The sequence below is a fragment of the Sus scrofa genome, chromosome 1, assembly GCF_000003025.6.
Source record: "Sus scrofa isolate TJ Tabasco breed Duroc chromosome 1, Sscrofa11.1, whole genome shotgun sequence".
Classification (NCBI taxonomy): Eukaryota; Metazoa; Chordata; class Mammalia; order Artiodactyla; family Suidae; genus Sus; species Sus scrofa.
In genome coordinates, this window is record NC_010443.5 from 201,579,202 (window position 1) to 201,723,380 (window position 144,179).

At 40.2% G+C, this 144,179-nt stretch overlaps 9 protein-coding genes, 3 long non-coding RNA genes and 3 pseudogenes across 12 annotated transcripts; 11 read left to right on the top strand and 4 right to left on the bottom strand.

Moving 5' to 3' along the window:
* KLHL9 (kelch like family member 9) lies at positions 8,040–12,629 on the bottom strand. Its single transcript, XM_005660068.3, has one exon. The coding sequence runs from the start codon at positions 12,066–12,068 to the stop codon at positions 10,215–10,217; it is 1,854 nt and encodes a 617-aa protein (XP_005660125.1). The 5' UTR covers positions 12,069–12,629; the 3' UTR covers positions 8,040–10,214.
* Positions 36,819–37,388, top strand: IFN-ALPHA-4 (interferon-alpha-4). Its single transcript, NM_001166319.1, has one exon. The coding sequence runs from the start codon at positions 36,819–36,821 to the stop codon at positions 37,386–37,388; it is 570 nt and encodes a 189-aa protein (NP_001159791.1).
* IFN-OMEGA-2 (interferon-omega-2) lies at positions 44,272–44,802 on the top strand. The gene is given in 1 exon segment (NM_001166322.1): positions 44,272–44,802. A coding segment is annotated over 1 exon segment (531 nt).
* Positions 70,670–78,716, bottom strand: LOC106509142. Its single transcript, XR_002335707.1, has 3 exons — positions 77,706–78,716; positions 76,128–76,261; positions 70,670–73,402 (listed from the first exon to the last, which is right to left on the bottom strand). It is a non-coding gene; the product is annotated as an uncharacterized LOC106509142 (long non-coding RNA).
* On the top strand, positions 75,299–76,394 carry IFN-DELTA-1 (interferon-delta-1). The gene is given in 1 exon segment (NM_001002832.1): positions 75,299–76,394. A coding segment is annotated over 1 exon segment (513 nt). The 5' UTR covers positions 75,299–75,505; the 3' UTR covers positions 76,019–76,394.
* LOC106509154 lies at positions 80,813–85,405 on the bottom strand. The gene is made up of 3 exons (XR_001306457.2): positions 85,323–85,405; positions 82,550–82,612; positions 80,813–80,890 (listed from the first exon to the last, which is right to left on the bottom strand). It is a non-coding gene; the product is annotated as an uncharacterized LOC106509154 (long non-coding RNA).
* On the top strand, positions 84,392–85,216 carry LOC110255452 (annotated as a pseudogene).
* Positions 85,960–99,130, bottom strand: LOC110255453. Its single transcript, XR_002335705.1, has 5 exons — positions 98,237–99,130; positions 96,460–96,718; positions 95,961–96,091; positions 88,939–89,479; positions 85,960–86,909 (listed from the first exon to the last, which is right to left on the bottom strand). It is a non-coding gene; the product is annotated as an uncharacterized LOC110255453 (long non-coding RNA).
* IFN-DELTA-9 (interferon-delta-9) lies at positions 94,548–95,102 on the top strand. The gene has a single exon (NM_001164848.1). The coding sequence runs from the start codon at positions 94,548–94,550 to the stop codon at positions 95,100–95,102; it is 555 nt and encodes a 184-aa protein (NP_001158320.1).
* IFN-ALPHA-16 (interferon-alpha-16) lies at positions 99,175–99,744 on the top strand. Its single transcript, NM_001164855.1, has one exon. It carries the CDS (start codon positions 99,175–99,177, stop codon positions 99,742–99,744), a length of 570 nt encoding a protein of 189 aa, NP_001158327.1.
* LOC106509149 lies at positions 103,500–111,226 on the top strand (annotated as a pseudogene).
* IFN-ALPHA-15 (interferon-alpha-15) lies at positions 115,070–115,636 on the top strand. The gene has a single exon (NM_001164845.1). It carries the CDS (start codon positions 115,070–115,072, stop codon positions 115,634–115,636), a length of 567 nt encoding a protein of 188 aa, NP_001158317.1.
* IFN-DELTA-10 (interferon-delta-10) lies at positions 123,625–124,140 on the top strand. The gene has a single exon (NM_001165907.1). The coding sequence runs from the start codon at positions 123,625–123,627 to the stop codon at positions 124,138–124,140; it is 516 nt and encodes a 171-aa protein (NP_001159379.1).
* LOC110255451 lies at positions 128,097–128,642 on the top strand (annotated as a pseudogene).
* IFN-OMEGA-6 (interferon omega 6) lies at positions 136,264–136,836 on the top strand. The gene has a single exon (NM_001164850.1). The coding sequence runs from the start codon at positions 136,264–136,266 to the stop codon at positions 136,834–136,836; it is 573 nt and encodes a 190-aa protein (NP_001158322.1).

The following is a 144,179-nucleotide window of genomic DNA, read 5'->3' on the forward strand; positions in this document are numbered from 1 at the left end:
AGCTCATCAATGAATTTGGCAAAGTTTCAGGATACAAAATTAATACACAGAAATTTCTTGCATTTCTACATACTAATAATGAACTATCAGAAAGAGAAATTAAGGAAACATCTCATTTACCATCAAATCAAAATGAATAGGATACTTGTACTCAGAAACTGTAAGACACTGATGAAAGAAATTGAAGACAATACAAATACATGGAAAAATATACCATGTTCTTGGCCTGGAAGAATTAATATTATTAGGATGATCATACTACCCAAGGCATCTACAATTCAATGCAATCCTTATCTAAATATGAAGGGTATTTTTCAAAGACCTAGAACAAATAATTTTATAATTTGTAAGGAAACATAGCAGACCCTGAATAGCCAAAACAATCTTGAGAAAGAAGAATGGAGCGGGCATAATCATGTTTCCTGAATTTAGACTGTATTACAAAGCCACGGTAATCAAAAAATACAGTATTGGCCCAAAAACAGTCACATAGATCAATAAAACAGGACTGAGAGCCCAGACATAAACCAACAAACTTATGGTCAATTAATCTATGACAAACAAAGCAAGAATATACAATGGAGAAAGACAGTCTAGTCAATAAGTGATACTGGGAAAACTGGACAGCTACATATAAAAGAATGAAATTAGAATATTCTCAGAGTTCCGTAGTGGCTCAAGGGTTAGGATCCAGCATTGTTAATGCTGTGGCTCTGGTCACTGCTACAGCACAGGTTCAATTCCCTGGACTGGGAACTTCCACATGCCATAAGTGTCGCAAACAACAACAGAAAAACAAATAAACATAACTGCCCCCCCAACATTCTCTAACACCACATACAAAAATAAGACTCAAAGTGGATTAAAGACTTAAATGTGGAGTTCCCATTGTGGTGCAGTGGTTAACAAATCTGACAAGGAACCATGGGGTTGCAGGTTCAATCCCTGGCCTTGCTCAGTGGGTTAAGGATCTGGCATTGCCATGAGCTCTGGTGTAGATTGCAGACACAGCTCGGATCTGGTGTGGCTGTGGCGTAGGCCAGTGGCTACAGCTCTGATTAGACCCCTAGCCTGGGAACCTCCATATGCCTAGGGAGCAGCCCTAGAAAAGGCAAAAAGACAGGAAAAAAAAAAAAAAAAAAAAAAAAAAAGAATCCCACCGTCTTTAGCTTCAAGACTGAGATAACCAAAATAAAGTCCAATATAAAAAAAAAAAAAAGACTTAAATGTAAGATTGGATACCATAAAATTCCTAGAGGAAAACATAGCCAGAACACTTTTTGGCAAATTGTGGCAATATTTTTGGGGAGAATCTGTGTATTAAATAAAGGCAAAAAAGTGGGGGACCTAATTAAACAAAATATTTTGCACAGCAAAGGAAACCATCAACAAAATGAAAAGATAACCTACTGATTGAGAGAAGATATTTACAAGTGATAATGAACTATAAGGGGTTAATATCCAACATATATAAACAGCAACATCAACATCCAACTCAACATCACAAAAATGAACAACCTGATTAAAAAATAACAAATGCTGGAGAGGGTGTGTAGAAAAGGGAACCCTCCTGTACTGTTGGTGGGAATGTAAATTAGTACAACCACTACGGAAAACAGTACGGAGGTACCTTAGAAAACTATACATAGAACTACCATATGTCCCAGCAATCCCACTGTTGGGCATACATCTGGACAAAACTTTCCATAAAAAGACACATGCACTCGCATGTTCATTGCAGCACTATTCACAGTAGCCAAGACATAGAAACAACCTAAATGTCCATCCACAGATGAATGGATTAAGTGTGGTACACATACACAATTGAATACTACTCAGCCATAAAAAAAGAACAAAATAATGCCATTTGCAGCAATATGGATGGAAATAGAGACTCTTATACTAAGTGAAGTAAGTCAGAGAAAGACAAATTACCATATGATATCACTTATATCTAGAATCTAAAATACGACACAAATGAACCTTTCCACAAAAAAGAAAATCATTGATTGGAGAACAGACTTGTGGCTGCCAAGGGGGAGGAGGAGGGAGTGGGATGGACTCGGAATTTGGGGTTAATAGACACAAACTATTGCCTTTGGAATGGGTAAGCAATGAGATCCTGCTGTATAGCACTGGGAACTATATCTAGTCACTTATGATGGAGCATGATAATGTGAGAAAAAAGAATGTATACATATATGTGTGACTGTATGTACAGTAGAAAACTGACAGAACACTGTAAACCAGCTATAATGGAAAAAATAAAAATCGTTATAAAATAAAATTTTAAAAAAATGGGCAGGAGTTCCCGTCGTGGCGCAGTGGTTAACAAATCCGACCAGGAACCATGAGGTTGTGGGTTCAATTCCCTGCCCTTGCTCAGTGGGTTAACGATCCGGCATTGCTGTGAGCTGTGGTGTAGGTTGCAGACACGGCTTGGATCCCGCATTGCTGTGGCTCTGGTATAGGCCAACAGCTACAGCTCCAACTGGACCCCTAGCCTGGGAACCTCCATATACCATGGGAGCAGCCCTAGAAAAGACAAAAAAATAAAATAAAATAAAAATAAATAAACAAATTACAGCAGATCTTTTTGGATCCACCTCCTAATGAAAGTAAAATAAACAAATGGGGCCTGATTAAACCTAAAAATTTTCACAAAGCAAAGGAACCTGTAAACAAAACGAAAAGATGACCCATAGAATGGGAGAAAATCTTTGCTAACATAGAGACCAACAAGGGATTAATCTCCAAACTACACAAACAACTCATACAGCTCATTATCAAAAAACAAACCCAATCAAAAAATGGGCAGAAGATCTAAATAGACATTTCTCCAAAGAAGACACAGAGATGGCTAAAAAACACATGAAAAGATGTTCAATACTGATAATTTTTAGAGAAAGGCAAATCAAAACTTCAATAAGGTATCACCTCACTTGGATGAGCATGGCCATCATCAAAAAATCTACCAACAATAAATTCTTGAGAGGTGTGGAAAAAAAGAGAACCCCCCTACACTGCTGGTGGGAATGTAAATTAGTAAAACCACCATGAAGAACAGTAATGAAGTTTCTTAAAAAAACAAAATGGAACCACCATATGATCCAGCAATCCCACTCCAGGGCACATATCTGAAAAAGAACATAATTCAAAACTATATATGCACTGCAGCACTATTCACAATAGCCAGGACATGGAAGCAACCTAAATGTCAATTGACAAAGGAATAGATAAAGATGTGGTACATATATAAAATGTAATATTATGCAGCCATAAAAAGAACAAAATAATGCCATTTGCAACAACATCGATGGACCTAGAAAGTACATACTAAGTGAAGACAGAGAAAGCCAAATATTATATGGTATTCCACTTTTATATGGAATCTAATTTTAAAAATGGTACAAATGAACTTATTTATAAAATAGAAACAGACTCACAGGCTTTGAAAACAAACTTATGGTTACCAAAGGGGAAACATGGGTGGGAGAGAGAAATCAGGAGTTTCAGATTATCATATATACATTACTATATATAAAATGGATATATAACCAAAAAGGAGCTGCTATATTAGGACAGGGAACTCTACTCAATATTCTGTAATAACCTATATGGGGAAAAAATTGGAAAAAGAATGCATGTATGTTAGTTCCTACTGTGGTGCAACATGTTAAGGAACTGGCATTACTGCTGCTATCGTGTAGGTCACAGCTGCAGTTCCCTGACCTGGGAACACCCATAGGCTGTGGGTGCAGCCAAAAACGAAAAAAAATAAGGAATGTATATACATATACATGTATAACTGAATCACTTTGCAGTACACCTGAAACTCATATAACATTGTAAATCATCTATATTCCAACAGCTGCTTTGATCCCAAGGCCTGCAAAATTGCCTCAGCAGATCTGATCCCTGGCCTGGGAACTCTCTATGCCACCAAAAAAGAAAAAGAAAATAAAGATTAATATTCTTTTTATTTTTTTGGCTGAACCTGTGGCATGTAAAGTTTCTGGGCCAGGGATCAAACCCACACCACAGCAAGCATATCAAGCCACTGCAGCAACAATGCCGGATCCTTAACCTGCTGTGCCACAAGGGGATTCCTCAAGATGAATATCCTTAATATTAAAAAACTTTTTAAGGAGTTCCAGTCGTGGCTTAGTGGTTAACGAATCTGACTAGGAACCACAAGGTTGTGGGTTCAATCCCTGGCCTTGCTCAGTGGGTTAAGGATCCAGCGTTGCCGTAAGCTGTGGTGTAGGTCGCAGATGCTGTTCGGATCTAGCATTGCTGTGGCTGTGGCACAGGCCAGCAGCTACAGCTCCGAAAGACCCCTAGCCTGAGAACGTCCATATGCCATGGGTGAGGCCCTAGAAAAGACAAAAAAAAACAAAAAAATTCATAAATGTATTTTAAAAATTCATCTTCATTTCAACCGGAAAAAATAAAATCTATGTGAACATGAGACAATCAGTAAATGCCACCTCAGCATGTTATGAACAAGCACCGATAAAGCAGGTGAATAAAGGACAAGAAATATAACATCAGTATGATGTAAAAAACCACAAAATTATGGTGAAAATGCAAAAAAAAGATAGATGTGGAATTCCCTTGAGTTTCAGTGGGTTAAATGACCCAGCATTGTTCCTGCAGTGGCTTGGGTCGCCATTGTGGAGAAGTTTCAGTCCCTGGACTGAAAACTCCCACGTGTCATGAGTGAGGCCAAAAAACAAACCAAAAAACCCACCTAACCCCCAAAAAGTAAAAAGAAAAAAATTCAAAAAAGATAAGACATATTTGACCATTTAATTGAAAGAGTGAAGGTGGTCAAAAGGTAAAAAATAAATCCTGGGGATATAATGCACAGCATGGTGAATATTAGTATTACCATGTATATTTGTAAGTTGCTAAGGAAGTAAGTAATCTTAAAAGTTCTCATTAAAAGAAAAAAATTATGTAGTAATGTGTGATAATGGATGTCTACTAGACTTGGGGTGATCATTTCATAATATACATATATACTGAGTCATTATATTGTACACCTGAAACTATTATGTCAATTATAATTGAATTTTTAAAAAATGAATAGTTCTGCCCTCATAAAAATGACATAAATTAAGGAAAAAAATCTTTGTAGCTAATAAGACATTTAAATAGGAAAAAGTGATTCCCATATGAAAAAGTACACATGCTCAATAAGCAAAAAATTCAGTGTTTTCATTAATTAAGGAAATATAAATCCAAACAATAAGAAATTAGAACTGCTAAAATTCCCCAGTGTAGTGCAGTGGGTTAAGAATCTGGCATTGTCACTGCTATGGCTTTGGGTCTCTGCTGTGGCTGAATAGGTTTGATCTCTGGCGCAGAACTTCTGCATGCTTCAGGTGTGGCCAAGAAAAAAAAGAAAGAAACTAGAACTGCCAAGATTTCCTTTGAAATAGTCACTAAACACATTCTGATGTAAATGCATCTTCATACTCCTCAAAATATTTTTCCAAGAGCCTAAAAAAGCCTACACTATTTGACTCAGATTTTCCTCAGAATTTACCACAAGGTAATAGAGATGGACAAAATTTTATGAAAGAATATTAAATCTTGGTTTACAATTAAAAAATTAGGGGTAGATACTAAATATATACCCATAGAGAAATGAAAAAAATATGAAGGCACATTCATGGATGAAGTATTGTATAGACATTCAACACTTTCAAATAAAAGAATTTGTAAAAATCATTAAGATAAAACTAAAGTAAAAAATTATGATGGCCAATTAGTAACAACTATCATTTTACTAAATTCTGTTTTATGCTAATCACATTCTATAATAGTATCTCCTTATTACTGTGATATAAATATGCTTAACATCCACCACCAATCCCATAGGCAAATGAAGAAATGAAGCTTAGAGAGGTAACTTACCCCAAGGTCTTTCAGTTGTGGAGCTGCAGATAGAACACTGATTTTATTTCTTGATACTATGTTTCTGTAATTTTCAATGAAATTTTCTGTAGGAGCATATTTTATCTTTATAATCAGAAAAAGATAATTTAAATTACAAACCAGAAAAATTGGAACATGATTAAATGTGTTTGCTTTAAAGGTAAACAACAGAAATTCTACACTTTGCAAGTAAGAAAAAAATTGAGTATGGATTTGTCTGGTTTAAAAACAGAATTTCTTTTTCTTAATGCACATGCTTTTGATAATTAGGGAAAAAGCACCTTATATATTCTAATACGTACACATTTTAGAAAACTTAGAGAAAACCATAATGATAGATAGCAGTGTGTGTCTTTGGAAACTGAAGTTATCTCCTTTTATCATCCTGATTTTAGCTTAAGGTTTGGCATATTTGAAAAGTATTTGAGGAGTTCCCATTGTGGCGCAGAGGATATGAATTCGACTAGAAACTATGAGGTTGTGGGTTCAATCCCTGGCCTTGCTCAGTGGGTTAAGGATCTGGCGATGCCATAAGCTGTGGTGTAGGTCACAGACATGGCTTGGATCCTGCATTGCGTGGCTGTGATATAGCCCAGCAGCTGCAGCTCTGATTCAGTCTCCAACCTGGGAACCTCCATCTGCCGTGGGTGCAGCCCACAAAGAAAAAAAAAAAAAAAAAAAAAGTACTTGACAAACGTCTGTACATATGTATAGTATACCTAGTATTAGGTATATATATGCATAGTATACCTAGTATTAACAGAGGTTAACTTTGACATGTGGAATCACTGACATGTGGAATCACTGATAATATACACCTTTTATTCATTTTTATTTTCCTACACTTATGTACAGGAATTATTTTTATACTCAGAAAACCTAACAAAAGTTAATCTTTGAACTCATCAGAAAAAATTAAAACAAGAAATAAAATGTTAACAGGACACTTATGTGTGTGAAGTTTTTACCCTCTTTTAAATACTTTTCCACAGTCTAAATTTCCCTTTAAAAAAAAAATCAGGTTATGAAATAAAGATCTATTTCCAATCCTTTCAGTCACCTAAAGTTTCCATATCTGTACGGAAGGAATTCCAGATTTAATTAGTAGTATAGCAAAGCATCAGTCAGCCGTTTTATGACTACCAGAAGACCTGTCAACGCTGGAATTACAGAGTAAAAGGACGGAGGTGGGATGTATGAGGCTGAACCTAGGGGCTATAGATGGAGCAGTTAATGTACCTGGCTAAATAATATTTATTGGGAGTTCCCTCGTGGCACAGTGGGTTAAGGATCTGGTGTTGTCACTGTAGTGGCTTAGGTCACTACCATGGCATGGGTTGGATCCCTGGCCCAGGAATTTCTACATGCCATAGGCACAGCCAAAAAAAATCAAAACCAACCAATATGTATTTAATTACAAAGCAACAGGGTCAAACATCATAGAAGGCAGAAACCTTTTTTCAATAAAGGAAAAAACTTGTGCAGTGTAGAAGCAGGACAATACCATCTCAGCATGTCAGAATCAGCACCAAAAATTAAATATATCAAACTCTGAACAACAACAAAAAAAAAAAAAAAAAAGGAAGTTCTTTTGTGGCACAACAGGGTTAAGGATCTGCTGCAACTTCTACATGCAATGGGTGTGGTCAAAAAAAAAAAAATCAAAACAAAAAGCTATGTAAAAAAATAAAGGAATTTGGAGTTCCCGTCGTGGCTCAGTGGTTAACGAATCCAACTAGGAACCATGAGGTTGCAGGTCTGATCCCTGGCCTTGCTCAGTGGGTTAAGGATCCAGCATTGCCGTGAGCTGTTGTGTAGGTTGCAGACGCAGCTCAGATCCCACGTTGCTGTGGCTCTGGTATAGGCTGGTGGCTATAGCTCCGCCTGGACCCTTAGCCTGGGAACCTCCATATGCCACAGGAGCGGCCCAAGAAATGGCAAAAAGACAAAAAATAAAAAAATAAAGGAATCATAGCAAAATTATACCCAAAAGGTCAAACTGCAAAAGACAAATAAAATCTCAAAAATTAACTGAATGGCCCCGCCTTTGTAAACCTCTAATAGATTGAGAAAAAAAAAGCAATGCAAACAAATGCCATTAGATTACATTTATTATATAAAGAGATCCTGTTACTTGATATGAAAAAGAAAGTAACTCCAATAGGTGTTACAAGGGCAAAGGACATAACATTTGATTAAAGGGGAAACACAGCTACTCAAAAACCACAAATATTTAACCTCATCAATCAAGGAAATAATTGGGATGCTATTTCTTGCTTATTCAATGCACAAATAGCAATTTCTACTTTTTCTATTTCCTAAATATACTCAAACGTGCTATTTTCGGTGATAAATTGAGTCATTAAGAAACAGGAAGTGTGAAATTTTCTGCCAATGCAGAAATCATAAAAACATTAAAATGAATCAACACCTGTACGGGCAGTATGGTTCAGATCCCTTGAAACCAATTCCTTTTTGTCCTGGTTCCTGAGTTTTATTATGAGATTGTCAATAAAGAGAAGGTTGTTCCTGATTTACACAATGACAATCTCCTAGTATAGGAATACAAATATATATGCATGTAAATGTACATATATAATTTTTTCTTCAGGTAGACAATTATTCCAGGAAAGTACCTTTTCAGAATCACTCACTTTCGAGGACTGCTGTGATTCCATTTGCTGATAAGTTCCCATTAGATCTCCTCATGTGGTTCTCGACCAGTAGGGATGTGCTTGGTATTGAAAAGGCTGCCTAGACTTTCTATAGCTGCCTCCTTGAGGAATCTGAAATTGGTCCTGTGCTTTAGACATAGCCAAAACATCTTTCTGATTGGATACAAAACAGCACATAGCCTTGAGGCAGATCACACAAAGCTCAGGATGCACAAGGGCTGGAGCAGCACAGGGCAATCACTTCAAATTAGATAGTCATGTTAGAAAGACTAAGTTGGGAGACTGAAGTTAAAATCCTATATAGCTTTATTCAACATATATCTTTGCCTTTTTCATATCATAAGTTTTACTGAACAAAAAGGTGGAAAGTAGCAGGGCCTAAATTTACTGAGCAAAAGCAATTCTCTGAGACCTGAACTTTGCTGAATAACCTGTATATATGCAACTCTACAGAAGACAATATACAAACAGCAAAAATAATACAAGTTTCATCTGTAGTAACAATTCAGTCAAATGACAAATTTGGTGGTCAATTTAATGTTGTATCCCTTATTTATATCAATTCATTAAGACTACATATAGACATTTATTCTCTAGTACTGAATTCCCATTTGAATAAAAATAGCTGCTGGGTAGAAGAAAAGAATTTAAATTTAAAAACAACTGCACTATAACTGAAGTACCAATCGAATTTAAAATTATATAAGTGTATGCATGTGCATGTATGCACATGTATTTTTTTTCTCTCCCTCTCCCTAGAAAGAGATATGAAACCCTGATTTAGGGTTATAATATTTTTTTGAGTAAATATTTTTGAATTTATTATTTCTCCAGTCTACTAATAATCTCCACATATACTTTTGTCTTTTTTGAATTTTTAGGGCTGCACCTGCAGCACATGGAAGCTCCCAGGCTAGGGGATGAATTGGAGCTGTAGCCACCGGCCTACACCACAGCCACAGCAACTTGGGATCCGAGCTGCATCTGCGACCTACACCACAGCTCACAGCAATGCTGGATCCTTGACCCACTGAACAAGGCCAAGGATCAAACCTGCACCCTCATGGATGCTAGTCAGGTTTGTTAACCACTGAGCTATGAGAGGGACTCTTCTCCACGTATTCTGAATGTACCTACACAATCTGGGGAGTTGGCAGCTGTCAAAAACTCCATGAAAAAAGGGAGGTAGCTATTAAGACTTGGAGACGTTTTCTGCTTATTATTTTAGATTAGGGCAAGCAGCCTCCCTTTGATGTTTTGACATAAAAGATGAAAACTTAGCATCTTTGAAGCATAATAAACATAATTATATACACTTACTACCATCACCTAAACTTTGACTTACACAACACCACAAAAAGACATCTAACAAACACTGTTCTACTTATCTTTTTACATTTGCTAAAACAGCTATGTTGAATACATTTTTAAAATGCATTGTTAACCATTTGATAAACATACTAAGCCAAACAATACAAATTACATCAATTACCTCTTTAATCTAATAACTGTACCAATCACTGTAAGAAGATACAACTGAAGTGGAAGTATGGGATCATCCATGATGCACTGCAAAAGTATTACAGCTTGGTCCTAAGAATGATCTGAAGGTGCTGATAGAGGTGATTCTCTAGAAGGTGATCCAGGGTTTTCTTCAGGTGGAAAAACTGTGAGAGTACAAGCTCGAATGCCACCAAGTGATTCTGGAAGATCAAAAACTTTATGCCACTCATCCTTTTCTGGGTCGTATTTTTGGACAATTTCCACCATACAACGATTATTCCAAGAATATCCACCTACAACATAGATTTTATTTTCAAAGACGGCAACTCCAACATCACTCTGGCCTCTTAACATGGCAGCAATTGGTGTCCACTGGTCAAGGGTTGGTGAATAGTATTCACAGCTTAGAACATCATCATAATCACTTGTTCCTCTGAAGTGATTGCCACCAATGACATAGAGCTTATCTCCAACTGTACACATGCAGTGCAGACCTCTGACTGTAGTCATTGGAGCCTTCTGTGTCCATTTGTCCGTATCAGGGTCAAAACACATGAGCTCGTTTTGGAAAGTGTCATGAGTAATTCCTCCTGAAATATACATTAAGCCTCCATATACTGTTCCAGCATGGCCATAGTGGGGTTCATTCATTTTTGCAACATAGCTCCACTCATTCATTCTTGGATTGTAACATTCTACTGTGGCCAGTTCACCAGCTGCACTTCGCCCACCAACAGCATACAAATGCCCTTTCAGAGCACTTAAGTGGAAAAATGTGCGCTTTTCATTTAATGATGCAACCTGCATCCATTTATTATACCGGGGATCAAATCTGAAAACTGTATCAACAGCAGTTTTTCCTTTTGTATCATAATTACTTTGACCACCAACAACATAAAGAAAGTTTCCAATGACAGCAATGCCATGCTGGTAACGAGGAGCATCCATGGGGGCTAAAGACCTCCACTCTTGAGCTCTTTCATCATACATCCGTAATTCTTTACTGACAACCAGCTGCTGCCTCAAAACTCCTCCTAATGTAACCAAGTGGGTAGAGTCAGATCTAATGGCAGTTCTATCTGACTGCATCACTGGCTGCATATATGGCATCATTTGGTAATTGCTAGCTTCCAAAAGCAAATTCACACAAGTATTGTCTGTTCTCATGAAATCTACTGTCTGCACATAATTGATGAGATCCTGTGGTGTCATCAGTGGAAATCGAATGTTCTTCATTAATTTTGCAGCATAATCCATCCGAGGGTCTTCCAACCTTAGCCAGCGACACGCAGCCTTGAAAAGCTCAAGTTCAGTACAGTGCTTAAGACTGTTGCTGGAAAGCACAAAGGCAAGCCGTTCAAAAGGGAGTTTTAGAAACTCCCCAGTACTCAATAATGCAGGAAAATTCTTCAGGATGAAATTATTGACATATTTATCTACTTCTATAAGATTGTAGGTGTTAGCAATTCGTCCAACCTCAACACAGTTATCTAAAGAGACTCCTGAAATAAGAAACACTTTACAGAAGTCCAAAACAGGTAGAATTTGCAAAAAGCTGGCAGCTTCAAGTGTGTCCTGAAGATTGTCCATATTAAGAGAAAGTTTTGCAGTATAAATAAAATCAATTATTTTCTTCAGACCAACTTTGTTCACACCGTGAAGCTTAATGCACATTAAATCTTGTTCTTTCATTCCACCTGTGAACATAGCCTTGAAATAATCACTAGCAGACGCCATCATAGCTCGATGAACAGGGAAGATTTCATCTCCATCACCTGGTACCAGAGTCACATCACAAAGCAATCCTTCTATTCTAAGCTGATCAAAGCCTTGCAATACCACCGAACTGTGAGTATTGCTGGTAAAAAACCGTGTGGTTCCTGCCTTGCAAGGCTGTAAATGGGCAGAGACGCCCATTTCACCGTTACCAAGAGACACTTTCATGTGAAAGCCTTCCTGTTGCACAAAGATGTATGCCGGACAAGGAGGTTACGACCTGCAAGCTTTAAAGGAACCGAGGATGTCCCAAGAGCAAGAGAGCTCGCGTTCCTTATCAACAAGGGCAAACAATCGCCGTGGCGCCTCTCAGAACACACCAGTCATACACTGAATATTGTTCTGCAGCAGGACCACAAAGGGCTGTGGACCTCAAATCTGATTATTATGTAGATGATTCAACACCTGAAAGCAGTTAAGTGACCCGGTTCACCTCGTCCGGCCTGTGCTGCCGCTCCTCCTGCAGTTCCGCTGCCGGCAAAGGGGGGGGAGGTGCCGCCACGTCCTGCGGTTCCACGGCTCGCTCGGCGGCGAGGCCGGGCACCTCAGCGAGCAGCCCGCTTCGCCCTCCACTAACCCTGGTGCGTCGCCACGGCTACGGACCCGTCTTTGAGCAGGGGCCTGGAACAGCGGCCTGGGCCTGGGAAACGGGCCGAGCCCCGGGACGCGGAGCCGCTCCTTCCGGAAAGGCCTTGTCCCAGGATGCCCCGGGCTAGGAGCGGCCGTCGCAAATACTGCGGCTGCGCGGCTGCCTGACATTGTCAGTGGGCGGGAGTGTGGGGGATGAGAGGAAGGGCAAGGGGGACTGGAAGGGCGGGTTTTGTGCAAGTGGGGGGCTGTGCTGTGTGGGCAGGGGCGGGGCTTCTTCGGTTTACTTAGAGCGGCTAAAGAAGCCGGAGTGGGTACACGTTCATCGTGTTTGGTATAAATCTTTCAAAGCAGCTGAACGCTCCCCCTAAATGAACACTTTGGGATTTACACTTCCTGGCTTCTGCCTGTTGCATAACAATGAAATGCGGCTCTAGTAGAAACTGAAAGAAAACCTGATAAATGGTGGCAAACGGGGAAGATCTTAAAGTTCTTCCTCTATAAAAAAAATCTTTATGATTCTTACCCCACACAATTAATGAACACTTTAATTATAGCCTTGGTTCATATTTTCAGATTTAAATCATTTAAAACGTCACGTGCCTCTTTTTAAATAGCAAATTGTGACCACGCTATGTAAATAACAGTCTGAATTTTTGCCTCCCAATGGAATTCTATTATCAGTAAATTTTTCCTGCTCTTGTTTTCCAATCAGAAAATTTTAAATAGGAGTTCCCGTCGTGGCGCAGTGGTTAACGAATCCGACTAGGAACCATGAGGTTGCGGGTTCTGTCCCTGCCCTTGCTCAGTGGGTTAATGATCCGGCATTGCCGTGAGCTGTGGTGTAGGTTACAGACGCAGCTCGGATCCAGCGTTGCTGTGGCTCTGGTGTAGGCCATTGGCTACAGCTCCGATTCGACCCCTAGCCTGGGAACCTCCATATGCCGTGGGAGCGGCCCAAAGAAATAGCAAAAAGACAAAAAAAAGAAAATTTTAAATAGATAATCCAGTTGTGAGATAACTACACATACTATGGTTTACTTTACCCATCACCTGTTCCTAAATATATACCTTCTTGTCCTCCACTGTTTTATAGAATCTGGGCACAAAACTATGTTTGTTTTTGGATAAATCCAAAAAGCAGAATAATGATTGAAGACATATAAAATTTTTTTTTCCAAAATATCATCAGCAGTGTTTGAGTACACATTTCCCCTCTACTGATCTTTCCCTTTATGGATATTTTACTAACTTAACATTTTAAAAAATTGAAGGATAGTTGATGAATTTACATTTTTAAAATTACTAGAAATTGAGATTTGAGCATATTAATAAATGTATACTTTGACACACTGCTTCCAAAATTTTCCAGTTTGAAGTTATTACTGTCTTTTAAATCCTTTCACTTTATTCATGCATATGCAAATTGATGACTATATAGTCTTATATTACACTCTCCCTATTTTTATTTAAAAGATAGCATACCATACTCACTGTTCTATACTTAATGAGATACTCTCATTCATATAAAGAGAGCTTCTTTATCTTGTTTTTTCTTGGCTGCCCCAGCAGCATGTAGTAGTTTCCAGGCCTGGGATGGAACCCTTGCCACTGAAGTAACCACAGCCACAGCAATGACAGTACCAGATCCTTAACCTGCTAAGCCACCAGGGAAGTCTCTTCTTTATCTTTTTAAATAGTTGTATTGTTTCCCAATAAGTGTGTGTCACATATTTTTCAAATTAAAAAAAAAAAAAAAAAGCACAACCTAAAAGTTGAGAGTTATGTTTTATTCTGCAGATATTCTTAAGACTTCAAGCCTGGGAGGCCACACTGCAAGTAATCTTTAGAAAACTGTTGTGAAGAAGGCAAGGGACAAGCTTGGATATATAGGAGTTGTGCAACAAAGGGCACACAATCAGAACAAAAGATTACTGTTGATTTAAAAAAAAAAAAAAAAAAAAAAAGGAGTTCCCATTGTGGCTTAATGGTTAATGAATCCAACTAGGAACCATGAGGTTGCAGGTTTGACCCATGGCCTCGCTCAGTGGGTTAAGGATCTGGCGTTGCTGTGAGCTGTGGTGTAGGTTGCAGACACAGCTCGGATCCCGTGTTGCTGTGGCTCTTGGCATAGGCTGGTGGCTACAGCTCCGATTAGACCCCTAGCCTGGAAATCTCCATATGCCGCGGGTGCGGCCCTAGAAAAGATAAACAAACAAATGAACAAATAAAAAATTTTAAAAATAACTAGATATCTCAAGTTAAAGAATTTAGTTCTTTTGTATGTATGGGAAGATGCAAGAGTCTGGGCTCACTGAAATCATTCCTTTGATATGCACTTCAGCTATCTGGGGTCAATAGCTTTTGTTAACTGATTTGGCAGGCAATATTTTATTTCTCCCATTATTTGATTATTCCCCTACTGATGGACATTTAGCTGGTTCCAGTGTTTTTCTTTTGTTTCTGGTGGATGGCAGCAAGGTCCAGAAGGCTCAGATCACTACTGTTCTCCATCAAATGCGTCAGCAAATCTTCAAACTGTTCAGTATAAGAGGTTAATTAAAATGGGATTGACCTGGAGAAATTCTACTGGATTTATCAGCTTGGGCAAGTCCTGGAGACCTGCTTGGTGGAGGAGTTGGGAATGGAAGGACTCCCCACAGCTGTGAAGACTCCATAATGTACTTGGAAAAGTACTTCCAAGGAATCAGTTTCTCTCTGGGAAAGAACAAATAAAGCTACTGTACATGGGAAGTTGTCAAAGTAAGAAACCATGAAATCCTTCTTCTTATTATCAATCTTGTAAGAAAGATTAAGAACTAAGAAACCACAGATATGCTTTTTTTTTTTTTTTTTCCAGCCATGCCCATGGCATGTGGATGTTCCTTGGCCAGAGACCAAACTCAAGCCACAGCAGTGACTCAAGCTTCTGCATTAACAACACCAGATCCTTAACCTGCTGAGCCACAGGAGAACTCCCAGATGTATGCTCTTAAAGAAACAATTATTACAAACAGATACAACCCACCATACTCCCACTCGTTTAGTAATTTTAAAAGACAGTTTTTTTTTTCAGCTTCCATCATGAAATAAATGGATTAAACTTATCGGAAACGTTTACTGATAGTATTAAACAACTATAAGTTAAATCATCCAGTTCATAAGGGGGGCCCAGACTATCATAGATAAGCTTATTAGTGTACTTATGAACTTAATTATTTTATGCTATTTATTGTATTTCAATATTTTGCTTGTGTTTGTGCTAATTACACAAAGGTACTCATCTTTATATGTGTGTATTTTTATATGTACATATCTGTGTGTGTGTGTATAAATATGTGTGTGTGTATATATACATATATACACACACACATATATATATACATATTTTTTTGGCCACGTTCTAGGCATGTGGAAGTTCCCAGGCCAGGGATGAAAACCAAGCCATAGCAGTAATAATGCCAGATCTTTAACCACTAGACCACGAAAGAAATCCCTAATCTTTATATTTTTAAAGTATTTATTATTTAAAGTTGTATTTTCATCTTTTTACATTTGCCTATTTTCAATAAATTAATATCAAGACTAATTTTGCAACTTTAAAGGATAGCACTGCTTCATTCATTCATTTTATTCAAGTTATATATCTATATCACAGGTTCTATGGCTGCCTTCATTATATAAAAAGGTGAAGAAAGGAAATGAAGTGCCAACTCTCTTGAAACTTACCTTTTTGCTGGAAGGATACATAAAAGTATTGATAAATCAGTTAATTAATTTCAACTACATTATATACTAACACCATAGGCAAAAGAAAAGTGGCTTCTGATCCCAGAACCTGGAGGATGCAGACTCTAAGACTTGACATTGGATGTACAGTTCTAGAATTTACAGAGTGCAATGGCTACATGTGTTAACCTGGGAGCTGGGTTACCCTGGCCCCTGAATGCCCAGGAAGTAATGAGCTCTTTTAGAAAAAGAACAGAGAATAGGAAGACCAAAAGCTGAACCTTAGGGACCTTCATATTTTAATGTAGGGAAGAGAATAAGGAGTCTGAAAAGAACAGCAGAATAGAATGCAACACAGTAGGAGGATAATCAGAAGACAATGGTGATGAGCTCATGTTTCAGGGAAGAAGACAGTGTCTTATATTCAGGGGAAATGAGGCCAGGTTTGGCAGAGATAATTCTACAGAATCCAGATTGAAGTATACTAAGGTTAAATAAGACGGAAGTTCACAGAATGGATAGAAACTTCTTTTGAGTTTATCTGCGAAAGAAAGAAGAGAGCAAGGGTAGGACCTGGACAATAAAAATGTATGTTTATATTATTGGATGTAATTTTAAAACTTTTTAACAAAACTTTTGGAGGGATAGTTTTCAAGAAATAGATGTAATGGCACAAAGCATATAGAACTGATGTATAGAATTGTTTCTTTTAAATGACTGCTCATATAATAGGCTAAAATGTCAAGCATCATTGTTAAACCATTTTTATTTTTAAATTTTTATTGTTAATTAACGTATTAATGTTATTATTTTTTTAGGATGGCACCAGCGACATATGGAAGTTCCCAGCTAGGGGACAAATCAAGAGTTGCCGCTGTCAGCCTATGCTACATCCACAGCAACGTGGGATCTGAGCCATGTCTTCGACCTACACCACAGCTCACAGCTACGTTGAATCCTTAACCCACCAAGCAAGGCTAGGGATCAAATACAAATTATCATGGATATAGTGGGGTTCTTAAACCACTAAGCCACAATGGGAACTCCCTATTTTTAAATACCAGTTGGGTAGAATGCTTTTTCATTTACTTTGCTCCTTTTAATTCTTTTGTTACTTCATTTTATGACATTAACTAGTTTTACATTGTCCCTATGAATTATGCTTTATATATCCTTAATTCTTATTGTATTATTTCACTTTGTTGCAAAACTCCTATATATCCTAGCTCCGGCCTCGCCTCTAGGAGCTGTTTTTTCAGGGTTACTTGAGATGCTGCCTCCCAGGCTTAAGTCCTCATTTTGCCCCAAATAAAACTTAACTCTCAACTTCTTGTGTGTGTGTGTGTACATATTTTTTTACTTGACACTGACAAAGTCAATTGAAAATGTAAGAATCTGAGTTCCTGTCATGGCGCAGTGGAAACGAATCTGACTAGGAACACTTAGGTTTGATCCCTGGCCTCGCTCAGTGGGTTAAGGATCCAGTGTTGCCATGAACTGTGGTGTAGGTCACAGACGCAGCTTGGATCTGGCGTTGTTGTGGCTCTGGTGTAGGCCGGCAGCTGTAGTTCCGATTAGACCCCTAGCCCTAGAGTGGGAACCTCCATATGCCGTGGATGTGGCCCTAAAAAAAAAAAACAAAAGACAAAAAGAAAGAAAGAAAGAAAGAGAAAGAAAGAAATAAGAACCTTGACAACTGAAAAATAGGTATGATCGTATCAAAGATATGTTTGATTTCTTTTTTTTTTTTTTTTTTTTTTTGGTCTTTTTTGCTATTTCTTGGGCCGCTGCCGCGGCATATGGAGATTCCCAGGCTAGAGGTTGAATCGGAGCTGTAGCCACCAGCCTACACCAGAGCCATAGCAACTCGGGATCCGAGCCGCGTCTGCAACCTACACCACAGCTCACGGCAATGCCGGATCATTAACCCACTGAGCAAGGGCAGGGACAGAACCCGCAACCTCATGGTTCCTAGTCGGATTCATTAACCACTGTGCCACGACGGGAACTCCCTGTTTGATTTCTATTCAATCAGCACAATGGCTTAAATCAGTGTCTGAAATTGGAGGGCCTCTCCTGGACCAGAATGGGAAAGATATATTGTATTCTTTTGCTGATTCTGGCACACTGGCTCACTTTTCCTGGCCCCTTTCCCTGCATTCCTGGATCTATTCCTTCACTTTCACATCACAATAGTTTCCTACTCCTTCAGAGTTGAAAAGACCAGGGAGCCTTCCTCCTTCACTCCCTTTATCTGCACTGCCCTTTCCTATTTGCACAGCTACTTCCTGTTCTGTTGTGGTTTCTGGCTTAAAGTGTTTCCAGATGGACACAAATAGAAAGTAAAAGTTAGTTCAAAACTAACTCCATGGCCAAGGTTGCAAAGCTCCTTGGAAGAAACCCTCCAGTGTATCAGGGAGAAGACGTTATCACAAGAAATTCTGTCCCTAGCCTGTGTAGCTCTTTCCCTGCACCCTCACCTGTGGCAGGGAAAGGCCAGATGCCCATGAGAGGGGCCTGCTCTAATTCTCCTCATAGGCTTGCAGAATTAGCCCTTAGACTGGGAAGGACAGCAAACAGAACAAGAATCCACTATCTACTAAGGAGAGACAACAGCCTAGGAGACTCTTTGAAGGAGAGTACTAAAGATGGAATGCAGGAATTTGGGTCCCCCCATGTTACAGAAATGGTTCCCTTGCCCAGCACAGGGAATTAGCGGAAATCCCGGTGAGCGATTTGCTCCAGTTCCGGCTATAGGTTCCATGAAAGAGTAACTTTAAAAACCAGATGAAGTGTTTGTGTGTTCACAGCATTGAGTAAATGTCGCCACAGTCCTCTCCCCCAAGGTGGCTGCGGGCTCTCAGGAAAAATCAAGTTCCCACAAGTCACCCTTTCTAGAACCTGGGTTCACAGAGAGCCTCTGCCCTACTCACCCCATGCCTCATGCCTCCTTTTTTTTTTAGTTCTCTAAGTATAGTTGATTTACAATGTTGTGTTGACTTCTGCTGTACAAAGTTACTCAGTTATACATATATCTGTAATATACATATATATATAATTATATTATATATGTAAATATATATATATTCTTCTTTTCCATATTCTTTTCCATTGTGCTTTATTGTAGGTACTGAATACAGTTCCCTGTGCTATACAGTAGGTCCTTGTTTATCCGTCCTATATATACTAGTTTGCATCTGCTAATCCCAAACTCCTAATCCTTCCCTCGCCCACCCCTTCCCTCTCCCCACTCAGCAACCACAAGTTTGTTCTCTATGTCTGCCTCACATCTCCTTCTAATTCCCCTCTCATCCTCCTATGTTATCTGCCTGAGTAACTAATTATCCACTAAGTAACCAGCTCTTCTATCACAGGCAAGAAGGCTGTGAGATCTCCAGCTCTCTTGAGGAATCTCAGGGTTCAGGTAGCATCTGAAATTCAGTTCCAAGACAAGGGCAGTCTCAGGCTTCATACAAGTTTAGCATCAACCACTTTCAAAGGGTTGGGCAGGACCCCCTGGAGGTAAGGTACTCTAATACATACATCCCACCCTGCCTCAGTTACTGCCATCATTTGTTAAATGGAGGAGAAAATAAAGGTCCCCAATCTGTCTGCTGCTCAAATCTGACTTTGCTCCTTCCAGTGTGTCCCTTGGGCAAGTCCCCACCCTTCTTGAGCCTCACACATCTTCACATCTGTCTGAGCTACAAGAAAGAGGATATAAATCAAAGAATAGGCGTGAAAGCATCTACAAAGTACTATGCGGAAGCAAGTGCTATGCTCTACCCCCTCTAACTGCGCTGCATCTGAATGCTCTCCAGGGAATCCCAGTCCCCTGCCAGATCCCACCAGCCTGGGTCATGGATCCCAGGCCCCTGGCTCTCCTTAACTCTGCTCTAGGTTTGTCTGTAGGGATGACCCTTCCAATTGGCCAGAAAGTACTCTTCAATAATCTTTTAGAGGAATTTTTCCCTCACAAAGATGTTTTATTACATTTAGAGAACATTAATTAGTTCTTATTACATTCTCTGGTTTTCATAAGCAAGACTTATTATTCCCCATACTTGTTTTGTTTGTTTGTTTTTTAGGGCTGCACTTGCAGCATATGGAGGTTCCCAGTCTAGGGGTCAAATCAGAGCTACAGCTGCCAGCCTATGCCACAACCACAGCAACGCAGTATCCAGGCCACGTCTGCAACCTACATCACAGCTCACAGCAACACCAGATCCTTATTAACCCACTAAGTGAGGCTAGGGATCGAACCCATAACCTCACGGTTCCTAGTCAGATTTGTTTCTGCTGCACCATGACAGGAACTCCTGTTTTTTTTGTTTTTGTTTTTAAAGAAGAATGGTGCCATCTGTCTCTGTTGTGTTTGGGAGAAATAGAGTACCCTATGAGCTTGGATTTTAGGGAAGGGAAAGGGTCCCTTCAACTCTTATTGAGAACTAGCTTTGGCTTATAAAATGAGACAAAGGTTAGGGCAGAAAGTTGACAATGGCATTGCTGATGTACTACCATCCGGGTTTCCCTTGTTTGTATTTCAGAAGATAGCCCACTTGAAAAATTCATTACTTTTTCATAATACTGAAAACCAAGTAACTACCAAGCAATCAACTGATGCTTATAAAAGTGAGAAACTGTAACTAAGACTGCACCATAGTATCTGGACCAGTCATTCCTTTCCCTTGCTTCCTCATTGCCCTGAACATTAAGTAGTCATGGCATGGAATGGCTAATTCTCAGTGAGCATCAAGGAATAAATAGTAAGAGAAAATAAACTTCATACGTCCCCAAAGAGGAACTTAAGATTTCGCAGTAGTGAGGCCCTGAGTTTGGAAGGGTAAGGAAAAACTCTACAACCATGAATCTCATCTGCTTACTGATGAAAGCTGGAGTGGTGGGCACTCTTACTCCATTCTCAGCCTTAACGAAAACATACAGCTGGTCATACCATATCTCCTCATCTCTCCCCAGGAGACATGCTCTGGGCCAGTAAGGGACACTGAACCCCGGCTCTGTGTTTTGGTAAGTGGTAGTGGTGGTGGACGAGGTGGAGGCAGGGATTGAACTCTCCACAAGGCTGCTGTGGGTGCTGATTCACATTCCTGCCCCATGCGAAAAATGTTCCCAGGTTACCTCCCTTCCTTTCCTATCTCTACCACAGAGAGGTGGTAGAAAGCCCCGGGTGGGCAGTATAAGGGCAGAAATGTGTGTCATTGCTCTCTGACTGCTGGGCACTGTGGACCCAGGGTCTGGAGGGGGCTGCTAAAGCGGGATAAGTCCTCTGCTCCTTCTCCTCCTGACAGGACATAGCTAAGGAAAAGCAGAGCCATAAAGGCCTCAGCAGAGCTAGAGGAGAAGGAGAATACACTGTATACAGGCTTGGGAAGAAATCTCCATATATCTATTAAGTAATACATCATTCTCTAGCCACTGGAACAGAACTAGATTCAAAGATAGGGACCTAAAAATTGACCTGAGAGCTGGGTCACCCCATCTTCTGTTCTCCAAGCAGCCCCACTCTTGGGTTCAGACTCTGGACTTTTAACTTTTAAAAAGTAGCTTTTGTTAGATTTTGGAAAAGTATCCATTATACAGCAGACACAGAACTGGATAAGAACTTGATGGAGGGTGGGTCATGCTGCTATACTTGGATATTGAGATGGAAGTGCTAAGGCCTAATACTATGGTAAGTAATACTTAAAGATCTGCTATATCTGTGATATTCTTTTTTTTTTTTTCCAGGGCTGCACCCTTGGCATATGGAAGTCCCCAGACTAGGAGAGGAATTGGAGCTAGAGCTGCTGGCCTATACCACAGCCACAGCGACATCAAATCCTAGCCACATCTGCAAACTACACCACAGCTCATGGCAATGGCAGATCCTTAACCCACTGAGGGAGGCCAGAGATCAAACCTAAATCCTCATGGATACTAGTCTGGTCCTTAACCCGCTGAGCCACAACAGGAACTCCAATACTCGTCTGTTATGAAACAAACTTTGAACTCAAAATAAATAAATTCTCCCTGCTGGCTGGTTACCCTGCAGAAGAAAATAACTCCTCACTGAGACTGCATATTGCTTGACTTGATAACATGAACGCAAGGCAAATGAGTCCCATGGCCGTCAAGGATTGGAATGTTCACAGTGCAGCCACACAGGGCCTGGAGAAAAATGAGGAGAAAATGAGGAAAAGTCAGGCATTGAGTGGGTGGAAAGGAGGGAAGCTAACAAAGGGGGTGGGAATGTACTGAGATTGTCTCAGCACCACCTGCTGGTAACTGACTAGAACACTGATCAAGTGAAATGGATCTGGTGCCATTTTGGCAAGAGCGTGTTTGCCTGTCCTGGGGACAGGTAGTAGTAGAAGGAGAGTTGTCGTTGAACACAAAAACAATGCCCACAGAAGTGTTCTGAGGTCTGCCAAACTCTTTTCTGGGGGGGGGGGGTAAGTGCCTTCCTTACAGACATTCTTTCTGATATTGTGCAGGATCTTATTCCCACTGCAAACAGGTACCTATTGGGTTGAGGTGTTCTTTGTGATTGTTAGTTACATGCTTGGTGGAGTCATGGGATATCTTCTTCAGGACACACACATTGCATGCACCACAGGTGGTCCTGCAGTTATGACAAGGGTGCAGTTTTCCTGGGCTCACCCTGGACCACTACTCAGCCCACTGAAGCCAATGTAGCCAAATGTTCTAAAGACTCTCCTTATTCTTCTACATCCATGTGGCCTAGGTTAACTCCATTAAAGGGCCATGTGGAGTTATGGCTGAAAAAGACGAGCCACAAAGACATGGAGTTACCCAAAGGGAAGAGTCCCCGTGAAAAAGAGAAAAGAACAACTGGAGTCACTGTTATGCCATCTCCCCCTGGAGGAGAGAGGAGGTCAGAGTCAATGCAGCTCCACATCTATCTCTTCAGCTGTCTTGGCTCCCAAATACATGCCTTGAGAATTAAAGTTTATCTCCTTTAGAGAGGTTCACACTTAGAGAGCAAGTAAAGCCCAGAGGAAATTACTCTCTGCTTTGTATTACATAATTAATAATGCTGCTCATTTAAAAAATTTGATTTTCCTAACCTGAAGTTCAGACAGGATGAGTAACCACAGAGGTAGAAAACCTGGGACTAGACAACTCAGACGAGGTGACCCTCAGGACAGGGACATTCCTCATGCTCTCATAGCCAAAGATTACTCATCCAAAGAGAGGCAGTGACTAAGAAGTGCCAAAAACGGGCCACAGGTCACCTGACAAGTCACATCTGATTCACAGATCTTTGCTTTTCCCTAGGAGCTGCTCTGCATTCTGAAGCAACACAGTAATACAGTCTAGCATCCTGCCCTCTGACCTACACCTTCAGTTTTTCCAAATTGTCCTCCACTGGCCTATTAGTCCAGAATTATTGTCTACTGGTCCTTATAGTTTCTCCTTATCCATCAGCAACCTCTGGTTTGTTCTCTCTCCGTGGTAGTGTTATGGGCTAAACTGTGCCTCCCTACCGCCCCCCGCAACAAATTCATATAATGAAGTTGCCAGTACCTAAGAATTTAATGGTATTTGCAAGTAAGGTCTATAAAGAGGTGATTCAGTCAAATTGAGGCCCTTAGTGTGGAGTCCTAATCCAATGAGATTGGTGTCCTTCCAAGAGGAAGAGACACCAAGGATGGGCCCTCACAGAAACAAAGACCACATGAGGACGGTGGCAAGAAGCAGCCATCTGCAAGCCAAGAAGAAAGGCCTCAGGAGGAACCATATCTGCCTACACCTTGATCTTGGACTTTTAGCCTCCAGAACTGTGAGAGAGTAAATTTCTGTTATTTAAGCCATCTGGTCTGTGGTTTTCTATTATGGAGAACCCTAGCAAACTAGTAGTGGACTTCATGGTCCATCAGTTAAGCAACATTCTGAACACCCTCACCTCATTCTTATTGCATCATTCCTGTCTGGGAAAAGTCCAAACCCTCTGCCTCTTCCATGTCTGAGCTCTAGTAAATGCTAGAGACCTACTAGATAATTGTACAAATGAGTATCTTGTGCTACCATAGTTCTGTGGTCTACAAAAAATGGGTCTCTCCAATGCTGCAAGGAATTCATACTTTCATTCACCCCATATATTTGGTAAGTTACTTCTATGTACATTCTGGATGCTTAAGTGACAAAACTGACAAAGCTCCCTAATTTTTTGGCACTTATATCGATAGTTCCACCATCAACTCTCCTATCCTTAACTAAACTGTTTCAAACATTCTGCACTTTGACAAACTTCTGTTCCCCCCAGCTTCAGCAGATGTGTTGGATATTCACAGGGGAAGCAGAAGCTATTAGAAGAGAACTTTTCATCACCAAACTCAAAAACATTTACCACCCCTCTCTCCTCCTCTCCTCCTATCATAGTGAAAAAGGTTTCCTGGGAGTAGTCTTTTTTTTTACTTTTCCAGCTGGGAAAAGCGCTTCTACTTCTCCAGGCATACATTTTCGTCTGTGTTGGGACTTTTTGGCTTAATCATCAATTTTCCTCCAGAACAGGTACTCACTGCTTTATTGCCAGCATTAGGTGCTTAGCATTTAGTTGGTACTCAGGAGCCATTTGGGAAGTAAATGAGAAAAGAGAGAGCTAGCTGGAGAGAGGCCCCCAGAGCGCGTCTTGGAACAGAGTCGCCAGAAAGACCCCCTTCAGGTTGTCTGCTGGAAACCACCACAGGTTTCACTTCAGGAAACTTGCTCTGCCTCTGTGGCTTCTGAAAGACAAGAGCTGGTGATTTAGCCTCACAGATGAGGTTCTGGTGCAGCTTTCTGAACATCTAGGGAACACTGCAGTGTCCCCTGTCCCCTTCTCCTAGTTCCCCAGCACTGTTTAGCAGGCAAGGATCAGCTCTGGAGGCCTCTGGGGCTGATCCACCAGGAGAAGACTTGAAAGCTCAGATCCCCTATGCACAGCCTTAGCCTCAGCACGTCTTCACAGGGCTGCTCATGATCTGGGCCTGATGGAGTCAGGACCTACCTCCTCTGCTGCAGTTCCATGAAGATAACGGTAATAAAGGTTATGATATTGAACTCCCAAATCTCATCTACTGATTGGAGAATATTCAAACATACCAACATAGTCATGAAGAACAGAATAAAGAGGTAAGCACTTTATACAAATTTAAGGTCTTGTTAGAGTTGCCACATGGACCTGACAAGTAACACTGTCCAGACTCCACCTACCCCCCACCAGTCCCAGTGCCCTAGAAATATCAAGACTGGCACAGAGGACAGTGAGATCTCAAGGTGGCCCCATGCACTCAAGCTGAGGTCTTGGCATCTCAAATTATCTCTGTAGAACCAAAGTATTTTCTGGATATGCTTTTATATAATTATACCAAAGACATCACAGTTTGATATTTCTACATAACATACATCATAGAAATCTTTCCATGGCATTTTACATAAATTGCCCTAATTTTGTATTTTGGGTGTTGCACAGTTTGACTATTTGAAAATTTCTTGGGTATTTTTAAGCTACAGAGTCAGGGAAGTTAGCGCCTCCTGAATGGGAACTCCTGGACAAAGGCTATCCGCAGGACTGGGAAGAAGCAGAGCTTCGGCTACACTGCTAAGGCCATGCCTGGCACAGAGGAGAAATCACACAGCACACCTGAAGCTCTTTCGGGAGCACATGAATCATAGCAAGTTATTTGGCAGATCATAGCTACTCTGTGAAATGTATAAATAAATGATATAAATGATCTCAACTCTCATCTTCACTTAGTTTCCTATCACCTCTGGTGATAGTGTTTAAGGCACTAGTAAAACAATGTCATAAAGACAAAGATAACGTGTAAAAAAAAAAATACAGTGAGGGATGGGGAAGGGGATGTTCTTTGATTTTCAGACATAATTTTCAGCCAAGGAAAATTACAACACTTCACATCAAAAACTCTTTCCAGTGTAGGGTTTAGGTTTAGGTGAGTTAGGAACTTCCCTAAGCTACAAACAGAAAGTGGGTGTCAAGTGACTTAGTAATATGGACATGTGATATATATTATTGCAATATCTTAAAAATTTAAACTAATGATAAAAACCATTGATGAAGAAACTATAAAAATTATAAATAAAGACAAGATCTGGCCCCACAACTAAAAAAGCCTGAGAGCTGTACAAGTGGGAGGGGTGCAAAGTTAAATTGTGACAAATTCCATCCATTTGTTCCATATATTTCTTACCAAAAGAAAAAAATGTAAATATACTGACTTGCTAATTATTGAACACCTTTCACACAATATTGCTAAAGAGGGGGTGCTTATTTGCTTATCTGCAATGCTAAAGCTTTTATAATGAAAAGTTTTGGTCACTTTTCAGCCTCAATACACACAGAAGCACTTAATGAATTTTTGATTTTGTCAAGAGAAAGAGCCAAATGTCTATCATTGTTGTCAATTATAGAAGAGATATCAAAATACTGACCTGCCATAGTATCATATTTTCAAACTTTGGCACAGGAAGTATATAATTTGGAAATGCATTAACGAGAAAGGAAATCAGATAAATCAGAAATTTATATGCTGTTTCTCCAAAACTATTTCAGTAAGCTAAAATTAAGCTATTTAAGATGGTAATTCTCTCAATTGAAAATGAGACAAGCAAGGAAGTAATTCTGACAGAAGTATTGTTGAATTTGCTTTCAATAAAGCCCAGTAAATTATAACAAATTCTGGTTTGGGTATGGATAAAAAGTTTAAAGTAAAAATAATCTGAATTTTTAATACTTTCCAATGTTTTTTAACTATTAAAACGTTGTAGAAGAAATAAGCCATTAAAATTGAATAAAATCATTTTTTTAAAAAGTGTCCAGATTGTAGATGTGTTTCCCCTTTCTTTGATGTGTTTCAACTTTCTTTCCAGAATCAGTCCTGAACCTGAAAACAAACCAAAACATGCTCCGATTTCGAGCCGCCAATCCCTGCATAAGTGGGCACTGGTGTCAACTGGCTAAAATCTCCCACCAGAAAGGGAAGGACTACGCAGGGGCAGGTGTAGAAAGTGAAAGGCTCTGAGCGAAGCGGAGGCAGAGTTTCCCCGGCAGTCAGGCTGGAGAAGGAAGTTGACTCACAGCTCTCGCGGCCCCACGCTCTTCCTGGACCCGGACAGCGCCTCGCCCAGGTCGGGGCTCCTGCTGACGGCGATGCACGGTTCTCCCTTTGGACGGGAGGCCTGAGTTCCAGGTCTTGGACCCGGGTACCCACCGCCGGGTGGGCGGTGCCGGCCAGTACGTTAAGAAGAGTTCGGGTGCCCCCTTCCGGCCGCTGGGCGCAGCGAAGGCAGCTTTGGGCGCATTGTTCAGCTGTGGCCCTCCCCTGTTTCACAGAGGTCCAAGTGGGGCTCTGAATCTAGGGATTCGTGGTCTCTCAGCTGGTGGCAATGGGGATGATATGCTCCATCCCTCACACTTTACAGAGCTAGAGAAAATCATCCTTGGTGTTGTCAGTTAAGAGGTTGGTTGGCTGACTTCTGGTGAGCCTAGTGATGCAGATGTCTAGCTGTGTCAGCCTTTTGCTCCTCTCTGCACCTTCCCACAAATGAGATTCTTAAATAGGCCAGAATTGTCATTTTTTTAAACTTACCTCAATTTTGTTTCTGCTCTTTTTGCAATTTCTCTTATACTTACAGGCATCAGAAAATGTCACAACTTCAATGTTTTTATATTACTACACTGGAAATTAAATATATTCATGGAAAGTGACAGAAGTCTGAATCCAGTAGGGTATATTCATGTAAATGAGTCAACTCAGGTTGAAATTAAAACCTGAGGCTCAATCTAACTTTTTTTTTTCTTTTTTTTAAGGGCCGCACCTTTGGCATACGGAGTTCCCGGGCCAGGGATCAAATCAGAGCTGTAGTCACCTGCCTACACCACAGCTCACAGCAACACCGGATCCTTGACCCACTGAGCGAAGCCAGGGATCGAACCCACACCCTAATGGTTCCTAGTCTGATTCTTTCCCACTGTGCCACGACAGGAACTCCCATTTTGACATTTCTTAAACTGCACCAAAATACATCAAGCTACACATCTTTGCATTTCCTTTTTAAGGGTCTAATATATAAGATTTGAATTCTTTCACCATTATTTCAGGACCATAGCTCTCATTTTCTGATAGTCTACAGATGATAGCAGCATAATGATGAACAACAAGGGTTAAATCATACCGTATTCTTTCTGTTACCAAAAAACTGCACATATATCTGCCAGTGTGGTTGGCAGTGTGGATTCCAGGAGAGTAAGGCAGGAATGGTGACTGCCCTGCAGGGAGCAGGGAGGACAGATATTAGAGGCAGGATTAAGAAGAAGGAAGCAGCACATGCTCAGCAAAGCTGAGGGCTAGTACTCAGAGCTGATGAAGAGGAGGGACCGGGAGCAGTAGAAAGATCCACTATCACCAAATCTGTGGCTCCTGACTTTCAATGACCTCAGTTTTTCATTTCCTCCTTTAAAAAATGGAGACAACTAAAGGAGTAGCACACAGGGAACTGTAAAGATTAAATGAAATAAAGTTTGCAAACTATAGGCTGAGAATTTGAACATGGTGAATGATAGCTGCCTTTTATGTTAATATAACACATGGTAACTTGTAGAGTCCATGCTCAGCCCAGCCCAGAGAAGCTATGACTGCAGCTCCCTTACCCACTGTCAAGGGTCTGCAGGTTGAGGTCCCAAATGCAAACTCTAGGAGAGGGATTGCCTTCAGGACTATGAGGGATCAGAGCCTAAGTTTCTATCCTTAGAGCAGGGCCTGGCACATTGTGGAGATAAATCCTATAGCACTTGAAATGTTTTGCAGAGAACCAGCATTAGGAAAGTTGTCTGACAAAAGTGGCTCTCTGTGAATAATATAAATGAGACAAATATTCCCCACCCAAATCCTCAATTTGTCTCAGACCACCTCTGGTGATACTATTTTAAGGGAACAATGGATATTTTTAAAAGTTATAGAGACTAGGGAATCAGTTATAAAATATAGATGTAGGAGAGGGTGATGAGAAATTGGACACTTTCTTTCTTTCTTTCTTTTTTGTTTTTTGTTTTTTTTTTTTTTTTTTTTTTTTTGTCTTTTTAGAGCAACACCCATGGCATATGGAGGTTCCCACGCTAGGGGTCTAATCAGAGCTACAGCTGCCGGCTTACGCTACAGCCATAACACCAGATCTGAGAGCCGTGTCTGTGACCTATACCACAGCTCACGGCAACACCAGATCCTTAACCCACTGAGCGAGGCCCGGGGTCGAACCTGCAACCTCATGGTTCCAAGTCGGACTTGCTTCCACTGCGCCATGACGGAACTCCAGCACTCCTATACTTTCATCCAGAGACGATCACAACACTACTTCAAGAGCTATTTCCTGGGTTAGTATTAGGGTAAAGAAAGCGAGGACTTCCCTCAAGCATTGAATATAAGAAAGCACCAAATCTAGGTACTCGAGATAAATACTACTTTAATTCAATATTTTAAAATGAAAGTGCCAAAACATTCATGCTAAAGAAAATATCAGAATTTTAAATAAAGACCCTGTATTTGTATGACCCTAAGTCTTACACAGGGAAAGCTTTTGTTGCCAATGAAATTTGGGCAATTTGCATTTAGTCTACAAAATCCTCACCAAAGAAAATGAGAAGATCAGACCTGGTAAATGTCCTCAACTTCTTGCACAGGACACTGACTCTTTTTTCTACAATATAGTCAGGTGGGGTCCAGGTGGGGAAAGGCGTTTCAATAACTCAAGTTAAATAAAACTTATTAAAGACTGCCACAGAGTCACAAGAAATTGTCAAGCAAAGCAATTCTCTCAAACAAGAAGTATTCTTTTTTTTTTTTTTGTCTTTTTTTGTTGTTGTTGTTGTTGCTATTTCTTGGGCCGCTCCCGTGGCATATGGAGGTTCCCAGGCTAGGGGTCCAATCGGAGCTGTAGCCACTGGCCTATGCCAGAACCACAGCAACGCGGGATCCGAGCCGCGTCTGCAACCTACACCACAGCTCACGGCAACGCCGGATTGTTAACCCACTGAGCAAGGGCAGGGACCAAACCCGCAACCTCATGGTTCCTAGTCGGATTCGTTAACCACTGCGCCACGATGGGAACTCCCAAGTATTCTTGAAAATACTAATGAGTTAGCCTCCAGTAAAGCCTGGAAAGTAAAATTATATTAATTCTTATTTTGGCGTAAAAAACCTATAGTTTAAATAGAGTTTAATAAGATGCTGTATATTCATATTCAAGTATATTTAAAAATTCTATACTTATTACCTAAAATATTTTAAATATAAACATTTAAAAATCTTAAACATAAATTAAATATAAATCTACTTTAAAATCATTAAAATAAAATGCTATTTAAAAATATTCCTACTATATATTGGAGTTCCCGTTGTGGCTCAGTGGTTAACGAATCTGACTAGGAACCATAAAGTTGCAGGTTGATCCCTGGCCTGGCTCATTGGTTTGGGGATCCGGAATTGCTGTGAGCTGTGGTGTAGGTTGCAGACGCCGCTCTGATCCCGCATTGCTGTGGCTCTGGCAATTGGCCGGTGGCTACAGCTCGGATTAGACCCTTAGCCTGGGAACCTCCATATGCCCCGTGAGAGGCCCTAGAAAAGGCAAAAAATATATATATTATATATATATATTTATATATATATATATTCCTACTATATATATATTTTTATATATATATATTCCTACTATATAATATATATATATATTCCTACTATATATATATTTAGGCCATGCCCCAGGTATGTGGAAGTTCCTAGGACACGGATCAAACCTTGCCACAGCAGTAACCAGAGCCAAGCAGCAACAACCTCGGGATCCTTAACATGCTGTGCCGCAAGAGAAATCCCTTACTTTACATTTTTTTCAATACTTTCTCCTCCACTTGGCATTGTACCCTTGAAAAACACCAACAAAGTCACAGAGCATCTAGGGGCTCAGCATCTCTATCCTCAGCCCGGGCGGTGCTCACGCCCCCACGCACCCGCAAGGTGTCCCCAACACCGCCCAGTCGTCTCATTGCAGAAGCGTCCCCCTTTCTCTGAGCTTTCGCGGAATCGCGCCACAACCAGCCCGAATCTGTAAAATCAGCTACTCTAATTCCCCGCCTCAGATATCTCAGTAAACGGTTTTTCTTCCGTAAAAATGGCCTCGCCAAAATTTCTGAGCGAAAATAACCCACAAAACTCTAAAGGGAAAGCCCAGAAAATGCAAGGTTTCGTGATTCCTACCAGGCAAAAATGTCGCTGGCGGGGCGGCAACAAAATTCTCTTCTTAGTATTCAGCACGGCGAAAAAGAAGGTTTTTCCTGCACTACTAAATCACCACACAATTGCTCGGTGAGGACGAGTTGCTCTTTCTCTCCCGCTGCCCTAGACGCTGAAACTGCAAGCTTAGCAATCCGCCTTTCCCATACCTGCTTAGAAAAGTAAACAGTGCGCGAAATTCCAGCCAAGAAACCTTTATGCTAATTGTTTAGTGGTGCCCCGTGGCACCTCGCGGCCACCTGGAGAATCACTAAAACACTGAGTGGCCCAGTTCTATCTGCTGCTGGCAACAACGATGCTCTGCTCCATCCCCTGCTACACTTCTGGGCTAGAACTTGCCTTGGATCCATAGACTAGAGAACAGGGAAATGTTCATACATTTGACACAAATGAAAAGGAGCCCCTTCAATCATGCCTAAAGGACAGAGCCGACTTCAAATTTCCTTCTGAAAGAGGGAAAATCACCCAAACACACTCATCTCAAGGTACCTGTTGCTACTATATGACGCTTCAGCAGACCATCAACCTCTTCAACACAGAGGACAGCTGCACCTGCCGGCCTATGCCACAGCCACAACAATGCTGGATGGGAGCTGCATCTGTGACCTACAGCATAGCTCAAGGCAATGCAGGATCCTTAACCCACTGAGTAAGGCCAAGGGTTGAACCCGCATTCTCATGGATACTAGTTGGGTTCATAATCTACTGAGGCACGTTGGGAACTCCTGCAGTCAGATTCTTAATCCTTGCTCCACAGAAGGAATTCCTCTCTTCCATTTTCTCTCTTTCTGTCTATCTTTTTTAGGCCCACACCCATGGCATATGGAGGGTCCCAGGCTATGGGACAAATGGGAGCTGTAGCTGCTGGCCTACACCACAGCTCAAGGCAATGCTGGATCCTTAACCCACTGAGGGAGGCCAGGGATGGAACCTACATCCTCATGGATGCTAGTCAGATTCGTTTCCACTGAGCCACAATGGGAACTCCTCTCTTTTCCACTTTCTGAATGTTACTTCGTACTTCTGTTTCTGTCTTTCATTAGCTACTCTCCAAATGGGTTACAGCAACATTTCTCAACTTTTTTTTTCATTATTGCCTCATCTTCCTCTGCCCACAGAGTCATTTTAGATATTTTCTTTTTAAATTCCCCTCCATGAAATTTTTGTAACACAGATATACTGTATATCTATTTATGTTCTTCATGTGTACATAGAAAAACGAATTGTAAAGCTTACTCTTTGTATGCAATTCAGGGTTAAGAATGACAAAAAACTTAGGCTATAAATGAAATGTAACATCTATTGAATTTTAATTTAAATTTATAGCACATTTTGTAGAGTGATTTTTTTTTTGGCTCTATCCACAGCATGTGAAAGTTCCCAGGCTAGGGATCAAAACCAAGCCACAGCAGTGACCCAAGCCACTGAAGTGATAATGCCAGATCCTTAACCTGCTGCACCACAAAAGAACTTCAAGATCTATTTTCATGAACAAATAACTTTATAAGATGATTTAAAAAATACATTTAATTTAATTTCTTGGGGATATTTGCTATTCCCAACATGTGAAGTGTATTTTTTTTATGGAAGGGTTGTTAGGATAGTATGCTATTGAAGATTTTTGTCTGTTAATGCTGGCTGCTGTAACAGATAAATAGAATACTAATAGTAATTGGATCTTAAGAGAAATGTATCTTTCCTTCCTTAAGAGAAAAAAGTATGACCATATAGCTCCATGCAAGCACTTGAGAATCACTAAACTAAAAGTGAGAGTGATTCTTCCATTTATGTACAGATCTGTGATTCTCATCCTGATATTCTAATTTTTTTTTTTCTTTTTCAGCCACATCCATGGCATATGGAAGTTCCCAGGCCAGGGACTAAATCCCAGCCAGAGCTGCAACCTATGCCACAACTTGCAGCAACGCTAGATCCTTAACCCACTTCTTGGGCCAGGGATTGAACCAGCAATGCTACTGAGACAAGCAGGATCATTAATCCACTGCGCCAAAGGGGGAATTCCTTCTAAATATTGAAAATACAAATTTGAAGAAAATACTCCTGCAAATGATATTCCAAAAAAAAAAAATACCTCACACAATATTCCATTATAACTTCCCTTGTAGAACCATGAAGAATTTATAAAGTATCTTTAATTATTGTTCTGCCACATCATATCTATTCTTTTTCTTATTGTTATCATAGTTGTTCCTTTCATGGATATTAATTGAGCTCCTGAAAGGAAAAGGGCTGGAATAGATGTATAGGAAATGAAGTTGGGTCAGATGGTCTCTCTCCCTTTAGTTATTTTACAGACTCCTGGGAGGTATTCTGAAGATACAATAGGTCAGGTCAGGTTTTAGCCTTTTCCTGTTTCTTCAACAGAATAGCAAAGACTGGGTAGTTTGTAAAGAGCAGAAATGTATTGCTCACAGTTCTAGAGTCTGTAAACCCAAGATAAGGATGTGAGTGTGGTCAGATCCTGCTTCAGGTTTCACACTGCAGAGTCTCCTGTAACCTCACAGGGCATAAGAGTGAGGGGTTTATCTCAGACCTCTTTGAGCAGGGCACTAATTCCATCTGTGAAGCTTCCATCATTATGCCCTAATCACCTCCCAAAGGGCCCATCACCTGACATCATCACTTTGGTGAATTTTATGGGATCCCAAACCCTCAAAACAGAAATATCTTTAAAGGTTACACACCTGGCATCTGGAAGTAAGAATATAGTCATTCTGAATGGAAAAAAAAAAAAAAAAAAAAAAAAAAAAGAGTAGGTCGGCAGGCAAAAAGAGCACACCAAGGACTCAGAATCCAAACTCTCCATTTGTGACCTGAAGTAATGCTCTATTATATGACAAATTTTGTATATCAGCCTGAAATGGAGCCCATCATTGCAAGGAATGGAATGAAGATAAAGGATACAAATATCATGCATCATCTTTGTTGAGGTGACGCTAAAGAATCTCAGGATAAAGGTTATAATGGCCATATCACTGAAGGACCACCAAAGAGTAATGTGGTAAATGTCTGGTTGCTGTGAGCTGTGTGAATCGGGGCCAGTCTGATTTTCGATAGGTGGTTCTGTATATGACACCAGGCTAGTTATTTTTTATTGTGACATAGTAGAGGGCAAATTAGAAACCATACCATCCTTGAGAGCTTAATATTGTGCTAGGCAAAGGCTGAAAATTGTGCTGTTCTTGCAACTTGACCCCCAGAGACTTATGTACCTTAAGGGAAAGAGAATGCTGGTAGTTTGAGCAATAAACTCAGTAGGTATCATTGATACCAGTAAAGTAGAAATTTTAGCTATTGTCCTTTATGCTCACAAGAAATATATCTGTGATGAAGCAAAATAGCTTGGTCATTCATAAATGCTTTCCAGTAAGAGGAGAACATCTGAGAAACTGCATTTAAAAATTACCTGTTTTAGTGAGTGCTGAGGATACCACAGAGAATAAGACAGAGTCTAGTTACTACTGAGCTGATTTGCCAAAGATGGTCACATACCTATTATTTAAAGGCTGGAAATGTAAAGGGCTGTGGCAACATAATTTCTACTGCAAGATATAAAGAATTTGAGCTGAAAGTAACTTATTTACATGCTAAAAATAAACATTTTTCCAGTTATGGATTAACTACAAAGATAGTTTCCTTTGGTCTGAAAAAACAGCAGACTTGGATTGGAACCTCTGAAAATCTTTTGAGAAACTGGAAATTATGCAAATATATATGAGGAAGATTCCAATTGATGATGATTTCTACATCATGCATTCTCATTGGAGATGAGCTCACTCTTAAGTGTGCAAACATTAGTTCTTAGGGTTATGAATAAATCCTAGCTCTTACAATGGCTTGTGACACTCCAAAGGTCAACCCTATCCAACAAAATCTTATTCCTAGTATTCATTTTTCTCTTTGGATTTTCTTGTAGATGATATAAGAAGCACTGACATGGAGTTCATGGAAGATAAACTGTACATACATACAATCAGGTCTACAACTTATGGTGACCTGATGGCTCATCGGAGGAATTTCCCTCCATCATTTGCTTGATCTCAAAGGCATATTGTGAGGGGTGACTTTACTTACTTATGGGTTTCTATTGGCTGTCCTTGTGGATGTTGCTTATGTTTGAGCGTCACTGTGATTCAGGCTATGGGAGTTAACACAAATAGAAAATTCAGTAAATTAAATACAAAAGATCATATGTTACTATTTAATTCTACTAAAGTTGTTCAACACATCAATAACTATAGCAGCTCTAAAAAGGAAAAAATGTTGAAAATATCTAGATGAATATGTTATCCAACAAAATTAAAAATTATTTTCTGACATGAAAATTAAAAGTTAAATATCTAAAAATAAAAGGTAAGAAAATAATACAGTTTTTTTACTGGTTTTTGAGCAGTTTTTAATGATTTTAAAGTATGCATATACATTGGCATCATTATAAAATATTTATAAAAATGTTTATTTTAATATGTAATGAGATATATTTCTATTTATATAAGTAAGTATATTACATTAAAAGTCACTCTACAGGAGTCCCCTGGTGGCACAGTAGGTTAAGGATCTGGCATTGTCACTGCTGTGGCTCCAGTCGCTGCTGTGGTGCAGATTTGATTTCTGACCCGAAAAATTTCACATGCTGTGGGCAGGCCAAAAAAAGGTCACTCTACCAAATTTGTTATAAATTTAAATTAAAAATTAATAGCTTTACCATGATGGGAAATAATATAAAAAGAATGTGTATATCTATATATATATGTGTGTGTATATATATATGTATATATAAATGACTGAGTCATTCGCTTTATAGCAGAAATTGGCATAATATTATAAATCAACTATACATTAATAATTGTTTAATTCAATAGATTTTACATTTTATTTATAGCTTAAAACATTTTGTCATTCTCAAACCTGCATTGAATACAAAGAGTAAGCTTTGGACTTTCTCTAAGTATAAAGGAGAGATACACATGGAGTAATAAATAGATATATAGTATATCTGTGTTAGAAAAATTTCAGGGGGGGAAATTAGGAAAATATTTTTAAAAGCAGAGGGAGAAGAGGCAATAATGAAAAAAAAAATTGAGAAACACTACCTAACCCATTTGGAGAATGGATAATGAAAAGGAAAAAGAGAAGTAGAAAGCGACATAAGAAAATGGAAAGGATTTGTTCTTATTTAAGACACAGGCCCAAGGGAAGATATTCAGAAATCCTCGAGAGCAGAGTCACAGAGTCACCCACCTCAGCCAGGACAGAAGCATCTGCAAGGTCCCCAATGGCCCCAACCTCAGCCTTCTTCACAGCCCTGGTGCTGCTCAGCTGCAATGCCATCTGCTCTCTGGGCTGCGACCTGCCTCAGACCCACAGCCTGGCTCACACCAGGGCCCTGAGGCTCCTGGCACAAATGAGGAGAATCTCCCCCTTCTCCTGCCTGGACCACAGAAGGGACTTTGGATCCCCTCATGAGGCCTTGGGGGGCAACCAGGTCCAGAAGGCTCAAGCCATGGCTCTGGTGCATGAGATGCTCCAGCAGACCTTCCAGCTCTTCAGCACAGAGGGCTCGGCTGCTGCCTGGGATGAGAGCCTCCTGCACCAGTTCTGCACTGGACTGGATCAGCAGCTCAGGGACCTGGAAGCCTGTGTCATGCAGGAGGTGGGGCTGGAAGGGACCCCCCTGCTGGAGGAGGACTCCATCCTGGCTGTGAGGAAATACTTCCACAGACTCACCCTCTATCTGCAAGAGAAGAGCTACAGCCCCTGTGCCTGGGAGATCATCAGGGCAGAAGTCATGAGAGTCTTCTCTTCCTCCACAAACCTGCAAGACAGATTCAGGAAGAAGGAGTGACAGACACCTGGTTCATCTCGGAAATGCTTCTCACTGACTAACAAGCCCACACTTCGTTCTGTGCTGCCAGGTCACAGCCCCTCATTTCTGCTGTCATCCTGCCATGAAGTAATTCAATTTGTCAAAGGTTTTCAGGAGTATTAAGCAACATCATGTTCTCTACAGGCACTGGTCCTTACAGATGCCCTTGCTGACCTATTTATCTATTTAAAGTATTTATTTAACTGTTTGTACTATTTAAATTACTTCTGTTCATATAACATTATGTGTACCTTATTGTGGTTAAGAGAAAATATAGATACTTTGTATTTAATTATTATTTTTTGTTCATTAAAATTTTACTATAGAAAACTTTTTCTATTTGTTTATTCTTTAAAAGAGAAACAGCAAGCCTGAATGTAAGAGTGGATGTTACAACATTTTACCCAACAACCTGACTAAGAGTGGATGTTACAACATTTTACCCAACAGAATTATATTCACCTTAGTAGCGAAAATAGACATAGTATAAGCCAGGTTATATGTTCCTGTAAGAACACGGAGGTAGACATAACTAAGCCAAATCTGCTCTTTGCATATGTGGGGTTTTTTTAGGGAAATGAACTTTAAAACAATAATCAGTTAATTGATAATTAAATATTAATTATTTAAACAATAATACTAATTAGTATTAGAAATGAATATCAGATCTAATGTGATAATGAGATGAAGGAAGAAAAATGGAATTTCCTCAACAGAGGTGGATCAAGCCACGTGAGGATATAAAAAAACAAAAGTAGCAGATATTACCTGTAGTTAATTTTAAGTGCAAATGTCCATTGGATATTTGGGTTGGCAATTTACAAGCAATTCCATGAACTATAAAGCATGGGGCAGAAGAAGTGATCAAATGGGTAGAGAGCATAGAATGAGAAAAAGACTTAAAACTGAGTCCATTGACCTGACCTTGAAAGAAAGGGAATGCCACAAAGCAAACAGAAGTGGAATACCTGTACGTTGACAGGAGAGAAGTGATTAATGTGTAAAGAGCTCTAAAGCATTTTCCTGTTTATGTGTGTACTTTATCTCCACCATGTTATATTTGGTATTTAAAATTGTTTGGTTCATGTAGTATCATGTTCAACTTTATAATGTGTTTAAATCTAACATGTTTACCTTTATATTTTATCAAATTATTTCCTCATTTATGATATTCTACTGTAGAAGACAACTTGGGTGTTTATTCATACAAAAAGACTCATTTTCAGATTCTTTCCCCATATGGGCTATCACAAAGTATTAATAGATTTCCCCGAGGTACACAGAAGTGAGGACTTTCAAGGTTGAGACAGAGAAAGAGAGCCTGCAAAGGGCACAGAGATGGAGAAGCCAGTACAATTAAGTGGCAGCCAGGGAAGAACAACCATCAAAAAGCACTGAAGTAGAAAACAAAGGGATGGAGAATTGCACAAAATGAAACTTTAATAATTATTTATATGTAATATAGGATTCTGCACTGAATTTAGATTCTGCCAGGACACATGTGTGATCTTGGGAATCACTTAACTTTCCTGAGTCCCCTTTCTTCAAATATGAAGTAAGTGAAACTATTCCTAGAGCTGTTGTGAGTAGTAGGCAATCTAGAATATTTAAGAGCACTTAGGGTATTATCCACTGAGAAAGGGCTAAAGAGGTAGTGGCTATTTTCTTGTTTTCATATAAATATAAGTGGGAATAATGAGTTCTCCTGCCCCTCTCACTGTAAATGACTGCAAAACATTGACAGTCTAAATAAAAGTATTGAGAAAAGTGTCTCTTTAGTTACATCTAATTATATACATAATAATAAAATACATATACATATACGGACATGTATGTATATAAACATATATTATAAAGACTACATATATACTATACCATATATGTCTCTGCTGGTTCTGATACCTGGCACACTTCCCTCTTCCTCTCTGCTTTCCAGGATACCATTCTTTTACTCCAATATCACAATACTTTCCTTCCAGAGTAGAAATCTGCATTCAATCTGCATTAAGCTGTACTGCCTATTCACACACCTGTTTCCTTTCTCATTAGGGTTTCTGGATATCAATTTCCCTTTAAGACAGGAAAGTTACCAGGGGCAAGCAGAAATTGAGTGAAAGTTCTAGGTTTGTCAGAAACTCTCAGATGACTCCACGCTTTCTATGTGCCAAGCACTGCAGGTCCAGACTGTCCAGCCTCCCAGAGAAACACAAGAAAGAGAGGGAAAACTGCCTAACACTGAACTTCTGGGGAACCCAGGAGTTCAGCTGTGCATATTGGGCGCTTCCATGCGCTGATGGAACCTGGAGGGGCTCCCCTGGCTCAGAACTATCAGTGGCTTAAAAAGCTCAAAGCCCAGGAAACATGGAAAGTCAGCAGCGGCTGGAGAAATTGGAAGAAGGACAGAGATGTTTAAAGCTTTCACTGGAACACCGGAAGGACCTGAGCTGCACAGAGGCAAGTGTTTCTCCAGAACATTCCTTTTCAGAGAATGAGAAGACTAAAGTGGATGCTGAGAGCACAGCTATCACACATATATGTGGCCACTAGCAGGGTCCCCCGCACAGGTGATACTAATACCATAGTAGCCTGCAGAGCACCAGAAGGCACAAAGTTTCCTTTAGTGTCAGCTGCAAACCTGTTTCCTCCTTAGGATCCAGCAAGTTATCTCAGAGCAGGGAAGGATATTTCTGGAGACAATGCTATGAAAAGAATTTCTTACATTCCACCATAATGTGGCCTCTTTGAAAGATGAACAAAATTAAAAAATCCTTGAACAGAAGGGACACAGGCAGGGATTATGATCCATTTAGGAACGAGTGGGGTAGAGAGAGCCTTCCACCAGGACATGTATCAGCAATGTGCACACTGGAAGATGACAACTTGTCAAAACAACAAAGAACTTTGTGGAAATTAATCCCTAAATTAATTAGGCAATTTGGGAAGAGGACATTTATGGATCAGTCATCTTTTTTTTACAGTTGGTGCATACCACACTGAGTAGGTACCTTAAAGTCAGAGGGACATTTCAAGTATATTTAAAAGTTTGGAAAAAATCCTGAGGATTAGGGTCCAAAAAATAGGTAAGTAACACTCCTATGCTACTGCTAAAAATGCCATCTTATCAATGAATGCTGTTTTTAGTTTTATTTTTACTTCAACTCTATAGTCTTGTTTTATAATTTTAATAGGTTGATGCTAGAAAAATTGTTAAAAAGATAAGTATTCTAAGCAGTATGGCTGAATTTGGAGACTCTTCCTGCTAAGTAGCCATTTAAAAACCTTCACTGCTTCTGTCTGGGAAGCACATATGTTCTTCCATCTTGGTCATTCAAAAGCGTCCTTAGTACTCACATCTTAACCAGTGGTTGAGACAATAAATAAAAGAGACTCTTCACTGGACTCTCAGTAGACAACAGAAGGTCCAGTCTGGGCTAGAGGCGAGAGACAAGACTTGTCCTTTTTGGGAATGACAAGAGCAGGCTGACCTGAAGAGGACTCCTGAGAAACCAGTGAGACTGAACAAACAATAGACAACATGAGAGCTGAGAGTTCAGTTATTTGGGAGGATTTCCCAAGGACTATAGCCTGAGAAACAGCCTCTCAGACAGCTGTAAGGATCTGCTCCAGGGAGTTGGGGGTTGAGGTCAGTATATATATGATTTTGGCAAGTGGGGTTCCTGCCATCAAGGACACATCTTAGCAGAAGGTTGCTGATTGTCATGAGGAAAGGATGTCTCTATTGATGACTTTACTGTTTTTCTAGGTGTGAGAAGAGGTAAGAAATTTGGGTTCATAAATTTGTCTCCTGAACTGATCTACTATCTGAAGGCCTTGATCTGTCAGTTTTCCCAGAGCACAGAGTGCCTCCTTCCTGATCCCCATCGTGACCTCCTTTCAGGGTGTATTAAAGTTCAGTGACTTCATTCCTGTGGAACCAGATGGAGAGTGACATTTCAGTTGTCATCCTAAAGGAGAAATGTCAGCACTCATATGGCTAGAAATTGTTAGGTGCTTTTTCTTTGTTCTTAAAGTCCCAAGAACAATCAAGTGTTAAAAACAAATAGAGTGGAGGGGTCTGCTGTTATACTGTTAATAAAGATATTTTACCATATTGCATTGAAGAAATTGCTCTAAAATATTAGAGTTCTTTTTTGGTCAATTGGCAGAAAAATCTACCCATTTCCAATTATTTGATAGGGATTTTGTCTATTTTTCATTAGAATTTAAGTCATTTCAGTTTTCTCCGACCACACTTTTTGTTGCCCTAAAGTGTTGCTGTCACACTTCCACACTATCTGAAGCACTCTTTGTCCTCTCACTATCTTCCCTCTAGTTATTTCATTCCTTCCTAAAGATTGTGTTCTTTTCCACCCTTCACTTTCTTTAATAAGCTGTTCCAGACAAATCATTGTAAAGCCCCTCACTCAGGTTTGCCCTTGTACATTTAGTACACTTGAAAAGAGTTCATCCATCCAGATTTATATTTCTATCCAGCTAAGAGAAGGTGATCCAAACAGGGTTAATGTGAGGATTGAATTAACATTTTAAAGAACTTATAAAGCAGTTAGTCCATGATAAGCAAACAATGAAATTCAATTATTACTACTGATATCACGATTACTATTTTCCAGACTAAGATCGGGATCTTCTGGAAACTTCTAATTCCCTTTTTATAATCCTAGTTTTCACAAAGTACACTTCTCATTGCTAGAGTGGACTTATCAGCTAGACAGATGATCAGCAAGGCTGATCTCCAAGATCCTGCCAGAGAGGGTTAGCCATCTAGCAACCAGAGTTCGGGTTTCCAGTCTCTTGTGAGCTAATTTCATTCTTCTTTCTTCAAAACTGATCACATGAGATTAAATTTAAAAAAAATCAAGCGGCTCATCTTGCACATCTGAATGCAGTCAAATGAAATCGAAGTGGGTCTTCTTTAAGCTTCTGGCAGAAGCAGCCACGTGCCTGCCTTCCTGTTGTACATACTGGCCTCACCCTTCCCCTCTGCATAGCCTTGTCCCCATCTGTGCTGCACTGAAGTTTGCTAACTTAGAAGAAAGATGTCATTGGGTCAGGGGAAAACCACTTCCCTCCTTCACATTCATGACATCCAGACTTAACATCTCTGTTTCTTTGCCCACAAAACCACTGTCAAATTTTACTTTCTCGGATAGTTGTAATAAGAAACAAAAATATAAAGTCTTGAATGTGATAGAGATCACAGCCCCTTTGTCTCTCTTTTTTAATTCCCTTTATTATTCTTACCTCATCATGAAACCAAACTAACATATGAGCATCAAGACAAATCTTGCCCAATAAGCCCCTCAGTGAACATAATTTATAAAAACTTTAAATGAAGAATCACACACAATTAAAGGAAAAAAGGCAACTTCTCCCTGACATAATAGCCTAGGCCCTCACTGCCCTGCATTCTCAGAGGGAGACAGAGACAGAGGGAGAGAGAAGCTCAACTGGGATCAACTGACTGAATAAACAACTGAATGTCATTAGTTTCTGTGATGTATGATTCTTATGAGAGACAACTTCATCACTGAATCTCCTGCCTCAGCTGAGAAACTTTGAGCTTAACAAGTGTTCAATAGTTTAGGTAAAAGAACTGAATAATACTCAAGGTGAAATAATTTCAATTGGATAATTCCTCCAACTCGTAAGACAGAACAAACCTTTGCTCTCAGCATCTGAGGGCTGCTGACACCGTTGATACCTGAGGACACAGGTCAGGAGAGGAGGAGGTCACCACTGAGGACTAGGGTCTTTCACACAAACACTCTGGGGGCAAAGGAGGGGGTCCTGGGAGGTGAATTATTTTCCCAACAGATAAATAAGCCCCACCACAGAGAGGAGATTTCCAAGTCCTCAGGATGTGGTGAGTTGGCTTCAGGGAGTGGGTCCAAGAGTTTAGGTAGGGGACTCTCTTCCTCTAGAGGACAGAGGACATCTCCCTTGTGAGTGAAGGGCTTCTGGGAAAACCCAATTATCTTGGAATTAGAATCTCCACACCCATATTCTCCAGAAAAGAACCAGGATTCCTGGTGGGAGTACTGGCTCAGGCTGTGGAAGACAACAGGCCCTCAGTAAGAATATGGTGGAAAGGAAGGGTGATGTCTGTAATTGTCCTGACCTCCTGGTCCCCTGAAGCAGAACCACTTGGATCTTCATGAACCTGTTCTGAGATGAAGAGAAACATGAGAGAAGCTCATTCACTCATAATCATTAGCTTCTCCTATAAATCAAACATTAAACAAACCCCTCTTTTTTCAAAGAGCTTAATTGGAAGAGTGATCTTGTAAATCTATAAATAAATTCAGAAACCATGGGGCTGATGGAGCCTGCCTCCTAAGTCTTAGACTGAACAAAAGATCAAGTCTAAAAATTAGTACTTGGAACAGAGAAAAATTAAATTGATGCATTAAATTGAGACACAGAGGGGGAGGGGGGAAAGAGACAGAGAGAGAGAAGATGTATTTACATACTATAGCACTTCTGATTTTAAGAAAAAGACATTTCTCATTTGATTGACAAATATCCATTTGAATGGGCATACCTGGAATTATTGAGAAAATTAAAATTCTTGTGAGATTAAATAGTGTAGATTGAAGATATCTTTTAGACCATATTGAGAAGACAAAGGAAAACCAAAAAAAGGGAGTAAAAGTTTAGAGAACTGTTTTTAATAAATGAAAATTACTGTGTTCACTATTTACTGGCCATGCTTAGAGAGAATGGCATCAGAGAACCTACCCCCAAGGTTCCCTCAGACACCCATCTCAGCCAGACAAGCAGCTCCCTCATTTCCCCATGGCCTTCGTGCTCTCTCTACCGATGGCCCTGGTGGTGTTCAGCTATGGCCCTGGGGGATCTCTGGGCTGTGATCTGTCTCAGGACATGTGCATGTCAGCAGAAGAACCTGGCGCTTCTGTGTCAGATAAGGAGAATCTCCCCTTCCTTCTGTCTGAAGGACAGAAAAGACTTTGGGTTCCCCCAGGAGATGGTGGAAGGCAGCCAGCTGCAGAAGGTCCAGGCCATCTCTGTCTTCCATGAGATGCTCCAGCAGACCTTCCTCCTCTTCCACATAGAGCGCTCCTCTGCTGCCTGGGACTCCACCCTCCTGGACAAGCTCTGCTCTGGACTCCATCAGCAGCTGGAAGACCTAGACCCCTGCTTGGTGCAGGTGATGGGAGAGCAGGCATCCTCCTTGGGAATGGCTGTGAAGAGGTACTTTGAGAGAATCCATCTCTTCCTGAAAGAGAAGAAATACAGTGACTGTGTCTGGGAGATTGTCAGAGTGGAAATCATGAAACCCTTGTCTTCCTTAAACAGTTTTGCAAGAAAGGTTAAGAATTATGGATGCAGACATGGGGTCACCTTGAAATGACTGTCAGACTAAGAATGCCATCTCACCCTGTACATTGTCTTTGGTCACTTCAAAAGACTCCTATCTTTGGCTACAGAACTTATTGAAATAATTTGAGTAATATTTTTTCAGTAGTAATAAGCATTCATATGTCAAAATTACTCAGCTCCAGGGGCATCAGTCTTAGGAGATGACTGTCCTGAGGTGATTTATCTACTGTTTGTTTATGTTTATTCTTGTACCATATAAAATTTCATATAAAATATTTATTATTACATTGTAATTCAAATTGAGAAAACATGTTCACCTTTTCGTTTCATTAAATTTGCATTTTGTGGAGTTCCCGTTGTGGCACAGTGGTTAATGAATCCGACTAGGAACCATGAGTTTGCGGGTTCGATCCCTGCCCTTGCTCAGTGGGTTAAGGGCCTGGTGTTGCCATGAGCTGTGGTGTAGGTTGCAGACATGGCTCAGATCCCGTGTTGCTGTGGCTCTGGCGTAGGCTGGCGTCTATAGCTCCAATTAGACCCCTAGGCTGGGAACCTCCATATGCCACAGGAAGCAGCCTTAGAAAAGGCAAAAAGGCAAAAAAATATTGCATTTTGTTTTATTAAATTTTTGTGAAATGAACCTTGATTTTTTTTATTATGAAAACCTAAACTCTTATTTTTTCTAGATACATCTGTTTCAGTATGATATTGGTCCATTTTGTGCTATGGAACATTCCTACCACTTTCCAGGAAATGCTTGTCACTTGGTGGAAATTCATGGAATAGAGAAGAGTCCTGAAATTATGGAAAACTGTTAGTACTTCTGCCATAGGTGGACCTGATTCATGTCTAGTCAGCAAAGAGTGGTCTGCATAAATATCTGAGGAAAGAAATCATTTCCTCCAGGGAAGGTGGTGATACACGATGGTGATGGGCTGACCTGGCACCTGTTACTCTTACTCCCACCTTCTCCCCAGTCCTGCTTTCCTGAACCACTTACTCATACAACCACTTACTCATACAACCTCTATCTGACTCCCCTTCCACACAAGTGTCTGCTTCTGTGCTGGCTTCTAGAGTCAAGGTTTCTCTCAGGGTGCAAGCCACAAGAAGAGAGCACAAGTGAAAGGAGAATTTCTAGGATTTTTCAAAACCTCAGAATTCCAGCTATGCTATTTAACAGCAGTGTGACCTTGACAAATAGCACAAACACCATGCTCCCTAATTTCCTCATCTTATAATTTCTGTGTATTATACTTCTAAAAGAATTACTGGGAATTAGTAAAAATTCATTTGGAAAGGATTAGTAGAAAATACTTTGATCTGCTTTAAATATGAAACAGCAAAGATCTCAAATCAATGAAGAAGGTCACACACATTCTTCAGTAACAGTGATGTGACTTAGTATGAAAAGGGCAACAAAGAGCTTCTGAACTCCTTTTTGTTTTTTGGTCCTTCAGCAGCAGTGAAGAAGCAAGAAGGAAAAAGCAGGAGCTGTGAAAGGTAAGGTTCTGTTCTCCTCCCCTGGACTCTGCCCATTTTGATCCTAGTTCTCTTTTCCGTAATGTCCCAGGTCAATGATGGCTGGTAATGTCACCTCCAAAGTTTGTCCTTCTCAGAAAACAGTTTCCTCAGAGGAGAGACTCAGAGAAAGAAAGCAAGGATGTCTGGACCTGGGACATGCCTCACCCACGCTCTGCTCATCCATATGAAAGCTGGGCCATGGCGCTTACCCACCAGGTGACAGTGTGAGAGGTGGTGGAACAAGCCTTGTTTGGATGGCAAAATTCTGGGTAATGGCTCTGAGAAGTTAACTTTCCTAAGTTTCAAGACTCTGTGTCTGGGAGAATCCCTGCCTGCAAACCTCAGGTGGTTGTTAAGATAATCATCTGGGGGAATGTATGTGAAAGTGCTTTACAAAGACAGAGCTCTATACATACCTGGGCCTTACCTTATAATTATTGTCCTTTAAACTTTGACCTGGAATCCTAATTCCTGCTCATGAATCTTCAAAGAATCTCTTCCCAATGGAACATTCTACTCAGCCTCCTCCATTGTCTCTTGGCTCTCACTTTCACTGGACACACCCAGGCTCCTATTTCCATTTGCAGAGCTCATCTGAAAGGCACTAATGTGACCCCAGCCCCAGCCTCTTTTCAGGAAGATGATTCATCTCTTCCTTACCTCAGGCATCCCTCTTGCTAGCTTGCCCTAGGGAACCCCAGGCTCCCAGCCCAGCATGAAACTGACGTGAGGGAGTCCCAGGGGGAACTGAATATGGAAGGAAGCCTTGGGGTGAGGCATCTTCTGAAAAAGATTGTCTCTGTTTCTTAAAAACAGCAAAATTGATTCTTCGCAAATAAATTTATTTCTTCTCAAGCGTTTTCTTTTGTTTATGCTGCATTCAGGGGAAGAATGGAGTATTCTGGTGAGTGGGCTTAGAGAAGAGAAGGTGTTTCTCCAGCTCTGATTGAGAGCTGACTGAGATGTTGGAAAAGAAGGCAGTTTAGGGAGGGAGTCTGACAGTGGCCTTGCACCCATTACCCTCTCAGCCTCCTTCATTTTTTTCCCCATGCCAGTGGCATGTAGATATTCCCAGGCAAAGGATCAAACATGTACCACGACAATGACCCAAGCCCCTGAAGTGAAAATGACCAGATCTTTAACTCTCTATGCCACAAGAAGACTCCCAGCCTCCTTCATTTTTGTCATGCTGAATACACCCTTCAAAAAGCTAATAGGAAATCATAGCAATTGACGAATGTTGAGGAGCTTTACTGGTTGATAAAATCCATTAAAGAACAAACTTCAGGACCTGGACTTCCCTGTCCCTCCCCTTGCTTCATCATCATATTGATCTTAAACAACCATGGGTTGGTTCCTCAGGGTAACATAGGCACAGACATCCCCAAATGTCCCAGTCAGACTCCAGGAACAGAAAGTGACAAGAAACTTCACATATCCCCAAAATAGCACTGCACTTTGGCAGTCTTTAGGGCCCAAGTTTAGAAAGGGAAGGAACAAACCCAATGACCCCATTTATTTGGATGGAGAACACCTTTCGTTTCACTTCAAGACCCCCTTTCATCCTGATCCAGGCTGGGCAGAGAAGCCCAGCTCCCCCAACTCCATATGCCATGTGGCAGCCAAAAAGAAAAATATATATATACCTTGAGTAATTATTATGAAGTCTGAACTAATTATACAATGGTGAAAAAGAGATATACCTTTCTTCCAAGGTGGCTTTTGTTAAGCAGGTTTAATAAATCCATTTTCAAGAGGACTGGTCCAGAAGGATAAGACAGTTTGGCTGGCATGTAAAATAAAAGGTAAAAATAGCCAGACCAGAAGTAAAATGGTATTCTTAGAAAGAGGTGAACACTATTTACATTAAGTTCAATTTTAAGAAAAAGACTTTTCTCATTTGAAAGACTCGAATCAACTTATTCTGAAACTTGTGAGGTTTGAAGGTCACAGCCCAGGAGCACAGTTTACTACTGAACACTTTCCCTCTTCCATACCTACATTCCTGTCAACAGGATTCCTATACACCAGAAACACATTGCAAATGTAACACTTTTTTTTTAAAGAAGTGTCTAGGAGTTCCTTTGTGGTGCAGAGGGTCAAGGATCTGGTGTTGTCACGGCTGGTGCTCAGGCTACTACTGTGGTGCACGTTCCATCCCTGGCCTGGGAACTTCCACATGCTGCAGGTACAGAAAAAGAAATACCTAGGAAAACCCAAAGACAACAGAGGAAAGAAATGCATTGATGAAAAAGGAAGTTTTAAATTCTGCCTCCTCCAGCTATGGCAAACAGTACTGTACACATACCTACTCCTAGCAAGATAAATGTAAAAGCTCAATCTAAAGGCCAATTTACACCAGTTCCTTTTACCCAATACAGTAGGTTCAACTTTCAATAGAAATTTGCAAGTCATACTAAAAGTTGAAAAACACAGTTTGAAGAGAAAGAGCAAACTTCAGATCTAGATTCAGATGTAGTAGAGATTTTGGATAATTATCAGGAATTTAAAATAACAGTGATTAATATACTAAGGTCTCTAAAGTATTCATTTAGTATTTATTTTATCTCAGTCATGCTAGGTATGGTACTTTAAATAATTTTGTTCATTTAATATTATGTTCACATTTCTAAAGTATTCAAATATGACAAAATATGTGCAACATTATCTTTCTCAAATTATTTCCTTCTTTTTTTTTTTTTTTTTTTGCTTTTTAGGGCTGCACCAGCAGCATATGGAAGTTCCCAGGGTAGGGGTCGAATTTCAGGCTGTAGCCACTGGCCTATACCACAGCCACAGCAACACTAGATTGAAGCCATGTCTGTGACCTACCCCACAGCTCATGGCAACACCAGATCCTTAACCCACTGAGAGAGGCCAGGGATCAAACCAGCATCCTCATGGAGCCTAATCAGGTTCATTAACCGCTGAGCGATGGAGGGAAGTACCTACTTTCTTCAATTGATGAAATTCTTCCCCAGAAGATAGCTTCAATTTGTTTATCTTTACAAAAGGAAATAGCCTAAATATGCAAACTATATTGAAAAACTGTAATGAATTTAACTCATTCATTTTTTCCAGTGAGTTATATATATATTTTTTGCCACACCATGACATATGGAACTTCCTGGGCTGGGATGAAACCTGGGCTGCTGCAGAGACAATGCCAGATCCTTAACTTATGCATCACAGTGGGAACTCCCAGTCAGTTATATTTTAAAACTTCATAGTTCTATGCTAGATTATGTGGTAGTTCTGCGAATACAGGATGAAAAAAGAAATGCAAAATCTCTTCTTTTTGAGTTTGCAATTTGGAAAAGAAAAAGATATAAAAACTAATCATGCTTAATGAATTTTAATTATGCTTCATGCTACAGTGAGAAGTAAAGGACAAGGGATTCTCTCACCAGAAACAGAAGTAAGGCATCTCAAGAAGCGAGAAAATGCAGATATGCTCTATAAAGTGTCTGAGAAACAGCTAAAGACAGACTTCCCTCCCTTCTCCCATATGCAGATATGGATATAAAATTTCCAACAATGTACATCCTGGTGATGTTAATTTACAATTATTTGCTTTATATTTTGAAATCAGGATATGCTGATGCAAGTCATTACTTATGAATAGACAGTAGAATGAGATGCCCTAAAGCTTATGAGAACCTTCAAATTTTAAAGCTAAGAAAGAGAAGAACCTGCAAAGGGCACAGAGATGGAATAGCTGGTGCAGTTAGGAGTCAATCAGGGAAGAATGATCGTTAGAAAGCACTGAAGAATAAAACAAAGGGATTGAGAATTGCACAAAATGACACTTCAGTAATTAATTACAATGTGATATAGGAGTCTGGATTGAATCTAAATTCTGCCAGGACACGTGTGTGATCCTGGGGAACCACAACTTCCCTAAAACTCAGCTTCCTCAAATATAAAGTAAGGTGAAACTATTCCTATTTCCTCAAATATAAAGTAAGGTGAGTAGTATACAATCTAGAACATTTAAGAGCACTTAGCAGAGTATCATCCATTGAGCGAGGGCTAAAGAAGTAGTGGCTATTTTCTTATTTTTTCATATAGATCTAAATGGGAATAATGAATTCCCCCACCCCTTTCTCTGTAACTGACCACAAAACACTTACAGTCCAAAAAAAGAGAATTGGGAAAAAATGTCTCATTAATGTTTCATTAATGTAATTATATGAATAATATAGTACATATATATGGTATATATGTGTATAAATATACACTATAAGATATAAAGTATAAAACATCTATAATACATTATCTATATATATATTTGCTGATTCTGATGACTGGCACACATCCCCTCTCGTCTCTGTTTCCTGGATCCCATTCTTTCACACCCAATCACAATCCTTTCCTTCCTTTCAATATAGAAATCCCCAGCATGCTCCCCATTCACTCTGCATTAAGCTGTACTGTCCATTCATTCAGCTGTTTCCTTTTCCATTATGGCTTCTGGCTGTCCCCTTAAGGCTACAAAGACACTATTTCAAAGTGAAAGTTTTAGATCTGTCAGAAACTCTCATGTGATGGGTTTTTTTCCACCCCTCCCTCTGAATATTTTTTGGAAATGATGGATGTCCAATGTTAATAGTAACTACAGGAGTTCTCGTGTGATACAGTGGGTTAAGGATTAAAGATCTAACGTTGTCACAGCCATGGCTTGGGCCAATGTTTTGGCACAGGTTTGATTCCCCGCCTAGGAAATTCCACAAGCCATAGGCATGGCCAAAACCAAACCAAACCAAAACAAAATAAAACACCAGTAGCTGTAGCAAAAAGGAAATAAAAAACATGATCCATTTCAGTCTATAGACTGATAAAATATTTATAAGGTATGAATGCCCTCTACTGGCCACGATGGACAAAGACAGAGTCTGGAGAGCCAGCTTCTGTTCTATACAGACTTCTGTCCCCTTGCAGATTATTCTCTAGAGTTTTTTAAAAGGAAAGAAAGAAGGAAGGAAGGAAGGAAGGAGGGGGAAAGAAAGGAGGGAGGGAGGGAAGGAAAGAAGGAAAAAAGAAAAAAGGTTTTGTTTTGGACCCTTATACTGGAAGAAGCCTGTTTCCTTAGCTCTTGTATATTTATATATACTTTTTAAAAGTTTTAGAGCAGTTTTAGGTTCATGGCAAAACTGAAAGCGGAAGGTATAGAGGTACTAGATAGATAGGAGTATGCACAAATAGAGGCGCTTACTCCCTGCTCATGTACACTCAGAACTTTCTCAATTATCAACATCTCCCACTAGACAGAACATTTTTATGGTTGATGAAGCAACATTTACACACCATTATCATCCAGAATCCATAGTTTATTTAGATTCACTCTTGGTATCTATTCTATGGTTTTGGTATCACTGCCTTGAAAATCCTCTGTGCTCCATCTATTAATCCCTTATAACCCCTGGAAACCACTGATTTTTTACTGTCTTTATAGTTTTTCCATTTCTTGAATATTATATAGTTGAAATCATATGGTATGTAGCCATTTCAAACTGACTCTTTATTCACTTAGTAACATGCATTTAAGTTTCCTTCATGTCTTTTATATTCTATGGGCAAAAACAGAATAATTGCCTTCATATTCTTACCTTACCATGAAAGATCTCTGTAGCCAGATCCTGACTATATCCAGAAGTTATAAACTTGTTATCCATAGGGGAGTATTGGAGAATCGAGGGGAAGAAAAAGGAGGTGTGGGGTCAACGAGCTGGTGGAGGAGGGGTGATAATCACACACCTGCCCCACAGGTAGGTCCCTGGGCAGCATGACTGGAGAGGGGGCATAGGGGTCTTTGGTCCTGAGCTGGCTCCCCTGGAGCTATGATGGAAGAACACAGGGCAGCACCAGCTTGAAGCAGCTGGATCTGTTAGCACAGAGACTGAGAGTATGAATGTGGCCCTCACTCTACCCTCCCTACCTGCCAAGGACTGTAGGTCCACACTGTCCAACCTCCCACAGAAACACAGTAAATAGAGGAAACCTACTGCCAGTGTAAAAAACACATAACATGAGAGCTGTGAGTTCAGTTTTTTGGGGGCAGCTTACTCAGGATTATGGCCTGGGAGATCGCCTTTCAGACAGCTCTGTGGAACTCCTCCAAAGAGATAAGGGCGAGGGGCATGTAGAGATAATTTTGGGTAAGGGGGTATAAAACATGCATCTTGGTAAAAGGTTGCTGCTAGTCAGGAGGAGGAGATGTCTCCATTAATGATTTTAATTTTTTCCTAGGTATGAGAAGATACAAGAATTTGGATTCACAAAAACTTTCTCCTGAAAATATCTAACTCCTTGAAGGCTGTTCTAGTTTTTTCCCAGAGCACAGAGTGCCTCATTCCTGACCTTCACCCTGAATTCCTTTCAGAGTGTGTTGGAGGTCAGTGACTGCAGTGGCTAGTGATCTAATCCTTGTGGAGCCAAATGGTGAGTGGCATTCTTTAGTTGGCATTGCCTCCTCATGGTTTGGGAAGCATTTCATGACCATTTTGTCTCATGGTGCTGGGAATGCTCTTTCCCAGGTAAGACCAGGATTTCAGGAACAGACTGCTCAATGTGCTATTACTAGACTAGACCCTATTAATCAGCAATCAAAAGTCTCTGGACCATCTGTTTTACTGGTCTGTTATGGTCCAGGAAATGATTCCCTCTTGCTGGTTCTTCCCATACCTAGAGTTACACTATTACAATCACTGAACTTATATGAAAGTATACATATGGTCAACTGTTTAAAACCACCTAGTCATCATTTTATCAGAGGCTCAGTCATCCATTTGGTAATGCAAGAAAACAATCTTGTAAAATAGGCAGAAAAGAAGTAATATAGCTAGTAGCTATAATGAAGGTTATAATGAAGACTTTAGCCAAAGGAGGATTAAGACAGCTGAATAGAAGAACTGGAGCTCACCTTCTTTCATAAAAGCAGGAAAATTACAACCAACTGTTGAACGACCTTCAACAAAATTGACTGCAAACTATCAAAAAAGATATCCTACTCCAGAAGACAAAGAGACAGTAGGAAAGGCAAATACACAATATAAGCAATCCCTACCTGCCGGGGGCCTGTCCACAGACTGGAAAGTAACTATATCACAGAGGCTCACTCACAGGAGTGAGTTCTGAGCCCCATGTCAGGTTCCCACATCTGGGGATCTGGCATTGGGATGAGGAGCCCCTGGAGTATTTGGTGTTGAGGGACAGCAGGGCTTGTGCATAGGAGCTCTGTGGGACTGAAGGAACAAAGACTAAACTCTTAAAAGGCACACACAGGCTTTCATGCACATTGGGACCCATGGCAAAGCAGAGACTCCATAGGAATCTGGGTCAGATCTGCTGGAAGTTCATGGCCATCTCCTAGGTAAACAGGGGATGACTGTGGCTCATTGTAGGGGAAAGATATTTGAGGCAAAGTTCTCAGGAATAATCACCAATGTGAACTCCTCTAGAGGGGGCCATTTTAGAAAAATCTGGCCCCACCCATCAGGGCTGAGAAGCACCAGGCCAAACAACAAACCAGGTGGGCCCCACCCATCAGCAAACAAGCTGCCTAAAGACCCCTCATCCCAGGCACACAGCCACCTCTAATCACACCCATAGACAAAGCTCCACCCACCAGAGGGATAAGAATCAGCTCCACCTACCAGTGGGCAGGGACCAGACCCTCCCATCAGGAAACCTGAAGCAAGCACCCATACCAACTTCAGCCACAAGGGGAGCAGACATCAGAAGCAAGAGAGGCTGCAACCCTATTGTCGGCAAAAAAGAGGCAATACCAAAAATCTATACAAAATGAAAAGGCAGAGAATTATGACTCAGATAACGAAACAAGAAAAAAAAAACCAAAACAGAAAAACAGCTAAGCGATCTGAGATTACCAACCTCCATGAAAAAGACTTTAAAGATGGTAAGGATGATGCAAGATCTTGGAAATAAGCTGGAGGCAAAGACTGATAAATTGCAAGAAACACTGAGCAAAGAAACAGATGATTTGAGGATTAAGCAAGCAGAAGTGCAAAATACACTAACTGAAATAATAAATTCACGAGAAGCAACCAACAGCAGACTACAGGAGGCAGAAAACAAATAAACAAGGTGGAAGACAGACCAGTGGAAATGACTGATGGGAAACAGAAAAGAGAACAAAGATCAAAAAGAAATGAAGATAGTCTAAGAGAACTCTGGGACAATGTTAAACACAACATCCATATTATAAGGGTGCCAGAAGGAGAAGAGAGAGAGAGGGCCAGAGAAAATATCTGAGGAGATAATATCCAAAAACTTCCCTAACATGGGAAAGGAATCACTCAAATCCAGGAAGCACAATGAGTACCATATAAAATAAACCCATAGAAGAACACATATTAATCAAACTGACCAAAATTAAAGACAAAGAGAAAATATTGAAAGCAGCTAGGGAAAAGGAACAACATACAAGGGAACCCCAGTAAGGTTATCAGCAGATTTTTCAGCAGAACCCTGCAGGCCAGAAGGGAATGGCATGACATATAAAAAGTGATGAAAGGGAAAAAACCTCCAACCATAATTAATTTACCCAGTGAGGCTTCTCATTCATATTTGGAAGGAGAAATCAACAGATTTATAGACAGGCAAAACCTAAGAGAATTCAGCACCACTAAACAGCTTTACAAAATACTAAACAGATACCAAAGGAAATTCTCTAGGTGGAAAAGAAAAGGCCACAACTAGAAACAAAAATATCACAAATGACAAGGCTCACAGGTAAAGGCATACATATACTAAGGGTAGGAAATCATCCACACACAAATATGCTACCAAAACCAGAAATCATGAGAAGAGTAGGGTACAAACGCAGGACACTGGAGATGCACTTGCAATTAAGAAACCAACAACTTAAAACAATCTGGTATAGGAGTTCCTGTCATGGCTCAGTGGTTAAGAAATCTGACTAGGAACCATGAGGTTTCAGGTTTGATCCCTGGCCTTGCTCAGTTGGTTAAGGATCCAGCATTTCTGTGAGCTGTGGTGTAGGTCACAGACGTGGCTCAGATCCTGCGCTGCTCTGGCATAGGCTGGCGACTACACCTCTGATTAGACCCCTAGCCTGGGAACCTTCATATGCCAAGGGAGTGGTCCTTGAAAAAGGTAAAAAGACAAAAAAAAAAAACCAATCTGGTATATATATAGTTTCCTATATCAAAACTTCATGGTAAATGCAAACCAAAAATCTGCAATACATATAGATACATACACAGATAAGAAAAAGCAACTGAAACACAACACTAAAGATAGTCATCAAACCACAAGAGAAAAGAACAAGAGAAGAAGGGATGAAAAAAGAGCAATAAAACCAAATCTAAAACAGCTAATAAAAATTCCAGCAAGAACATACATATCAATGATTACCTTATATGTAAATGGACTAAATACCCCAATCAAAAGACATAGACTGGCTGAATGGATACAAAAACAAGACCCATATATATATACTGTCTTCAAGAGATCCACTTCAGTTCAGGGGAGGCATCCAAATTGAAAGTGAGAGGATGGAAGAAAGTATTCCATGCAAATCGAAATCAAAAGAAAACTGTAGTAGCAATACTCATATCAGAAAAATAGACATTAAAATAAAGAGTATTATAAAAGACCAAGAAGGATATTACATAATGATCAAAGGATCAATCCAAGAAGAAGATATAACAATTGTTATTATATATGCACCCACCATAGGATCACCACAACGTATAAGGCAATGGCTAACAACCTTAAAAGAAGAAATGGACAATAATACAATAATAGCAGGGGACTTTAACACCCAACTTACAGCAATGGACTAGCTCATCCAGAGAAAAAATCAACAAGGAAGCACAGCCCTTAAATGATGCATTAGAATGGGTGGACTTAATAGATATTTACAGAATTTTCCATCCCAAAGCAGTAGAATACACATTCTTCTCAAGTGCACATGGAACATTCTTTAGGATAGATCATGTTCTGGGCCACAAATCAAGCCTTGGTAAATTTAAGAAAATTGAAATCATATCAAGCACCTTTTTTAACCACAATGCTATTATGACTGGAAATCAACAACATTAAAAAAAAAAACCCACAAAATACACAAGCACATGGAGACTAAACAATACACTACTAAACAACGAATGTATTGCTGAAGAAATAAAGAGGAAATTGAATACCTAAAAGCAAATGACAACAAAGACACAACAGTCCAAAACCTATGGGATTCAGCAAAAGCCATTCTAAGAGGGAAGTTTACAGCAATTACAAGCCTACCTCAGGAAATAAGAAAAAGATCAAATAAACAACCTAACTTTACACCTAAAACAACTAGAGAGAAGAACAGACAAAACATAAAGTTAGCAGAAGGAAAGAAACCATAAAGATCAGAGCAGAAATCAATGAAATAGAAATGAAGAAAATCATAGAAAAGATGAAAGAAACTAAAAGCTGGTTCTTTGAAAAAATGAACAAAATTGATAAACCCTTAGCCAGACTCATAAAGAAAAAAAGAGAGAGAACTCAAATCAATAAATTTAGAAATGAAAAAGAAGAGGCTATAATGGACATCACAGAAATACAAAGGATCATAACAACTATATGCAACTATATACCAATAAAATGGACAACCTAGAAGAAATGGACAAATTCTTATTAAAGTACAATCTTCCAAGACTAAACCAAGATGAAAGAGAAAAGATTAATGGAACAACCACAAGTACTGAAACTGAAAGTGCAATTTAAAAACTTCCAACAAACAAAAGTCCTGGACCAGATGGCTTCACAGGCAGATTCTAACAAACATTTATAGAAGAGCTAACTACTATCCTTAAGAAACTATTCCAAAAAATTGTACTCCTAAACTCATTCTATAACGAGGCCACTCTGATACCCAAACAAGACAAAGATACCACAAAAAAGAAAATTATAGGCCAATATTACTGATGAATGTAGATGCAAAAATCCTCAACAAAATACTATAAAACTGAATCCAGCAATATTTTATAAGGATTGCATATAATTATCAAGTGGTATTTATCCCAAGGAAGCAAGGATTTTTTAATATCCTGAAATCAATCTGTGTGATACACCACAGTTCTAACAAACTGAAGAATAAAAGTCATATGATCCTCTCAATAGATGCAGAAAAAGATTTTGAAAAAAATTCAACACCAATTTCTGATAAAAACCACCCAGAAAGTGGGCATAGAGGAAACCTACCTCAACATAATAAAGGCCATATATGAGAAACCTACAGCTAACATCATTCTCAATAGTGAAAAGCTGAAAGAATTTCCACCGAGATCAAGAACAAGACAAAGATGTCCACTCTCACCACTACTATTCAGCATAGTTTTGGAAGTCCTAGACACAGCGAACAGAGAAGAAAAATAGATAAAAGGAATCCAAATTGGAGACGAAGAAGTAAAAATATCACTCTTTGCAGATGACATGATACTATGCCTAGAAAATCCTGAAGTCCCTACCAGAAAACTATTAAAGCTCATCAATAAGTGTGATAAAGTTGCAGGATACAAAATTAATACACAAAAATCTACTGCATTTCTATATACTAACAATGAAAGATCATAAAGAGAAATTAGGGTGACAATCCCATTTACCATCACATCAAAAGGAATAAAATACCTAGGAATAAACCTACCTAAAGACACACAAGACCTGTACTCTGAAAACTTTAAAATGCTGATGAAAAAAAAAAGATGGCAGAAACAGATGGAAAAATATACCATACTCTTGAATTGGAAGAGTCATTATTGTCAAAATGACTATCCTACCCAAGGCAATCTACAGATTCAGTGCAATCCCTATCAAAGTACCAATGGCATTTTTCAACGAATTAGAACAAAATATTTTAAACTTTAGAAATACAAAAGACCCAGAATAGCCAAAGCCATCCTAAGAAAGAAAAATGGAGCTGGAGGAATCAAGATCTCTGACTTCAGACTATACTACAAAGCTACATTCATTAAAACAGCTACAGCCACAAAACCAGCAATATAGGTCAGTGGAAAAGGATAGAAAGCCCAGAATTAAACCCACATACCTACAGTCAACTAATCTATGACAAAGGCAGCAAGTAAACACAATGGAGAAAAGACAGTCCTTCAATAAGTGGTGCTATGAAAGCTGGATGGCTGCATGTTAAAGAATGAAATTAGAACACTTCCCAACACCACACACAAAAGTAAACTCAAAATAGATTAAAGACTTAAATAGAAGACTGGATACTATAAAACTCTTAGAGGATAACATAGGCCAAACGATCTCTGACATAAACCACAGCAATATCTTCTCAGATCCACCTCCTAGAGTAATGAAAATAAAAACAAAAATAAACAAATGTGACCTAATTAAACTTAAAAGTTTTTGCACAGCAAAGGAAACCCTAGGCAAAATGAAAATACAACCCACAGAATGGGAGAAAATATTTGCAAATGAAGCAACTGATAGGTGGTTAATCTCCAAAATATATATAATCACCTCCTTAGCTCGATACCAAAAAAAAAAAAAAAATACCATCCAAAAAATGGACAGGAAATCTAAACAGACAATTCTCCAAAGAAGGCATATAGATGGCCAGAAAATACATGAAAATATGTACAACATCACTAATTATTAGAGAAATGCAAATCAAAACTACTAGGAGGTACCACCTTATACCAGCCAGAATGTACATCATCAAAAATTCAAATAATAAATGCTGGAGAGGGTGTGGAGAAAAGGGAAACGCTTTGTTGGTGGGAATTTAAATTGGAATAACCACTACAGAAAATAGTATGGAGATTCCTCTAAAAACTAAAAATAGAATTACCATTTGGTTCATCAATCTCACTCCTGGGCATCTATCTAGAGAAACCACGACTTGAAAAGATATATGTTCCCCAATGTTCACTGCAGTACTATTTATAATAGCCAAGACATGGAAGCATCCCAGATATCCATTGACAGGTGAATGGATAAAAAAGATGTGGTACATGGAGTTCCGATCATGGTACAGTGTAAACAAATTAGACTAGGAGCCATGAGGTTGCGGATTCAATCCCTCCCTTGCTCAGTGGGTTAAGAATCTGGTATTGCCGTGAGCTGTGGTGTAGATCTCAGACTTGGCTTGGATCCAGCGTTGCTGTGGCTGTGGTATAGGCTGGCAGCTACAGCTCCGATTAGACCTCTATCCTGGGAACCTCCATGTGCCATGGGTGTGGCCCTAAAATGACAAAAGACAAAAAAAAAAAAAAAAGAAAGATGTGGTACATATACACAATGGAATATTACTCATCCATAAAAAAGGAATGAAATAATGGCATTTGCAGAAACCATAAACCCAACAGTTGGATTGGTTTTTGCAACTTGCATATGATTGAACCCAAGGAAGAACTGCATTTGGTTTATAAGCAAAGGGGTGAGCAATTATCAGAGTAATGTTATACAGGCCTTTTTTGGTGTCATAGGTCAGCTGTCTACTCCTGATGTCATTTATTCCCCTTATGAGAGTGTCCAATCTCTGGAGAAACCAGATCAGCATATTTCCATTCTGCTAACAAAGGTATAATTTAACAAATCACTGAAAGTCATAATTACCTTAAGGGGAAGGGTTTCCTTATATCTGGAAAACACAGATAAAAAGACAGTGATATTTCAGACAGAATCCATGAAAATTGTAACCATATTTACAAGTTCCCATAATCTTACATAACTAATCCTTGATTTTTTTTTTACAGTTTTATAAAGCCGTCAGGTTTTAGTTCTTGGCTAAAACACTTGGTCAAATAGGATCATAATGTTACTGTGAAACAATACTCATTCACTTAACCAAAGATACACAAAGTTATTACAGATTGTCAGTTAAAGGTAAAGAGATTTTATAATCTATTGTTAAAAGCAGATCAAAATTTTTAGAAAACTCTGTCTTCTTAACAGAGAGAGAAACCAAATTCAGGTTTGTACTACTTTGCTTTTAATAATAAAACTCAATTAAAGTTGTCCTAATTTTAGTCAGTTCTGACCACTCATGGAATACCGTTCTAAAGATGTTTTCTTTCCCAGGAAACTTCTACAATTTTCTACATCCATACAATTTGTCCCTTATTTTCTTTCCTATTTAGAAATATTAGCTTTAGGACAAATTATTTTCTTTTTCCTTAACAAAATGCATTTCTTTTCCTTATACTTTTTTTTTTTTTTTGTCTTTTTGCTATTTCTTTGGGCCCCTCCCGCGGCATATGCAGGTTCCCAGGCTAGGGGTCCAATCGGAGCTGTAGCCACTGGCCTACGCCAGAACCACAGCAACGCGGGATCCGAGCCGCGTCTGCAACCTACACCACAGCTCACGGCAACGCCGGATTGTTAACCCACTGAGCAAGGGCAGGGACCAAACCCGCAACCTCATGGTTCCTAGTCGGATTCGTTAACCACTGCGCCACGACGGGAACTCCATCCTTATACTTTCTTTTATCTAAAACACACATCCCACTCCTTGTAAACTGAAATTTATCCCTTATTATTTCTAGTATCTTTAATCATACACATAAATTAGAATCCTCAACTCTTAAGAAACCTTAATTTCTAGTGAAAACTGAAAATGATCCATTATGAACTATCTTAGCATTAGCATTCTGTAGACTGGCAAACATATAAATACCAATAATGACTTCTAAAAACAAATATTTTCTTATAGAAAATTTATCACTGTGGCACCAAATACATTTATTAATTGTCTTAAGTATCTTTAGTTTCTCTGCAAAAGGAAGGCAATGGTCTGTGATTAAAGTTACAGTATCTTATTTTACTTGGGAATGAACTACATAGTCAATAAACTTCCATCATTTAACTTAATGTAACAAAATTCTAAAGTTTCAAGTTACTGGATATCTAGAGAAACTATGTTTGTAATATATGTTATAGATATATTTGCTTTTTTACTCGAATGAAAGACTCTTCATATTCTATAGTATTTTATAATTTTCAGAAGTTTCACACACATGACTTCTTATAATCCCATAATAACCTTTTTTTTCTCCTACCCCTATATTGCTCCTCCTTTCCCTCTCTCCACTGGCAATGATGTTTGTTCTCTTTATCTCTGAGTCTGCTTCTTTTGTGTTATACTCACTGGTTTGTTGTATTTATTAGATTCCACATATAAGTGATATCATACAGTAGTTGTCTTTCTCTGTCTGCCCTCCAGGTCCATCCGTCTTGCTGTAGATGGTAAAACTTCCTTCTTTTTTTATGGCTGAATAGCTGGAGAAACTATTTTTAGGTAGGCATTTCTAAAATATAATTATTCCTGTAGAGCTCACTGTAAAAGCTCTTATTTCATTTACATTTAACTTACTCATAAAAATTTCAACAAAAGTTAATTATTTTTGCTGACAAATTTATATTTGCAATGGTTATCATAAGATCTTATTCAACTTCTAGTAAATCTAGGTGCCATAAAAGTATTATATTTAATGTTGATGACTCTAAGACATCTGTATTAATTAAGCGACATTTTTTAACTTTAGCATCAAATACTAACTTAATACTGAATATTTTCTAGTTTATGTGAACATGAAATTCATTTGGGTTCGTTTCTTTTGTATTTCTGAAAATTTATATAAGTGCATAATTTCCTTTAAGCCAATAGAGTTCATTTACAAATTAATTTTATAATACCATCCAAAGGTAAAGGTATATATTTATAATGTACATAGAAACAGACATGACCAGAGATCTCATAGCTTCATTTTCAAACTTAGTCATGAATCAGGTATTACAATATAAAATTCACTAGTTTATAAATATCAGAATAATTTAAATTTAAAAAGCCCTCTTGCTTGACATTTTTTCCTCTTGGTCTCAGGAATTAGAGATGGTCTAGAAAAGATAAGCGTTCCTAAGAGCCCTGGTAGAACTTTTACATCCCAAGGCACAGGGAAAGAAAAGCAAATTCTTCTAGAAGGACTTGTTCCCTCAGGGTCAGAATTCTGAAAAGATGCATTTATTTATTTATTTAAAGTATAGTTGATTTACAATGTTGTGGCAATTTCTGCTGTACAACAAAGTGACTCAGTCATATATAAATATATATTCTTTTAAAATATTCTTTTCTATCATGGTCTACTCTAGGAGACTGGATATAGTTCCCTGTGCTATATAGTAGGACCTTGTTTTTTATCCATTCTAAATGTAACAGTTTGCATCTACTTAACCCCAAACCCCCAGTCTAAAAAATTATGGAGGGAGTTCCCGTTGTGGCACAGCGGAAACAAATCCAACTATGAACAATGAGGTTGCAGGTTTGATCCATGGCGTTGCTCAGTGGGTTAAAGATCTGGTGTTGCCATGAGCTGTGGTGTAGGTTGCAGACAAGGCTTGGATCTGGCATTGCTATGGCTCTGGTGTAGGCCAGCAGCCGTAGCTCCAATTATACTCTTAACCTGGGAACCTCCATATGCCATGGGCATGGCCCTGAGAAGATGAAAGATAAAAAAGTAAAAATAAAAAATAAAAAATTATGGAATGCTTCACAAATCTGAGTGTCATCTTTGCGCAGGGGCCATGCTAATCTCTGTCTCATTCTAATTTTAGTATATGTGCATCTGAAGCGAGCACTGGAAAAGATGTTTATTAAGCTAGCTTTCTCTTTCATAACTGCGTATGCACTAAAAGAGCCCTATCTTGGCCATTTTCAGGGCAAGATTTTCCTTTAATTCCCAGTTAAGTAAGTACATTTTAAGTTTTGAATGTATATAAACCCAGCTGGGTTGTTAGAGTCTCACTTTCTGATGATCCTTGATTCTCTGATTCCAGTTCCCATTTTAAAGTTGAATTTGCTGGGGATAAAATTAACTAATGAATTTGTGTGGTGGGCTAGTGTGCTGCTTGTGTGCATAACTCTACTAGACCATAGAGTCCTTTCCCCTCTCTTACATGTCTCAGTTTCTAAGACCACCTTGGGTGCTTGAATCACTGAATGGCCAATTCTTTTTTTTCAATGATTTTGTTGTTGTTGTTTGGCTGTGTCTGCAGCATGTAGAAGTTCCCAAGGCAGGGATTGATTGAACCCATGCCACAGCAGCGACCCAAGTCACTACAGTGACAACAGAATGGCCAATTCTTATACATGACCTCTTCTAATTAATGAGGGGGCTTCGCTATGGGACAACTGCATTGTATGAGGACATGGCCTCTATCACTTCCATAAAATTCTCTGCTCGAGAAAGACTTAACTGACTGGAAAGAGTCTTGTCTTTCTTCTTTGCAGCAAACCTATCGTGTGATATCTTCACCATTATCCTGATCAATTCTGTTAAAGCAGCTGAACTAAAGAAAGATGACTTACCTAACCACTCATCCCAGAAAGTTCAGTGCCTTTCAGCTGAGCAAATCCCTAGGGTCTTTCAGCTGGGCTCTCCCCAGTATCTTTCAAATGGGGGGAGAACTTTATTCCCAGTGTTTTTTAACCAGGCTCTGTTGTTTCTTTCAACTGGGAGGCACACCCCAGTATCTTTCAACTTGGGGGGCAGGTATTTAGTATACACCACCAAATAAAGCTCAAGATCATCAACTAATAATTGGAAGATTCAAGAACCAGGACAGACTCATCCAAATTCATCTGGACTCTCCAAGGTGTATGGGCCCAAGAGACCCTGCTGGTACCAAGGCTCCAGATCCTGCAGAGTTAAGGCTAAGGTGAGAAGTCTGTTCTGGGTCCCTTCTTTGGTTACCAAAACTGCTCACTGAAAATAACACACAGCATGAGACTGTGACCTCAGCTTTTTTTTTGGGGGGGGGTAGTTGGGAGGACTTACTTGGGACTATAGCCTGTGAAAGCCTCTCAGATAGCACTGAAAAACTCCTCCAAAGAGGTGGAAGGGAGGTCAGTATACATGTGATTTTGGTGAAGGGGGTACGTGCTATCAAACACACATTTGATTGTAGTACTAGCAGACTAGCAGCAACTAGTAGAGGGTTGGATTCATAAAATTTTCTCCTGAAAATATCTAATTACATGAAGGCCTGTACTACCAGTTTTTTCCAGAGCACAGAGTGCCTCATTTCTGATCTTTGCTCTGAATTCCTTTCAGAGTATATTGGAGATAAGTGACTGCAGTGACTAATGACCTAATCCTTGTAAGATAGTGAATGACATTCTGTGGCAATGGCAACGCTCCTATGTCTACATGTGATGAGTTGATAAAGAATCCAGGTGCTCATCTGAGCTGCTATTTGGATGCTTCCACATGTCGATTGCACTAAGAGGGGCTCATCAGACTCTCATTTGCTCAAAAAAAACCAACCAAACAACCAAACAAAAAAAACCCCAATCACACAAAACATGGAGTTAAAAGTCAGCAGCAGCTTGAGAACTTGGTAGAGCGGAGATGTTTAAAGTATATACTGGAAGAATGGCAGGTCCTCAGGAGACGGGACAATACAGATGAGCTGCACTGAAGCAAGTGTTTCTCCAGAACATTCCTTCTCAGAGAATGAGAAGACTAAAGTGGATTCTGAGGGCACAGAATTATCCCACAAATACGGGGCCACTAGTAGGGTCCCCAGCATGGGTGACACTGATATCATAGCAGTCTGCAGAGTATTGGAAGGAACAAGTGTTACTCCAGTGCCCATTACAAATTTCTGTTTCCTCCCCAGGATTCATCAAGTCATAAAAAAAAAATTATTCCTTGAGTAAATCCAATCCTAAGACTATCTTAAAACTATGTCATGATGCAGCCTCCTTGAAAAACAAACACAATAAAATAATGCTTTACTAAAAAGGACACAGGCAAATATTTGATTACATTTAGCAACAAGCAGAATAGTCTTCCCAAAAGGATATATACCAGTAATATGCATATTGAAAATCTCCATTTCTAAAGTAACAAAAAACTTTGTGAAAATTCATTTATTGAATTTAGAAAACAGGAAAGAGGATGTTGATGGATTAATTATCTTTCTTTTCTTTCCAGTTAGTGCATATGCACTGAGTAGGTACATTTAAAGTCAGAGTATTGAAATCTTCCTGAGGATTAGGGTCCAAAAAATAAGCAAAGATCATCCCTAAATTACTGCTAAAAATGTCATTTTATCAGTTAATGTAGACTTTAGTAACATTTACTTTAACCCCACAGTTTTTAAATGATTTCTTTATTAGATGAAAGAAATTTAAATAGAAAATTAATTAGATCAATTAAATGGATGAAGCTAGAAATTTAAATCAAGAGTAGTCTAAGCTGTATGGCCGACTTTGAAGATCAAGACAGAATGTCCCTGCTAAGCAGCCCTTTGAAAACCTTCACTGCTTCTGTCTAGGAAGCACATATGCTCTTCCATCTTGGTCATAGAAACGCCTCTTCAGAACCCACATCTTAAACAGTGGTGGGAACAGTAAAGGATAGAGATTTCTCATTGGACTCTCAGTAGAAAACAGGAAGTCCAGTCTGGGCTGGAGGTGAGAAATGGAGGTGTCTTCACTGAGAGTGAGAAAGCAGGCTAGCCTGAAGAGGTCTTCTGGGAAGTGTGAGGTTCTGAAGGAGAAAAGGCAGAGCTCATATGGCTGGAGATTCTTAGGTGCTTTTCTTTTTCCTTCAAGTCACAAGAAAATTCAAAAAAAGATAAGTTCTAGAGATCTGCAGCTGTTGGGTTAATAAAACTATTTTACTATATTTCATTGAAGAAATCACTCATAAAATCTTAGATTTCTATTTTTTTTTCAGTTGGCAAAAAGTCTACTCCTTTCTAACTACTGAGTAGTGATTTTGTCTACTTCTCCTTAGAACTTAAAGTTTGTTCATTTGACTCATACCACACCCTGTGTTGTCCTACAAAATAATGGATAGTAATTCTTTGGCATTTGAAGTAGAATTAAGGATCCTTTGTCATCTCATTCTCCTCCCTCTACTGATTTCATTTCATGGCCTCTCTTGGTCCCTCAACCTCTTGTCCATTTCTATCCTTCACTTTCTTTAATGGGCTCTTTCAGATGAGCAATTGTAAAGATTCTCCCTAAGGTGTGCCCTTGGATTTTTGGTACTTTTGGAATAGTTCACCTTTCCAGATGTGCATTTCCCTCCAGTTGTATAAGTGAGTGTGATCCAAACAGGGTTACAGAGAGGATTGAGTTAATATTTTAAAGCACTTAGAAAGTGGCTAGTCTATAATAAGCATGTAATAAAATTCACTTATTATTTTTATTATCACAATTACTATAATCCAAATTAAGATCAGGATCTGCTGGAATCATCTAATTTCCTTCTTAATTCTAATTTTCTCAAAGCACTCTTTTCATTGCCTGAGTGGATTTATCAACTAGACAGATGCTCAGCAATGCTGATCTCCAAGATCCAGTCAGAGAGGGTTAGCCTTCTTCTAACTGGGGTTTTGGTTTCCAGTCTCTTATAAATTGGTTAGTGTGACTTCTTTTTCTTCTGAGAAATGATCACATGTGGATTAAATAAAAGAAAAATCAGATGGCTACTCTTCCAAAGCTAAAGGAGGTCAAGTAACCCAGGAGTATGTCTTCTCTGAGCCTCTGGCAGAAGTGCCCATGCTTCTGCCTTCCTGTTGTTCATACTGGCCTCACCCTTCCCTTCTGCATAGCCTTGTCCCCATCTGTGCTGCACGGAAGCTTGCTAACATAGAACACATAACGTGTGTGAGGGGAAAACCACTTCCCTTCTTTCACATTCATGAAATTCAGACTTACATTTGTTTTCTTTTTGCCCACAAAACAAAGGTCAGCTTTTACTCTCTAGGAAAGTTGTCACAAGAAACCAAAAAATCTGCAGTCTTGAAAATGATAGAGAGTGCAGTTCCTTTGCCTTTCTTTTACTTCCCTTTATTGTTCTTACCTCATCATGAATTTAAACTACCATTGGAGCAGCAAGACTAATCTTGCACAATAAGACCCTCAGTGAATATAACTTGTAAGCCTTTAAGTGAAGAATCACACACAAGCAAAGGAAAGAAGGCAATTTCTACCTGACATGATGGCCTGGGCCTCACTGCCCTGCGTTCTCAGAGGGAGACGGAGACAGAGAAAGAGAAGCCCAGTGGGACCAACTGAATGAATGAACAACCAAAGGTCACTAGTTTCGGTGACGTGAGCTTCTCAGGAGAGACAACATCATCAGTGAATCTCCTGTCCTCAGCTGAGAAACTCTGAGTAGAAGAACTGTTCAAATGTCTAAGTAAAAGAGTTGAATAAGAAATTTGTCTTTGGCAAAAATACAAATTATTTGTCTACTCGAGGTAAAATGATTGCGATTGGATAATACCTCCACCTTCTAAGACAGAACAAACCTTTGCTCTCAGCATCTGAGGGCTGCTGAAACCTTTGATACCTGAGGACACAGGTCAGGAGAGAAGGAGGTCACCACTGAGGATCAGGGTCCTTCACGAAAACACTCTGGGGACAAAGGCGGAGATTCTGGGAGATGGATTATTTTCCCAACAAATAAACAGGCTCCTCCACAGAGAGGAGATTTTAAAGTTCTCAGGATGTGGTAAAGCTACCTCAGGGAATGGGTCCAGGAGGTTAGGAAGGGGACCCTGTTCTTCTAGAGGACAAGCTGTTACTATATGTGACATGACATCTCCCTTGTGAGTGAAGTGCTGCAGGAAAACATAATTACCTTGGAATTAGAATCTCCACAGCCATAATCTCATGAAAAGAACCAGGATTCCTGGTGAGGGTATTGGCCCAGACTATGGAGGACTCTGGGTCCCCGTAAGAAAATGGTGGAAGGAAAGGGTGATATCTATAATTGTCTTGACCTCTTGGTTCCCTCTAGCAGAACCACATGGACCTGCATGGACCCTTTCTTGAAGGAAGGGAAACATCAGAGAAGCTCAAGGACTCATAATAATCAGCCTATGCTGTGAATCCAACAGTAAGTAAAACCCATCTTTGGGAGCTTTGGGCACACTGTTGGGCTGAGGGTCTACACCCAGTTTCTCTGAGTGCCAGGTGAATGCTGAATTTCTGGTTTCTCTATTGATGGCAAGAGTGATGCTTTCTTCCAACCCTCACATTTTACTCATTAGCATGTCTCCTACATTCTTCCAATAATCTCCCATATTCATGCAAGTTGGTGGCATAAGTATTTGTTATTTTGACTCCAAAAAAGCCATTAGGTCAGTATTTTCTACAGAGAATTCACTGAAATGTTGGTAATTCAATCACTCTCTGAGGCGGGGGCTATAACTCTCAAGAGTCTTGTCTACCATGCAGCTCATAAATGTATGGAGAGAATTGAGAAATCTATATGAATAACCTGGGATAATTAAATATGGTTATTTTATAATTATTACAGTTAAGTTTGTTGATCATGTTTTAGGCTCTCGGAAGTAGTTGCCAGTTGATAATTTCATCTTACTTATTGTATAATATCATCAGAATGTTTGTTATTTGGCCAACTCATCTCCTAATTTGGAAGTGGATGATGAATTATTTAAAACACAGAGAATTTGGGAGTTCCCATTGAGGCTCAGTGATAATGAACCCATTATTCATGAGGATGCAGGTTTGATCCCTGGCCTTGCTCAGTAGGTTAGGATCTGGTGTTGCTGTGAGTTATGGTGTAGGTCGCAGATGCAGCTTGGATCCCATGTTGCCATGGCTGTGGTAGAGGCTGGCAGTTGTAGCTCCAATTCAACCCCTAGCCTGGGAACTTCATACACCAGGGGTGTAGCCCTAAAAAGCAGAAATGTAGAAAATTTGTAGTAGCATGGAATGAGATAACAAAGATAACACATTAAATAGCATGGTTTGAGATAACAATAGCGTGGTATAACAGAGTAACGATGTTACTTCTAACATCCGTGTGTTAGAAATAAAGCATAGGGCTTTCTTGAAAATAACTGATGGTTCAATACATTGAGTTTGCACAGATGTCCATGTTGTGGATAGAGAAGTAGACTGTGGAACCTGACCTACTAGGTTTTGAAACCTGGATTGGCCATTTATTTATTAGGTTGTATTATTTATACACTAAAGTGGCTCTTTGGAAATGAGAATATTAACAACTCAGTTTTAGCTATGTTAGAAGGATTAAATGAGTCTTTTAGAAAAGGCAAAGGAATTTGTAGTTGCTATCATCCTCATTTCTGATAAAGACTAAATCCTGTGGAATTTGTCTAGTAGATCCTTGGTGATCTTGTTCACATTTAGCACTGTAACATTTAATTGTTATTCTATTCATACCCAAACTTCAGAACTTCTCTGAAATTTCAGTCCCTATTTCTTCACATGTAGCTCATTTCTCCAATTACTAGAATCTGGTGCCCATCTCCCTGTCTCTTAAAACTGGTTGGGCAAGGTATATAACATTCTACATCTTACTGAGGCCACAGTTCACTGTCAGGCAGCCCTAACTGACATTTCAGAAGCATCAAACACTTGTTCCCACATTGACCCTTTTAAAGTTGGACCTTCAGCTGGTTTCCATGTCACCACCATCCTCTGCTTTTCTGCTCCTCCTCTTCTTCCTTTGCTGACTCCTCCCTCTCATCTTAGGGACCTTCGGTTTTCCTCAAAATTCCACACTAGGCATCACACTTCGTCCTCTCTGCACAGAGTCTCAATCTCCCAAATGGTTCCAAATGTCATCTCTGAGATTACAACTTCCATATGCATGACTTTACCCAGAGCCACATCTCAAAACACTTGTTCCTCTCCAAACCCTTTATCTGCCTGCTACCCTACACGATCTCCACACAACATGTCCACCACTGGCCATCATGCAATTACCTGGCTAACCCTGCAGACCCTTGAGATGCCAGCTCACCAGCTGCTTCTTCCAGAAGCTTTCTCTGATCTGTGGGACCCCACATGCTCCCAGTGTCCTGCACTTTCCCTGTCACAGTATCAACATGCCTTTAGTTGAATGCTCACCAACCCATATCCCCACCAGACTGGAAGCTCTGTGACAATATCAAGGTGTCTGCTCTGTACATTGTATCTGGCACCCAGCACAGTGGCAACAAATAGAAGGCATACTCACTACCTATTTGTTGAAGTTTAAATTCCATGATTCTAAAATGTATTTCACAGTTTCTTGATGATACAGCTGCTGAAATTGAATTGATAACCATCAGACATACTTTTTCAAGAAAGCAAATAAAGGAAAGAGGTCCTGCTTCTATAACCTGTCCCAGTGTCTTATGCTTCTCCTTCCTAGCCCAGCAAGGGTTCCCTCCTAATTACACATTAAGCCCTATCCTCTCCAGCAGAAAATCTCCAAAGAAAGCAGTATCTTTGTTTTATTTACCTATATTCACGAACACAAGTAAACTACTAGGAGCCCTGTGGCTTCAAAATATTTTAAGAAACAATGAAATGAATAAAATTAATTATGTTTCTTTTGGCTTTTAAGGCAGATTTAAGGTTTAAGGACACTTTGATTCTCCACCGTGCCACAGAAGGAACTCCAACACTTTGATTTTCTGTAAGAGTATAAGTAAGAGCTAACATTTAAAATATACCTTGTGCATCTCCAAAAGAAAGCTGACAGTATAATAATGATGAAAATAAACTTTGTAAATACAACAATCATTATAGAGAGATGAATTATAATAAGCACAAATTAAGAATACGTTTTCTCTGGATTCAAAAGTATGGTTTCCACTCACAAGTAAAAACAATGTGCCAAGATGATTCAATGCATTTATAACCAAAGCAGGAAAAAAATCTCTGAACTGAGTGAACATTGATGACTCTTTGAGGCCACCTATAAGTAGATAAGACTCAATCGTGGACGACTGGGTCCAAGTCTCCTTTCCCACTTCTAGGTTTTCTCTGAGATTGATCTTATAGGGAAAGCACACACTTGTCTTCAGGTCTTAATTTCCAATCTGACAATGTCCCAGGCACAGCAACCATGTACTTTCTTTTTCGGATGGAGCCTGGTCCTTTGGAAGGAGTTCTTCAAACTCAGGATGGAGAAAGGTCTTTTCCTCTCCAATCTCCTGCATCAAACTGGTCTTCAGATCTTCCCACTGCTAGCAGGAGCCCGGTGAGGAACCTCAGCTGTTTGTGCCAAAGAAATTGAAGCTCTGCTGGATCATCTCATGGAGAAAGAGGTGGCCTGAGGCTCTGGAATTGCCTGCTATCTAGCTGCTTCTAGGGGCAGCATTCCCATCCTTCAAGCAGGAAAACACGAAATACTCTCCCATTAGGTGCAGAACTGGGACAGTCTCCTGCTTTGGCAGGCCATGGATCTGGGCCAGGTCACAGCTAAGTATGCAGACAGGGTTGGAGACCATCATCCTCTGTGTTACCAGTGAAGAGGCTGGGAGGCCCACGGTGAGCTTGCTGATGCAGATGTCTGGCCATGGGAGCCTTTCTCCAGCTGCTCCGAGTACCTGCCTGCAAAGGAGAGTCTTAAATAGGCCAGGATTGTCATTTCTCTACTTATGCCAATATTTTTTCCACATTGTTCCAATTTTTCTTCCATTTAGAGGTCACTACATCACAACTTCAATGCTTACATTTCAATGTTTTAATTTATTACATTGGAAATTAAACACACTCATGGAATGTGACAGAGGATCAATCTGATAGAATGTATTCATCTCTATGAGGCCCAAGGTTGAAATAGAAAAGAGAGTCTCTGTGTATCCCATTTTCGATTCTGATATGAATACTTAGAGCTTTCATCCTGCACACTTTTTTCACGCTTCCTAAATTGTACCAAATACTACTAGCTGATGAAGAGGAGGGACTGGAAGCAGCAGAAAGCTCCATTCAGAGTAAATCTGTGGCTCCTAACCTCAAATGACATCAGATTTTCATTTCTTCTTTTTATAAATCAGGACAACTTTAGTAGTGGTCACACAGGACACTGAATAGATCAAAACAAGTAAATTTTGCATGTTACAGGCAGAGAATTTGAACAGAGTGAATGATAGAAGCCTTGTATGTTTGGAGTCCACTCTCAGACCAGCCCAGAGAAGCTCTGACTACAGTCCCTTACCATCCTCAGGAATCTGCAGGTTTAGGCCCCAAATGCAAACTCTAGGAGAGGGCTTGCCTGCAGGACTGTAAGGGAGCAGAGCCCAAATTTCTATCTTTAGAGAAGTGCCTAGGGCATTAGGGGAGAAATCCTACAGTGCCTGAAGCCCTTTGGAGAGAACCAGCATCTAAGAATGTTTTCTGACTTAAAACAACAACAACAACAAAATATGCTGCTCTGTGAATGTCGTAAATGAGATCAACAGTTCCCTTCATCCTGAATTTGTTTCAGACCATCTTTGGTGCTCAAGGAGAGGTGACAAGGATTAAATTATAATTTAAAAACAAACAAGCTCAGAGAAAAAGAAATCAAATTTGTGGTTACCATAGCAAGTGGGTGTGTGAGAAAGGAAATCAGATGAAGAGGGCCAAAGAGTTTTTTTATTCCTTAAAAAAAAACATTAAAATCATGTTGTAGAGGCCAGGAAAACAGTTAACATATATATACTTAACAGCCATTGAGTGGCATGATACTCTAATTCAAAAGCTATTTCCTAGCTTAGTATTAGGATAAACTTAGGGTGTTATATCCCTTAAGCAGGGAATGGAAGGACGCACCAAATCTAATTAATTAAGATAAAGAATGTTTTAATGTAATACATATATATATATACATATATTTTTTTTTTTTCTCTTTTGGCTTCCCTATGGCATATGGAGTTCCTAGGCAAAGGATCAGATCCAAGCTGCAATTGCAACCTAAACGACAGCAGTGGCAATGTCAGATCTGCAACCCACTGCGTCGGGGATGGAACCTGCATCCCAGTGTTCCCAAGACGCTTCTGATCCTGTTGCGCCACAGAGGGAACTCCTAATTTAATATTTTAAAATGAAAATTGATGACAAAACAGGCAAGAGGAACAAAATGTCAAAATTTTAAATAAAGAAATGCAGTCACCCTGCATTTGCATGTCCCTGAGAATCTTACAAAGAAAGCCCTCGTGTTGCAAATAAAATTTGGGCAAATTCCATTTAGTTGATACAATTCTTACTAAAGGAAATGAAATAGTCTGACCTGCTAAATTTCCTCAATCCTGTGTCATGCCAACTCTTCTAAGAATAAAATTAAGGTGCAGTCCTGGGAAAAATGGTTCAGGAATGTGAGTTAAAAACTTACTTAAGACTGTCACAGAAGCACTAAAAATGGTTAAACATGGCAATTCTCTCAACTAAAAACAGTAATCTTGGAGTCCCCTGGTGGATTAATGAGTTAAGGATCCAGTCTTGTCACTGCTGTGGCTCGGATTCCATCCCTGGCTGGAGAACCTCTGCATGCCTTGGGCATGGCCAAAAAAATAAAGAATATATAAAAACAACCAAAACCCCAAATAATCTTGAAAATATAAATGAGTTTGCTTCCATTAAACATAGAAACATAAAATTATATTAAATGCTTTATTTATTTATTATTTTGGCCATACTCCAGCCATGTGGAAGATTCTGGGCCAGAGATCAAATTCGCAACACAGCAGAGACCTAGGCTGTTGCAGTGACACTGTGAGATCCTTAACCTGCTGTTCCACAAGAGGACTCCTTAAATACTTGTTTTAATATAAAGAAAATAGAGTTTAAACAAAGTTTAATAAAATGCTGTTTTAATATTCAAATAGATTTTAATATTATATGTTCAATATTTAAATTATTTTAACATAAAATATGGAAATTTAATATTTAAAATATTTTAACATAAATATATTGAAAAATATGAATGTTAACATATTAATTTAAATTTAATTTTATGTGTATTATATAAATATATTATAATATATAATATATTTATATAACATTATATAAAATATAAAATTTAAATATTAATTTAAATTTTAATATGTTTGGTATTTAAATACTTAATGTTTAATATTTAAATATTTTAACATAAATATAGTGACATTTAATATTTAAAATATTTTAACAAGTATGTTGAAAAATATAATCGTTAAAATGTTAATTTAAATTGATTAAATGACAAAGATAAAATTAATTAAATATAAAATATAAAATGTTATGACTTCAAAAATATTCCTACTTTTCAGTTATTCAGTACTTCGTCCTCCACGTCAACCTTGTAGCCTTCAAAGACTCCAGGAAAGTCACAGAACATCTAGTAGCACAACTTACCTGTCCTAGGGTCCCAGTGGTGGTCGCACTCAGACTCACAACAGGGTGTCCCCAACACCGCCCAGTCTTCCCGCCGCCTCCGCCCCCATGGCAGCAGCTGCGGCCCCCTTTCCCTGGGCTGTCGCTGAATCGCGCCAAAAGCGAGCCCAAATCTGTAAAATCGGCTACAACTCACTCTACTTCCAATTCTCAGATTACTCAGTAAACGAATTTTCTTTAGTACAAATGGCCTCGCTCAAGTTTCTGTACTAAAATAACTCACATAACAGAGGAAAGCAAGAAAATGCGAAGTTCCATTTTCCCTGGAGGGGCCGCCGAAAAATATGTCATATTTACACTCTTGGCCCATAAAAATGCACCGGAGGGGAGGGGGAGTTCCCCATTGTGGCTCAGTGGTTAATGAATCCGCCTAGGAACCATGAGGTTGAGGGTTAGATCCCTGGCCTCACTCAGGGGGTTAAGGAGTTGGTGTTGCCATGACTGTGCAGAGCAGAGGTGGCTCTGGTGGAGTCAGGAGGCTGCAGCTCTGGGTTAGACCCCTAGCCTGGGAACCTCCATATGCCATGGGTGCGGCCCTAAAAAAGACAAAAAGTCCAAAAAAACAACAACAACAACAACAAAAAACAAAAAACAAAAGCCCTGGAGGGACCGTGGAAAAATGTTTGCTTCATGTTTATATTTTTTGTCCATAAAAATGCCCTGGTTGGACTGTGGCAAAATTTTTTGTCCATAAAAATGCTCTGGCTGGTCTTGACAAAGATCTCTCATCAACAATCACAGCCTCAGGAAGGAAGGTTTTCCCCAGCCCCACACTATTAAAGCAGCACAAAGTTGCTCTCCGAGGCCAGGATGCCCTTGCTTTCTCACAGCAGGACCCACTGAAGGTGCAAACGCCCAGGTCTGGAGTTCCCAAACCAACCCCATAAAAAGACATCTTGCGCCCTCTTGCGGCCGTGTAGAGAAGCACGCTGCCCGAAGACCCAGCTAAAGAACCTCTGCGCAAATTGCTTAGAGGTACCCGTGCGCTCCCTGGAGGCCGTCTGGTGAATCACTGAAATTCTCAATGGCTCAGATTTACTTGGTAATGGCAGGAGTGATGCTCTGCTCCATCTCTGTTTGCTTTCTTGACCAGAACTTGTCTGCTGTCCATTGCGTAGAGAAGAGGGAAATCTTCAAACATTTGCAAGAGATAAAAAAGATCCCTTCTCAGTTATGCTTAAAGGACAGAATCGACTTCAAATTTCCTTGGAAAAGAGAGAGTATCACCCAAATCCAGAAGACTGAAGGCACCTGTTACTGCTATCTGATGCTTCAGCAGATCTCCGGTGTCTTCTCCAAAAAGGACAGCCGTGCTGCTTGGAACACCACCCTCCTCGATCAACTACTCTCTAGCCTTGATCTGGGCCTGAGAAGACTGGAGCATATGAAAAAAGACAATATGGATTGTCCCCATGTAGGATCTGCTCTCCGAAAGTATTTCCAAGGAATCCAACTCTACCTGAAGGAAAAGAAATACAGCCCCTGTGCCTGGGAGATTGTCAGAGTAGAAATTGAAAGGTGCTTTTCCCTTACCTAAGAATCCTCAAAGAAAAGTCTACATAAAGAAGATTTTTATACTTGTGACACTCTCTAATCAATCACATTATTATTCACTTAAGCCTCCAAGCAACCTGTACTCACATTACCTCATGAGCTGAAAGATTTCTGAACTGACCGGTAACCCTGGTAGCTCAGTGGGTTAAGGATTCAGTATTGTCACTGCTGTGGCTCTTTGCAGTTGTGGCCCAGGTTCAGTTCCTGGGCCTAGAATTTCTGCATCCTGCAGGTAGGAACCAAAAATAAATAAATAAATAAATAAAGGAAAAAAAATCAAATGAAAATGGTGATTTTACAGAAAAATGTTTTGACAGAAGCAATCCCTTTTTTTTAAATAAATAATTTTATAACAGTTTAAAAATGTCTTCTTTGTGGGGGATTTGATATTTTCAACCTATAAGTTTATTTTTTTATGGAAGGGTTTTTGGAATAGTATGTTGTTAAAGATATTTGTCAGTTAATGATAGCTGCTGTAACGGGTAAACAGAAAACTGTCAGGAATTTTATCATAAAAGAAATTTGCCTTTCTTCCTTTAAGAGCACAATGCAGGCATTTCTGATCACATGCAAATTCTGACCTGCTCTTCTCCGAAGAGTGATTTAAGGACAGGGGTACCCCCTGTTTGTGGATTTTCCATCATCAACATGTGACTTCAAATGTGTTTGTAGTACTTGAGTTTATTTCACTCAGTGATAAAGGGGAAAAGTCTGGTGGATCACGTGACATATTCCAAAGGGACAGAACTATACCAGATAAAAGCACTTCTGCTCAAATTCCATGGCTTGGATTTATCCTCATGGGGATCTAATGGCAAATATGTGGAGAAAGTATTGGATGATTAAAGGATGAGGAGACAAGTTAGGTGCCTAAGACCTCTTTTCATGGTTAGACTTTTTGTCCTAATAAAGTTCTGGGTGGTGGTTGAGGGGAACAGCCAATGCTCTTGCTTGCACACACTTTACTTAAAAGCAATATATGCAAATTCTCATTCCACAATTTATTCTTGGAGAAGATGGCAGTGATGTGACTCAGAGTTCACAGTATCAGAGATTGTTTGAAAAAAACATTCAAGTTGATTGCCAAAGGCACATAGGCTAATGAGGAAAATATCCCCAGGTGTAGACACATTAGAAGTTGTTTCTTGATTACCTGAGGGAGACAAAAAAAGAATGACCAGCAACCTCCCTGCATATACGCAAGGATCACTGAACTAAAAGTGGCGAATGAGTCGTCCATTCGCCAGATCTTCCAAATATTGCAAATGCCAACTTGAAGAAACTCCTGCAAATGATCTTTAAAAAATACCTCATACAATAATCCATTATAACTTCCCTCTTAGAACCATAAGAATTTACAAAATATCTTTAGACTATCGTCCTTTCACATCACAGCTATCTAATATAGATGGTCTTATTCCTTCACCCTATTATTACCATGACTGTTCCCTTCATGAATATTGATTAAGCTCCCGAAATGACAGACGCTGGACTAGATGTCTAGGAAGTGAGACTGGGTCAGATAGTTTCTCTCCCTGTAGGTATTTTACAGACTCCTGGGAGATAGTCTGAGGATGAAACAGGTCAGGTCACATATTAGTCTACTCCTTCTTCTTCAACAGAATAGCAGAGACTGGGTAGTTTGTAAAGAACAGAAATATATTTCTCACAGTTTTAGAATCTGGAAATCCAAGATCAGGTTGTCAGCATGGTCGGGTTCTGGTGACAGCCTGGTTCAGATCTCACACTGCAGAGTCTGCTGTAACCTCAAAGAGCAGAAGAATGAGGGATTCATCTCAGACCACTTTGAGAAGGGCACTCATTCCACCTGCGACTCCTCCATATGCACACCTCCTGACACCATCACCTTGGTGGTTGAGACTTCAAAATACAAATTTTGTGAGGACTCAAACATTCAGATCAGAAAGGTCAGTGAAGGCTACATGCCTGGCTTCTAGAAGTAAGAATACAGATGTGCCGAGTAAATAAAGATGAAGGAACATGTAAAGAGGAAAAGGGAACAGAGCAAGGACCCAAAATCCAACCTCTTGATTTTGCACAAAATTTTGGAAATCTATCTGAAATAGAGCATGCTGTCCCAAGAAATGGAATGAAAATACAGAGGGCAAATGATCATTCATCATCTTTCTGAGAAGTCTCCAAAGAAGCTCAGGATTAAGGCAGTAATGGCCCCATCACTGAAAAGCCACAAAGAGTAACTGGGTAAATTATCTGGTTGCTGGAGCTGTGTGAATCAGGAAGAGTCTGAGTTTAGGTACATGGCTCAGTAGCTGACACCAGGCTAGCTCGTGTCTGTTATGACATAGCAGACGGCAAATCAGAGACAAGGCTATCCTCAAGAGTTTAATATGGTACTAGGCAAAGGCTGAAAATTGTGCTGCTCTCCAACTTGAACCCCCAGGACCCTATGCACCTTCAAGGAAAGAGAATTCTGGTGGCTTGAGCAATAAACTCAGTAGGTATTATTGATACCAGTAGGAACAGAGTGGAAACATTAGCTATTGTCTATTATAAACCCAGCAAAATGTCTGTGATGAGGCAAAGTAGCTTGGTCATTCATACATGCCTTCCAGGAGGAGAACACCTAAGAAACTGCTTTAGTAAAAATTACATTTTGGGTGACTACAATGGGCCTTTGTTGAGAATACCTCAGAGAATAAGACAGAATTGGTTATTCTATTCATACCCAAACTTCAGAACTTCTCTCTGAAATTTCAGTCCCTATTTCTTCACATGTAGCTCATTTCTCCAATTACTAGAATCTGGTGCCCATCTCCCTGTCTCTTAAAACTGGTTGGGCAAGGTATATAACATTCTACATCTTACTGAGGCCACAGTTCACTGTCAGGCAGCCCTAACTGACATTTCAGAAGCATCAAACACTTGTTCCACATTGACTTTTAAAGTTGGACCTTCAGCTGGTTTCCATGTCACCACCATCCTCTGCTTTTCTGCTCCTCCTCTTCTTCCTTTGCTGACTCCTCCCTCTCATCTTAGGGACCTTCGTTTTTCCTCAAAATTCCACACTAGCATCACACTTCGTCCTCTCTGCACAGAGTCTCAATCTCCCAAATGGTTCCAAATGTCATCTCTGAGATTACAACTTCCATATGCATGACTTTACCCAGAGCCACATCTCAAAACACTTGTTCCTCTCCAAACCCTTTATCTGCCTGCTACCCTACACGATCTCCACACAACATGTCCACCATGGCCATCATGCAATTACCTGGCTAACCCTGCAGACCCTTGAGATGCCAGCTCACCAGCTGCTTCTTCCAGAAGCTTTCTCTGATCTGTGGGACCCACATGCTCCCAGTGTCCTGCACTTTCCCTGTCAAGTATCAACATGCCTTTAGTTGAATGCTCCCAACCCATATCCCCACCAGACTGGAAGCTCTTGTACAATATCAAGGTGTCTGCTCTGTACATTGTATCTGGCACCCAGCACAGTGGCAACAAATAGAAGGCATACTCACTACCTATTTGTTGAAGTTTAAATTCCATGATTCTAAAATGTATTTCACAGTTTCTTGATGATACAGCTGCTGAAATTGAATTGATAACCATCAGACATACTTTTTCAAGAAAGCAAATAAAGGAAAGAGGTCCTGCTTCTATAACCTGTCCCAGTGTCTTATGCTTCTCCTTCCTAGCCCAGCAAGGGTTCCCTCCTAATTACACATTAAGCCTATCCTCTCCAGCAGAAAATCTCCAAAGAAAGCAGTATCTTTGTTTTATTTACTTATATTCACGAACACAAGTAAACTACTAGGAGCCCTGTGGCTTCAAAATATTTTAAGAAACAATGAAATGAATAAAATTAATTATGTTTCTTTTGGCTTTTAAGGCGATTTAAGGTTTAAGGACACTTTGATTCTCCACCGTGCCACAGAAGGAACTCCAACACTTTGATTTTCTGTAAGAGTATAAGTAAGAGCTAACATTAAAAATATACCTTGTGCATCTCCAAAAGAAAGCTGACAGTATAATAATGATGAAAATAAACTTTGTAAATACAACAATCATTATAGAGAGATGAATTATAATAAGCACAAATTAAGAATACGTTTCTCTGGATTCAAAAGTATGGTTTCCACTCACAAGTAAAAACAATGTGCCAAGATGATTCAATGCATTTATAACCAAAGCAGGAAAAAATCTCTGAACTGAGTGAACATTGATGCCTCTTTGAGGCCACCTATAAGTAGATAAGACTCAATCGTGGACGACTGGTCCAAGTCTCCTTTCCCACTTCTAGGTTTTCTCTGAGATTGATCTTATAGGGAAAGCACACACTTGTCTTCAGGTCTTAATTTCCAATCTGACAATGTCCCAGGCACAGCAACCATGTACTTTCTTTTTCGGATGGAGCCTGGTCCTTTGGAAGGAGTTCTTCAAACTCAGGATGGAGAAAGGTCTTTTCCTCTCCAATCTCCTGCATCAAACTGGTCTTCAGATCTTCCCACTGCTAGCAGGAGCCCGGTGAGGAACCTCAGCTGTTTGTGCCAAAAGAATTGAAGCTCTGCTGGATCATCTCATGGAGAAAGAGGTGGCCTGAGGCTCTGGAATTGCCTGCTATCTAGCTGCTTCTAGGGCAGCATTCCCATCCTTCAAGCAGGAAAACACGAAATACTCTCCCATTAGGTGCAGAATGGGACAGTCTCCTGCTTTGGCGGCCATGGATCTGGGCCAGGTCACAGCTAAGTATGCAGACAGGGTTGGAGACCATCATCCTCTGTGTTACCAGTGAAGAGCTGGGAGGCCCACGGTGAGCTTGCTGATGCAGATGTCTGGCCATGGGAGCCTTTCTCCAGCTGCTCCGAGTACCTGCCTGCAAAGGGAGAGTCTTAAAATAGGCCAGGATTGTCATTTCTCTACTTATGCCAATATTTTTTCCACATTGTTCCAATTTTTTCTTCCATTTAGAGGTCACTACATCACAACTTCAATGCTTACATTTCAATGTTTTAATTTATTACATTGGAAATTAAACACACTCATGGAATGTGACAGAGGATCAATCTGATAGAATGTATTCATCTCTATGAGGCCCAAGGTTGAAATAGAAAAGAGAGTCTCTGTGTATCCCATTTTCGATTCTGATATGAATACTTAGAGCTTTCATCCTGCACACTTTTTTCACGCTTCCTAAATTGTACCAAATACTACTAGCTGATGAAGAGGAGGGACTGGAAGCAGCAGAAAGCTCCATTCAGAGTAAATCTGTGGCTCCTAACCTCAAATGACATCAGATTTTCATTTCTTCTTTTATAAAATCAGGACAACTTTAGTAGTGGTCACACAGGACACTGAATAGATCAAAACAAGTAAATTTTGCATGTTACAGGCAGAGAATTTGAACAGAGTGAATGATAGAAGCCTTGTATGTTTGGAGTCCACTCTCAGACCAGCCCAGAGAAGCTCTGACTACAGTCCCTTACCATCCTCAGGAATCTGCAGGTTTAGGCCCCAAATGCAAACTCTAGGAGAGGGCTTGCCTGCAGGACTGTAAGGGAGCAGAGCCCAAATTTCTATCTTTAGAGAAGTGCCTAGGGCATTAGGGGAGAAATCCTACAGTGCCTGAAGCCCTTTGGAGAGAACCAGCATCTAAGAATGTTTTCTGACTTAAAACAACAACAACAACAAAATATGCTGCTCTGTGAATGTCGTAAATGAGATCAACAGTTCCCTTCATCCTGAATTTGTTTCAGACCATCTTTGGTGCTCAAGGAGAGGTGACAAGGATTAAATTATAATTTAAAAACAACAAGCTCAGAGAAAAAAGAAATCAAATTTGTGGTTACCATAGCAAGTGGGTGTGTGAGAAGGAAATCAGATGAAGAGGGCCAAAGAGTTTTTTTATTCCTTAAAAAAAAACATTAAAATCATGTTGTAGAGGCCAGGAAAACAGTTAACATATATATACTTAACAGCCATTGAGTGGCATGATACTCTAATTCAAAAGCTATTTCCTAGCTTAGTATTAGGATAAACTTAGGGTGTTATATCCTTAAGCAGGGAATGGAAGGACGCACCAAATCTAATTAATTAAGATAAAGAATGTTTTAATGTAATACATATATATATATAAATATATTTTTTTTTTTTCTCTTTTGGCTTCCCTATGGCATATGGAGTTCCTAGGCAAAGGATCAGATCCAAGCTGCAATTGCAACCTAAACGACAGCAGTGGCAATGTCAGATCTGCAACCCACTGCGTCGGGGATGGAACCTGCATCCCAGTGTCCCAAGACGCTTCTGATCCTGTTGCGCCACAGAGGGAACTCCTAATTTAATATTTTAAAATGAAAATTGATGACAAAACAGGCAAGAGGAACAAAATGTCAAAATTTTAAATAAAGAAATGCAGTCACCCTGCATTTGCATGTCCCTGAGAATCTTACAAAGAAAGCCCTCGTGTTGCAAATAAAATTTGGGCAAATCCATTTAGTTGATACAATTCTTACTAAAGGAAATGAAATAGTCTGACCTGCTAAATTTCCTCAATCCTGTGTCATGCCAACTCTTCTAAGAATAAAATTAAGGTGCAGTCCTGGGAAAAATGGTTCAGGAATGTGAGTTAAAAACTTACTTAAGACTGTCACAGAAGCACTAAAAATGGTTAAACATGGCAATTCTCTCAACTAAAACAAGTAATCTTGGAGTCCCCTGGTGGATTAATGAGTTAAGGATCCAGTCTTGTCACTGCTGTGGCTCGGATTCCATCCCTGGCTGGAGAACCTCTGCATGCCTTGGGCATGGCAAAAAAATAAAGAATATATAAAAACAACCAAACCCCAAATAATCTTGAAAATATAAATGAGTTTGCTTCCATTAAACATAGAAACATAAAATTATATTAAATGCTTTATTTATTTATTATTTTGGCCATACTCCAGCCATGTGGAAGATTCTGGGCAGAGATCAAATTCGCAACACAGCAGAGACCTAGGCTGTTGCAGTGACACTGTGAGATCCTTAACCTGCTGTTCCACAAGAGGACTCCTTAAATACTTGTTTATATATAAGAAAAATAGGTTTAAACAAAGTTTAATAAAATGCTGTTTTAATATTCAAATAGATTTTAATATATAATGTTCAATATTTAAATTATTTTAACATAAAATATGGAAATTTAATATTTAAAATATTTTAACATAAATATATTGAAAAATATGAATGTTAACATATTAATTTAAATTTAATTTTATGTGTATTATATAAATATATATAATATAATAATATATTTATATAACATTATATAATATAAAAATTTAAATATTAATTTAAATTTTAATATGTTTGGTATTTAAATACTTAATGTTTAATATTTAAATATTTTAACATAAATATAGTGACATTTAATATTTAAAATATTTTAACAAGTATGTTGAAAAATATAATCGTTAAAATGTTAATTTAAATTGATTAAATGACAAAGATAAAATTAATTAAATATAAAATATAAAATGTTATGACTTCAAAAATATTCCTACTTTTCAGTTATTCAGTACTTCGTCCTCCACGTCAACCTTGAGCCTTCAAAGACTCCAGGAAAGTCACAGAACATCTAGTAGCACAACTTACCTGTCCTAGGGTCCCAGTGGTGGTCGCACTCAGACTCACAACAGGGTGTCCCAACACCGCCCAGTCTTCCCGCCGCTCCGCCCCCATGGCAGCAGCTGCGGCCCCCTTTCCCTGGGCTGTCGCTGAATCGCGCCAAAAGCGAGCCCAAATCTGTAAAATCGGCTACAACTCACTCTACTTCCAATTCTCAGATTACTCAGTAAACGAATTTTCTTTAGTACAAATGGCCTCGCTCAAGTTTCTGTACTAAAATAACTCACATAACAGAGGAAAGCAAGAAAATGCGAAGTTCCATTTTCCCTGGAGGGGCCGCCGAAAAATATGTCATATTTACACTCTTGGCCCATAAAAATGCACCGGAGGGGAGGGGGAGTTCCCCATTGTGGCTCAGTGGTTAATGAATCCGCCTAGGAACCATGAGGTTGAGGGTTAGATCCCTGGCCTCACTCAGGGGTTAAGGAGTTGGTGTTGCCATGACTGTGCAGAGCAGAGGTGGCTCTGGTGGAGTCAGGAGGCTGCAGCTCTGGGTTAGACCCCTAGCCTGGGAACCTCCATATGCCATGGGTGCGGCCCTAAAAAAAGACAAAAATTCCAAAAAAACAACAACAACAAACAACAAAAACAAAAACAAAAGCCCTGGAGGGACCGTGGAAAAATGTTTGCTTCATGTTTATATTTTTTGTCCATAAAAATGCCCTGGTTGGACTGTGGCAAAATTTTTTGTCCATAAAAATGCTCTGCTGGTCTTGACAAAGATCTCTCATCAACAATCACAGCCTCAGGAAGGAAGGTTTTCCCCAGCCCCACACTATTAAAGCAGCACAAAGTTGCTCTCCGAGGCCAGGATGCCCTTGCTTTCTCACAGCAGGACCCACTGAAGGTGCAAACGCCCAGGTCTGGAGTTCCCAAACCAACCCCATAAAAAGACATCTTGCGCCCTCTTGCGGCCGTGTAGAGAAGCACGCTGCCCGAAGACCCAGCTAAAGAACCTCTGCGCAAATTGCTTAGAGGTACCCGTGCGCTCCCTGGAGGCCGTCTGGTGAATCACTGAAATTCTCAATGGCTCAGATTTACTTGGTAATGGCAGGAGTGATGCTCTGCTCCATCTCTGTTTGCTTTCTTGACCAGAACTTGTCTGCTGTCCATTGCGTAGAGAAGAGGGAAATCTTCAAACATTTGCAAGAGATAAAAAAGATCCCTTCTCAGTTATGCTTAAAGGACGAATCGACTTCAAATTTCTTTGGAAAAGAGAGAGTATCACCCAAATCCAGAAGACTGAAGGCACCTGTTACTGCTATCTGATGCTTCAGCAGATCTCCGGTGTCTTCTCCAAAAAGGACAGCCGTGCTGCTTGGAACACCACCCTCCTCGATCAACTACTCTCTAGCCTTGATCTGGGCCTGAGAAGACTGGAGCATATGAAAAAAGACAATATGGATTGTCCCCATGTAGGATCTGCTCTCCGAAAGTATTTCCAAGGAATCCAACTCTACCTGAAGGAAAGAAATACAGCCCCTGTGCCTGGGAGATTGTCAGAGTAGAAATTGAAAGGTGCTTTTCCCTTACCTAAGATCCTCAAAGAAAAGTCTACATAAAGAAGATTTTTATACTTGTGACACTCTCTAATCAATCACATTATTATTCCATTAAGCCTCCAAGCAACCTGTACTCATTACCTCATGAGCTGAAAGATTTCTGAACTGACCGGTAACCCTGGTAGCTCAGTGGGTTAAGGATTCAGTATTGTCACTGCTGTGGCTCTTTGCCAGTTGTGAATTAAATGAGTCCCTTACAAAAGTCAAAGGAATCTACACTTCTATCACCCTCATTTTAGATAAAGACTGGAATTTATCTGGTAGGCGTTGGTGATCTTGTTCCCAGTAGAACTGCAACATTTCATTAGTAATCAATTCAGGTTTAATGTGCCATTAAGAAATGAAGGCAGCATCAAGGAATGTGTTTTTTGCCTCAAATAAATGTCAGGAATGAATTTATCCTAAGGACCTTGCCATAAACACAAGACCTTGGGATCCTATCACCATGTTATGGACCCCAAATTCATATAGGAACCTACCCCTATGCGATGGATTAGGAGGTAGAGTGTTTGGAGTCATTCAGATTTGATGAGGTTATGAGGGTGGGGCTCAGAGGAATAGGATTAGTGCCTTCATGAGGCTCACAAGACAGCCTGCATTCTCTCTCTGCTCCCCAGCATGTGAAGATACAAAGAGAAGCTGGCAGGCTGCAACCCAGAAGAGGGCTCTCACCAGAACTCAACCATGCTGCCACCAGATCCCAAGCTTCCAGCCCCAGAACTGTGACAAATACATTTCTGCCATTTATAAGCACGTGCCAGTGAAAGGCAGTCAGGTTCAGCATTTTGATAGTCAAAATATTTCTTTAATTCCTGAGTTTTCAACTTGTTAATAAAGAGCTTCTTCAATTCCTATTTCAAAATTACGTTAATTTTATTTTCTTCCTATCATCCAAGAGGCTAGAATGAAGGCATGTTTTTATACATTTTAATCTGCTCAGGGACAAATCTCCTTAAGGCACGAGGTCATTTTGCCTGGTTTCTAAGTAAATCTACAAATACCTTAATACAAAAATAGGTGTGCTTAAAAACTCTGTGACAGGCCTGATAAGAAAGGATTTGTTAATAAATCCAGACTTATTAAACATTCAACATTTTTGTTTTACACTTCGCAATATTTTGATCTGAAGACCTGTTTCTTAGTACATTATACTTCTGTACCTGTTTAAAGTTACTAGAAATTGTTTAGCCATATGAAGATCTAATCAATGTGCTTGTGAAAGGTATCAAAGAAAGTGTCTCTCAATTTGTTGTCTGAGTTTATTATTTCATTGTGCTAATATGAAATCAATAATTATGCAAAATTTCGTAATGACATGACTAGGAAAATTCCACTTTTCCTAAGTCAAAAATTGTATTTTAAATTATTAAGAAGGTAATCCATGTTTAATATTTATTAAAGAGTTCAAATTATTTAAATACTTCATTTAGCAAATTTTTAACATGGTCAACACTGGTACACATGCTTGCACAGAACCTATCTGCCTGAGAAGAGATGGACCTTTGGCCCATCCCCATTCCCACCTCCATTCTCACATTCAGACCTTATATCATTTTATAAAAGAAAGTCTCTCTTAGACATCCCAAGACTCACCATGGCTGTTCCAGGGTCCAATTCCTCATGGAGGGTCAGTTTCAGAAGATACAGCTTTGGGGAGAGATTCCCTTGCTGCAAAGTGGAAAAGGCTTTAGCGAGATGCTTATGCTTTATCAGTGAGCTCCTCTCTCTGCTGTATCCGCATCTTCCTTTGGACAGGCTGGTTTTGATCAAATTAAAAGTGCTTAATTTTCATCTTCGACTTCCGGAATATGACCATTCCTTCGCATACAACGATATTATTCTGTTCTACCCAGCGTCTAGAACATCCTGCAATATGAGTCCCTATCTCTTCACATGCAGCTCATTTCTCCAATTACTAGAATCTGGTGCCTGTCTGCTTGTTTTCTTGAAACTGCTCAGCCAAGATGCGTAACAAACTACATCTTACTGAGGCCACAGTTCACTGTCAGGCAGCCCCAGCTGACATTTCAGAAGCATCAAACACTTGTTCCCACATTGACCATTTTAAAGTTGGACCTTCAGCTGGTTTCCATGTCACCACCATCCTCTGCTTTTCTGCTCCTCCTCTTCTCCTGCTTTTGCTGACTCCTCCCTCTCATCTTAGGGACCTTTGGTTTTTCTCAAAATTCCACACTAGGCATCACACTTCGTCCTCTCTGCACAGAGTCTCAATCTCCCAAATGGTTCCAAATGTCATCTCTGAGATTACAACTTCCATATGCATGACTTTACCCAGAGTCACATCTCAAAACACTTGTTCCTCTCCAAACCCTTTATCTGCCTGCTACCCTACACGATCTCCACACAACATGTCCACCACTGGCCATCATGCTAACCCTGCAGACCCTTGAGATGCCAGCTCACCAGCTGCTTCTTCCAGAAGCTTTCTCTGATCCGTGGGATCCCACATGCTCCCAGTGTCCTGCACTTTCCCTGTCACAGCATCAACATGCCTTTAGTTGAATGCTCGCCAACCCATATCCCCACCAGACTGGAAGCTCTGTGACAATACCAAGGTGTCTGCTCTGTACATTGTATCTGGCACCCAGCACAGTGGCAACAAATAGAAGGCATACTCACTACCTATTTGCTGAAGTTTAAATTCCATGATTCTAAAATGTATTTCGCACAGTTTCGTCATCATGCAACTGCTGAAACTGAATAAACAACCATCAGACATGTTTTTTCAAGAAAGTACAAGTTAAAGGAACAGCTCCAATAACTATAGGACCTACTGTACAGCACAGGGAAATCTACTCTATGTTCTGTAATTACCCACCTGAGAAAAGAATATGAGGAAGAATGGATATATGTACATGTATAACTGACTCACTGTGTTGTACACCTAAATCTGCACTCCACTGTAGGTCAACCACACTCTACTGTATTTTAAACAATAAAAATAAATTTAAAAATTAAAAAAAGGGAAGAGGTCCTGCTGCGATAACCTGTCCTAGTGCCTTATGCTTCTCCTTCCTAGCCCAGCAAGGGTTCCCTCCTAATTACACATTAAGCCCTATCCTCTCCAGCAGAAAAGCTCCAAAAAAAAGCAGTATCTTTGTTTCATCTACCAATATATTCACAAACACAAGTAAACTACTGGGGGCCATGTGGCATCAAAATATGTTAAGAATCAAGGAAATCAATAAAACTAATTATATTCATTTTTGATTTTAAGTCAGATTTAGGTTTAAGGACACTTTGATTCTTCACTGTGCCACAGTGGGAACTCCAACACTGTGATTCTCTTTAAGAGTCTGAGTAAAACCTAACCATTAAAAATATACCTTGTGCACCACCAAAGCAAAATTGACCACATCATAATAATAAGCATAAATTTTGTAAATGCAGCAATCATAATAGAAAGATAATTTCTAATTATTACAAATCTTAAAATATATTTTCTCTGGATTCAAGAGTCTCACCTCCAGTTACAACTAAAATCAATGTGCTGAGATGACTCAATGCATTTACAACCGAAGCAGAAAAGTCTTTAAACTGAGGGAACACTGACACACAAGAGGCACCTATAAGTAGGTAAAACCCAATTGCGGATGACTGGCTTCAAGTCTCCTTGCCCACTTCTGGGTTTTCTCTGAGGTTGATGCTACAGGGAAAGCACAGCCTATTTTCATACCTTAACTTCCAGTCTGACGATGTCCCACGCACAGCGGCTATACTTTCTTTTCAGATGTAACCTGGTCCTTCAAAAGGACTTCTTCAAAGTCAGGCTAGAGTCCTCATTTCCAGGAAGGTCTTTTCTTCCCCAGGCTACTGCACCAAACTGGTCTGCAGAGCTTCCTCCTGCTGATCAAGCCCAGTGAAGAATTTCAGCTGTTTGTGCCAAACAAGTTGAAGCTCGGCTGGATCATCTCATGGAGAAAGAGGTGGCCTGAGTTTTTTGGAACTGGCTGCTGTTCAGCTTTTGGGGAACCCCAAAGCATTCCTGTCCTTCAGGCAGGAAAACAAGGAGGACTCTCCCCATTAGGTGCAGAACTGTGGGGGTCTCCTGCTTTGGCAGGCCATGGATCTGGGCCAGGTCACAGCTAAGTCTGCAGACGGGGCTGGAGACCATCATCCTCCATGTCACCAGTGAAGAGCCTGGCAGGTCCCCAGTGAGCTTGCTGATGCAGATGTCTGGCCATAGGAGACGTTCTCCAGATGCTCTGAATACCTGCCTGCAAGGGACAGTGTTATACAGGCCGGGGTTGTCATTTCTCTTCCTATCTCAATGTTGTTTCCACGTTTTTCTCAATACCTCTTCCAAGTAATGTGACAACTCCAATGCCTCATTTGGTTATGACACTGGAAATTAAACACATTCATGGAACATGACAGAGGACCAATCTAGCAGGATGTGTTCATCTAAATGAGACCCAGCTTGAAATAAAAATCTGAGTCTCAATCTGTACCTCTTTTAATTCTAATAAGAAGACTTACAGACTTGAGATTGCTCTCCATTTCCACACTTCTGAATGCATCAAAATACAACTAGCCTATCTGTTTCCTTTTTAAGAGGCTAAGAGACATTACGTTTGAATTCCTTCACATCACTTTCAGGCCTCACAGCTCATATATCCTGACATAGACTATGGACAACTATGCACAAACATTAACATCAAGGGTTAATTCAGGAGTTCACATTGTGGCTCAGTGGAAACCCAATACCATCCATGAGGATGTGGTTTGATCCCTAGCCTTGCTCAGTGGGTTAAGGATCCAGCACTGCTGCGAGCTGTGATGTAGGCTGCCCATGCTTCTCAGATCCCCAGTTACTCTGTCTGTCTTGCAGGCTGGTAGATGCAGCTCTGATTTGACCCTTAGCCTGCGAACTTTCCACTTTTTTTTTTGTTTGTTTTGTTTTTTTTTTGTTTTTGTTTTTGTCTTTTTGTTGTTGTTGCTATTTCTTGGGCCGCTCCCGCGGCATATGGAGGTTCCCAGGCTAGGGGTTGAATCGGAGCTGTAGCCACCAGCCTATGCAAGAGCCACAGCAACGCGGGATCCGAGCCGCGTCTGCAACCTACACCACAGCTCACGGCAACGCCGGATCGTTAACCCACTGAGCAAGGGCAGGGACCGAACCCGCAACCTCATGGTTCCTAGTCGGATTCGTTAACCACTGTCCCACGATGGGAACTCCACTTTCCACTTTTAAGGCAGCTCTTCCCCCCATCTCTCAAAAAGGGGGAAAGGATACTTCAAACCATTCTCTTCTTTCTGTCACCAAAATGTGCTGACTGCACACCTACATGACAATATGCTTGGCAGTGTGGATTCTAGAGAAGTAAGGCAGGGATGCAGACTGCCCTGCAGGGAACTGGGAGGACAGACATCAGAGGCAGGATTAGGAGGAAGGAAGCAGCACATGCCCAGTTCAGCTGAGGGCCAGTACTCAGAGCTAATAAAGAGGAGGGGCTGAGGGCAGCAGAAACCTCCACTTGCACCAAATCTGTGGTCTCTGACCTCAAATGACATCAGATTTTCATTTAACCTTCTAAAAAATGGAAACAACTGAACTAGTGGTCACTCAGGGATTTGTAAAGCTGAAGTAAAATTAAAGTTGCAAAGTACAGGCTGAGAATCTCAACACGGTGAATGCTGGCAGCTTTTATATTAATATAACACAAGATAACCTGTAGAGTCCATGCTCAGCCCAGCCCAGAGAAGCTATGACTGCAGCTCCCTTACCCACTGTCAGGGTCTGCAGGTTGAAGCTCAAATGCAAACTCTAGGAGAGACATTGCCTGCTGCACCGTGAGGGAGCAGAGCACAAGTTTCCACTCTCAGAGCAGTGCCTGTGGCATTCTGGAGAGAAATCCTGCAGCACTTGAAGTGCTCTGCAGAGACCCAGCATTTAGGACACTTGTCTGAAAAAATATGGTTGTTCCATGAATCACAGAAATGAGATGAATAGTCCTACCCTCATCCTTAGTCACAGACCACCTCTGGTGATGTTAAGAAACAGATTTTTTTTTTTAAAAGTTGTACAGACCAGGACTTGGATTAAAAATGCAAATCGGGGTAAGGATGGTAAGAAAGAAGACATTCCTGTACTTTCACCAGTGAAAGATCATCACACTAATCCTAACGATTTCCTGGGGGAGTATTAGGGTAAAGTAAGCAAATACTTTCCACAAACATGGATTATGCCCCAAGTTTATGCAATCAAGATAAGGAATATTTTAATGCAATATTTAAAAAGAGAAAATTCTAAATTTGAGGAACAAAATCTCAAATTAAAAAAAAGACAATATTGACCCTGTACTTGCAACTCCCTGAGAGTTTTTCAAAGGAAGCTTTCAAGTTGTCATCGACATTTGGGCAAATTCCTTTTAATTTATAAAATTCTTACCAAAAACGTTTTAAAAGGTCTGACCTACTACATGTCCCAACAGCTTATACAGGAAGTGAAATCATTTTTCAAACAATACAGTCAAGGTGGAGTCCTGGAAACAGTCTTTCAGTAACCTGACTTAAATATCATTAAAAAACTGTCACAGAGCCAGGAGAACATGTCAAACATGGAAATTCTCTCAATTAATGCCAAGTTTTTAAAAAATCTTGAAAATATTAATATTAATTTAAGGCTTCCATTAAAGTCTGGAAGGTAAAATTACATTAAATGATTGTTTTAGTTTAAAATAAGTAAAGTTTTGGAGTTCCTATGTGGCACAGCAGGTTAAGGATCCAGCATTGTCACTCACTGTGGTGGCTAGGGTCATTGCTGAGTTCCATCCCTGGCCCTGGCCTGGGAAATTCCCTATGCTATAGGTATGGCCAATAAAAAAAAGTATAGCACTGGATAATATCAAGTCACTTAGGATGGAGCATGATGGAGGATCATGTGAGAAAAAGAATGTACCTATGCATGTGTGATTGCGTCACTTTGCTGTACAGAAGAAAATTGACAGAACACTGTAAACCAACTATAATGGAAAAAAAATTTAAAGAAATAAATAAAAATTTTAAAAAGTAAAATTTAAAGTTTGATATAATGCTGTTTTAATATTCAAATATATTGTAATATTCTGTTTAATATTTTAAAATATTTCAATAAAATATTAAAATACAAAAATAATGTAGAAGTACTTAAATTACGCAGATATAAATGGAATTAAAAATAAATTTAATTAAAAATATTAAAAGTAAAATGCTACGAGTTTTTAAACATTCCTACTTTACAGTTCTTTAATACTTTCTCCTCCACTTTAACGTTGTAGCCTTGAAAGACACCAGGAAAGTCACAGCGAATCTAGGGGCACAGCTTCCCCAGCCTTAGCACCACTGTGGAGAGGATCCAACTCATACCCAAGGCATCCCCAACGCCCCCCAACCCTCCCACCGCCATCGCGTTCCCGTTTCTGTGAGCTGCACCTACACTGCGCCCGAATCAGTAAAATCGGCTACAAATCGCTCTCGTTCTGAGCCGCACACCCCTCAGATTCTTGGGTAAAAACGGCCTCGCTAAACTTTCTGTGCAAAAATAACACAGAAAATTCAGGCGAACGCTCAGAAAATGCAAGGTTCCCAGATCCCTACCAGACAGAAATGTCGCTGGTCAAGCCGGGACTAGCCTCGCTCTTCAGCAGTCAGGGACTCAGAAAGGAAGGTTGTTCGTGCACTATTAAAGCAGCACCAACTTGCTCCGTAAAGATCAGCTCTCTCTCACTGCCAGCCTCACGGAAACTACAGCCTCTGAAAGTCCGTGTTTCCAAAACAAACCCCATAAAAGGACATCCTGCGCCCTCTTGCGGCCGCCTAGAGAAGCACCTTGCCCTGGGTTGGGGAAGGAACAATGGGATCTGAGCCTAGGCTGAGACCTACACAAACCAGGGCTCACAGCAAGGATGGCTCCTTAACCCACTGAGCGAGGCTAGGGATAGAACCTGCAACCTCATGCTTCCTAGTCAGAGTCACTAATCACCGAGCCACAACGGGAACTTCCAATTTTGGTTCAAAATAAGCAAAGTTTTGGAGTTCCTTTGTGGGGCAGCAGCTTAAGGATCTTGGCATTGTTACTGCCATGGGTTGTATCATAGCTGTGGCTGAGGTTCCATCCCTCGCCCTGGCCTGGAAACTTCCCCTTGCCATGGGCTTGGCAAAAAAAAAAAAAAAAAAAAAAAAAGTTTAAATACAGTTTGATATAATGGTGTGTTTTAATATTCAAATATTTTAATATTTTCTTTTTTATATTTTAAAACAGTTCAATACAATAAAATTAAAACATAAAAATAAGTTAAAGGTAATTTCAATTAAACGGATATCAATTAAATTAAAAATTAATTTAAAAATATAAAAAGTAAAATGCTACGAGTTTTTAAACATTCCTGCTTTTCAGTTCTTCGGTAATTTCTCCTCCATTTTACCACTGGAGACTTGAATTACACCAGGAAAGTCACAGCTTTCCTGTCCTCTGGCCTCAGGAGGACAAGCGCCAAATCGCCCCCTGGGCGTCCCCAACACCTCCCAGTGCTCCCATCGCGGCCCCGCTGCGTCCCGCCTTTCTCTCTTTTTTTTCTTGCTGGGGCTGCATCCAGGGCATAAGGAGGTTCCGGGATAGGGGTCGAATTGGACCTACAGCTGGCAGCCTAAAGTACACACAGCCACACCAACGCAGGATCCAAGCCGCCTCCGCGACCTAACACCATAGCTCAGGGCAACGCTGGATCCTTAACCCACTGAATGAGGCCAGGGATCAAACCAGCAATCTCGTGGTTCCTAGTCAGATTCGTTTTCAAAGACCCACAATGGTAACTCCATGCCCCCCCTTCTCGGAACTGTCCTAGCACCGCTCCTAAAAAGCCCCAATCTGTAAAACTGGCTACAACTGGCTCTCATTCCGAAACAGATTCTTCCATTAAAAATGGCCTCGCTAAAGTTTCTGTGCGAAAATACCTCAGAAAACTCAGGCGAACGCTCAGAAAATGCAAGGTTCCCAGATCCCTACCAGACAGAAATGTCGCTGGCCAAGCCGGGACTAGCCCCGCTCTTCAGCAGTCAGGGACTCAGTAAGGAAGGTTTTTCGTGCACTATTAAAGCAGCACCAACTTGCTCCGTGCAGACGATCAGCTCTTTCTCTCGCGCTGCCAGCCCCGCGGAAACTACAGCCTCTGAGAGTCGGTGTGTTCAAAACACCGCCTAGAGAAGCACTCTGCCCTGAGTTCGGGGAAGGAACCTTCTCGCTCACAGTTTAGCAGTGCCCGCGCGCCCCCTGGTGGCCCTCTCCTGAATCGACTGAAATTCTCAATGGCCCACATCCATTTGCTCCTGGCAGGGGTGATACTCTCCTCCACTGCTGCTGGCACTCTTGGCCAATTCTCTGGGATCCATAGGTTAGAGAACAGGGAAATCTTCATGCTTTTAAGACAGATGAAAAGGACCTCCTCTCAGGCATGCCTAAAGGACAGAACTGACTTCCAATTTCCTTGGAGAGGAGGCAAAACCACCAGAACACAGACATCTCAAGGCACCTGTTTCCACCCTCTGATGCTCCAGCAGATCATCAACCTCTTCAACACAGAGAACAGCCGGGCTGCTTGGAACAACGCCCTCCTCGATCACCTACTCTCTCGCCTTGATCACGGCCTGGACCGACTAGAGCAGATGGAAGGTGACAATCTGGCTTGTGCCTATTTGGGAAGTGTTGTCCGGAAATATTTCCAAAGAATCCATCGCTACCTCAAAAAGAAGGAATATAGTTCCTGTGCCTGGGAGGTTGTCAGAGTAGAAACTGAAGTGTGCCTTTCCCTTATGCAACAATTGTCAACGAAGAGTCAAGAGAGAAAAAAGGCACACTTGTGACACATCTTAATCAGTAACATTATTGCTTGATTTGACCCCCAAAGCAATCTCACCTCACATTTCCATACATGCTGAAAAATATTTGAAATGAAAATCATGAAGTATCAAAAATATGTTTCGGGAGACTATGATTATTTCACTGAATAAATGTTTTGTAGAGTAATTTCTTAAATTTGATGAAGTTATTGGGGGCCATTTGCTGTCCCTATGTGGGAAGTTTATTTTTAATGGAAAGGTTTTCAGGACAGTCTGTTGTTGCAGACATTGGTCAGTTGACTTAATGCTAGCTGCTGCAACAAGTGAACAGCAAACTGTCAGCAATCTGATCCTAAGAGAAATTTAACTTTCCTTTGTATCAGAGCACCACACAGGCACTCCTGATCAGATGAATCTTCTGATTCGCTCTGCTCCAAACAATGATTCGATGACATGGGAACCTGCTATTGTGTGGCCTTGGCATATTCTATGTACGACTTCAAATTTCTCAGTAGTGTTCAGGTTTTTTTTTTTTTCCCCTAGTCTCAGAAAAGGGAGTAAGTATGGGGACAGCATGGGATGTCTTCAAAGGCCAGGTCAGTACAGGGCAATGTCACTTCTACTCACGTTAGCAGGCCCGAATTGATACTCATAGGAATCTAAGTGCAGAGAAATTGGGAAATGATTCCATGACTAAAGGAAGAGGGGAAAAGTGTAGTGAATAAGAACACCCTTCATTGGTACATTATTTGTACTGATGACATTCTGGGTGGGAAAAAAACAACCAATGTTCTTGTGTTCTTGTCTGCACACAGTTTTAAAAAAACAATCTGAGTTGATTATGGAATAATTATTCCATAATTTCAATCTAGGTATGTTTACCTGGCTGCTTCTCATTAGGAGCTCTAGCGGCACTGATTCTGAAAGAATGATTCAAGTTGATCCCCAAAGGCATAGGCTAAGGAGGGAAGTATCCATATATGTAGACACATTACAAGTTGTTGCCTTTTTCCCTGAGGAGCAAAGAAAAAGTATGATCAGGCAGCTCCTTGCAACCTCTTGAGGCCCTCTGAACTAAAAGTGAGACTGAGACTTCAAGTTACATCCAGGCCTGTGATCCTCATCCTCATCTTCTGCATACTGAAAATGAAAACTTGAAGAAAATAATCCTGCAGATAATCTTCAAAAAAGCCTCACACAATATTCCCTTAAAACATCCCTTGTAGAACCATGAATAATTCATAAAGGGTCTTTGCATTGTCGTCCTCTCACACCACATCTATATAATACATGTTGGTATTATTCCTTCTATTATTGCCATGATGGTTCCCTGCTTGACTATTGATTGAGCTCTTGACACAAAAGCTGCTGTCCTACATACCTAGGAGATGAGGTTGGGCCACATGGTTTCTCTCCATTTAGGTATTTTACACACTCCTGAGTAGTAGTCTGAGGAGAAAATAGTTCAGGTCATGTCTTGGTCTATTCTTGCTTCGTCCCCAGAAGAGCAAAGACTGGGTAGTTTGTAAAGAGCAGAAATGTATGGCTCACTGGTCTAGAGCCAGGAAATCCAAGATGAGGGTGTCAGCGTGGTGGGATTCCGGCGAGAGCCTGCTTCAGATCTCACGTTGCAGAGTCTCCTGTAATGTCACAGGGCAGAAGAGTGAGGGCTTTTCCTCAGACCTCTTTCGTAAAGGCACTAATTCCCCTTGTGGGGCCTCCATCCTCATGCCCTAATCAGTTCCCAAAGGGCCAATCACTTAATACCATCACATTGGGGTTTGGAGTTCAAAATAGGAATTTTGCAGGGTCTCAAACATTCAAAACATAGAGATCTTTAAAGACTATACACCTGGCATCTAAAAGTAAGCTTATAGTCATGTTGAGTAAAAAAGAAGAACGAACAGGGTTGCAGACAAAACAAGAAGAGCAAGGACTCAGAACAGAAACTCTTGAGTTTTGACCTGAAGTAATGCTCTAATTATTATATGACAGATTTTGTATATCAACTTGAAATGGAGCCCATCATCCCAAGCAATGGGATGAAAATACAGAGGGCAAATGGGCATGCATCCTTTTTGTGAGGAGTCTCCAAAGAATCTCAGGATAAAGGTAGTAACGGCCCCATCAATAGAACCACCAACAGTAACTGGGTAAATATCTGGTTGCCTTGAGCTGAGTTTAGGTATGTGACTCTGTATCTGACACCAGGCTAATTCTTTTCTATTATGACATAGGAGAGGGCAAACTGGAGATGAGACCACCCTTGGGAGTTTAATATGGTGCTAGGCAAAGGCTGAAAAAAAAAAATGTGCTGCTCTTGCAACTTGAAACCCCAGAACCCCATGCAACTTAAAGCAAAGAAAATCGTAGTGGTTTGAACAATAAACTCAGTGGGTATTATTGACACCAGTAGGGGCAAAGTGGAAACATTAGCCATTGTCTATTATAATCTCAGCAAAATGATGCGCAAAATAGTGATGAAGCAAAATAGTTTGGTCACTCATACATGTCTTCCAACAGGATAAGCAAAATCCAAGATACTGCTTTGGTAAACATTATCTGTTGGGTGATTACACTGGGCCTGGTGCTGAGAATTCCACAGAGAATAAGAGACAGTCCAGTCACCACAGAGCTGATTTGCCAAAGATGGTCACATAGCTACTATTTAAAGGTTGGAATGTTGACAGCTTAGGCAACACAAAATCCACAGCAAAATCAAAGGAACTCATGAATGGAGATGAAAGTCAGTTCACTCCACAATAATATTCAATATTCATTCAGTTCTCAATTAACTACAGTGGTGGCTTCCTTTTGCTTGGAAAGAATAGCCTTGCATTGGAACCGCTGAAAGTCCTTTGAGAAATCTGAAATTTAGTGAAAAAATACAGAATAAGACTCAAAGGGATGATGATTCCTAAATCATGCCTCTCTGGGCTCCAAGGGGTGCACACACTAGCTTTCAGGGCCTTGAAAAAATTGTGTTATTAGACTGCTGTGTGGAAGTCCAAATTCAACCCTATCCAACAAAATCTTATTCCTCAGTATTGACTTTTCTCTTTGGCTATTCTGTCCTATCACAAGAGCAGTACTGACACTGAGTTTGCTGAAAATAAACAAATTGTACATATAATCAGTGAGGGGTGGCTTTTACTTACTTATGAGCTTCCATTGGCTGTCTCGTAGATGTGGCTTATGTTTGAGTCTCAGTGTGATTCAGGCTATGGGAGGTAAATACAAACATCAAATTATATCTGTACATTAAATACAAATATGGTTACATTTCATTATTTAATTCCTCTAAAGTCATTCAACACATCAATAATTATGTCAATGCTAAACAGAAAAAATTTGAAAATATCTGTATGTCTATTAGCCAGTGAAGTTAAAAAATATTTTCTAATATGAAGCAAAATTAAAATTAAAGGCTAAAAACAAATATTAAGAAAATAATTTAAGTCTTTCAATGATTTTGACCAGTCTTGAATGATTTTTTAAAAATATATCCATACTTTGGTGTTATCATCTACATGAATGTTGAGTACATAATTTAATACATTCTTATATATGTAAGTCAATATATTACCCTAAAAGTCACTCTGCCAACTTAGTTTGCAAGATTTAGGTATAAAGGCAAATTAAAATTCAATAGCTTTTACATTTCATTCGTAGTTTACAAATTTTGTGTCATTTTTAACTGTCCAGTGAATACAAAGAGTAAGTTTTGTACTTTTTTTTTTTACTGAAAAAATAGAGATATCCATGGACTATATAAATAGATACACAGTATGCCTGTGTTTACATAATTTCATGGGGGAACAATAAGGAAAAAAAAATCTAAAAATGCTCTGTAGAGAGAGGAAGGGAAGGCAATAGTGAAAAAGATATGGCTGAGAAATGTTGCCCTAACCCATTTGGAGAGTGCAAAGTGAAAAGCAGAAACAGAAGTGGAAAGAGGGAACATTCAGAAAATGGAAATGAATTCGTTCCTATTTAAGACACAGGCCTGAGGGAAGGTCTTCAGACATCCTAGAGAGCGGGGTCACAGAGTCACCCACCTCAGCCAGGACAGCAGCATCTATCTGCAAGGTTCCCAATGGCCCCAACCTCAGCCTTCTTCACGGCCCTGGTGCTGCTCAGCTGCAATGCCATCTGCTCTCTGGGCTGCGACCCGGTTCAGACCCACAGCCTGGCTCACACCAGGGCCCTGAGGCTCCTGGCACAAATGAGGAGAATCTCCCCCTTCTCCTGCCTGGACCACAGAAGGGACTTTGGATTCCCCCAAGAGGCCTTGGGGGGCAACCAGGTCCAGAAGGCTCAAGCCATGGCTCTGGTGCATGAGATGCTCCAGCAGACCTTCCAGCTCTTCAGCACAGAGGGCTCGGCTGCTGCCTGGGATGAGAGCCTCCTGCACCAGTTCTGCACTGGACTGGATCAGCAGCTCAGGGACCTGGAAGCCTGTGTCATGCAGGAGGTGGGGCTGGAAGGGACGCCCCTGCTGGAGGAGGGCTCCATCCTGGCTGTGAGGAAATACTTCCACAGACTCACCCTCTATCTGCAAGAGAAGAGCTACAGCCCCTGTGCCTGGGAGATCATCAGGGCAGAAGTCATGAGAGCCTTCTCTTCCTCCACAAACCTGCAAGACAGACTCAGGAGGAAGGAGTGACAGACACCTGGTTCATCTCGGAAATGCTTCTCACTGACTAACAAGCCCACACTTCCTCCTGTGCTGCCATGTCACAGCCCCTCATTTCTGCTGTCATCCTGCCATGAAATGAATCAATCTGTCAAAGGTTTTCAGAAGCATTACGCAAAATCCTGTTCTACTCTTCAGGCACTGGTTCTCTACAGATCCCTTGCTGATCTATTTATTTATCTATTTAAATATTTATTTATCTATCTATAAGATTTTAAGTATTTTTGTACATTTAACATTGCATGCACCTTATAAAACATCCTTGTATTTGATCTATTTATTACCTTTATTTATTAAAATTGTACTGTAGGAAACATCTTGTATTTGTTTAATAATAAAAAGAAATACCAAGCCTGAATGTGCAACCTGATTAAATAATTGTATGATGCAATTCACTTCCCCATCACTGTGACATTCAAGTTAGAAGTGAATATAAACTCGAATTGTATGAACTTAACCTTAAGACGGTGGGAAGTCCTGCAAAGGAAATGTGGTGGAATGATCATGGGTTAACAGGACAAGAGGGAAGGGAGAGAAGACTGTGTGTAAAAGTCTGAAACTGCTTAGAAAACACAATGTGTTCACTTAAACTGAAGGTGGAGAGTGCTCCCTACTTGAGAAAACAGATGGCACTGGTCACCTTAGTGAGAGCTGACTGGGTGGGATTCACCAGCAGAAACCATCCTGGAAAAGGCGGGAGGGTGATGACAGATGAGAACGCCCCTTGTTTTTTTCACCTGGGGATTCATTTTACTACTTTCATTCTCCTCATGGTCACATTTGCTTTTGATTTTTTTGACCCCAGTGCATCCAAGGGCAATGAGAGCTTTCTAAGAAAGTTGAGGGAGGAAAGAAAACTATGACATAGTGAAAATTATGGAAACTAAAGTTATAGACTACCTGTGTTTCCCTTTTTACCTCTCTATTTTGGTTTCTGATTCAAGAAGAAAGAGAATAATTCAGAAGCTGCAAGACAACCATGCAGAGAAATAGCAAGTAAAAGAGAACATATATAAAGTTAAGATTCTGAAATCAACGGTGAAAAGAAAGCTACTGTTTTCTAGCATCATGTGCCTTACATCTTCCCTGCCCTGCACCTTGACTGTGACATGGAGAATCATGAATCAAGAAGCTCCACAGAAATGTACTCAATGATCTAATGATTATTTGTTACTTCATTATAAGGTTCTGATGGGAGGTTAACAGAAGCTTGTGGTGTGAGGTGTGACGGAAAAATAATCTAAGAATATCCTTTGTTAATCATAATTTTGACTAATTATTATGAATTCTGTGCTCATGATACAATGGTGAGTAAGACATAGACCTTTCTCCTATATTGGCTTCTTGAAAAAAAGGTCTAATAAAGTCATTTTCAAGAAGGCAAATCAAGATGGATGAGGTGGCTTGGCTGACATGCCTCATCCGCATTTCATAAAGCGGACAGAAACAGAGCCAATGACCAGAGGGAAACAAAGTCAAATTCCTAGAAAATTCTCACCCTGAAGGCCAATTTACCATAATTCCTTTTACCCCATGTACCATATTCAACTTTCAACAGAAACGGAAAGGGAATAAACAGTTTGAAGAGACAGAGCAAGTATCAGAACTAGAACCAGAGAGAGTACAGAGTTAGGAATTATCAGACCAGGAGTTTAAAATAACAGTGCTTTTTGTGCAAAGGGCTCTAAATTACCTATTTATGTATTCATCTGCTTCATCTCAGTCAGACCATGTATGCTATTTAAAATTCTTTTGTACATACAGTATCATGAGCAACTTTATACCATATTCAAAACTAACAAACAGGCTTACCTTTATCTTTTATCAAATTATTTTTGGTTATTTTATGACATTTTCCCTAGAAGACATCTTGGAGTTGTTTATTCTCATATAAAGAAATAGTTTAAAATTGCAATCCACACTAAACATTGGATGATTGTATTCTACTCAATTCTTTCAGTTAATTATATTTTTAAAACTTCACATTCTTACATCAGATACGTGATAGTTCACCTATCTGCTGTAAGAACACAGAGGTGGATAAAACAAATATCAAAACTCTTCTTCTGGAGCTTTTAGTTTGGCAGAGAAAGACATAAGAACAATAATTATGTTAAATTATTTCAATTAGGTTGCCTGCTTCAATGAGAATGAGAGAGGCAGAGGGATTCTCTTGCCATAATCTCGAATGAGGCCTCTCAAGAAGGGGAGAAAGCAGATGTGCTCTAGAAAGTGCCCCCCCCCCAAAAAAAAACAAGACAGATTTCCCATTGGTAGATAGGTATGTGGCTCTGGAATCTGCAACAATGGATATCCTGGAGATATTAATTTGCAACTTAAGTATGTTTAGAAATCAGGACATGGTAGGGAATGTCCTTCTTATCAGCAGGCTGTAGAATGAAAAGATGACCTAAAGCTTATGAGGACCTTGAACTTTTAAGCCTGACACAGAGAAGGAGACTCTGCAAAGGGCACAGAGATGGAGGAGCCAGTGCAGTTAGGAGTCAGCCAGGGAAGAAGAACCTTCAGAAAGCACTGAAGAAGAAAACAAAGGAGAACTGCACACGATGAAACTTTAATAATTATTTAGTGGGGACAGTGGATTCTGTATTGAATCTAGATGCTGCCAGGACAATCATGGAATTCTGGGGGACCCCGTTACTTCCTTGAGCCTCAGTTTCCTCAAATGTAAAGTGAAACTCTTCCTAGAGCTGTTCTGAGGAGTAGAAAGTATGAAACATTCAAGAGCACTTAGCAGCGTTGCATCCCCTGAGTGAAGGCTAAACAGGTAGTGACTATTTTCTTGTTTTCATGTAAAGAGACATGGCAAAAATGAATTCTCCTACCCCTCTCTCTGTAACTGACTGCACAACACTGACAGTCTGCAAAACAGAATTGGGAAATAGTGTCTCATCAACCATATAGAATTGTACACACAATAATATAATACATATACATGTCTGTGGTACACTTATATAAAATAGAGACACCATAAGATATACTACATTTAATATACTACATATCTATCTGCTGATCCTCATACCTGGAACACTTTCCTCTTCCTCTCTGCTTTCCTGGATCCCATTCTTGCACTGCAACATCACAATACTTTCCATCTTCCCAGTACAGAAATCCTCATTCACAGGCTGCATTAAGCTGTACTGCCCATTCACACAGCTGTTTCCTTTCTCTTTAGGGCTTCAGGCTGTTAGTTTCCCCTTAAGACAAGAAAGCCACCAAGTGCAAGCAGAAGTTGAGGGAAAGTTCTAGGTTTCACTAGAGCGTGACTCCAGGCTCTCTGCCTGCCAAGCACTGCAGGTCCAGACTGTCCAGCCTCCAAGAAACACAAGAAATAGAGGGAACCCTGCCCAACCTGAACTTTAGGGGAACTCAGGAGCTCAGCTGTGCCTCTATTGGGCGCTTCCACATGCTGATGGCATCAGGAGGGTCTCCCCTGGCTCAGGACTCTCACTGATTCAAAAAGCCCAAAGCCCAGGATTCATGGAGGTGAAAGTCAGCAGCAGCTGGAGAACTTGGAACAGGAACAGAGATGTTTTAAGCTTTCACCAGAACAGCAGCAGATCTTTGGGACAAAAACAACATGCATGAGCTGCACTGAAGCAACACTTTCTCCAGAACATTCCTTTTCGGAAAATGCGAGACTGAAGTGGATGCTGAGAGCACAGGGAGCACACAAACACATGGCCCCTAGCGGTGTCCCCAGCATGGGGACACTGATATCACAGCAGCTTGCAGAGCATCAGAAGGGACAAGGGTTCCTCCAGTGCCAGCTGAAAACCTGTTTCCTCCTTAGGACCCAGCAAGTCATCACAGAGCGGAGAAGGATATTCCTGGGAACAATGCCATCCAAGGAGTTTCTCACTTTGCATCATGATACAGCCTCTTTGAAAGGTGAAAAGAATAAAGCCATGCTGAACAGAAGGCACACAGACAGGGATTCTGATACCTTAGCAACCAGTGGGGTACAGCCTTCCCAGGAGGACATGCTGTGCTCAGCAATGTGCACCCTGGAAGATGACGACTTCTCAAAGCAACAAAGACCTTTCTGGAAACACATTTATGTAATTTAGGCAATTTGAAAAGTGGACATTAATGGATCAGTCTGTTTTCTTTGTAGCTGCTGCATACTGCACTAAGTAGGGACATTTAAAGTCAAAGGAACATTTCAAGTCTTTTAGAGGTTTGGAAAACATCCTCAGAATTAGCAACCAAACAGTAAGCAAAAAAACAAAAACAAAAGCAAAACAATACAAAACAAAACAGTCCTAAATAATTGCAAAAAAAATGTCCTCTTATCAATGAATGCTGTTTTAAATAATATTTTATTTCAATCCTGCAGTATTGTTTTGTGATGCTTTAATAGTTTGAGACTAGAAACATGAATTAAGACAACTATTCTGGAGTTCTTGGCTCAGCAGTTAACAGATCTGATTTGCATCCATGAGGAAGCAGGTTTGATCCCTGGCCTTGCTCAGTGGGTTAAGGATCCGGTGTTGACGTGAGCTGTAGTGTAGGTCACAGACGTGGCTAGGCCAGCAGCAACAGCTCTGACTTGATCCTTAGCCTGGGAACACCCATATGCTGCAGAAAAAAAAAACAAAAACAAAAACAAAAGAAAACAAAAAAAAAACAACTAATCTAAGAAGTTTTTCTGATTGTTAAGTTCAAACCAGACTCTCCTCTGGGATATATGGTGTTCCTGGGGCTAGGATCAGATCCAAGCTGCCATGCCACCTAAGATGCAGATGCAGGGTGGGGGATCAAACCTCTGTCCTGGCCGATCCAATTGTACCACAGCAGGAAGTCCTAAGCACCCTTCAAAACCTCCACTGCCTCTGTCTAGGAATCACATATACTCCTCCAACTTGGTCATTCAAAACCCTAATCAGGAGCCATGTCTTAACCATTAGTTAGAACAATAAAAAGAGACTCCTTACTGGGCTCTCAGTAGACAACAGAAGGTCCAGTCTGGGCTGGAGGGAGAGGCAGACTTGTCTTTGGGAATGAGTAGAGCAGGCTGAACTGAAGAGGACTCCTGGGAAACCAGTGAGGTCCTTGTGGACTGAACAAACAACCGACACCATGCAAGCTGGGAGTTCAGTTATTTGGGAGGATTTTCTAAGGACTATAGCCTGGAGGACAGCTCTAAGGATCTGCTTCAGGGAGTTGGGGGGGCCAGTATATATATGATTTTGGCAAATAGGATATGTCCCATCAAGGACACATCATGGTGAAAGGTTGCTGCTTGTCAAGAGAAGCAGATGTCTCTGCTAAGGACTTTACTTCTTTTCTAGGTGTGAGAAGAGGTAAGAAATTGGGTTCATAAAATTTTCCCCTTAAATGAACCTGAAGGCCCGATCTGTCAGTTTTCCCAGAAAGAGAGTGCCTCCTTCTTGATCCCTACCTGGACCTCCTTTCAGGGTGTATTAAAGTCCAGTGACTTCATTCCTATGGAATCAGATTGAGTGACTTTTTTTTGTTTGTTTGTTTGTTTTTGCTTTTTAGGGTCGCACACATGGCATAGCATATGGAAGTTTCCAGAGCAGGGGTCCAATTGGAGCTACAGTTGCTGGCCTATGCCACAGCCACAGCAACGCAGGGTCCGAGCTGCGTCTGCAACCTACACCACAGCTCACAGCAATACTGTGATCCTTAACCCACTGAGCGAGGCCAGGGGTCAAACCTGTATCCTCATGGATCCTAGTCAGATTCGTTAACCACTGAGCCACGAATGGAACTCCAAGAGTGACTTCTTAGTTTTCATCCTAAAGGAGAAATGTCAGCGTTTATGTGGCTAGACACTGTTAGGTGCTTTCTCTTCATTCTTAAAGTCATGAGAAATAGCAAGTGTTACAAAAATAAATGCCTATTTATAAATCTGAAACAAACTCACACATTTTAAGACCAATCTTATGGATAAAATAGGTGAAACCATTGGAGGCATTGGAAGAATTGGGAGGCTGGGAATAACATATACACACACTACTGTATGAAATAATGATTAACCAGAACATACAGAATGGCAGAGTAAAATCTGCTCAATAGCTTGTAATAACCTACACAGGAAAAGAAAATGGATATATTTCTATATGTGGCTGATGTACTCTGCTATACACATGAAACTAACACAACTTTGTAAGTCAACTGTACTCCAATATAAATAAATAAATAAATAAATAACAAATGAATAAACTACAGCTGTCTGCTGTTAGGGGTTAATAAAATGGAATGGGAAAAAAATTCATTTTAGGAGTTCCCATTGTATCTCAGTGGACTAAGAATCCCACTCGTATCCATGAGGATGTGGGTTCAATCCTTGGCTTCACTCAGTGGGTTAAGGATCCAGCATGGCTGACAGCTGTGGCTTAGGTCACAGCTGTGGCTCCGATCTGAGGCTGGAGCATGGGCTGGCTTCTATGGCTCTGGTTCATCCTCTAGACTGGGAACTTTCATATGCTGCAGGCATGCCCTGAAAAGACAAAGACAAATTTATTTTACTATATTGTGATGAAGATATTACTCATGAAATCATAGATTGCTTTTTTCTTGTGTTTTCAAAAATCTACTCACTGCTAACTACTTAATAGAGATAATAGAGATTTTCAATATTTTTCATTAGAACTTAAAGTCACTTCTGTTGACTCAGACCACACTCCCTGCTGTCCTACAAAACAACAACAGCAAACATTGGAAACTGAAATGCAATTAACAGTCTTCTGTCATCACACTTTCTTCTTTCCAATTATTTCCTTCGTTCCTAAAGATCATGTTCTTTTCCACCCTTCACTTTCTTTAATAAGCTGTTCCAGACAAATCACTGTAAAGCCCCTCACTCACGTTTGCCCTTGTACACTAGTACACTTGAAAGAGTTTATCCATCCAGATTTGTATTTCCCTCCAGCTGTCTAGGTGAATGTGATCAAAAACACGGCCAATGAGAGGATTGTGGAAACATTTTAAAGCACTTACAAAGTGGTTAGTTCCTGATAGACAAGTTATAATATTCAGCAATTACTTTTTAATATCCAGATTGAGATCACCATCTAGAATCATCTAAATCCCTTCCTTGTAATTCTAGTTTTCTCTAAGCACTCTTTTCATTGCCTGAGTGGATTTTTCACCTAGACAGATGCTCAGCAAGGCTGATCTCCAAGATCCCGCCAGAGAGGATTAGCCTTCTACCAACTGGGGTTCTGGTTTCCAGCTTATTGTAAGCTGACTTCTTCCTTCTCTCTTCAAAACGGATCACATGAGGATTAAATTTTAAAAAATTCACGTGGCTCATTCTACAAGTCTGAAGGCAGTCACGTGACCCAAGAAGTGTGTCTTCTTTGAGCCTCTGGCAGAAGCAGCCACATGCCTGCCTTCCTGTTGTACATACTGGCCTCACCCTTCCCCCCTGCATAGCCTTGTCCCCATCTGTGCTGCACTGAAGTTTGCCAACTTAGAATATGTCATTGGGTCAGGGGAAAACCACTTCCCTTCTTTCACAGTCATGACGTTCAGACTTATACTTGTTTTCTCTTTGCCCACAAAACAATGCAGATTTTACTTTCTAGGAGAGGTGCAAAGAGAAACAAAAAACTAAAGTCTGGAAAATGAAAGAGACTGTAGTCCCTTTGCCTTTCTTTTACTTCCCTTTACTGCTCTTACCTCATCATGAATCCAAACTACTGTAGCAGCAGCAGGATTAATCTTGCCCAATCAGCCCCTCAGTGAACATAGTTTATAAAAATTTTAAGTGAAGAGTCACACACACGTAAAGGAAAGAAGGCAACTTCTCCCAGACACAGAGGACGTGCGAAGCCCAGTGGTTTCCACTGACCAACTGAACAACCGAAGGTCACTGGATTCTGTGCCATGAGCTTCTCAAGAGAGACAAGATCATCATTGAATCCCCTGCCTCAGCTTCAAAACTTTGAGATTAACAAGTGTTCAGTAGTCTAAGTAACAAACGCAATGATAAAATTTGTATTTGGCAAAATACAAATTATGTGTCTATTCAAGGTAAAGTGTTTGCAATTGGATAATTCCTCCACCTCCTTAGACACAACAAACATTTGCTCTCAGCATCTGAGGGCTGCTGACGCATTTGATACCTGAGAGAGGACACAGGTCAGGAGAGGAGGAGGTTACCACTGAGGACTAGGGGCCTTCAGGCAAACACTCTGGGGGCAAGGGGATTGGGAGTCCAGGAGGATGAATTATATTCCCAACAAATAAACAAGCGCCTCTGTAGAGAGGCCCTAAATGCAAACACAAACTCTAGGAGAGGCATGGCCTACAGGACTGTGAAGGAGCAGAGCACAAGCTTCCACCCTTAGAGTGGTGCCTGGGGCAATTTGGAGAGAAATCCTATAACTCTTGAAGTGTTTTGCACAGAACCAGCATTTAGGAAGGTTGTCTGAAAAAATATGGTTGCTCTGTGAATCATAGAAATGAGATGAATAGTCCTTCCCTCATCTTTAGATGGTCTCAGACCACCTCTGGTGATATCAAGACACAGATTTTTTAAAAAAGTTTTATAGACCAGGACTTGGGTTAAAAATACAAATCAGGGCCAGGGTGATAAGCTAGAGGACATTCCTGTATTTTCAGCTGTGGAAGATCACCACACTAATTCTAACTATTTCCTGGAGGAGTATTAGGGTAAAGTAAGCAAATACTTTCCTAGAGCATGGATTATAAAGAGACCCCAAATCTATGTAACCAAGATAAAGAATATTTTAATGCAATATTAAAAAAATAAAAATTCTAAAACCTAGATGTGATGAACAAAATATCAACATTTTAAATAAAGCAACATTGACCCTGCGCTTGCAACTCCCTCAGAGTCTTTCAAAGGGAGCTTTCAAGTTGCCAATGACATCTGAGCAAATTCCATTAAGTCTCTAAAATTCTTACCAAAAAAGTTTTACAAAGTTCTGATGTACTATATGTCCCAACAGCTTGTACAGGAAAATGAACTCCTTTTTCACACAACATAGTCAAGGTGGAGTCCTAGAAACAGTGTTTCAGTAACCTGACTTAAATATTATTAAAAACTGGCACAGAGCCAGAACTTGTCAAACATGGAAATTCTCTCAATTAATAACAAGCAAAAAAAAAAAAAAAGGAATCTCGAAAACATTAATATTATTTTAACACTTCCATTAAAGCCTGGAAGGTAAAATTAAAAGTATATTAAATGATTACTTTGATTTAAAATAAGTAAAGTTTTGGAATGCCTTTGTCGGGCAACATCTAGCTTGAGGATCCTGGTGGCATTGGCACTGTCACGGCCAGGGGTTGCAACATAGCAGTGGCTGAGGTTCCATCCCTGGCCCTGGTCTGGGAATTTCCCCATGCCATAGGCTTGGCAAAATAAATAAATAAATGAATAAATAAATAATAAAGTTTAAATAAAGTTTGATATAATGTGTTTAATATTCAAATATATTTTAATATTCTTTTTATATTTTAAAATATTCCAATGAAATATTAATCTAATGTAAAAGTAATTTAAAGATATCCATTAAATTAAAATAAATTTAATTAAAACATTTAAAAAGTAAAATGCCATGAGCTTTTAAAAAATTCCTACGTTTCACTTCTTCAATACTTTCTCTTCCACTTCAACGCTGTAGCCTTCAAAGACACCAGACAAGTCACAGAGAATTTAGAGGCACAGCTTCCCAGTCCTCTAGCTTCAAGGGGACACGCCCCAAATCACACCCCAAGGCATCCCTAACTCCCTGCGGTCCTCCCAACGCCGCCACCGCCGCCGCCGCCGCTTGCCTCTTTCTCTCAGCTGCCCCTGCATCGCTCCTAAAACGCCCGATTCTGTAAAGTCGGCTACAACTCGCTCTCATTCTGAGCCTCGCACCCCTCAGAAAATAGATTCTTCCATAAAAATGGGCTCACTAAAGTTTCTGTGAGAAAAAAACGCAGAAAACTCAGCCGGAAGCCCAGAAAATGAATGGCAAGGTTCCCTGATCCCTACCAGACGAAAATGTTGCTGGTGAGGCCGGGACTAGCCTCGCTCTTCAGCATTAAGGCCTCGGAAAGGAAGGGTTTTCGTGCACTATTACAGCAGCACCAACTTGCTCCGTGGAGACGGTTAGCTCTTTCTCCCGTGCTGCCAGATCCGCTGAAACTGCAAACACTCAGAAGTCCTGTTTCCCAAACGCGATAAGAAGACATCCATCCTGCGGCCTCTTGCGTCCGCCCGTAGAAGCACACTGCCCGGGATCCCGAAAGGAAAGTTAGAGCTGACATTCCTGTTTACAGTTTAGCGGTGCCCGCCCTCTGGCGGCCCTCTCGTGAATCACGGAAATTCTCAGTGGCCCACATCTATTTGCTCCAGGCAGGAGTGACACTCTCCTCCATCCCTGCTGGCTCTCTTGGCTAGAACTTGCCTGGCATCCATAGCCTCGAGAACAGGGAAATCGCCATGCTTTTGTGACAGATGAAAAGGATCTCCTCTCAGTCAGGCCTAAAAGACAGAACTGACTTCCAGTTTCCTTGGAAGAGGGAACACCACTCAAAACCAGACATCTCAAGGCACCTGTTACCACCCTCTGACACTCCAGCAGATCATCAACCTCTTCAACACAGAGCACAGCCTTGCTTCTTGGAACAACACCCTCCTTGATCAACTACTCTCTAGCCTTGATCACAACCTGGAAAAACTAGAGCAGATGTAAGAAGACAATCTGGCTTGTCTCTATTTGGGAATTGTTGTCTGGAAGTATTTCCAAAGAATCCATCGCTATCTGAAAGAAAAGGAATATAGCTTCTGTGCCTGGGAGGTTGTCAGAGTTGAAATTGAAGTGTATCTTTCCCTCATGTAACAATCCTCAAAGAAAAGTCAAGAGAGAAAAAAGTCACACTTGTGACACAGCCTAATCAGTAACATTATTGTTTGATTTGACCTGCAAAACAATGTCAACTCAGATTTCCATACATGCTGAAAAATATTTGAAATGAAAATCATGAAGTATCAAAAATATGTTTAGAGAAAATATGACTATTTTCTTGAATAAATGTTTTATAGAGTAATTTCTTAAATTTGATTAAGATATTTGAGGCCATTTGCTGTTCCTATGTGGGAGGTTTATTTCTCCCCAGGGAGAGAAGGTTCTGAGAGAAGGATTCAGGTTGATTCCCAAACCTTTTTAACAGAAAGGTTTTTAGCATAGTCTATTGTTAAAGACATTTGTCAGTTGCCTTAATGCTACCTGCTATAACAAATAAAGAGAAAACTGTCAACAATCTGATCATAAAGAGAAATTTATCTTTCCTGTGTATCAGCGCACAATGCAGGCACCCCTGATCAGGTGAATGTTCTGATTGGCTCTCCTCTAAACAGTGATTCAGTGTCATAAATACCTGCTATTTTGTGGCTTTGGCATATTCAACATATGCCTTGAAACTTCTCTGCAGTTGTTCAGGTTTTATCTAGTCCACAATAAAGGGAGTAAGCATGGGGAGAGCATAGGATGTTTTCAAAGCCTAGATCAGTACAGGGCAACATCACTTCTGCTCACACTAGTTGGCCTGAATTGATGCTCATAGGAATCTGAGTGCAGAGAAGTTGGGCAATGACTCCGTGACTAGTGTTAGTTGAGAAAAGTTCACTGAATGAGACCACCTTTCATTTTACACTATTTATAATAATGACATTCTGGGTGGGAAAAAAACAACCAATGTTCTTGTCTGCACACAGTTTTTAAAAAACAATCTGAGCCAAAGTATGAGTCCATGATATCAGCTTAGGTATGGTGACATAGCTGTCACTCATTAGAGTTCTAGCATCATTGGTTCTGAGAGAAGGATTCAGGTTGATTCCCAAACGCATAGGCTACTGAGGAAAATATCCCCACCTGTAGACCCATTACAACTGGTTTCCTTTTTCCCTGGGGAGACAAGAAAAATATGACCAGGCAGCTCCTTGCAAGTTCTTGAGGATCACTGAACTAAAAGTGAGAGTGAGTGAGTCTTCCATTTAAATCCTGGCCTGTGATTCTCATCCTGATCTTCTGAATATTGAAGATGCAAACCTGAAGAAAATACTCCTGCAAATAATCTTTAAAAAAATACCTTGTGCAAAATTGCATTATAACTTCCCTTGTAGAACCATGAATAATTAATCCATAAAGAGTCTTTACATTGTTGTCCTCTCACATCACATCTATGCAATATCTGTTAGTATTATTACTCCTCCTATTATACCATGATTGTTCCCTTCATGAATACTGACTGGGCTCCTGAAATGATAGGGGCTGGACTAGATGTCTAGGAATCAAGACAGACATCTTGGCTTGATGACAGACATCAGAGAGTTTCTCTCCCTTTAGGTATTTTCTAGATTCCTGGGAAATATTCTGAGGAGAAAATAGTTCAGGTCGTGTCTTAGTCTACTCCCACTTCTTCTATAGTATAGCAAAGACTGGGTAGTTTGTAAAGAGTAGAACTATATTTCTCACAGTACTGCAGTCAGGAAATCCAAGATCAGGGTGTCAGTGTGGTCGGGTTCTGGCGAGATCCTGCTTCAGGTCTCACACTACAGAGTTTCCTGTAACCTTGCAGGGTAGACAAGTGAGGGGTTCACCTCAGACCTCTTTTGCAAGGGCAGTAATTCTACCTGTGAGGCCTCCTCCCTAATCATCTGCCAAGAACCCATATAATACCATCGCTTTGGGGTTTAGGACAACATAATAAGAATTTTGTGGATTCTCAATCATTCAAAACATAAAGCTACATGCCTGGCATCTGGAATTAAGAGTAGAGTGTTGGTGAGTAAAAAGGAAGAATGAGCAGGGTGGCAGGAAAAAGGGAAGACCAAGGACTCAGAATCCAAACTCTTGATTTTTGACCTGAACTAATGCTCTAATAATTATGACAGATTTTGTGTATCAGTCCGAAATGGAGTCCACCATCCCATGGAAGAGGATGAAAATATAGGAGGCAAATGATTTTTCATCTTTTTTTTGTGAGGAGTCTCCAAAGAATCTCAGGATAAAGGTAGTAACAGCTTCATCTATAGAACCACCAAGAGTAACTGGGTAAACATCTGGTTGCTGTGAGCTGTGTGAATCATGGTGAGTCTGAGTTTAGATATGTGGCTCTTTATCTGACACCAAGCTATTTCTTGTCTATTATGACATAGTAGAGGGCAAACTAGAGACAAGGCCATCCTTGGGAATTTAATATGGTCCTAGGGAAAGGTGAAAAATGTACTGCATTTGCAACTTGAACCACTAAGAGCCCTTAAAGGAAAGAGAATCCTGGTGATTTGAGCAATAAACTCAGTAAGAGTAAGTGGAAGTATTAGCCATTGTCTATTATAATCTCAGCAAGTATGGCCGTGATGAAGGAAAATAGCTTGGTCATTCATACATGCCTTCTAGCAGGTTATGAAAAATCTGAGATACTGCTTTAGTGAAAATTATCTGTTGGTTGATTACACTGGCCTGGTGCTGAGGATGCCACAGAGAGTAAGACAGAATCCAGTTACTACATAGCTGATTTGCCAAAGATGGTAAACAGATGCTACTGTTTAAAGATTGGAATGTTGAGGGCTGAGGCAACTTAAAATCCACTGCAAAATCAAAAGAATTCTAGAATAGAGCTGAAAGGTATTTCATTCCAAAATAATAATCAATATTCAGTTCTTTGCTTGTAAAGAATAGACTTGGGGAGTTCCTGACATGTCTCAGTGGTCACGAACGGGACAAGTATCCTTGAGGATGAGGGTTTGATCCCTGGCCTTGCTCAGTGGGTTAAGGATCTGGCATTGCCATGAGTTTTGGTGTAGGCTGCAGATGAGGCTCAGATCCCCACATTGCTATGGCTGTGTTGTAGGCCTGCAGCTGTAGCTCCAATTCAACCCCTAGCCTGGGAACCTCCATATGCTGCAGATGCAGCCAGAAAAAGCAAAGCAAAACAAACCAAAAAATAGACTTGGATTGGAACATCTCTCTGAGTCTTAGAGATATCTGATATTTCACAAAAATAAAGACTCAAATTGATGATGATTTCTAAATCATGCCTTTTCTTTGCTCCCATGGATGCAAACATTAGCTTTTAGGGCTACAAAAAAATCATACTACTACAATGGTGTGTAGCACTCCAAAATTCAACCCCATCCAACAAAATCTTAGTCTTTGGTATTCATTTTCTCTTCGGGTTTTCTTCTCTATTACAAGAGCAGTACAGACATTGAGTTCACTGAAAATCAACAAACTGTATACACAATCAGTACTACAACCTATGGTGACATGATGGCTCCTTGGAAGACGTCTCCTCCATCACTGGCTTGATCTCAAAGGCATATTGTGAGGGGTGGCTTTTACTTACTTATGAGCTGCAATTGGCTGTCTTGTGGATGTTGCTTATGTTTGAACCTCAATGTGATTCAGGCTATGGGAGTTAAATACAAACAGAGATTTGTTTTTGTACATTAAATACAAAAATGGTTATATTTTATTATTTAATTCTTCTAAGTTGTTCCATACATCAATAATTATGTCAAGGGCTAAACAGAAAAATTTTGAAAATATCTATATATCTATTAGCCAGTGAAGTTAAAAAATATTTTCTAATACGAAGTAAAATTAAAAGTTAAGTAGCAAAAATAAATATTAAGAAAATAATTTGTCTTTGAATGATTGTGACCAGTTTTGAATGATTTTTAAATATATCCAAACTTTATAATTATTACATTTATATACATTTATTTGAATATGTAATTTAATACATTCTTACTTACATAAGTCAATGTATCACACGAAAAGTAACTCTGCCAACTTAGTTTGCAAGATTTAGGTATAAAGGTAAATTAAAATTCAATAGATTTTACATTTCATTCATAGCTTAAAATTTTTTGTCCTTCTTAACGTGCATTGAATACAAAGAGTAATCCTTGTACTTTCTTTTTCCATGGATAAAATAGAGATCTCCATGGATTACATAAATAGATACACAATATACCTGTGTTTACAAAATTTCATGGGGTCATAGTTAGGGAAAAAATCTAAAAATCTAAAAAGAGAGAGGAAGGGAAGGCAATAGTGAAAAAGAAATGGTTGAGAAATGTTGCCCTAACCCATTTGGAGAGTGCAAGGTGAAAAGCAGAAACAAAAGTGGAAAGTAAGAGGGAACATTCAGAAAATGGAAATGAATGTGTTCCTATTTAAGACACAGGCCTGAGGGAAGGTCTTCAGACATCCTAGAGAGCAGGGTCACAGAGTCACCCACCTCAGCCAGGACAGCAGCATCTGCAAGGTCCCCAATGGCCCCAACCTCAGCCTTCCTCATGGCCCTGGTGCTACTCAGCTGCAATGCCATCTGCTCTCTGGGCTGCGACCTGCCTCAGACCCACAGCCTGGCTCACACCAGGGCCCTGAGGCTCCTGGCACAAATGAGAATCTCCCCTTTCTCCTGCCTGGACCACAGAAGGGACTTTGGATTCCCCCAAGAGGCCTTGGGGGGCAACCAGGTCCAGAAGGCTCAAGCCATGGCTCTGGTGCATGAGATGCTCCAGCAGACCTTCCAGCTCTTCAGCACAGAGGGCTCGGCTGCTGCCTGGGATGAGAGCCTCCTGCACCAGTTCTGCACTGGACTGGATCAGCAGCTCAGGGACCTGGAAGCCTGTGTCATGCAGGAGGCGGGGCTGGAAGGGACCCCCCTGCTGGAGGAGGACTCCATCCTGGCTGTGAGGAAATACTTCCACAGACTCACCCTCTATCTGCAAGAGAAGAGCTACAGCCCCTGTGCCTGGGAGATCGTCAGGGCAGAAGTCATGAGAGCCTTCTCTTCCTCCACAAACCTGCAAGACAGACTCAGGAGGAAGGAGTGATAGACACCTGGTTCATCTCGGAAATGCTTCTCACTGACTAACAAGCCCACACTTCCTCCTGTGCTGCCATGTCACAGCCCCTCATTTCTGCTGTCAAGGAATTGACAGCAGAAACAGCAGAAATTGAATTGTGATTCAATTTGTCAAGGAATCTCAGGAGTATTGAGCACCATCGTGTTCTGCTCTACAGGCACTGGTTCTCTACAGATGCCCTTGCCATCTATTTATTTATCTATTGAAATATTTATTTATTTATCTACTATAAGACTTAAATTATTTTTGTTCATAAAATATATATGTACTTTTACATTGTTAAGAGAAAAAATATATCCTTTGTATTTATTTTATATTTTTCTTTGTTCATTAAAGTTTTACTATAGAAAACTTCTTGTATTTGCTTTTTCTGTAACAAAGAAACAATAAGCCTGCATGTGTAAGCTGACTAACACTGGCTATTATAACTTATTTACCCAATATAATTATATTCACCCTAGAGGTAAAAGTAGACTTCCTCTGAGTCAGGTTGTATGTTACACTCAAGACACACAAGTGAACATAACTAATCCAACACTGCTTTTTTATATCTTTGAATTTTTTTCAGGGAAATAAACCTAAAAACCATAATAAATTAATATGTAATTAAATAGTAAGTATTTTTAAATGTTGCTATTTAGTATTAGAAATTAATATCAGGCTTGATGCTATAATGAAAACAATTAAGAAAATGGAATTTCATCAACAGAAAATGGATCAAGCCATATTTTTTTTTTTTTGTCTTTTTGCTATTTCTTTGGGCCGCTTCCGCGGCATATGGAGGTTCCCAGGCTAGGGGTCTAATCGGAGCTGTAGGCATCGGCCTACGCCAGAGCCACAGCAACGCGGGATCCGAGCCACATCTGCAACCTACACCACAGCTCACGGCAACACCGGATCCTTAACCCACTGAGCAAGGGCAGGGACCGAACCCGCAACCTCATGGTTCCTAGTCGGATTCGTTAACCACTGCGCCACAACGGGAACTCCAAGCCATGTTTTGATATAAAAGTAAAATTATTAGGTATTATCTATACTTAACTCTTACACATTTGAGTACAAATACCTCCTGGCAAATTTTCAAGCAATTCCATGAACTGTAAAACATGAGGCAGAAGAAGGGATCACGTGTAGAGAGAGTTCAGCCTTAACCTAAAAAGGGAGGGGATGCCACAAAGGAAATAGTGGGGATGGTCATATGTTAAGAGAATAGTGGAGAAGGGTGAGGACACCATGACTGAAAGACTGAACCTGCTTAGAAGACTCCATGCACTCGTGAAAATGTATGTGGAAAGCACCCACTACACTGCAATGGTAGATGGAACTGGTAGCCTTAGTGAGAGCTTGTTCCATGGAATTAATCAGCAGAATCCAGAGTGGGGAAAGTGGAAGGGTGATAAGGTAAAGACAATATTTATAGAAAATAGGTTTGAGACATTTGCCATCTAAATTGGAGGACAGATATAGGGTGGGACCTAGAATAGAATGTGGATGATTTTGTTGTCTGCATTGTTTTCATTTTTGACATGTGTTTGCTTCTGAAGAGAGTTCATGGATTTGATGAATGATAACTCATATTGATGTTTAAATTTGACTTACTTAAATCATGACATGTTTAATTGCTTACAATGATAATTTATCATTATTTTGATTAATATGATGTTGAATGTTCGTAAGCTGCTCTGTGCTTGAAACCATCTGCCACACGGGAGACAGATGGACCTGACCTCAGTGAGAGCTGATAGAGGATGATAGGAGTTGACACGAACTCTCACTGGCAGTACTTCACTTGGGGAGTCACTTCACTATTTTCACTCTCAGCATAGTCAGATGTATATTTGTTTTCCTTTTGCCTCAGTGCATCCAAATGCAATGGCAGCTTTCTAAGAAAGTTGAATGGAAAGGGAAAATAAAGGTTCATTCAATATATTAAGGAAAATAAAGTATAGGCCCTTTATGTTTCCATTTTTAGGTCCCTATTAAGTTACTAATCTCAAGATGATAGAGAAAGTTATTTGGAAGTAGCAAGACAAACTTTGCCCAGAAAAATACTAAATGAAAAAGAACATAAAAAAATAAATTCTGTGAAATCAGGAAAGCAAAGAAGGCTAATTTTGTCTAGCATCATATGTTGCTCATCTTCACCATGAGATGGAAAATGGTGAACCAAGAGGTCAGGAGAAATGTACTGAATTGTACAGTGATGCTTAAAAATTACTGCCATGTGAGGATCTGATGGGAGGTCAGTGGAGGTTTCTGATGTGAGATCTGATAAAAATCTAATTCTCTTTGTTAATAGTTATTTTGGGTAATTATTATGAACTCTGTGCTCATGATAAAGTAATGAATAACATAAAGACCTTTCTCCTACAGTGGTTACTTATCAAATAGGTCTAAGAAGGCCATTTTCAAGAAGACCAATCCAGAAGGATAAGAGAGCTCGGCTGATATATGGAATAAAAAGAAGACACAGAGCCCATGAAAGAGGCAAACACAGTCAAATTCCTAGCAAGATAAATGTAAATCCTCGTCCCAATGGCCAATTTACCACAATTCCTTTTACTCTGTACACCAAGTTCAACAATCACCAGAAATTTACCATACTAACAAGTAAAAATACAGCTTGAAGAGACAGAGCAGGGAGTTCCTGTTGTGGCTCAGCAGGTTAGGAACCTGACTAGTACTGACTAGTATACACAAGGATACGGGTTTGACCCTGGGACTCACTCAGTGGGCTAAGGATCCGGAGTTGCCCGGACCCGTGGTGTACGTAGCAGATGTGGCTCAGATATGGCCTTGCTGTGGTTATAGGGTAGGCTGGCAGCTCCAGCTCAGATTCAACTCCTAGCCTGGGAACTTCCATATGTTGCTGCAAGTGCTGCCAGAAAAAGAAATTTAAAAAAGAGCAAGTATTACAAGTAGACTCAGACAGAGTAGAGAGTTAGGAATTATCAGACCAGGGGTTTAAAATAACAGTGATTAATATGCAAAGGGTTCTAAAGCATCCATCTATTTATTCATCTACTTCATCTCAGTCATACCATGTATGGTATTTAAAATTCTTTTGTTCACACAACATCATGTGCACATTTGTAATGTGTTCAAATCAACAAAATAAATTTACCACTATCTTTCATCATATTATTTTCTTGTTTAATTTATGCGACCACCCCACCCCCCAAAAAAAATCTTGGTGTTGTTCATTCTTACAAAAAGAAATAGCTGAAACTTGCAACCCATACTAAAAATTGGATGATGAACTGTACTCTTCATTCATTTTTTTCAGTTGGTTATCCCTCAAAACTTCATACTCCTCATTGGATATGTGATAGTTCTCAGAACACGAAGGTGAAAAAAGCAAAGGCCAAACCTCTTCTTTTGGAGCTTTCACTTTGGAAGAGAAAGAGATCTAAAAGCAATAATGATGCTAAATTATCTCAATTACATTTCCTGATACAATGAGAGAGAGAAAGGCAAAGGGATTTTCTCACCAGAATCTTGAATGTGGCATCTCCAGAAGGGGAGAAAGCAGATGTGCTCTAGAAAGTGCCCAAGAAACATCTAAAAACAGACTTCCCATTGGTAGAAGCACATATGGATCCAGAATCTGCAACAATGAACATCCTGGAGATATTAATTTGCAATTGTTTGTTGCATATGTGGAAATCAGGACATGGTAAGGAATGTCCTTCCTTACTGATACAATGTAAAATGAGAAGATGACCTAAAGCTTATGAGGACCTTGAACTTTTAAGCCTGAGACAGGAAAGGTGAGCCTGCAAAGGGCACAGAGATGGAGTAATCAGTGCAGTTAGGAGTCAACCAGGGAAGACCAACTTTCAAAAAGCACTGAAAAAGAAAACAAAGGGCTGGAGAATTGCATGAGATGAAACTTAATTATTGACATGTGATAAAGGATCCACATTGCATCTACACTCTGCCAGGACACATGTGTGATCCTGTGGGACCACTTAACTTCCCTGAGCCTCAGCTTCCGCAAACATAAAGTAAGTGAAATGATTCCTAGAGTTGTTGTGACAAGTAGACAATCTAGAATATTCAAGAGCTCTTAGAGTATCACCCACTGAGAAATAGCTAAATGGGTAGTGGCTATTTTCTTGTTTTCAGACAAATATAAAGGGAAATAATGAATTCACCTACCCCTCTCTGTAACTGACTGCAAAACACCGACAGTCGGCAAAACAGAATTGGAAAACAGTGTCTCATCAATGATATGCAATTATATACAAAATATAATAAATATATATATGGTACATATGCATATAAACAGATACTATAAAATAATACTGCATATATAATAAAGCATGTATCTATGTGTTGATTCTGACACCTGGCACACTGCCCTCTCCCTCTCTGCTTTTCTGGATACCATTCTTTCACTCCATCACCACAATCCTTTTCTTCAGGTAGGAAATCCTCATCCACTCTGCATTAAGCTGTACTGCCCATTCATACAGCTGTTTCCTTTCCCATTAGGGTTTATGGCTGCCAATACCTTCCACCAACTGCAAACAGAAGTTGAGTGAAATTCTAGGTTTGTGAGAAAACCCCCAGATGAATATCCCGGACTCACCATTGACAACAGAAGGTCCAGTCTGGGCTGGAGGTGAGAGGCAGACTTGTCCTCTTTGGGAATGACAAGAGCAGGCTGACCCGAAGAGGTCTTGTCCACTGAACAAACAATGGACAACATGAGAGCTTGGAGTTCGGTTATTTGGGAGGACCTTCTGAGGTCAGCTTCTCTGACAGCTCTAAGGAACTGCTCCAGGGGGCTGCGGGGTTGGGGGGAGGTCAGTATATATACGATTTTGGTAAATGATGAACCCGCCATCAAAGACACACTTGGTAGAAGGTTGCTGATCATCACGAGCAGCAGATGTCTTTGTTCATGACTTTACTGCTTTTCGAGGTATAAGAGGCAAGAAACTGGCTTCATAAAATTTGCTCCTGAAATGATCTACTATCCGAAGGCCTGCACTGTCAGTTTTCCCAGAGCACAGAGTGCCTCCTTCCTGATCCCCACCCTGACCTCCTTTCAGGGTGTAGGAAAGTTCAGTGACTTCATTCCTGTGGAACCAGGTGGAGAGTGACACCTTAGTTGTCATCCCGAAGGAGAAACATCAGAGCTCATATGGTAGAAACTGATAGGGTTTTTTTCTTTGTTGCTAAAATCACACAAAATATAAAATGTTTTAAAAAAAACAGATCCTAGGAATCTGCATTGGAGGGTTAATAAACTTATTTTACTATGTATCACTAAAGAAATAAGTCATAAAGTCTTCCTTATTTTTTTGAATTGGCAGAAACATCTACTCTCTTCTATTTAATACAGATTTTGTCTATTTTTCATTACGACATAAAGTCACTTCAGCTGACTCAGACCCCACAGCCTGTTGCCCTACAAAGCAACACATAGCTACACTCTGGCATCTGAAGTGCAAGTAAGCATCTTTTGTCATCACATGCTCTTCCCTCTGATTTTTTCCTTTATTCCTAAAGATGCTGTTCTTTCCCAGCTTTCACTTTCTTTAATGGGTTCCTCCAGACAAATCATCGTAAAGCTCCTCACTCAGGTTTGCCCCTGTATACTAGGTATGTCTGTCCAGATTCAGATTTTTTTCCAATTGTATAAGTGAATGTGATCCAAATAGGGTTAATGAGAGAATTGAGTTAATATTAACGAAAAACCTTACAAAATGGCTAGTCTACTTGCATGATAAGCAAGCAATAATATTCAGTTATTACTCCTTAATATCGTGATTACTATTATCCAGATTAAATTCAGGATTTTCTGAAATCTACTAATTTCCTTCCCTGGTTTTTTTTGTTTTGTTTTGTTTTGTTTTGTTTTGTTTGTTTGTTTGCTTGTTTGTTTGTTTGTTTTGGTAGGGCTGCAACTGTGACATATGGAAGTTCCTAGGCTAGGGGTCAAATCTGAGCTACAGCTGCTGGCCTATGCCACAGGCGCAGCAGCTCGGGAGCTGCATCTGTGAACTACACCACAGCTCATGGCAACTAGGGATCCTTAACCCAGGACAGGGATAGAACCGGCGTCCTCATGGTTACTAGTCGCGTTTGAAACCACTGAGCCCAAGGGGAACTCCCTAATTCCCTTCCTTATAATTCCACTTTTCTCAAAGCACTCTTTTCATTGCCTGAGTGGATTTATCAACTAGACAGATGCTCAACAAGGCCGATCTCCAAGATCCTGCCAGAGAGGGTTAGCAACTGAGGTCCTGATTTCTAGTCTCTCTTTCTCTCTCTCTCTTTTTTCTTTTTGTGGCCCCACCTGTGGTATTTGTGAGTTCCCAGACTAGGGGTTGAATCAGAGCTATAGCTACCAGCCTCCACCTCAGCCATAGCAACACGGGATCTGAGCCGCATCTGCCACCTAAGCCACAGGTTACAGCAATGTCCAGTCCTTAACCCACTGAGCAAGGCCAGGGATCAACTTGCATACTATCACATACTATGTCAGATTTTTAATCCACTGGGCCACAATGGGAACCCTTCTCTTGCAAGTCCCTGAGAGTCTTACAAAGGAAGCCTTCAAGATACTATTAAACTTTGGCACATTCCATTTCGTCTGTAAATTTTTTTTACCAAAAAATGAAAAAGTCTGACCTGGTAAATATCTTTAACTGCTTCTATGGGTCACTAACTCTTCTTTTTAACAATCTAGTCAAGTGGAGGTTCTGTGAAAGGAGTTTCAGTAACCCGAGTTGAGTAAAAATTATTTTAGACTGTCACTGAGTCAAGAGAAATTATCAAACACAGTAATGCTCTCAATTAAAAACAAGTAAAGAGATAATTCTGAAAATAGTAGGGTTTGCTTCCATTAAAGCCAGGAAGGAAAAATTAAATTGTGCTTTTAGTATACAGAAAGTAAATTTTAAACAATGCTTCATAAAAATACTGTTATTTTCTTTGTTTAATATTTATTATTTTCAAAAACTATTTTCATTAAAAAAAAATTTTTTTTGCGCTATGCCTTTTGCACTTGTAAGTTCCCAGGCCAGGGATCAAACCTGTGCCACAGCATCAACCCTGAACCCCAGCAGTGACAATACTGGATCCTTAACCACTAGTGTACCACGGAACTTGCCATAAAACTATTTCAAAAGTAGAAAACATTTAAACATATTTAATGTAAAATAAATATAAAGATTAATTTTAATAATTTAATAATATAAATAAAATGCTGTGGGTTTTTAAACATTCCTCCTTTTCAGTTCTTCAATACTTTCACCAGCACTTTAACGCTGTATCCTTAAAGACAACAGGAAAGTGGCAGACTTCCAGGGACACCAGCTTCCCCGCCCTAGACCGGGGTGGTGGCCTCGCTCCAACTCACCCCCAGGGCGTCCCCAACACCGCCCAGTCCCCCCATCGCCGCCGCGTCCCCCTTTCTCTGAGCTGCTCCTGCATCGCGCCAGAAAGGAGTCCTAATCTGTAAAATCGGCTACAATTCACTCCGATTCTGAACCTCAGACCCCCTCAGGAAACGGATTCTTTCCTAAAAATGGCCTCGCTAAAGTGTCTAGGAGAAAATAACACACAAAACTCAGGGGCAAGTCCAGAAAATGCACGCTTCCATTCTCCCTACCGGAGAAAAATGTCGCTGGCAGGACCGCGACAAGGCTCCCTCCTCAGCATTCTGCACCGAGAAAACGAAGGTTTTTTTCTCACTATTAAATCACCACAAAATTGCTCAGCGACTTGGGGACTCTCCTTCTCTTCTGCTGCCAGGGACGCTGAAAGCACACCTGGCAAGTCTGCCTTTCCAAAACCCTATAAAAAGGCTTCCTGCGCCCTCTTGCGGCCACCTAAAGAAACACACCGCCCGAAGTTCCAGGGAAGGAACATTTGTGCTAATTGTTGAGCGGTGCCCGCTCGCCTCCTGGTGGCCGTCCGAAGAATCACTGAAATTCCCAATGGCCCAGGTCTACTTGCTGGTGGCAGGAGTGATGCTCTGCTCCACTCCTGCTTGCTCTGTTGGCCAGAACTTGTCTGGGATCCCTAGCCAAGAAAATAGGGAAATCTCCACATATTTGTGGTGGATGAAAAGGATCCCCTCTCAGTTGTGTCTAAAGGAAAGAACTGATTTCAAATTTCCCTGGAAACGAGACAATAACACCCCAATCCAGATGACTCAAGGCACCTGTTACCACCATCTGATACTCCAGCAGATCAGCAACCTCTTCAACACAGAGGAGAGCCGAGCTGCGTGGAACAACACCCTCCTTGATCAACTGCTCTCTAGGCTTCATCACAGCCTGGAACAACTGTGGAAGCAAATGGACAAAGACAATCTGGCTTGTCCCTACTGGGAAACTGTTGTCCGGAAATATTTCCAAGGCATCCATCGCTATCTGAAAGGAAAGGAATATAGCCTCTGTGCCTGGGAGGTTGTCAGGGTCAAAATTGGAGAGTGTCTCTCCCTCATGTAACAATCCTCAAAGAGATGTCCAAAGAGAAAAAAGTCACACTGTGGCACTCCCTAATGAGTCATATGATTGCTTGTTTTAGCCTCCAAGCAACCCCGACTCATATTTCCACAAATGCTGACAACTATTTGACCTGAAAATCATGAATTAACAAACATATATTTAAAGAGACAAATATGATCTGTTTCCCTAGATAACTATTTTATTTAATCTTAAATCTGGTTAGCATATGGGGGCATTTGCTGTTCCTATGTGTGAAGTTTATTGTAATGGAAAGGTTATTAGAATAGTCTGTTGTTAAAGACATTTGTTAGTTAACTTAATGCTACCTTCCTCAACAGGTAACAGAAAACTGTCAGGATTCTGATCATAACACATATCGTTATCTTTCCTTTGCATCAGAGCACAATGCCGGCATTACTGATCAGATGACTTTTCTAGTTGGCTCTTTTCCAAACAGTGATTCAGTGACATAGGTACCCTCCGTTGCGTGGCTTTGGCATATTCAGCATATGACTCAAATTTGTCTGTAGTAGTTCAGTCTATTCCAGTCTGTGGTAAATGGTAAAAGTATGGTGGATCACATGGGATGTTTCCAAGGGACAGACAGTACAGGGCAATATCACTTCTACTCACATTAGCTGGTCTGAATTGATGCTCATGGGAATCCAAGTGCAAAGAAGTTGGGAAATTATTTAGTGACAAACTTGTGAAGAGGACACAAGTTCAGTGACTAAGACCAACTTTCACTTTTACACTATTTGCACTAATGACATTCTAGGTTGGAATTAAAAAAAAAAAAAACTAACCGACGTTTTTGCTTGCACACACTTTTTCAAAAAATCAATCTGGACTAAAGTCTGATTCCACAGTTTCAGCTTAGGGGAGAGGAGGGTAATTCACAGCATCATTGACTCTTTGCAAGAAGCATTCACATTGATTCCCAAAGGCATAGGCTGAGGAAAACATGCACATGTGTGGAGACATTAAAAGGTGTTTCCTTCTTACCTGAGGGAGACAAGAAAAGTATGATCAGGCAGCTCCTTGCAGGTACTTGAGGATCATTGAACTAAAAGTGAGAGGGAGTCTTTCATTTACGGCCAGTCCTGACTCTCATCCTGACCTTCTGAATACTGAAAATATTCAATATTCAAACTTGAAGAAAAGAGTCCTGCAAAAAGTCTTCAAAAAAAAAAAAAACCTCACAAATATCATATTATAGCTCCCCTTGTAGAATGAGGAAGAATTTCTAAAGTATCTTGGACTTATTGTCCTCTCAGATCATTTCTACTAATGTATGTTGGTATTATTCCTCCTATTATTACCATGATTGTTCCCTTCATGGATATTGATTGAGCTCCTGAAATGAAAGGGGCTGGCCTGTATGTCTAGGAAAGAGGGTTGTGTCAGATGGTTTCTGTGCCTTTGGTTATTTCACAGACTCCTGGGAGGTATTCTGAGGATACAATAGGTCAGGTCAGGTCTTAGTCTATACCTGCTTTTTCAACAGAAGAGCAAAGACTGGGTAGTTTGTAAAGAGTAGAAATGTGTTGCTCGCAGTGCTGGAGTCTGGAAATCCAAGATGAGGGTGTCAGCATGGTAGGGTTCTGGTTGAGAGCCTGCTTCAGGTCTCACACTGCAAAGTATCCTCTAACCTCACAGGGCAGAAGAGTGAGAGGTTTATCTCAGACCTCTTTCATAAGGGCACTGATTCCTCTTGCGAGGCCTCCATCTTCATGCTCTAATCAGCTTCCAAAAGACCCAGCACTTAATACCACCACTTTGGGGGTTTGGGCTTCAATATATGAATTTTGTGGGGACTCTAAACTTTGGAGCATAAAGGACACTTTAAAAAAAAGCCTAGCATATAAAAGCAAGGACATAGTCATGAGGAGTAAATTAAAAAAGAAGAAGAAGAAGAAGAAGAGCAGGTTGGCATGTCAAAAGAGCAGACCAAGGACTTAGAATCCAAACTCTTGCTTTTCATCTGAAGGAATGTGCTGTTTCATTCCCATTTTTGGAAATCAAACTGAAATGGAAGGGAATGAAGATAATACAGGAGGCAAATGATCACTCATCGTCTTTGTGAGGAGTCTTCAAAGTAGCTCCCTGATAAAGGCGGTAACTGCCCCATCATTGAAGACCCACCAAGGATAATATGGTAAATTGCCTGGTGGCTGTGAGCTGTGTGAATCAGGGAGAGTTTGAGTCTAGATATGCGTCTCTTTCTGACACCTGACTAGTAATTTTCTGTTGTGACAAACTGAGGGCAAGGTGGACATAAGGCCATTCTTCTGAGTTTAATATGGTGCTGAGCAAAGGCAGAAAATGGTGCTATTCCTGCAAATTGAATCCCCAGAGCCCCATGCCACCTAAAGAAAAGAGAATCCTGCTGGTTTGAGCAGTAAACGTAGTGGCTATTATTAATACCAGTAGGGGAAGTGTGGAAATACTAGCCATTGTCACAGCAAATATGGCTGTGATAAAGGAAAATAATTTGGTCATTCATAAATGCCTTCCTGTAGAAGAAAAATCAGCAAAACTGCTTCAATGAAAATTACTTGTTGAGTGAGTACACTGGGCCTGGTGCCAAGGATACCACAGAATATATGACAGAATCCAGTTACTACAGAGCTGATTTGCCAAGATGATCACATAGCTAGTATTTAAAGATCAGAATTAAAGGTCTTTGGAAAATTAGAAATTTAATGCAAAAATAGGGAGAAAGATGTAAATTGATGATGATTCCTAAAAGGTGCATTCTCATTGGAGATGATATTGCTCTCACGGGTGCAAACATTGAGTTTTTAGGGCTATGAACAAATCTTGGCTATTACCATGGTTTGTGACACTCCAAACTCAACCCTATCCAACAAAATCTTAGTCCTTACTATTTACTAGGATTCATTTTTCTCTTTGGTTTTCTTGCATATCATGAAAAGACTCACATTGACTTTATGGAAGATAGGCAAACTTTACATATGATCAGTGCTACACTGGAGGAGTTTCTCTGCATCATGTGCTTGATTTCAATGTCCTATTCTGAGAGGTGCCTTTTATGTACTTACGAGCTGCCGTTGGCTGTCTCGTGGATGTTGCTTAGGTTTGAGCCTCAGTGTGAATCAGGCTAGAGGAATTAAATACAAATAGAAAATTGTATTTGTAAATTAAATAAGGTAATATTTTATTATTTAATTCTAACAAGTTGTTCAACACATCAATAATGGTAGTGCTAAACAGAAGAAAAAAATGTGGCCAGAATCTATATGAATACCCAGCAGCTAGTGAAATTAAAAACTCTATTCTGATATGAAGTAAAACAAAAAGGTGAATACCTAAACAAAGTTCAGGAAACAATTGGTTTTGCAATGATTTTCAGCCTTTTTGAATAAATTGGTATTATTATCAGGTATGAATATAAATTTTTATTTGTATAAGAAATTTGATCCATTTCTAACTATATAAGTAAATGTATATTACATTAAAAGTCATTCTGCCACCTTAGTTATGAACTTAAATTTCAATTCAATAGCTTTTACATTTAGTTGGTAGCTTAAAACTTTTCGATATTGTTAACTCTGCACTGAATACAAAGAGTAAGTATTACACTTTCTTTGCCTATGCATAGAGTAGAAATATTTATGGATTACCTAAATAGATACATAGTACAGCTGGTTATCAAAATTTAATGTGGGGGCAATAAGGAAAAAATATTTTAAAGGAGTCTGGGGAGGAGAAAGGCAGGTGATAATGAAAAAAAGGTTGAGAAATGCTGCCCTACACATTTGGAGAGTTCATGTAAAAAGCAGAAACAGATGTAGAAAGAAACATTCAGAAAATGGAAAAGAATTTGTTCCTATTTAAGACACAGGCCGGAGGGAAGGTCTTCAGACATCCTAGAGAGCAGGGTCACAGAGTCACCCACCTCAGCCAGGACAGAAGCATCTGCAAGGTCCCCAAACTCAGCCTTCCTCATGGTTCTGGTGCTGCTCAGCTGCAATGCCATCTGCTCTCTGGGCTACAACCTGCCTCAGACCCACAGCCTGGCTCACACCAGGGCCCTGAGCTCCTAGCGCAAATGAGGAGAATATCCCCCTTCTCCTGCCTGGACCACAGAAGGGACTTTGGATTCCCCCAAGAGGCCTTGGGGGGCAACCAGGTCCAGAAGGCTGAAGCATGAGATGCTCCAGCAGACCTTCCAGCTCTTCAGCACAGAGGGCTCGGCTGCTGCCTGGGATGAGAGCCTCCTGCACCAGTTCTGCACTGGACTGGATCAGCAGCTCAGGGATCTGGAAGCCTGTGTCATGCAGGAGGCGGGGCTGGAAGGGACACCCCTGCTGGAGGAGCACTCCATCCTGGCTGTGAGGAAATACTTCCACAGACTCACCCTCTATCTGCAAGAAAAGAACTACAGCCCCTGTGCCTGGGAGATCGTCAGGGCAGAAGTCATGAGAGTCTTCTCTTCCTCCAGAAACCTGCAAGACAGACTCAGGAAGAAGGAGTGAGAGACACCTGGTTCATCTCGGAAAAGCTTCTCACAGACTAACAAACCCACACTTCCTCCTGTGCTGCCATGTCACAGCCCCTCATTTCTGTTGTCGTCCTGCCATGAAGTGACTCAATTTGTCAAAGGCTTTCAGGATTATTAGCAACATCATGTTCCATTCTACAGGCACCGGTTCTTTACAGATACGTTTGCTGATCTATGCATTTATATGTTTCAATATTTATTTATTTATCTATAAGATTTAAATTATTTTTTCTCCATTTGATATGTGCACCTTATAAAAATCTCTGTATTTAGTCTGTTTACTATTTTTCTTCATTCATTAAAATTTCACTATAGGAAACTTCCTGTATTTGTTATTCTTAAAAAAGAAACACCAAGCCTAACGTGCAACCTGAACTGAAAAATGTGTGGTGTAATTCATCTCCCCATCATTATGACATTAAATTTAGAAGACAATATAAACTTCCTCTAAACAAGGTTATATGTGGCTGAAGTGAACTTAAGAAATCCAATCTTGCTTTCTTGTTTCTTTGATTCTTGTAGGGAAAGTAACTTGAAAACAAAATCAGTTAAGTGAAAGTTAAATGCCAATTATGTTTAAAACTAATACTAATATTAGCAATTAATATCAGGTAAGTTTAATGCTGTAAGGAGAAGAATGGAGAAAACATGAAGTGCTCTCAGCAGAAGGTAAATGAAGCCATGTGAGGATTCAAAAGCAAGAGTAGAAGTTCTTCTCTACCACTGACGGGTAGGCATCAAACAGCCAATGTCCATTGGGTACTGGAGCTGGTGATTTCCAAGCAACTCCTGGACTGTAAAGCATGGGAACAGAAGTGATCCAATCAGAAGAGGGCACAGAATGAGCAAAGAACTCAAGTTGAGTCAATGACCTTAACCTTAAGAGGGAGCGAAGAGCTGCAAGGGAAAATGAGATGGAATGGCCATAGATTAATAGGACAAGAGAGAAGGGTGAGAAGACTGTGTGTAAAAGACGGACACTGCTTAGAAGATGCTATATATTCATTTAAACTGAAAATGGAAACTGCACCTCCTTGAGAAATTAGATGGCACTGGTCACCTAAGTGAGAGATGACTGGGTGGGATTCATCAGCAGAAACCATCCTGGAGAACCTGGAAGGATGATGACAGATGAGAACTCTCCCTGTTTTCTTCACCTGGGGAGTCATTTTATTACTTTCACTCGCCTCATGGTCAGATTTGCATTTGCTTTCCTTTGACTTGAGTGCATCCAAAGGCCATGAGAGCTTTCTAAGAAAGTTGAGGGAAGAAAGAAAACTATGACATAGTGAAAATTATGGAAACTAATGGTATGTTTATGTTTCCCTTTTACCTCTCTATTTTGTTTTCTGTTTCAAGGTGAAACAGAAATAATTCAGAAGCTGCAAGACAGCCCTTGCCAGAAAAATACTACTAAAAGGGAACATGTATAAAGTTAAGACTCTGGAATCAGTAGTGAAAAGAAGGCTACTGTTTTCTAGCATCATGTGCCTTACATCTTCCCTGCTCTGCACCTTGACTGTGACATGGAGAATCATGAATCAAGAGGCTCCATAGGAATATGATGAATGATCAAATGATGCTTATTTATTACTTCAATATAAAGTTCTTTTTTTTTTTTTTTTTTTGAGGGCCGCACCCAGGGCATATGTATGTTTCCAGGTCCAATAGGAATTAGAGCTGCTGGCCTACTCCACAGCCACAGCAAGGCCAGATCTGAGCCACATTTGCGAGTTACCCTGCAGCTCACAGTAATGCTGGATCCTCAGCCCACTGAGCAACACCAGGGATCAAACCCACATCCTCATTGCTAATATGTGGGTTTATTACTGCTGAGCCACAATGGGACCTCCTCAATATAAGGTTCTGATGGCAGGTTAATAGAAACTTGCGGTATAACATGTGATGGAACATCTAAGAATACTCTTTGTTATTCATTATTTTGAGTAATGATAATGAACCCTGTGCTCATAATACAATGGTGTACAAGATACAGACCTTTCTCCTTTGGTGGTTACTTGCCAAATAGGTCTAATAAAGTCATTTTTGAAGAAGACCAATCCAGAAGGATGAGGCAGCTTGGCTGACATGCAGAATAAAGAGGGCAGAAACAGAGCCCTGGACCAGAGGTAAACACAGTCAAATTCCTAACAAGATAAATGGAAATCCTTACCCTAAAGGACAATTTACCTCGGTTCCTTTTACCCGATACACCATGTTCAACTCTCAATAGAAACTTACCATACTAAGAGGAAAAAAACTGTTTGAAGAGACAGAGCAAGGATCAGAACTAGACTCAGACAAAGTAGAGCGTTAGGAATTATTAGAGCAGGAGTTTCAAATAACAGTGATTATTGTGCAAAGGCCTCTAAAGTACCCATCTATTTACTCATCTCAGCCATACTACATATGGTATTTAAATTTTTTTTTTGTTCATACAACATCATGTTCATATTTATAATTAGCTGAAATCTAACAAAATATGCTTACCTTTATCTTTTATCAAATTATTTTCCATTTAATTTATGAAATTCTTCCCCAGAGGATATCTTGAGTTTTCTCTTAAACAAAAGAAATAGCTAAAAGTAGCAACCCATACTAAAAACTGGATGATGATTTGTACTCATCATTCATTTCTTTCTGTTGGTTATATCTCAAAACTTCATTTTCCTACATCAGATATGTGATAGTTCTGAGAACATGGAGGTGAATAAAGCAAATGCCAAACCTCTTCTTTGGAGCTTTCAGTTGGAAAGATAAAGAGATTTAAAAGCAATAATGATGCTATATTATTTCAGTTAGGTTTCTTGTTACAATAAGAGAGAGAGGCACAGGGATTCTCTCGCCAGAATCTCAATGGAGGGGATATCAAGACAGGAAGAAAGCAGATGTGATCTAGAAAGTGCTCAAGCAACATCTAAAGACAGACTTCCCATCAGTAGATGCATGTGTGGATCTAGAATCTGCCACAATATACATCCTGGAGATATTAATTTGCAATAGTTGAATATATGGAAATCAGGACATGGTAAGGAATGTTCTTCCTTATGAGTACAGTGTAGAATGAGAAGATGACTTGAAGCTTATGAGGACCTTGACCTTTTAAGCCTGAGACAGAGAAGAAGAGCCTGAAAAGGGCACAGAGATGGAGCAGTCAGTGCAGTTAGGAGTCAACCAGGGAAGAACAACTTTCAGAAAGAACTAAAAACAAAGGAATGGGACTTCCTGTTGTGGTTCAGCAGGTGAAGGACCTGATGTTGGTTTCTGTGTGGATCCGGGTTTGATCCCTGGCTTCGCCAACTGGGTTAAGATCCAGCATCGTCACAAGCTGCGGCATATGTCACAGGGGCAGATTGGATCTGGTGTTGTGGCTGTGGCATGGGCAGCAGCTGCAGATCCAATTTGACCCCTCATCCGGGAATGTCCACATGCCATAGGTGAGGCCAAGCAGGAAAAGAAAAAGAAAAAACAAAGGGATGGAGAATTGCATAAGAAGAAACTTCAACAATTATTTTTAAGTGATATAGGATTCTGCACTGAATCAAGATTCTTCCAGGAACATGGGTGATCTTGGGAATCACCTAACTTCTCTGAGCCTCAGTTTCCTCATATAAAAAATAAGTGAAACTATTCCTAGAGTGGTAGGTAGTAGACAGTGCAGAACATTTAAGAACTCTTAGCAGAGTATCATCCATTGAGTGGCTATTTTCTTGTTTGCATGCAAATATAAACATACATAATGAATTCTCCTACCCTCCTCCGTAACTGACAGTAAAACATTGCAAAGTAGAATTGGGAAACTGTGTCTTCTCAGTTATATGTATTTATATAATACATGTGCACATTTGGTACACATGTATATAAATATATACTATAAATTATACTACATATGATAGTAGTACATACTGAGAGCATAGAATTATCACACAAATATATGGACACTAACAGTGTTCCCAGCATGGGTGACACGGATACCACAGCAGCCTGCAGAGCATCAGAAGGGATGAGGGTCCAGTGCCAGCTGCAAACCTGTTTCCTCCTTAGAACCCAGCAAGCTACCACAGAGCAGGGAAGGATACTCCCGGGACAATGAAACCCAAGGAATTTCTTACATTCCATCTTGATGGAGCCTCTTTGAAAGACGAACATAATAAAACAAGGCTGAACAGAAGGGACATGGGCAGGGATTATGATCCATTTAGGAACCAGTGGGGTAGAGCCTTCCCAGCAGGACATGTATCAGCACTGCGCACCCTAGAAGATGAGAACTGCTCAAAGCATCAAAGACCTTTGTGGAAATCCATTTATTTAATTTAGGCAATTTGGAAAGAGAACATTGATGGATCAATCATCTTTCTTCTCTTTGCAGCTGGTACATTCTGCACTAAGTAGGGACATTTAAGTCAGAGGGGCCTTTCAAGTACATTTAGATGTCTGGAAACCTTCCTGAGGATTAGGATCCAAACAATAGGCAAAAAACAGTCCTATATTACTTCTAAAAATGCCATCTTATTAATAAATATTGTTTTAAATAATGGTATTGTTTTATGCTGCTTTCTAGGTTGTGACTAAAGACATAAATCAAGACAACTACTCTAGGCAGTGTGGCTGACTATGAGTTCAAACCAGGCTCTCCCTGATAAGCAGCCCTTTAAAAACCTTCACTGCTTCTGTCTAGGAAGCACATACGCTTTTCCCCCTTGGTCAGTCCAAAGCCTCATCAGAAACCACATCTTAACCATTAGCTAGAACAATAAAGAGAAAAGACTCTTCACTGGGCTCTCTGGAGACAACAGAAGGTCCAGTTTGGGCTGGAGGAGAGAGGCACACTTGTCTTTGGGAATGAGAACATCAGGCTGACCTGAAGAGGACTCCTGGGACATCAGCGAGGTCCTTGTCCACTGAACAAACAATGGACAACATGAGAGCTGGGAGTCAGTTCTTGGGGGATTTCCTGAGGACTATAGCCTGGAGGAGAGCTGCTCCGACAGCTCTAAGGATCTGCTCCAGGTGGTTGGGGGAGAGATCAATACACATATATGATTTTGGCAAATGGGGTATCTGCCATCAAAGACACATCTCGGTAGAAGTTTGTAATTATTTTACTACTTTTCTAGGTGTAAGAAGAGGCAAAAAATTGCTTTCATAAAATTTTCTCCTGAAATGATCTACTATCTGAAGGCCTGCACTGTCAGTTTTCCCAGAGCACAGAGTGCCGCCTTCCTGATCCCCACCCTGACCTCCTTTCAGGGTGTAGGAAAGTTCAGTGACTTCATTCCTGTGGAACCAGGTGGAGAGTGACACCTTAGTTGTCATCCTGAAGGAGAAATGTCAGAGCTCATACGGACAGAAACTGTTAGGTGCTTTGTTGTTGTTCTTAAAATCACAAGAAAAATCAAGACAAATATATTGCAGGTGTCTGCTGTTGTGGGGTTAATAAAGTTACTTTACTATATTTGACTGAAGAAATTACTCATAAAAATCTTAGAGATCTTTTTTTTTTCTGAATTGGCAGAAACATCTACTGTCTTCTAACCACTTAATAGGGATTTTGTTAATTTTTCATTAGAACTTAAAGTCACTTTAGTTGGCTCAGACCATACCCTGTGGTGCCCTATAAAACAGCAGACAGTAACACTTTGGCATCGGAAGTGGAATTAAGCATCTTTTGTCATCTTACTCCCCTCCCTCTAATTATTTCATCAGTACCTCAAGATCATCCATGAAGCAGCCATGTTCGTCCCTTCCTGTTGTTCATACTGGCCTCACCCTTCCCCTCTGCATTGCCTTGTCCCCATCTGTGCTACACTGAAGTTTGCTAACTTAGAATATGTCATTGTATCAGTGGAAAACCACTTCCATATTTCACATTCAAGACATTCAGACCTACATTGCTTTTCTTTTCCACAAAGCAACTGTCAAATTTTACTTTCAGGAAAGTTGCAATGAGGAACAAAATATCTAAAGTCTTGAAAATGATCGCAATTGCAGCCCATTTGCCTTCCTTTACTTCCTTTATTTTTCTCACCTCATCAGGAATTCAAACTTGCCCTATAAACCCCTAACATTAGTGAATGCAATTTCTAAAAACCTTAAGTGAAGAATCACATACAAGTAAAGAAAAGAAGGCAATTTCTCCCCTGAGAATAGCCTAGGCCTCACTGCCCTGCATCCCCGAGACAGAGGAAGAGAGAAACCCAGAGGGATCCACTGAATGAATGACCAACTGAAGATCATTAGTTTCTGTGACATAAGCTTCTCATGAGAGACAACTTTGTCACTAAATCACCTGTCTCCAGCTGAGAAACTTTGAGCATAACAAGCATTCATTTGTTTAAGGACAAGAGTTGACTAACAAATTTGTATTGACAAAACGCAAATTATCTGTCAGGTCAAACTGAAATGATTTCAACCGGATAACTCCTCCACATCCTAAGACAGGACACACCTTTGCTCTCAGCATCTGAGGGCTGCTGGCACCTTTGATACCTGAGGACACATGTCAGGAGAGGAAGAGGTCACCACTGAGGACTAGGGTCCTTCAAGCAAACACTCTGGGGGCAAAGGCAGAGATCCTGGGAGAAGAATTATCTTCCCAACAAATAAATAGGGCCCTCCACAGTGAGGAGATTTTAAAGTCCTCAGGATGTGGTGAGTCTGCTTCAGGGAATGCGTGCAGGAGGTTAGGATGGGGACTCTGTTCCTCTAGAGGACAGGGTGTTACTAGATGTGACACCCCCCTTGTGAGGGAGATGCTGCCAGGAAAACACAATCATCTTGGAATTAGAATCTCCACACCCATATTCTCTTGAAAGAACTAGGATTTCTGTTGGGAGTATTGGCCCAGGCATTGGAGGACTATAGGTCCTCAGGAAGAACGTGGTGGAAAGAAAGGACAACGTCTGTAATTGTCCTGACCTCCTGGTCCCCTGAAGCAGAACCATATGGATCTGCATGGACCTGTTCTAGAAGCAAGAGAAACATAAAAGAATATCATTCACTCAAGGTCATTGGTGTCTTCTGAAATCAAACACCTAAATAAAACCCTTCTTCTATTTCAAAGACCTTAATTTCCAGAGGTGGTCTCGTAAATTCCTAAGTGAATACAGACAGACACCATAGAGCTGAGAGAGTTGGTCTCCTAAGTAAAGAAGGCCGGACAAATGGAGCCAAAGATCCGAGGTAGAAATTTGCTCCTACAATGGAGAAGAGCAGTATTTATGAAGGAAAGGGATTCACACACACAAAGAGGATGTGTTTATACACCTACATCACTTCTGACTCTGAGACAGAATGTTTCTAATTAGATTGATAAATATCCATTTGCATGGATATATCTAAATTCACTGGGGAAATTATACTTCTATGACAAAACTAATGGTTTACAGTGATGACAGTGTCTTAGACCAACCATATCAAGAATACATAAATGAAAACCAAAAAAGAAGTGAAAGTGTAGAGAAATGTTTAGAAAATGAAAATTACTGTGTTTCCTATTTAATGGCCATGCTTAGAGAGAATGGCATCAGAGAACCTACCCCCAAGGTTCCCCCAGACACCCATCTCAGCCAGGCCAGCAGCGCCCTCATTTCCCCATGGCCTTTGTGTTCTCTCTACTGACGGCCCTGGTGGTGTTCAACTACGGCCCTGGGGGATCTCTGGGCTGTGACCTGTCTCAGAACCATGTGCACGTCAGCAGGAAGAACCTGGTGCTTCTGCGTCAGATGAGGAGAATTTCTCCTTCTTTCTGTCTGAAGGACAGAAAAGACTTCAGGTTCCCCCAGGAGATGGTGGATGGCAGCCACCTGCAGAAGGCCCAGGCCATCTCTGTCCTCCATGAGACGCTCCAACAGACCTTCCTCCTCCTCCAAACAGAGCGCTCCTCTGTTGCCCGGGACTCCACCCTCCTGGACAAGCTCTTCTCTGGACTCTATCAGCAGCTGGAAGACCTGGACCTCTGCTTGGTGCAGGAGATGGGAGAGCAGCCATCCTCCTTGGGAATGGCCATGAAGAAGTACTTCCAGGGAATCCATCTCTACCTGAAGGAGAAGAAACACAGCAACTGCTCCTGGGAGATTGTTAGAGTAGAAATCATGAGAGCCTTGTCTTTCTCAACAAACTTGCAAGAAAGGTTAAGAATTATGGATGCAGACCTGGGGTCACCTTGACATGATTCTCACTGAGCTGCCATCTCACCCTTGAACCTTTATCTTCTATCATTTCAAAAAATTCTCATTTCCACTTTCACTACAAAATTCATTGAATTAATTCAGCTTATAGCTTTTCAGTAGTAATAAGCATTAATATTTTAAAATTATTCAATTCCAGTGGTATCTGTCCCCTAGCAATGATTTTCCTGATGTTCATTTATTTATTCTGTAATCGTTGTTATATTTTCATATAATAATATTTAAGCTTATATTTAAATTTATAAAATATGTTATATAAATATCATTAAATTTTCATATTCTTTTTTCTTTTTAAACGATCTTTACTTTTTCCATTATAGTTGGTTTACAGTGCTCTGTCAATTTGTACTGTACAGCAAAGTGACCCAGTCATACATACATTCTTTTTCTCACATTATCCTCCATCATAAGTGACTAGATATAGTTCCTAGTGCTATACAACAGCATCTCATTGCTTACCCTTCCAAAGGCAATAGTTTGCATCTATTAACCCCCAGATTCCCAGTCTTTCATTTTATTTATAAAATAGTTACCAAAGAAAACTTCTTGAGTTTTTTTAATTCTGCAAAACAAAATCCTTATTTTTTATATAAATCTCAGAATATTTGTTCCTTTAGTCCTATGGAATAGTCCCACTATTTTACAGGAAATGCTTGTCAAAAAGTGGAACTCCATGGAATGGAGAGAAGCCTTGGAAATCATGGAAAACTGTTAGTGCTTCTGTCATGGGTGGACCTGATTTATATTCAGTCAGCAAAGAGTGGCCCATGTAAATATCTGATGGAAAGACTCACCTCCTCCTGGGAAGTTGGTGACATATGGTGTGATGGGGGAACCTGGTTGCTTTTCATTGCAAAATTAATACATAAGATGTACAGTCATCTTTTCATTCGAGATTCTCAACATGAAGTTAAGAGAAGATGAGTAACCAAATAGATGCAAATCCAGGACTAGAGAACCCAGAGGAGGTGACCTTCAGGACAGGGGCCGTCCTTACACTCCTGTGGCCAACAACGCTCACCCAAAGGGAGCTGGTGGCTGAGAAGAGAAGAATGTCCTGACTTGGGTCACATAACAAGTCACATCTGGTTTCCAGATCTGATCTTTCCTCCAGAGACACACACACAGGGGCCAAGATCTGCCCACATGAGATGGGTGCAACAAGAAACTCTTTCACTGGTCTGCTTCTTGCTCTGTTTTCCTTTCTCTTTCATTTGCCCACATTGTCTAGTTGACATTTTCTTAGTTGTTTTTAAGTTTAAAAAATAAGTTGCTACAGTTATCATGCAGGTGTCTTATATCCAAGGGAGAGTCTTTCTCTGAAGAAGGTGTCATGAAGCAAAATTTCTTGGTCAAAATACACACATATTGCAAACATATACTGCCAACTGTCCACGATGACAATGACTATATTAATCATATTTGAGAGTGTATACGTTTATATATGTTTCTAGGCATTGACCAAAACAGGATCTCATCATTCCTTTTTAGTTTCTGCCAACCTGATAGGTGACAAATAGCATCTAGAAGATCCACTAGTTGTCCTTTTCCATTGATGGTCACTGTTTTCAGTCACAGCCCAGTCAGGAAAACAGAAAATTTCCTCAAGCCTTCTAGCCCATCTCTTGGGACTTGTATGGAAGCACTTTAAAAGGAAATAAACCTACTGGCAGAGGAGAAATGTGGTGGATGGCAGTGGAGCCCCAGCATCACAGAGCAGAGCTGAGATCAGATGTGGAGCTGAGACTTTAGCTTCAAGACCAGCTCATGAGGACAGGAGACAGCCTTTCCCATCACATCCACTGGAAATTCAAGTTTCTTCTCTGAATTTCCTTTCCACAACAAATGCTGCTACAGCTTTGCATTGTCACTTTCTTACTTATTTAAAGAACTCCACTATTGGGAGTTCCCTGATGGTCTCAGTGGATTTAGGATCTGGTGTTGTCACTGCTGTGGTGTTGGTTTGATCCTGGGATGGGAAATTCTGCATGCTGCGGGCATGGGAAAAAACCAAAGAATTTCATTATCAATTTTTATATGAAATCCATGTTGTCCAGGTAGAGGACACATAGTCTTTAGGTCCTCGACTAGATCTCAGATCCCACACTCACACTGTGTCCCTCCAACCTTCCTGGTGCCCATTCTGAGTTTCATTTGTGACATAAAATGTGGTTTTCCTCTGTTCAGGGCCCAGAACTCTTTTCAGTTCAAACTCATGAACTAGTTTGTGTTCTGTCCTAGTTTAAAAACACTCTTGATGCCAGTATATTTCAAAGACAAATTCTGGAATCATATACTCAAATGCTTATTTGACAGTTGGTATCTAGTAAGCATCTCAAATTTAGGTAATTAAAATTTAAAATCTCCTTAAAAACACACACAAGCAAATGTAATCAACCAGCAGAACCTGTCCTTTATCTCTGTTCCTTAGTCAGTTAATGGCAACTCTGTATGTCCAGGTTCTCAGGGTAAAGTGCCTGACATCATTCTCCACTTCTCTCTCTCACGTCCTGCATCCAGTCTCGACGTAATCAAAGTTTTACATCACTGAGGCTTTTTATGCAATAATTCTTAAAGCTCTGCATTATGTACATAAGACTTCTATAATCAACCCAATTATAGTAGGCATCCTTGGTTATTAGATAAATATATTATAGGATTTTTTAATCATTAACATGCCTCCTGGTTGTTTTACTTATATTTTTCTTGTTTCGCATGCAGAGTCTTTTTGGAAATCCCTGAATATCTTTTCTTATTTTACCCACCTAACATTCTTGAACCAGAAGTTTTTTATTCTCAGAAAAGAAGGTGGATGATATTTCACTCTTTCCCACGAGGGGCTAAAATTAATTTTAACATATTTGCTGGTATTTTCTTATCTATTTCCTTTTCACCAGTTCGTTAAGATAATTCTAGAACCAAAAAATTAAATTTATTTGGAAATACAAAAGACCCTCAATAGAAAAATCATGAGAAAGAAAAAACAATCATGAGGAAGAAAAATGGAACTGGAAGAATCAGATTCTCTGACCTCGGACTATACTACAAAGCTACAATCACCAAAATAGTAAGCTACTGGCACAAAAACAGAAATATAGATTAATGGGACAGGATAGATTGGCCAGAAGTTAGCCTACACTCCTACAGTCTGTTAATATACAACAAAGGTGACAAGACTCTAAAATGGAGAAAAGACAGTCTCTTCAAGAAATGGTGATGGGAAAACTGGACAGCTACATGTAAACAAATGAAATCAAAACACTCTCTAACACCATACACAAAAATAAACTCAAAATGAATTAAAGACCTACATGTTAGACCAGATACTGTAAAACTCCTAGAACAAAACATACAGAACACTCTTTGACATCAATTGCAGCAATATCCTTTCAGATCCACTTCCTAGAGTAATGAAAATAAAATCAAAAACAAACAAATAGGACTAATTAAACTTAAAGATTTTGCACAAGGAGTTTCCACTGTGGCCTCGTGGTTTAGATCCCTGACTCACCCAGTGGATTAAGGATCTGAAGGTGCCACAAGCTTCACAGTAGGTCACAGAAAAGGCTCAGACCTGTTTTTGCTGTTGCTGTGGTTGCAGCTCTGATTTGACACCTAGCCCAAGGAACTCTATATGCCTCAGGTGCAGCCATAAATAGAAAACAGAAAAGCTTTTCCACAACAAAGGAAACCATAAACAAAATGAAAAGCCAGCCCACACACTGGGAGACAAGATTTGCAAATTAAGTGACCAGCAAGGGAACATGCAAACTCATGACACTCAGTACTAAGGAGCAAACAAACCAATCAAAAAATGAGCAGAGGACCTAATTGATGGATGTTTCTTCAAAGAAGGTATAAAGTCAGCCAAAAAACATATGAAAAGATGATCAACTTCACTAGTTATTAGAGAAAAGCAAATCAAACATACAATGAGGCATCACCTCACATCAGTAGAATGGTCATCATCAAAAAGTCAACAACATTTTACCCTTCCCCACATGTACTCACCCAGGGCCTTAGAACTGATGGCCACTTAAATGTTTGTGATTAATTGACTGCCCAGAGCAAGGGCACTTCTACATTTCTTAGTCCCACCCAGTATCCTGAACAATATTAGGGGTATTACTGGCCTTGAGGGTTGTTAGTAAAAGTGATTAATGTAATAAGCTTAAAGTAGCTGTGCCAGAAAAACTGTTTGCAAACTACAGCCTGGCTGCATTTTCTTCTGTGGGTTATTCTTGCCTTCTCAGGTGACCAGTAAATTTAACTGGGTACCTCCTTAGTTTTTTCTCTAACCCCTCTTCAATTTAGGGCAATTTTGTTTTTTCTACAGAATGCTTTGCTGAGCTTTAAAACAGGGAAAATGAGAAGACTATATTCCATTCAATACACCATCTCTGTTATATTCTCTGTATAATTATATCATCCTTGAGTAGACTATACAAAGCATCAGGGACATAGTAAGCCTAGATATGACAGGTGTTACTGTGACAGGTGTACACAAAGGTGTAAAAGCCACCATTTCGTATCTACCTGAAAGATGGATACTATTTTTTTCTTATTATTTTTGGCCCTGCCCTGGGCATGTCTAAGTTCTCAGGCCAGGGACTGAACCAATCAATGCCACAACAGTGACTCTGAACCTCACTGGTAACAATGCTGGATCCTTGGGAGTTCCTGTTGTGGCTCAGTAGGTTATGAACCTGACTAGTCTCCATGACAATGTGGGTTTGATCCCTGGCCTAGTTCAGTGGGTTAAGGGTCCATCGTTGCTGTGGCTGTGGTTTGGCTGGCAGCTGAAGCTCCAATTCTAGCCTTAGCTTGGGAATTTCCATTTCCCACAGGAACAGCCCTTAAAAAGATAAAACAAAAAAAACCCACAAAAAACAAGCAAACACACAAACGAAAAAAGCTGTATCCTTAACCACTAGGCCACCAGGGAACTTCCCATAAAACTATTTTTAAAATACAAGATTTTAAATTACTTAATTTAAAATAAATATAAACTGATTTTAAAATAAATTTAACTTAAATGTATGAAAAATAAAATGCTGTGAGTTTGTAAACATTCCTACTTTTTAGTTCTCCAGTACTTTCTCATGACTTTTTGAGTTGTGAACGACACCAGGAAAGTCACAGAGCATCTAGGGGCACAGCTTCCCCATCCTCTGGCCTCAGTGGTGGTGGCTGCTCCCCTACTCGAGCCTAGGGCATCGCCAGTGTGGCCAAGTCCTCCCATCACTCCTACTGCCCCTGTATCTGAGCTGTCCGTGCGTACCACAACCCTGAATTTGTAAAATTGGCTACAACTTGCTCTGATTCCAAGCCTCACACCCTCCAAAAAAGAAATCCTTACTAAAAAGCCCAGCTAAAGTTCCTGGGAGAAAATAACACACAAAACTCGGGGGAAAGCTCAGAAAATGCAAGCTTCCACTCTCCCTACCAGAGAAAAATGTCACTGGAAAGGCCACCACAAACCTCCCTCCTCAGCACTCAGCACCGCGAAAATGGAAGGTCTTTCCCACACTATTCAAACACCACAAAATCACTCTGTGAGGACCTGAAGCTTTCCCTCACTCTGTCAGAGATGCTGAAACTGCAAACTCAGCAGTCAGCCTTTCCTAACTCAATAAAAAGACATCCTGTAACCTCCTGCAACCACCTAGAGAATTTTATTTTATAATAATTTTAAATAATAAAAAATTAAGAATATTTAAGTAAAACAAACATATAAAAATTAGATTAAAATTAATTTTAATATATAAAATGCTGGGAGCTTTTAAACAGTCCTACTTTTCAGTTCTTCTATTCTTTCTCCTCCACTTTAATGTTGTAGCCTTGAAAGATACCATAAAGTCAGAGCAGCTAGGGGCACAGCTTCCCTGTCCTTGGCCCTGGTGGTGGCCATGCTCTAACTCACCCCCAGGGCGTCCCCAACACAGGATGTCCCCATGAAAATGGAAAAGATATACAATTTTTCCTTTCCGCTGGGTTTTTTCAAGTCCCAGACATGTTCCTAAATTTTCTCTCTGGAGGGTCCCAATAATTAGTAGATTGGTGTCCAGATTTTAAAGGCCTTTCCCCTTTCCCTGAATTTGACTTTCTTCCCAGAAACAATCCTGAAGCTGAAAACATATCACAACATGTTCTGGTTTGGAGCCATCAATTCCTGCAGAAGCGGGCACTGGTGTAAACAGGCCTGGCTAAAATCTCCCACCACAAAGGGAAGGATGGACACAAGGGCAGGTGCAGAAATGAAAGGCTCTGTGAAAGCGGCGGCTGAGCTCCCCCCTGCAGTCAGGCTGGAGAAGGAAGTTGACTCACTTCTCTCAATGTCCCATGAGCTCCCTGGTCCCCTGGCAGCACCTCACCTGCACTGCCTCGCAGGGTCCTGCTGACAGGGTCTCCTGGGTGCTTCCTGTGGATGCTGAAGGCGAGTTTGCACTGGGGACTCTGAGACATGTCCTGCTGGGTGGGCGATGCTGGTCAGCCTGTTTTGGGGAGTTTGAGAGCCCCCTCATAGCCGCCAGGGCGCAGTGAAGAGAGCTCCGTGGAGGAAGGAGCTAAGTTGTTCAGATTGCCAGGTGAATGCTGAATTTCTAGACTCCTGGTCTGACCGCTGATGGCAATGGCGATGATCTGCTCCATCCCTCACATTTTACCCCTTTGTATATGTCCTCTTATATTTTTCCAATCACTTCCCATACTCGTGTAATTTGGTAGCATAAGTGTTTGTTACCTTGAATCCACTAGAGCCATCAGCTTAGTGTTTTCTACAGAGGACTCACTGAAATGTTTGTGATTTCTTCACTCTTTGGTGCAGGAGCCACAACTCTCAAGGGCCTTGCGTATTATGCATCTCCTAACTTTATGGTGAAAATTAATTGAGCAAACTATTTGAGCCACCTGGGATAATTAAATATGGTTATTTTATCATTCTTAGGAGGAGTAATTTTGTGGCTCACATTTAAGGCACTCAGAAATAATTGCCAGTTGGTAATTTTATATTTCTTATTACATACAATAATCAGAATACATTGTTATTAAATTAACTCATAACAAACCCAGAGATAGATGATGATTAATGAAAATATAGAGAATTTGTAACAGTGAGATATTTAGAGACACAACAATATCAGTCGGTTAGAAGTAGAGGGCTTTCCTGAAAATAAGTGATGGTTCAATACATGCAGTTGGCACAGGCATCTGATGTCATGTACAGGGAGGTGGACTGTGGAATCTGACATACCAGGTTTTGAAACCTGGATTGGCCATTTACTTATTAGATGGGTTGAGGTGTGGAAGTATTAAATGAGTCC

What these genes read in the sequence shown, in the direction of transcription:
- KLHL9 (XM_005660068.3), bottom strand. Translation starts at nt 12,068, where the DNA reads ATGAAAGTGTCTCTTGGTAACGGTGAAATGGGCGTCTCTGCCCATTTA.
- IFN-ALPHA-4 (NM_001166319.1), top strand. Translation starts at nt 36,819, where the DNA reads ATGGCCCCAACCTCAGCCTTCTTCACAGCCCTGGTGCTGCTCAGCTGC.
- IFN-DELTA-9 (NM_001164848.1), top strand. Translation starts at nt 94,548, where the DNA reads ATGGCCCACATCCATTTGCTCCTGGCAGGGGTGATACTCTCCTCCACT.
- IFN-ALPHA-16 (NM_001164855.1), top strand. Translation starts at nt 99,175, where the DNA reads ATGGCCCCAACCTCAGCCTTCTTCACGGCCCTGGTGCTGCTCAGCTGC.
- IFN-ALPHA-15 (NM_001164845.1), top strand. Translation starts at nt 115,070, where the DNA reads ATGGCCCCAACCTCAGCCTTCCTCATGGCCCTGGTGCTACTCAGCTGC.
- IFN-DELTA-10 (NM_001165907.1), top strand. Translation starts at nt 123,625, where the DNA reads ATGGCCCAGGTCTACTTGCTGGTGGCAGGAGTGATGCTCTGCTCCACT.
- IFN-OMEGA-6 (NM_001164850.1), top strand. Translation starts at nt 136,264, where the DNA reads ATGGCCTTTGTGTTCTCTCTACTGACGGCCCTGGTGGTGTTCAACTAC.